At 42.5% G+C, this 144,179-nt stretch overlaps 3 protein-coding genes across 4 annotated transcripts; 2 read left to right on the plus strand and 1 right to left on the minus strand.

The window, feature by feature from the left end:
• Positions 1-2,054: 2,054 nt before the first annotated feature.
• On the plus strand, positions 2,055-114,854 carry LOC109891860 (probable phospholipid-transporting ATPase IA). The gene is made up of 17 exons (XM_031825954.1): positions 2,055-2,088; positions 2,224-2,315; positions 9,068-9,166; positions 18,784-18,868; positions 19,556-19,707; positions 24,205-24,343; positions 27,973-28,037; positions 38,573-38,745; positions 40,054-40,237; positions 57,046-57,156; positions 81,955-82,029; positions 93,067-93,189; positions 99,133-99,211; positions 103,506-103,567; positions 107,599-107,655; positions 107,954-108,061; positions 114,654-114,854. The coding sequence occupies exons 1-17, from the start codon at positions 2,055-2,057 to the stop codon at positions 114,744-114,746; spliced, it is 1,731 nt and encodes a 576-aa protein (XP_031681814.1). The 3' UTR covers positions 114,747-114,854.
• Positions 114,855-129,115: 14,261 nt separating this feature from the next.
• Positions 129,116-136,265, minus strand: LOC109893046 (protein shisa-3 homolog). Of its 2 annotated transcripts, XR_002255718.2 has the most exons (4): positions 136,167-136,265; positions 134,586-135,470; positions 131,696-132,354; positions 129,116-131,551 (listed from the first exon to the last, which is right to left on the minus strand). XR_002255718.2 is itself a non-coding variant. In XM_020486047.2 (3 exons), the coding sequence occupies exons 2-3, from the start codon at positions 134,854-134,856 to the stop codon at positions 131,759-131,761; spliced, it is 867 nt and encodes a 288-aa protein (XP_020341636.1). In that variant the 5' UTR covers positions 134,857-135,470; positions 136,167-136,265; the 3' UTR covers positions 129,116-131,758. The 2 variants fall into 2 exon arrangements, 1 of the variants encoding a protein (XP_020341636.1); XM_020486047.2 differs by having other exon boundaries at positions 129,116-132,354.
• A 4,260-nt stretch (positions 136,266-140,525) lies between these two features.
• LOC116374321 (BEN domain-containing protein 4-like) lies at positions 140,526-141,056 on the plus strand. The gene has a single exon (XM_031825955.1). The coding sequence runs from the start codon at positions 140,541-140,543 to the stop codon at positions 141,054-141,056; it is 516 nt and encodes a 171-aa protein (XP_031681815.1). The 5' UTR covers positions 140,526-140,540.
• The last annotated feature ends 3,123 nt before the right edge of the window (positions 141,057-144,179 follow it).

The following is a 144,179-nucleotide window of genomic DNA, read 5'->3' on the forward strand; positions in this document are numbered from 1 at the left end:
CTCAAGCTCATTACCATAACGCAACGTTAACAATTCATGAAAATCGCAAATGAAATGAAATAAATATATTGGCTCACAAGCTTAGCCTTTTGTTAACAACACTGTCATCTCAGATTTTCAAAAAATGCTTTTCAACCATAGCTACACAAGCATTTGTGTAAGAGTATTGATAGCTAGCATAGCATTAGGCCTAGCATTCAGCAGGCAACATTTTCACAAAAACAAGAAAAGCATTCAAATAAAATAATTTACCTTTGAAGAACTTCGGATGTTTTCAATGAGGAGACTCTCAGTTAGATAGCAAATGTTCAGTTTTTCCAAAAAGATTATTTGTGTTGGAGAAATCGCTCCGTTTTGTTCATCACGTTTGGCTAAGAAAAAAACCCGAAAATTCAGTCATTACAACGTGAACTTTTTTCCAAATTAACTCCATAATATCGACAGAAACATGGCAAACGTTGTTTAGAATCAATCCTCAAGGTGTTTTTCACATATCTATTCGATGATAAATCACTCGTTGCAGTTTGGTTTCTCCTCTTTTCAAAATGGAAAAATGCACGCACCTGGAGATTACGCAATAGTTTCGACGGAGGACACCGAGCGGACACCTGGTAAATGTAGTCTCTTATGGTCAATTTTCCAATGATATGCCTACAAATACGTCACAATGCTGCAAACACCTTGGGGAAACAACAGAAAGTGTAGGCTCATTCCTTGCGCATTCACAGCCATATAAGGAGACATTGGAACACAGCGCCTCCAAAATCTGGCTCACTTCCTGTATGAAATTTAATCTTGGTTTCGCCTGTAGCCTTAGTTCTGTGGCACTCACAAACAATATCTTTGCAGTTTTGGAAACGTCAGAGTGTTTTCTTTCCAAAGCTGTCAATTATATGCATAGTCGAGCATCTTTTCGTGACAAAATATCTTGTTTAAAACGGGAACGTTTTTCATCCAAAAATGAAATACTGCCCCCAGAGGTTCAAGAGGTTAAACGGGTTAAATCTGCAGTTACAAGGAAGAAGGAAACAGTCGCGGACAAGGTGGAGAAATTTGAGGCCTTTACTAGGAAGCTTGAGTTGTTCGATTTGGACTTGTCACCTGGACGGCTATTGAACTTCAGCACACTGAAGAAACGACAGGCAGAGGGATCAGACCTCAGTATTGTCACAGAGGTGATGGAAGATTTCATCAAGCAGCTGAGGAACAACTTATCCACCAGATTTGAAAGCTACAGTATGCCCAAGAATATCATTGCATTTGTATGTGATCCTCTCACAGTCCGCCCAGATGGAGACTTCTCCTCCCTTGCTAAGAAAATTATACCCTCACTGCATGAGGTTTTTAAAATGTATTTAACTAAATGCGTCCACCTGTCCATAACTACTGTAAATAAAAACCCAGAATATCTAAGGGGCTTTTATATAATTATAATGCAGGGTTAATAATAATAGTAATACTTTTTAAACTTCCAATTGATATAGTATTTTTTGTATAATTAGTATATTTGAGTTTAAGCACTTTGTGGTATTATTTGTTCTGTCTTTTCTGTCTATTTTGGAGATGATTTCGTTATCAAATAACCAAAAGTGAGCGAGAAAAAGGCCATTTTTGAACATGGGGAGAGACATTCTTACTAATTTGTAAATTAAGCCAGTTTGTTATTTAGAATGATTTATTTCTCGTTTTAGAGGGAGAGAAACCAAAAACCCACCGTCGCCTCATGGGTCTACCGGTCACGGCCGGCACGGGTATCAAACCAGCATCTGTAGCAACGCAGTTTCCGCTGCGCCACTCGGGAGGCCCCATCCACAAAGTTTTTAATGCTGATCAATAGCCCTTATGCACGTTCCATGATCTAACGTTCTAAACACATTTCCTATCGGTTTGGCAATTTCCGGTCAGTCTAGTTGTTATCGACGATATAACGTTACTACCACTGTCGCAGTTTTTTTACTAGGTGTTTTCAGGACTTGCCTCAAATTAATATTGTACATCGAATTGTTACTTCAGCCTCCGAGACTCCAGCTAGCAAGAATGAAAAGGGGTTGAAGATGTATATAGGCAGCTACATAGACAACTATGAAGGTGAGTACCAAGCCAGTGACAGATATAACGTTAGCTAGCTACCTGAGAGTGTGTATTTTCGTTAGCTTGGTTAAGTTATGCTTGCTAGCTATGTTTGCTAGCTAAAAATAATTGTTATTCATGTCTTCTACACAGTATCTAACAAAGATACATTGACGGGGGAGTTCACCGTGAGGGCTGCCTGCCACAGGTCCATGAGGAAGAGTGACAAGCCGCACAGCATGAGAGTAGGGAAAGGTTATAGATGGCTACTAGCTACCTTGTTAAACATCTCCTGTGAGACACTGTCATCATGGTCAAAATTGGTTGGAGACAGTGTCAACGTTTAATCTTATCAATAGATAGATTTTAATGATGGGTCCCAATCCCAATTTAGAATTGCCCACTTAACAGGTTATTTGGTAAAGATCTGTTGATGCAGTGTTTGGTAGTTTTGTTACTGAAACACAATGTATTCCTGTACCGTTAAATGAGCCCCTAGTTAAGAAGACTAGACACTACTATGTTTATTGTTATTCATTCTCACTTCAGTCTTTCATCACACTTATCTTCACAGATGGTGTTAAAGCACTCCGTACCAGTGATAGTGGTCCAAAGCCACTGCTCCTGTGTTGCAAGAAGTGCTCTGTGTATGCAGACCATGGAGATGAAGAGGGGGCCATGGAGCCAGTTGCTGTACAGGAGTAGTGCACACTGAAGAATGTTAACTTCTTTCCGTGTGGCTTCGTAGTGCACCCAGATGCTCCGTGGTTAGGATCCTCTCCAGATGGAATCATATTTGATCCCAGTGTGAGACCACACTATGGACTCTTAGGGGTCAAGTGCCCAAATGTACCAAGTTATGTTGACTGCCCTTACCTGAAGATACAGAATGGAGAGCTGATGTCCTTACCTGAAGATACAGAATGGAGAGCTGATGTCCTTACCTGAGGATACAGAATGGAGAGCTGAAGTTGAAGAGATCTCATGCTTACTACTGGCAGGTGCAAGGTCAAATCCTTCTCACAGGTTGTAGCTGGTGTGACTTTGTCATCTGTGCACAGGAGGACATCCTAGTTGAAAGGATATATAAAGATCTATAGGTTTCAACAACTATGAGAGAAGGTTGACCACTTTTATTTTTACCACTACTTGCAGAAGTGTCTCTCGCACCTGAATGGATCCCCTGCATGGGTGCTAAATTTAGTGGTTTTATGAAAAATAAGTATTGATGTTCTTGTGAAGAAATGTAGAATAGATTTGTAAAAAAAAAAAATGTATTTCAGCAAATGTTCAACAGTTCAGTTAATCAATTACACATTTCCAACATTGTATTCAATCTTGCATTCTGTTTATTCTGTGTTTACTTGATTTCTTTCCCCCACCCCTGTTACTCATTGCCTAATTAAAGCCAATACAAGCTCCACACAAACTGATATTCACTACAACACAAATGATTGATACATGTCATAGATAAACAAATTTATTATTTTGCTGCTAGTAAATAAACACATGTACATTTACACTGGCTTGGCCCATGCTCTGACCAAAGGTCAGTTTTTTGATAGTTGACCAACAGGCACACCACTGCAAATAATTTGTTAATGCTGCCTGAGATGGTCAGGAGGATGACCGCGTCAAACAGCTTGTGCTCCTTTACTCTGTGGATCATTCTTTCAACATGGACTCTCAGCCTGGCAATGGACTGGGTCTCCCTAACATCATGCGCTGGCATCTGTGTGCGTCTTGACAGAAAGGCTGGCCGGTACACCTTGCACGGAACAATGTAATCTACGAGAAAGCCCTTATCCACCATAATGGCCATGTGAGTAAGGAAATAATTCCAGACTGCTTGAAGATCTCCTTCTCACTCACAGACCCAGTGTACAATGATCCATCTGGTGACATTCCCAACATGCCCTTAAAGGTACAGTGTGACTTGAAGGAAGAAAACACCTCACTCTGCAGTAGTGATGGTGTCTGGCAGCGGAGTTCAGTGCAGTCGATCACTACCTGGGTATCTGGATAGTCTTTGAACTCAGGTGGCAGGTGGGCTTTGATGGTTTTCTTGGGGATCCATATCCGTGCTGATCCAAGCAGACAGTCGAGGAAGTTGGCCCAAGAGATGATAATCCGACTCACTGTCGATTGGTGGATACTGAACCGATGGGCCAAATCCTTCTGTTTCAGACCCAGAGACAGATTAGTCATAAATAAGAACTTGTCGATTGATGGCAGTGTCTGAACATAAAGAAACCCATTTTAGTACAATAGTCCTTATATTCGGTCCATAACAAAAAGTTAATAATGTTTAACAATTACAGTAAGATCAAATAATATACTGAAGTATTTAATGAAGTTGTCCCTTACCGGTTGTCCTCAGATGGATTACACTTGTTTCAGATGGATTGGTGCTTGTGACCCTTATAAACCTGGTCTCTGCTGCCCGCTCAATCAAGTGCCAGAAGGCCATCAGGTGGATGTAGCTTGCAAATCTAAAGATGGACCCAGAGTTTTTGAATACCAAAAAAGCTCATTACTGTTATTGCCTATCTTCTCTAAGCCCTAGCACTAGACATGACCTAGCTGTTATTGTTGCCTATTTTCTTGTTACTGCAATTCATACTGTAATTCACAGCAGCTATCATCACAGCAGTGAATGTGTTTTAAATGTTCTGATATTTAACCTGGAAAGTGGACTAACAACCTAATCTTATTTGAAGCAACGATCTGGGAGCATTTTTGAGGGTTAACTGAAAACTAATGTAAAGACAATATACTGTAACGATTCAATGTGCCTACTTAGGCTAAGATATGCTAGCCTAGTTTCAAATAACAATGAACATGTACTTAAAGGTAAGATGGACTTTGGCATAATAATACTAATAATGAATAGTAAATAATAATCAATAGTAATGTTGGATAATAATAAATCATTACCTTGTGTAAAAACGGATATCCTCGTCAGAACCAGCAGTAGACCAAAGCCGTGTTGGGTGGTCAGTTTCTCCAGCTTGGCTCGAAGCTCCTCAATTTCTCTTATGTGCTCATGGTTTGCCATTAGGGCCATGTCCACGGCTGCGGGTTCAGAGACTGCACAGTAATCATCGGTCTGGACCGGATCAGAGACGGCACAGTCCATAGGCAGCGCACCGTGTTCTTTATCCCCCTCAGTCGGAGCAGGTTTCAGTTTTCTTTCCCAAACACCAGCTCTCTTTTGAATGTGCCTGTTCCACGCGAAGACAGTAGGAACAACACCTCTTTTTTAGGTATTTTTCCCTCAACAAAGTCACTTTCGACAAAATGTGTACTACACACCTCTGTGTGTTTGGTGACAGTAAAGTTGTCACGACGTACTGCCACCAACCACCTTCTTCTGAGCTCTACATCGACCGGGAAACGATAGAAGCTCACAATACCATTACATTTGGAAGAAACTGAACACAGAGGCACTGAACAATGTTCATTAGCACCTCCTTAGCGGGGCTGTAATTTAAACATAGTCATTGGGAACTATTTCAGTCAGAAATGCATCGACGATAGCTAGTAAGCTAATGATAAAAACCAATAGCAGAACTCGCTCCGGAATTCATCAACCCGGTCAGAAGTAAATTAGAACGTTGGAGGCGGTATAATGCATAGAGCCTATTGCCTTGCACAAAGTATCTATTGTCTGAGTGCGTCCCAAACAACACCCTATTCCTTATTTAGTGCAATACCTTTAAACAAGGCCCATAGGACTCTGGTCTAAAGTATTGCACTTTAATGTCACAAATGTGATGCATGCAATTCAATGGGGCAGAAGTCTGTGTGTTGTAATTCTGGATGACCATATATCTAGCAACAATGAGAAGATGCCCTTGACTTTTTCCACATTTTGTTGTGTTACAGCCTGATTTTAAAATAGGCTAAATTGCAAATATATATTTTTTTTTTAAATTGTCACTGGCGTACACGTAATAACCCATAATGTCAAAGTGGATATTTTTTTTACATGTTCATTAAAAATGAAAAGCTGACATGTCTTGAATCAATAAGTACTCAACCCCTTTGTTATGGCAAGCCTAAATTAGTTTTTAATAATAATAATTTGCTTAACAAATCACATAAGTTGTATGGATTCACTCTGTGTGCAATAATAGTGTTTGACATGATTTTTAATAGACTACCTCATATCTGTACCCCACACACACAATTATCAGTAAAGTTTTTAATGGCTGTGAAAGTAGAAAACTAAGGATGGATCAACAACCATGTTCTTACTCCACATGACTAACCTAATTGACAGAGTAACAGGAAGGAAACCTGTACAGAATAAAAACATTCCAAAACATGGAATTTTGCAACAAGGCAACAAGGCAATAAACTAATACCGCAAAAAATGTGGCAGAGCAATTAACATTTTGCATTTTTTTAAACTTAAATATACTTGGAAATCTTTGGCAAGATCTGAAAATGGCTGTCTAGCAATGATCAACAACCAATGTGACAGAGCTTGAACATTTTTGAAAAGGATAATGGGCAAATGTTGGACAATCCAGGTGTGGAAAGCTTTTAGAGACGCAGAAAGACTCAAATCTGTAATTGATTCTGACACCCAGGGGTGTGAATACTTATGTAAATTAGATATTTCTTCATTTCATTTTAAATAAATGTGTTAACATGTCAAAAAACATGTTTTCACTTTGGGTATTGTGTGTAGATGGTGTTTAAAATAAATACATTTTGAATTCAGGCTCTAACACAACATGTGGAGTAAGTAAAAAAAAAACGGAAAATATCAGTCTACATCTACACATTTCAACTGTGGTAAATTAATTTAACAAAAGCTGCTTTGCAGACTCGAGGGTTGGGTGTGGTCACATTATGAGGGGAATCATCAGTGCAATGCACACTTCAAAACAAATGAGAGCGAGAGGGAATGAAGGAAGGATAGAGGTAGGAAAGGAGTATGGTATGGACTTGTACACATCAATATCATAGGGATGTTACTAGATGACATCTCATGCATAGATGAATATTAACAATTTACCTTACTGAAAGGTAAAGATAGTTTCTGAAGGCATTGTAGGTGGCTTGTTTCAGCTAGTTTATCTTGTGCTTGATACCATATCTGGTTTTGAGCTGTTTTGACTGAAGTCATGTCTAGCTAATATAGCAGAAATCTGCTAGCTAGCTAACCAACATTTAACAATGTATTTGAAAGACAAGTGCTCATTGTACAAATGTCTTTGTTTTCAATAAACATTGGCAATGAAGTATAGCTTACATGTTGTCAACTGTTAGGTTCTAAATGAACCTTGTAAAATTGAACCAACGATTAGTAAAGCTTAAACCATGTTTATTCACCCACTGGGTTTTACAGCTGCATCAGACAAAGAACATATTCACACAAGCACTGATATTTAACCCTTTCCCATATGCTGAGTCCCTACTTACACATCTGAACAGCCAATACACCTCTATTGCTATCCAGAAGATTAGTGATATATGTTCTTCCTCACTTCATGTAACCTGACCTCTGCCCAAATTCCTCACTCTTCCCCAACTCACGGCTGTCATGGCTGTCAACACAACCAGACTGTGTCTCTTCTCCTCCCATAGGATGTCTGACAATAACTTATCCAGGTAGAATGTAAACATCATTACATTCCCCTCTCTCTTTCGGTGCCATGAATAAGGATATTTCATATTTGCAAGTTTAAAAGTCAGTTCCCAACACAATATCTGTGTTGGGAACTAAGCCAACCCTGTCTGTTTTGCACAATAGTTGTGCACTAGTCGGTTTTGTTGCGAAACAACCAACCAATCTATAGGGAAGAAGGTGCCATTTGAGACGCAAACACTGACTGAATGAGTGACAGATGCACCCTCCAGTGTCCCCTGGCCTCTGTGATAGGGCTATTTGACCAAGGACCTGGCCTCCACAATCACCCGACCCGATCACCCGATGTTTTGTGAATAGTTGGACCGCAGAGTAAAGGAAAAGCAGCCTACAAGTGCTCTGCATATGTGGGAACTTCTTCAAGGCTGTTGGAAAAGCATTCCAGGTGAAGCTGGTTGAGAGAATGGCAAGAGTTGACACAAAGCTGACATCAAGGCAAAGGGTGGCTACTTTGAAGAATCTCAAATATAAAATATATTTTCATTTGTTTAACACTTTTTTTGGTTACTACATGATTCCATATGTGTTATTTCATAGTTTTGACGTCTTCACTATTATTCTACAATGTAGAAAATAGTACAAATAAAGAAAAACCCTTGAAATAATAGGTGTCCAAACTTTTGACTGGTACTGTATAGTTTAATAATCTGTTGTTAGACATAATATACTGTATACAATCACCAGGAAAACATTTCAAAGTGATTTTTAATTCAGGAAATCTGTTCCCAAGTATTCCCATACATAGAGGTGTATATGTGATCATATCCTAATGTAATCAAGGTTTGAAATAGTTTTTGTCAAATACTTTCTGTTTGGGATTCTTGCGGTCAATTTGCAGTGCACAAATGATTTATAACTATGTTCCGGCCCCCCGACCATCCGCTCAAGGAAAAAACGGCATATGGCTGAATGTAATTGGGGATGGTTAATGGATAATGGCCTCTTATTGGATCACTCCAACTGACCTCTGCTTGACAAACAATCCCCTGCAGAGCTCAAGGACAACATTGTGACACTAAGGTTGTCACCTGGAGCTTCATCAATGTGTGTCTGGGTGTTTGTGCGCATTCGTGCAGAGATGAGTGAGAGCCATGTGATGCTCCCGGGGGAATAAAATAATTCCCAAGAGTGCTGACTTGGCCTATACTGACTGAACAGGTGATACACTGTAGCTAGAAACTCATGGGATATCTTGAATATCTGGGCATTTATTCAAAAAGCCTATGGGTCACTATAAACACTATAAATGGAATAAGGTGCCTTTTGGGACATATCCTATGTGATTCAGTAATCATTTAATTGTTTTAATACTGGAACGTGTGCTTTTCCTTTCAGCAAATTCCGGATGTCTCACCCACTGGTCGCTGGACTACCCTGGTGCCCCTACTCTTCATCCTGGTGGTGGCAGCAGTCAAGGAGTTCATTGAGGATCTGGTGAGGAAACATTAACAACACAGAACACTAAGGAACACTGCCAACACTGAACACTAGGGGAACACCACTGAACACTACGGGACCACAACCAACACTGAACACTAGGGGAACACTACCAACACTGAACACTAGGGGAACACCACTGAACACTACGGGACCACTACCAACACTCAACTCAAACTGCCCCTAGTGTACACATACATTTAAGTAAGGAATGGATAAAGAATATACATACATTTATGTCAGAGCGGCATTGGACTAAGATACAGTGGCATAGTTTAGAGTACAGTATATAAGGCTGAAGTCAGAAGTTTACATACACCTTAGCCAAATGCATTTAAACTCACTCAATTAGTATTTGGTAGCATTGCCTTTAAATTGTTCAACTTGGTTCAAACGTTTCGGGTAGCCTTCCACAAGCTTCCCACAATAAGTTGGATGCATTTTGTCCCATTCCTCCTGACAGAGTTGGTGTAACTGAGTCAGGTTTGTAGGCCTCCTTGCTCGCATACGCTTTTTCAGTTCTGACCACAAATTCTTTATAGGATTGAGGTCAGTGCTTTGTGATGGCCACTCCAATACCTGGACTTTGTTGTCCTTAAGCCATTTTGCCACAACTTTGGAAGTATGCTTGGGGTCATTGTCCATTTGGAAGACCCATTTGCGACCAAGCTTAAACTTCCTGACTGATGTCTTGAGATGTTGCTTCAATATATCCACATAATTGTCCTACCTCATGGTGCCATCTATTTTGTAAAGTGCACCAGTCCCTCCTGCAGCAAAGCACCCCCACAACATGATGCTGCCACCCGCATGCTTCACGGTTGGGATGGTGTTCTTCAGCTTACAAGCTTCCCCTTTTTTCTTTTTCTCTCCCTTTTTCTCCCCAATTTCGTGGTATCCAAATGGTAGTAGTTAGTCTTGTCTCATCACTGCAACTCCTGTATGGACTCGGGAGAGGCGAAGGTCGAGACACATGCGTCCTCCGAAACACAACCCAACACAACCCAACCAACTACTTCTTGACACAATGCACATCCAACCCGGAAGCCAGCCGCACCAATCTGTCGGAGGAAACACCTGGCGATCTGGTCAGCGTGTATTGCGCCCGGCCCACCACAGGAGTCGCTAGTTCGCGAAGAGACAAAGATATCCCTGGCGGCCAAACCCTCCCTAACCTGGACGTCGCCCCATGGACCTCCCGGTCGCGGCCGGCTGCAACAGAGCCTGGGCTCGGAACCCAGAATCTCTGGTGCCTTAGACCACTGCGCCACCAGGAGGACTGCACCCCCCCCCCTTTCCTCCAAACATAACGATGGTCATTATGGCCAAACAGTTCTATTTTTGTTTCATCAGACCAGAGGACATTTCTCCAAAAAGTACAATCTTTTGTCCCCATGTGCAAACCATAGTCTGGCTTTTTTAATGGTGGTTTTGGAGCAGTGGCTTCTTCCTTGCTGAGCGACCTTTTAGGTTATGTCGATATAGGACTCGTTTTACTGTGGATATAGATACTTTTGTACCTGTTTCTCCAGCATCTTCAAGGTCCTTTGCTGTTGTTCCTGGATTGATTTGCTCTTTTCGCACCAAATACGTTCATCTCTAGGAGACAATGAGTCTCCTTCCTGAGCATTATGTTGGCTGTGTGATCCCATGGTGTTTATACTTGCATACTATTATTTGTACAGATGAACGTGGTACCGTCAGGCGTTTGGAAATTGCTCCCAAGGATGAACCAGACTTGTGGAGGTCTACAAATTGTTTTCTGAGGCTGATTTCTTTTGATTTTCCCATGATGTCAAGCAAAGAGGCACTGAGTTTGAAGGTACGCCTTGAAATACATTCACAGGTACACCTCTAATTGACTCAAATTATGTCAATTAGCCTATCAGAAGCTTCTAAAGCCATGACATCATTTTCTGGAATTTTCCAAGCTGTTTACAGGCACAGTCAACTTAGTGTATGTAAACTTCTGACCCACTGGAATTGTGATACAGTGAATTATAAGTGATATAATCTGTCTGTAAACAATTGTTGGAAAAGGTACTTGTCATGCACAAAGTAGATGTCCTAACCGACTTGCCAAAACTGTAGTTTGTTAACAAGAAATTGGTGGAGTGGTTGAAAAATGAGTTTCAATGACTCCAACCTACGTGCATGTAAACTTCCGTCTTCAACTGTACAGTCGTGGCCAAAAGTTTTGAGAATGACACAAATATTAATTTCCACAAAGTCTGCTGCTTCAGTGTTTTTAGATATTTTTGTCAGATGTTACTATGGAATACTGAAGTATAATTACAAGGACTTCATAAGTGTCAAAGGCTTTTATTGATAATTACATGAAGTTGATGCAAAGAGTCAATATTTGCAGTGTTGACCCTTCTTTTTCAAGACCTCTGCAATCTGCCCTGGCATGCTGTCAGTTAACTTCTGGGCCACATCCTAACTGATGGCAGCCCATTCTTGCATAATCAATGCTTGGAGGATTTTGTTTGTCCACCCACCTCTTGAGGATTGACCAGAAGTTCTCAATGGGATTAAGGTCTGGGGAGTTTCCTGGCCATGGACCCAAAATATTGATGTTATGTTCCCCAAGCCACTTAGTTATCACTTTTGCTTTATGGCAAGGTGCTCCATCATGCTGGAAAAGGAATTGTTCGTCACCAAACTGTTCCTGGATAGTTGGGAGAAGTTGCTCTTGGAGGATGTGTTGGTACCACTCTTTATTCATGGCTGTGTTCTTAGGCAAGTTTGTGAGTGAGCCCCACTCCCTTGGATGAGAAGCAACCCCATAAATGAATGGTCTCAGGATGCTTTACTGTTGGCATGACACAGGACTGATTGTAGCGCTCACCTTGTCTTCTCCGGACAAGCTTTTTTCCGGATGCCCCAAACAATCAGAAAGGGGATTCCTCAGAGAAAATGACTTTACCCCAGTCCTCAGCAGTCCAATCCCTGTACCTTTTGCAGAATATCAGTATGCCCCTGATGTTTTTCCTGGAGAGAAGTGGCTTCTTTGCTGCCCTTCTTGACACCAGGCCATCCTCCAGATGCACTCACACCTGCCTGCTACCATTCCTGAGCAAGCGCTGTACTGGTGATGCCCCGATCCTGCAGCTGAATCAACTTTAGGAGACGGTCCTGGCGCTTGCTGGACTTTCTTGGGCGCCCTGAAGCCTTCTTCACAACAATAGAACCACTCTCCTTGAAGTTCTTGATGATCCGATAAATGATTGATTTAGGTGTAATCTTACTGGCAGCAATATCCTTTCCTGTGAAGCCCTTTTTGTGCAAAGCAATGATGACGGCACGTGTTTCCTTGCAGGTAACCTTGGTTGACATTGGAAGAACAATGATTCCAAGCACCACCCTCCTTTTGAAGCTTCCAGTCTGTTCTTCAAACTCAATCAGCATGACAGAGTGATCTCCAGCCTTGTCCTCGTCAACACTCACACCTGTGTTAACGAGAGAATCACTGACATGATGTCAGCTGGTCCTTTTGTGGCAGGGCTGAAATGCAGTGGAAACGTTTTTTTTTGTTGATTCAGTTCATTTGCATGGCAAAGAGGGACTTTGCAATTAATTGTAATTCATCTGATGACTCTTCATGAAATTCTGGAGTATATGCAAATTGCCATCATACAAACTGAGGCAACAGACTTTGTGAAAATTAATATTTGTGTCATTCTCAAAACTTTTGGCCACGACTGTATACAGTGCCTTGCGAAAGTATTTGGCCCCCTTGAACTTTGCGACCTTTTGCCACATTTCAGGCTTCAAACATAAAGATATAAAACTGTATTTTTTTGTGAAGAATCAACAAGTGGAACACAATCATGAAGTGGAACGACATTTATTGGATATTTCAAACTTTTTTAACAAATCAAAAACTGAAAAATTGGGCGTGCAAAATTATTCAGCCCCTTTACTTTCAGTGCAGCAAACTCTCTCCAGAAGTTCAGTGAGGATCTCTGAATGATCCAATGTTGACCTAAATGACTAATGATGATAAATACAATCCACCTGTGTGTAATCAAGTCTCCGTATAAATGCACCTGCACTGTGATAGTCTCAGAGGTCCGTTAAAAGCGCAGAGAGCATCATGAAGAACAAGGAACACACCAGGCAGGTCCGAGATACTGTTGTGAAGAAGTTTAAAGCCGGATTTGGATACAAAAAGATTTCCCAAGCTTTAAACATCCCAAGGAGCACTGTGCAAGCGATAATATTGAAATGGAAGGAGTATCAGACCACTGCAAATCTACCAAGACCTGGCCGTCCCTCTAAACTTTCAACTCATACAAGGAGAAGACTGATCAGAGATGCAGCCAAGAGGCCCATGATCACTCTGGATGAACTGCAGAGATCTACAGCTGAGGTGGGAGACTCTGTCCATAGGACAACAATCAGTCGTATATTGCACAAATCTGGCCTTTATGGAAGAGTGGCAAGAAGAAAGCCATTTCTTAAAGATATCCATAAAACGTGTTGTTTAAAGTTTGCCACAAGCCACCTGGGAGACACACCAAACATGTGGAAGAAGGTGCTCTGGTCAGATGAAACCAAAATTGAACTTTTTGGCAACAATGCAAAATGTTATGTTTGGCGTAAAAGCAACACAGCTCATCACCCTGAACACACCATCCCCACTGTCAAACATGGTAGTGGCAGCATCATGGTTTGGGCCTGCTTTTCTTCAGCAGGAACAGGGAAGATGGTTAAAATTGATGGGAAGATGGATGGAGCCAAATACAGGACCATTCTGGAAGAAACCCTGATGGAGTCTGCAAAAGACCTGAGACTGGGACGGAGATTTGTCTTCCAACAAGACAATGATCCAAAACATAAAGAAAAATCTACAATGGAATGGTTCAACAATAAACATATCCAGGTGTTAGAATGGCCAAGTCAAAGTCCAGACCTGAATCCAATCGAGAATCTGTGGAAAGAACTGAAAACTGCTGTTCACAAATGCTCTCCATCCAACCTCACTGAGCTCGAGCTGTTTTGCAAGGAGGAATGGGAAAACATTTCAGTCTCTCGATGTGCAAAACTGATAGAGACATACCCCAAGCGACTTACAGCTGTAATCGCAGCAAAAGGTGGCGCTACAAAATATTAACTTAAGGGGGCTGAATAATTTTGCACGCCCAATTTTGCAGTTTTTGATTTGTTAAAAAGGTTTGAAATATCCAATAAATGTCGTTCCACTTCATGATTGTGTCCCACTTGTTGTTGATTCTTCACAAAAAAATACAGTTTTATATCTTTATGTTTGAAGCCTGAAATGTGGCAAAAGGTCGCAAAGTTCAAGGGGGCCGAATACTTTTGCAAGGCACTGTATATTAAAATCGTCCGATTAATCGGTATCGGCTTTTTTTGTCCTCCAAAATTCGGTATCTGCGTTGAAAAATGATAATCGGTAGACCTCTAGTTTGAAGGGACAGTTTTTCGAAATAATATGGCTACACCTCTGGCCTTAATAGTTGATTGATAAATCTGTGAAACCCAACTACAATTGAATCTCCATTGCTCTGTATGCTTTATGTCAGTTTCTTGTAGAAACATAACATCTCCAGAAAGTTTTCAAATGGGAAAAAGCTTTTCCTCTTTTCAAATTCAGTAGCCAAAGGAAATAATTATTTGGTCCTCAAATACATTAGAATTGTAGCAGTAGGGTTGGCGCAAAATGTAAAGAGCAACGGACAAATGAAAAACACAAAAACATTCCCCACCTCCCTCCCCCGTCCACTTCCCCAAACAAAGTGGAATATTTATTCCCCCATAAACACTGTGGAACTGCTGGACACTGCGGGGAGACATAGGCTTGCTAACTAATTTATAATGAAACTAAATTTAGCGTACCTTCAGGTGGTCCGACTGGGCCCCCTCACCCTTATTATGTCTACAACATATGCTCTTATAAAATAACTGAATTGAGCCAAACAATGTAGTCAATATGTCCCTACCGTAACAAGGAAATCAGTCAGGTGCAGTTTTACCCACCTGTAGGACTCTGACAGCGCTGTCATATCTGAAAACGTTGGGATAATCCGGCCTACCGATCACGGTGAACAGCTACTCGGGACGGCCCTATCGGTCCTAGGTGTTGGTGGCTATAGTAGTGATCCTGTCAATGAAAGACTCTGCATCCTTTGGTTTTTCGAACACCTTCTCTACCATACAATGGGTAAGAATTAGTCGAGCAAGGAAGAGGAGGCAGTGTCTGATTCCCGCATCTCAAAATTTAGCTCCATCATGTAAACTTCCAACTTCAACTGTATGTCCTTTACGTTTATGGGGGGTCAATTAAGGAAGACATCCTCTTCTGCAAACCTCTGGAAACCAGGACAACAGGAGAGGATATTTTACTGGACAGCTTTGTGACATCAAATGGACTTTGGCGGTCAAGGTGTGTTGGTATCTGTACTGATGGCGCAAAAGCCATTACTGGGAGACATAGTGGAGTGATAAAGCACGTGCAAGCAGTTGCTCCCGACGCCACTTGGGTACAACACAGCATCCACCGAGAGGCTATTGCTGTCAAGGGAATGGCTGACAGCTTGAAATATGTTTTGGACACTACATTGAAAAAGGTTAACTTTGTTAAAGTAAAGCCCCTGAACTCTTGTGTATTTTCTGCACTATGCAATGATATGGGCAGCAACCATGTAACGCTTTTACAACATTCAGAAGTGCGCTGATTATCAAGGGGCCAAGGACATATTCAATGTGCGGGACAAAATTGAGGCTATGGTTAAATAGTTGGAGCTCTTCTATGTCTGCTTTAACAAGGATGACAACACAGTTCTTTCCATCATTGTTAGATTTTTTGTGTTGTGTGCAAATGAACTCAAGCTTTTGGACAATGTCAAATATGATAAAGCGAAGCACCTGAGTGGGTTGAGTGTGCAATTGCACAGGTAGTTTCCTGAAACGGATGATACAAACAACTGGATTCGTTATCCCTTTCATGCCCTGCCTCCAGTCCACTTACCGATATCTGAATGAGAGCCTCTTGAAATTGCAACAAGCAGTTCTGTGAAAATGGAATCTAATCAGGAGCCACTTCCAGATTTCTGGATTGGGCTGCGCTCAGAGTATCCTGCCTTGGCAAACCGCGCTGTTAAGACACTGATGCCCTTTGCTACCACGTACCTATGTGAGAGTGGATTCTCGGCCCTCACTAGCATGACAACTAAATACAGGCTGTGTGTACACTGTACACTGTGTGTGGAAAACAATTTAAGACTGACTCTCTCCAATACAACCCAACATTGCAGAGTTATGTGCATCCTTTAAAGCACACCTTCTCATTATCCTGTGGTGAGTTATTCACAATTTTCTATGAACAAATAAGGTTTCATATGTAAGATGGTTAAACAAAGAGCAACATTATTGATTCTTTTAATATTATTTGTGCTCTGGTCCTATAAGAGCTCTTTGTCATTTGAGAGTGCACTGACCCTGGTAGCTGGAGGTTGAATGTTTAAAGGGGTACGGGACTATAAAAAGTTTGGTAAACACTGCAACAGGACAACAACCCTAAGCACACAGCCAAGACCACGCAGGAGTGGCTTCGGGACAAGCTCTGAATGTCCTTGAGTGGCCCAGGCAGAGCCCAGACTTGAACCCGACCGAACATCTCTGGAGAGACCTGAAAATAGCTGTTCAGCAACTCTTCTCATCCAACCTGCCAGAACTTGAGAGGATCTGCAGAGAAGAATGGGAGAAACCCCCGAAATATAGCTGTGCCAAGCTTGGAGCGCCATACCCAAGAAGACTCGATGCCGTAATCTCTGCCAAAGGTGCTTCAACAAAGTACTGAGTAAAGGGTGTGAATATTTGTGATATTTCATTATTATATATTTCTTTTTATAGATTTGCACACCAAAAAAAAACGGTTATTGCTTTGTTATTATGGGGCCAAATGTGTACATTGATGAGGGGGAAAAAATGTAATCAATTTTAGAGCAAGGCTGTAACGTAACAAAATGTGGAAAAAATCAAGGGGTCTGAATACTCTGAATGCAGTGTATATTCATGAACATCTATTCATAGACATACATCTACACAGAGTGTACAAAACATTACTAACACCTTTCCCTAATATTGAGTTGCACCCTCTTTTGCCCTCAGAACAGCCTCAATTCGTCTGGGAATGACTACAAGGTGTCGAAAGCATTCCACAGGGATGCTGGCCCACGTTGACATCCATTAGATGGTCACCTCTCTCAAAGTTTCAAAACGCCTCATTTTTTGGGTGGCTAAAAACATGATTTTTTCAAAAAGTAAACTAAGTGCATTATCCTCACAATTCCTGTCATGAAAGTGTCTGCTGCCAGGCCCCTGGGCCTGTTTTATTGGGGGCTGCTGCTGTGATGCGCGAACCACTCTCTTTCCCTCTCCCCCAATGTGCACCAGGAGAGAGAAAAAAGGCTTCTGATTGTATAACATTTCAAAATCCAATTGTGGGAAATTCACAGCTTTGGATGCAGCTAACTGTTGTTCTCAGCTTTCTGTGGGTATATTTTTTTACAAATTTTCATCTCTTAATATTGAGCTCAATAGCAACTATTTTACAACTGAGATATTTGTTATCACTTTAAGATACAAAGTGCGGAAAATTCACAATTGCACAACGGCCCCCCAAAAGTGTTTTTTAAGACATTCATTATATTTAGTGTTAGCGAGTTAATGTGTTTTGAGTTTTCACTTCCTCATGTGGTGAATTAGCCCACAAATAAATGTACCTATGATATTAGTACACATAAAGATGTAGGCAAATTCATCTCTGTTGAAAATTCTGGAGCCCTATTTTAACAGTAAAATATATCAAGAATACCCTATTGTCAAACCACAATTCATGACTATCACTAGTTTAGGTTGCACATCAAAATATCTTGAATCATGCATTCCTGCTTTCTTGAATAGCCTATAATCTCAGTAGTCTATAACACAGTCTGAAGCACTGCGAATGGCTTCATTCCACATGGTTTCTATTGTGTGATGCTGAGGGGGAAAATTGGTGTGACCAAATCATGTGCTGCCACCAACTGAAAATGTGAGTGGCACCGGTGCCACCAAGGGAAAATGTTTGTCTGGAACCCTGTCAGGGGTACAATGTGTTCTTCTGCCAATTTGGCTGTTTGGAAGAGAATCTTGTTGATAAGATGTTTTGCAGAGAAACATATTGGTAGGACCAGGCTATGTATGTTTGTCCAGTGATTTATGTTTACTATTGGTTAATGAGGCAGTCAAAATGTGATGGGACTAAAATGAAAGGGCATTTAGTTGACTAAAATGGCCCACTATTTTCATCATTTTGACCATAACTACACAAAATCATTATTCTAAAGACAAACATGTGAAAGTACAAACTTTTCTCTACGCCCCGTGGCAAGGTGTGCCAAAAGGCAAGGCTCTGACTGCATGCGTGGGTATGGATATGGGTACACAGATTTTTGTTGTGGCTCCCATCCCCAACAAAGTTGCCCATCCCAAACATACATCACTGGTGTTTGGTATCTAGTGATTTTACATGGTGGTTTGTTTACATGGCAGTTATTTGCTGGCTGTCCAGACAGTATATGCAATGACTGTGCTGTTTCCAACAGGACACGGTGGTCTACGACCGTCTGGCCGACAGTTCCAGGTATAAAGAGATCACTCTTAAACACCTGGAGCAGTTTGCAACCGAGGGTGAGTGAGGGAACAGCTCCCCCTGTCTACGTAACACACATAGGACCTATTAAAAAAAGTTGAGAAAGGCATTCTTCCTTCCTTTTTCCTTGAGGTAAGCACAGATCTGTAAGTGATTGGATAGGTTTAATCAATGTTCCTACCCCTTTATTTTCACTGATCCACTCGATTATTTGATTACTTGAAGGAAGGAAGGAAGGAAGGAAGGAAGGAAGGAAGGAAGGAAGGAAGGAAGGAAGGAAGGAAGGAAGGAAGGAAGGAAGGAAGGAAGGAAGGAAGGAAGGAAGGAAGGAAGGAAGGAAGGAAGGAAGGAAGGAAGGATGCGTTTCTGTATTCAAACTTAATATTTTATTAGATTGCATTGCTTTACCTCTAGAAATATACTACCTTCTTGTGAGAGGTTGGCAGAATTGCATTAAACATTTCCCCTGTGGACAAATCTGCATATTTCTAGTTTCTGCAGCTTATAAACCACATATTTTTTAAATTGTTTAATAGAAGAAAAATGCAAAGTAATGACATGTGTCGCCATAAGCGGACACCTGTTGGGTAATTATTAGGTTATGTAAGCCTTCTGGGTTTACTCGGGTGAGTTGAGAAGTGACGGTTATTGTGTAGATAGAGGAAGAGGGTGGATAGGGGTTAGTATGGGGTTAGATGGGGACTGATGTGGTGTGTTGTCTGTCCATTATGTCTCAGGGCTGCGTACTCTATGCTTTGCTGTGGCTGAGATCAGCGAGTCATCCTATCAGCAGTGGCTGGAGGTGTTCCACGGTGCCGCCAGCGCCCTGCAGAACCGAGCTCTCAAACTGGAGGAGAGCTATGAGCTTATCGAGAAGGTCAGTCTCACACACACATGCCTGTTCGCCCTCGCACAGACACACACACACACACACACACCACATCAGTCCCCATCTAACCTCATACTAACCCCTATCCACCAATCACCATCTTCCCCTATCTCCACAATAATCCTGTAGGTCTCCACCACCAGGTAAAAGATTAGCACAGATTTATTCACATTTTCAACCCTATGTGAATCAAAGTTAAGACAAGCAGTTTCTTAACTTTAATGTTAAAATATCTAGTGTTACAATATAAACATTTCAATTTGTTCGCCAATTTGTTCGCCAAATCCTTTAGAAAGGATTTTAGCAGCAATCAGGTCTCCAGAAAGGGATTGATCTAGGGACACACGAAAAAACATTTCATGAGTAGGTGTGTCCAAACTTTTGACCGGTACTGTATATAAAACACAGGAAAATAAAGTTTTTGACTACACTGGAACTTTAATGTGGCAGGTGTGATTGCCATAGGGGGAGGAGAACGGATGGAGGGGGAGCAGCAGGAGAAAGAATGTCCATAGCGGGAGTAGCAGGGTGGAGGGGGGTTCAGGTAGGTGACTAGTGGTGGCTATTCAGCAGCTTGATGGTCTGAGGGTAGAAACTATTGGCCAGTCATTCAGTTTTTGCCGTGATGCTCCTGTACTGTTCGGGTGCATGTACAGTGGCAAGAAAAAGTATGTGAACCCTTTGGAATTACCCGAACATAAATTGGTCATAAAATGTAATCTGATCTTCATCTAAGTCACAACAATAGACAAACACAGTAACAATAACAATAACACACAAACAATTATACGTTTTCATGTCTTTATTGAACACTCTGTGTAAATATTCACAGTGCAGGGTGGGAAAAGTATGTGAACCCTTGGTTTTGATAACTGGTTGACCCTCCTTTCGCAGTAGGGTCAACCAGTTATCTCAATCGGATTGAGGTCGGGACTCTAGAAGGCGTATTTTTTTCTGTTGAAGCCATTCTGTTGTTGATTTACTTCTGTGTTTTGGGTCTTTGTCCTGTTGCATCATCCAACTTCTGTTGAGCTTCAATTGGTGGACAGATAGCCTATCATTCTTCTGCAAAATGTCTTGATAAACTTAGGAATTCATTTTTCCGTCGATGATAGCAAGCTGTCCAGGGCCTGAGGCAGCAAAATAACTCCAAACCATGATGCTCCCTTCACCATACTTTGCAGTTGGGAGGAGGTTTTGATGTTGGTGTGCTGTGCCTTTTTTTTCTCCACACATAGTGTTGTGTGTTCCTTCCAAACAACTCAACTTTAGTTTCATCTGTCCACAGAATATTTTGCCAGTACCGATGTGGAACATCCAGATGCTCTTTTGCAAACTTCAGATGTGGAACAATGTTTTTTTTGGACAGCAGTGGCTTCTTCTGTGGTGTCCTCACATGAATACCATTCTTGTTTAGTGTTTCACGTATTATAGACTAATCAACAGACATGTTAGCATGTTTCAGAGATTTCTTTGTCTTTAGCTGACACTCTAAGATTCTTCCTCATTGAGCATTCTGCACTGTGCTCTTGCAGTCATCTTTGCAGGGAGAGTAGCAACAGTGCTGAACTTTCTCCATTTATAGACAATTTGTCTTACTGTGGACTGATGATCATCAAGGCTTTTAGAGATACTTTTGTAACCCTTTCCAGCTTTATGCAAGTCAACAATTCTTAATCTTAGGTCTTCTGAGAGCTCTTTTGTTCGAGGTATGGTTCACATCAGGCAATGCTTCTTGTGAATAGCAAACTCAAATTTTGTGAGTGTTTTTTATAGGGCAGGGCAGCTCTAACCAACATCTCCAATCTGTGTGTTATTAGTTTAAGCAGACTGTGTTTGTCTGTTGTTGTGACTTAGATGAAGATCAGATCTAATTTGATTACCAATTTATGCAGAAACCTGATAATTCCACTGGGTTCACATACCTTTTCTTGCCACTGTATCACCCTCTGAAGAGCCATGCAGTCCGCGGCGGTGGAGTTGCCGTACCAGGTTGTGATGCAGTCCGATAGTATGCTCACGATGGTGCTCCTGTAGAACACTGTAAGGGCCCTCATGTACAGGCCAAATTTCTTCAGCATCCTGAGGTTGAAGAGTCGCTGTCGTGCCTTCTTCGCTACTGTGTACATGTGGTTAGACCATTTCAACTTCTCTGAGATGTGTGCACCGAGGAATTTGAAGTTATCGACTGTCTCCACGGTGGCCCCGTTGATGAGGATGGGGGCGTGTCCAGCCTGGTTCCTCCTGAAGTCCACAATCAACTCCTTTGTTTTGCTAACGTCGAGGGAAATGTTGTTTACCTGCCACAGAGCTGTCAGAGTGACCAGAAAGTAGTGCTTTATATAGGGGCCCAGCCATGGAATCTGAATGGGTTTGGATGGTTTGATGCAGTGTATACTATGGAACTATGGTTTGAGTGTATGGGGGCAGGTTGGGTTGGCCTAGTACCAGAAAGCAACAAACAGTTCCTCTGTGAAAACCAGTGATCTGGAAGTGCTAGTCAAACACAGGCGGCCACGCTAGTAAATCAAGTGCTGGGCTCCACTGCTGCCAGACCTTCAGCTCTGCCCAAAACAAAATACTAAAATCACTGTGTTAACACAAAAGTTCTGAGAGGAGGGTGCAGGGATGTGATAAGTCCACTAGGTGGCAGTCTGAGAGAAGGGTCATGTCCCATAATTCCCTCCTTCTTCCTGAAGTGTGCACTTGCTCACTTCTTCCCACGCCAAAAAGCATTGGATTGGTGGAGGAATGGGCTAATGGCAGTTTCCACCATATTTCTTATACCAGTCATTTCCTTTCAAATCAGTGAAGGGAAGTGAACACGTGGATACTTCAGGTGAAGTAGAAAATTGGGATGTAGCTATGGTCGAAGCATTTAGGAACTGTGACCTCAACATGTACTTTTAGAGCAGATCAAAAGGAAAGCACACCACCACATTACATCTCTTTGCAGAACACTCTTGACAAGCTACTCTCGAACAGCTACTACTTGGTCGTCATTGAAATAAGTTATGCACAAACACACATTGTGGGGTGGCAGGAAGCATAGTGGTTAGAGCGTTGGGCCAGTAACCGAAAGGTTGCTAGATTGAATCCCCGAGCTGGGCAGTTAACCCACTGTTCCTAGGCTGTCATTGTAAATGAGAATGTGTTCTTAACGGACTTGTCTAGTTAAATAAAGGTTAACTAAAATTTAAAATAAAACCTTATGCCTGTTCATTTATTTTGTAAATGTTCGGGTGAATTTTCAGGAGTTGTCTTGATTGAAACCTATTTGCATTCTTGGGTTAAAATAGGCCTACTGTTTGAAATCTTGCTTTAGCCCGGCCGGAATGCCTGCAACATTGTGTCAACGTTAAGACAATATAGCTGTGAAGTTGTCACAACATTATTTAACGCATCCCTCCCCTCTCTGTGGGGTTTCATATGGCTAGTGGGTTACAGATATACTGCAGCTTGGCCTAGGTCACAAAAAGCACCGGGGCCTCTCAGTTCCCCCAGGCCCTTTACTAGCAGATAAATCTAGCTTACATCAGCTGATATCTCAAAGTGCTGTACAGAAACCCAGGCTAGAAGAAACCTAGAGAGGAACCAGGCTATGAGGGGTGGCCAGGCCTCTTCTGGCTGTGCCGGATGGAGATTATAACAGAACATGGCCAAGATGTTCAAATGTTCGTAGGTGACCAGCAGGGTCAAATAATAATAATCACAGTGGATGTCGAGGGTGCAGCAAGTCAGCACCTCAGGAGTAAATGTCAGTTGGATTTTTATAGTGGATCATTCAGAGTATTTCTACCGCTCCTGCTGTCTCTAGAGAGATGAAAACAGCAGGTCTGGGACAGGTAGCACGTCCGTTGAACAGGTCAGGATTCCATAGCCGCAGGCATAACAGTGGAAACTGGAGCAGCAGCACGGCCAGGTGGACTGGGGACAGCAAGGAGTCATCAGGCCAGATAGTCCTGAGGCATGGTCCTAGGGCTCAGGTCCTCCGAGAGAGAGAAAGAAAGAAAAAAAGAGAGAAAGAAAAGAAAGAGTTAGAGAGAGCATACTTAAATTGACACAGTTCACCGGATAAGACAGGAGAAATACTCCAGATATAACAGACTGGCCCTAGCCCCTGACACATAAACTACTGCAGCATAAATACTGGAGGCTGAGACAGGAGTGGTCGGGATAACACGTCCCAAAGTCCCTCGCCCGTGACGCCCCCCCCCCCCCCCCCCCTCTCACAACCACTGTGCTGTGACTACAACTGGCCCCTAAGTTTCCCCCCTATTCCTGCCCCCCTCACCCTAACCCCAAATACCCTAATCCATTCCCCAGCTTTGGGGGGGTGGAAAAACAAGCGCAGCAGACTCAAGTGAAAAACAGGGAGTAAATGAATGAGTGACACAGTCCGACCCCTCACATGACGTTGTAAAGCCCCTTCTCTTGTTAGATTTTCTCCTTATTATTACCAAATTTTTTTCTCTTCCTCTATAGAACTTGCATCTTCTCGGGGCCACGGCCATCGAGGACAAGCTTCAGGACAAGGTGACTGAGACTATTGAGACCCTGATGAAGGCCGACATCAAGATCTGGATCTTGACTGGGGACAAGCAGGAGACGGCCATCAACATTGGTAAGATCAAATCAAATCAAATGTATTTATATAGCCCTTCGTACATCAGCTGATATCTCAAAGTGCTGTACAGAAACCCAGCCTAAAACCTCAAACAGCAAGCAATGCAGGTGTTGAAGCCCGTGCCCGGGAGACTGGACAAATAGTCGAAGTGGACCATAAGAAAGAGATCTGACCAGAAAATATCAAAATAACATAAAAAATAACGTTCTTCCCTCACATTGTGAAATAAAACATCTATACCTGATTGTAATCTGGGTATGTGATGTCTCTACTGCCAGAAAGACATTTGAGATGATTTCTTTGGCACATCGTAGATAGTTAAGCAGTGTTGTAGCAACCACAAAAGTAAATCAAAATCATACCGTGGGTATTTCAAAATATATACGGTATTCTACCCAAGCCTGTTTTCTCCCTCCTCCTCCTCTTCCTCTGCCTGAAAATAAAACACCCTCTGCCTAGGTTGGTGGTACACCTTTTGTGGGGAAGGGGGCTGTCGAACTAGACTCTGTCCCGTTCTCCGTGTTCTTCTGTTCCCAGCCTGCTTGTGCCAGCCGATGCCGTGAAAAGGCAACGCAAACACTGGCCTACCCTAACAACCCACTCTCTCCTCAACTACACCCTAACCTCACCATGCCCAGATTAAATTGAGTGCCACCCCCACCTTCCCCCTAAAGTCCGCTGCCCCGGGCAGCAACTTTTTACCCCTTTTTTATCCCTAATTTTGTGATATCCAATTGATAGTTAGTCTTGTCCTATCGCTGCACCTCCCGTACGGACTCGGGAGAGGAAAAGGTTGAGAGCCATGTGTCCTCCAAAACACGACCCTGCCAAGCCCCACTGCTTTTTAACACACTGCTCGATTAACCCGGAGGAAACACCGTACAGCTTGCAGGCGCCTGGCCCACCAGAAGGAGTCGCTAGAGCGCGATGGTACAAGGAAACCCCGGCCGGCCAAACCCTCCCATAACCTGGATGACGCTGTGTCAATTGTGCGCCACCTCATGGGTCTCCCGGGCACGGCCGGCTGCCTGGGATCGAACCCGGGACTGTAGTGACGCCTCAAGCACAGTGATGCAGTGACTTAGACCGCTGCGCCACTTGGGAGGCCTCCCAGCAGCCATTTTGAGGAGCCACTATGACCGTATTGTGCAGCTTTAATTACCTCCCCCAAACCAACAAAACCTCTGGGGTTGCCATGTGTCACAGGTGTCACGCCATACGTATTCCGCAACTCCTTGGAGATCTTTGTTGTTTAGTTCCGCCAGGCCCCAAAACACTGAGAGAAATTGACTTTATCTTTTGAATAAAAAGAGTAGTTTGGTTAGAGTGAACTGAGCCTTTAAGATAAACACATTAAGCAAGGGGACTGTGGCAGGAGTCGCCAGGGGGGTGTAGAGGTGGGTGGGGCATTTTCTACATGCTGGCTTATTTTAAGTTTGCGCATTAACACGTAAGAAAACAATCCACCAGGTCCAGACCTGTTTGGGGTATTGATTTGAGCCTCTGGAGGTGAAACCTACACGCTCCTCATCCCGACCCCCATCTCTCTCTGTGTGTGTGTGTGTGTGTGTGTGTGTGTGTGTGTGTGTGTGTGTGTGTTGTGTGTGTGTGTGTGTGTGTGTAATTCTCTCAGACACAGTCCCACCCAAACACTCACGTATACATGCAGATCTAGGTGTTATGGTAAGCCCTCAAATTGAAACAGGAGTCATTTCCAAGCTTGACGAAGCCCACAGATGTTCCACTCTGATATTGCCGCTCACTAGGGAGCCATGTTTAACTAACAAATGTCGAACTGCCCCCTTAAAACAGAAAACAGACATGTAAACCCAGAGAATTTACATGTTTGTTGTCTTTTTCATCCCATTGGTACTTAAGCTAATAACATCAAAGTAAACAGAGAACTCAATTTCAGGAGGAAGTACATATAACCTATTACTTCTCCTACATTTGCTCTTTTGTATTAAAGTTTATTTTGAAAAGATAATCATAATACAGTGTTTTCGGAAAGTATTCAGACCCCTTGACCTTTTCCATATTTTGTTACATTACAGCCTTAATCTAAAATGGATTAAATATTTTTTTCCCCTCATCAATCTACACACAATGACAAAGCAGAAACAGGTTTTTAGAAATGTTTGCAAATGTATTAATAATAAACAGATTTTACATTTACTTAAGTATTCAGACCCCTTTACTCAGTACTTTGTTAAAGCACCTTTGGCAGTGATTACAGCCTAGAGTTTTCTTGGGTATGAGCTTGGCACACCTGTATTTGGGAAGTTCTCCCATTCTTCTCTGCAGATCCTCTCAAGCTCTGTCAGGTTGGATGGGGAGCATTGCTGCACAGCTATTTTCAGGTCTCTCCAGAGATGATTGGTCAGGTTTCTAGTCTGGGCTCTGGCTGGGCAACACAAGGACATTAAGAGACTTGTCCCGAAGCCACTCCTGCGTTGTCTTAGCTGTGTGCTCAGGGTCATTGTCCTGTTGGAATGTGAACCTTCACCCCAGTTTGACGTCCTGAGCGCTCTGGAGCAGGTTTTAATCAAGGATCTCTCTGTACTTTGCTCCGTTCATCTTTGCCTCAATCCTGACTAGTCTCCCAGTCCCTGCCACTGAAAAACATCCCCACAGCATGATGCTGCCACCACCATGTTTCATCTTAGGAATGGTGCCAGGTTTCCTCCAGACGTGACTCTTGGCATTCAGGCCAAAGAGTTCAATCTTGCTTTCATCAGACTGGAGAATCTTGTTTTTAGATCTTTAGGTGCCTTTAGTTGCCTTTTTGGCAAACTCCAAGCGGGCTGTCATTTGCCTTTTACTGAGCATCCTTCCGTCTGGCCACTCTACCATGAAGGCCTGATTGGTGGAGTGCTGCAGAGATGGTTGTCCTTCTGGAAAGTTCTCCCACCTCCACAGAGGAACTCTAGAGCTCTGTCAGAGTGACCATCGGGTTCTTGGTCACCTCCCTGACCAAGGCCCTTCTCTCCCGAATGCTCCATTTAAGAATGATGGAGGCCACTGTGTTCTTGGGAACCTTCAATGCTACAGACATTTTTTGGTATCCTTCTCCAGATCTGTGCCTTGACACAATCCTGTCTCGGATCTCTACAGAAAATTCCTTCGACCTCGTGGTTTGATTTTTTCTCTGACATGCACTGTGAACTGTGGGACCTTATATAGACAGGTGTGTGCCTTTCCAAATTATTTCCAATCAATTGAATTTACCAAATCAAGTTGTGGAAACATCTCAAGGATGATCAATGGAAACAGGATGCACCTTCGAGTCTCATAAAGGGTCTGAATACTTAGGTAACTAAGGTATTTCTGTTTTTTATTTGTAATAAATATGCAAACATTTTGAAAAACCTGTTTCCACTTTGTCATTATGGGGTTTTGAGTGTAGATTGCTGAGGATTTCTTTTGTTTTTATCCATTTTAGATGAAGGCTGTAACAAAACAAAATGTGGAAAAGGTCAAGGGGTCTGAATACTTTCCAAAGCCACTGCATATAATGCATGATGGCATGAACAATCCTTTTCTTCAGTACTTTAGTATGTTAGATGTTTGATGTTTGCACAAGATGACATTGCAGCTCATCTCTTGTTTCACTTGTCTCTCTCCAGGATACTCCTGCAAACTTCTGACCAAGAACATGGGCATGCTGGTGATGAACGAAGACACACTTGACGTGAGTGCAGCAGACTGAGGATCTGTTATCAATCTACATTATTATTATTATATCATTGAACATGGGATGTGCTATAGTAGCTGCGTAGGTCTACAGTGTGCACAGGGCCGTATGCATTTGTGCACACTGTAGCAAACCGCAGCAAAACTAGTGTCTTATCGGACAAGTTCAGGTAGTCCCTCTCCGTTTAGGTCAGTTTTCAGTTTTTTTTTTGGTAGTGAAATAAACCCTATAATACAGTCCCATATTACCCGTAAAAGTTATTTTGTTGAACTGTTTTCATGGAAATGTAGTTATTTTCGGATAGTTAGTGTTAATGCTGTCAATCTGCATAATCCAAATTGCAACGCTCCCTCTCAACCCCAATTATAATCATAATCCATCCCTGTGTGTGAAACAAAAACACCAATCTGGTTTGGCTTGTACCCTGGAGCCCGCTCAGAATGTAAAAAACACAGTCTTTGTGCCAAAGGTTGGGAAGTCACCACCACAATTGCCTTGACCGATAATGTAATCCCACTTAAAACAGGGCTCAGTGTGTCCCCCAATCAGCTAGTGCTTTTGATGACTATTAGCCACGTATCCTGAAAACTCAGATCAAGGGAGTGTAAATGACGGCTTCAGAATGTTGTATTAGTGCAGAGTTCGGTTCATGCTAGGCTCTTGGGGCCTATGTTCAGCGTGTTGTCAGACAAACTCTGACAAACCACAAATATGATCTTGCATGTTGCTAAACCAACTACCGTCATAGTCGGGGACGTTGAACTTGGCTTTACTGTTGCTTTCTTTGTTCCTTAGTCTTTTTCTTCCTCTTTGTCTTTGGATTCTCTTTCTCTTCTGTAACAACCCACTCTGTTGTGTAAGTTGCCTCTAGTGACCACAGTGCAGATGCCTCTATGTCAAACCCATAGTTTAAGAGATGTCTCTATCCAGAGTGAAGTGAACTCCAGCTAGTCACAGGACCAGGGGTGAGGTTGGGGGCTCTGACTGTGCCTAGTGGGATGGTTGGAGAGGGGAATGTCGGTCAGCACATAACCAGAGCCCAGCATGCCTTCTTTTGCATGATGTAGAAAACTCAACAGAAGGAGGCCCAAGTGGGCCTCTAGCCGAACCCCCTTTTAACCCCCTTTAACAGCAGGAGAGGGGGAAAAGGTAAGCATGCCCCTGCAGGGATAGTCTTGTCTGTTGTCGTGGGGGAAGGACAGGACGAAAAGAAACCACTGCTGCACTCCTCCAGGAGAGGAAGTGATGGAACAGAGCCGTGGAGAGAGGAAACACTCACTGTGTGTGTCGGCGCAGGAGGGAGGGATGAAGGGAGGGAATGTAGGAAGGGAGGAGGGGATACAGCGATGACGGACGGCCTTCACACTCCCTGGCTCCCAAGTGGGTGAGTCTATGCCCTCCCAGGCCCACCCATGGATGCTCCCCTGCACAGTCATGTGAAATCTATAGATTAGGGCCTAATTAATTTATTACAATTGACTGATTTCCTTAACGGAACTGTAGCTCAGTAAAATCATTGAAATTGTTGCATGTTGTGTTTATTTTGTTCAGTATAGTTCGGTCCTTGAACTGTTCTTGTCTATTAATGTTCAGTTTTATGTCATATTTCATGTTCTGTGTGGACCCCAGGAAGAGTAGTTGCAGCTAATGAGTATCCTAATAAAATTCCCCAAAAATACCAAATATTAATACTAAATCCTTGAATCTTATAGGGGTCTGTCACCACTGGTCATCTAGCTAGCTATTAGCCAGCATGGTTTGCATCGGTTTCCATTAGACTAGAGCTTGCTAGGCTGGCTAGTTAGGTAGTGTTAGAGTTGCGTAAATTCGAATCTGGTATCAGGATAAATATAACAATGAGTCACCGATTTTATACTATGTATTTTTTATTAGTTAAGTAATGAATGCAAATGCAACTTTCGTATATACGGGCTCACTGTAATACCACGCAGGGCAGAACAGAGAACTGACAAGACGTATGTAAAACAGTATTCTTTATACTGTGATAGACAGTTCCAACCCGTCTGTTGGCCTATCACAGTAGAGACTGGGCGTGGTTTAAACTTGCTCAGCCTATTGCAGGCGCTCAGGCGGGTCCCCGCCTCTTGGTGCTTCTGTTGATAAATGTAAATGTTGCTTGTGAAGAACATCCAGGCTCTCATGCTCCATACCGTTATCTCGCACCTGGCTCCTGTTATCTAACAAAAGACCGCTTGTTCTCGCAACACCCCGCTCTGAATGTGCCCCCCTCCCAACTAATTTGAACAGTTCCTGTCTTCATGCTTCTCTGTATTTTTCCATCATGAGAAAGTCCCATTGCCCTGATACTTTTAACAATGTTTCAAGTCAGCTATGTTGCATAACACATACATACATCCACACAAGCCAACAGCAGATAATATTCAATCATATATATGGTAATGGCTATAATGTAAAATACAGGATCCAACAGTAGCTAACGCTGGCTAGCTAACGCAAGCTGATTATCATGTAGCAGCCCATGCTGACTAGCGTCGCCAGCATGCTAATGTCAATAAACCATAGTCATGGATCCGCAAAATCAAGCAAATGGTACTGAACTCATGACAAAATCATGTTTCAACATTGTAGTGGCTATTGGTGTTTTGGTTGTTTGTTTTTTGCTTAGTGATATTGAATAACATCTTTTTGGAATTGAACTCTGATTCACTATAAATACTGGTATGTATATAATCCGGTTTTGGCATAAGAACATTTGTGAAGTGTCAAAATACCTTGAAGTATTGCGAGAATTTGCGTACTCACGGATACGGAGCCTCAGGAATATAATATCCGGTTACGATTAGGAGCAACTCCCTATTATTAATGTATATCGTTGTTGTTATTGTAGGCCTATTTATTAATCCAAACCAGTTCTTTAAATGTGACCGACCGGTCAAATCGGTCTTATGTAGCAACATTTGAAATTGTGTTTTTTTACATTGGATAAAAGTCTAGACTCAGCTACAAAATGGTATATCACACACTACAGTTGAGGAACAAAGTGAAAGTAATTTTGCTTTGAACATTGATGAACTTGTAAACTGACTTTTGAGACAATGGCCTTTGAATGTTTTGGTACTAATACTGGAGAGCCCTTCTTTGTCTACACCCATTCAGCATCGTTCACATCCTCTTAAGCTTTTGCCCCACCCATCTCTTTAAGTGTTGATCTGAGAATTCTGTACTAACAGCAGCAGTCAAGCACCCCTGTAAAGACCTTCATTATGCACAGATTCAAAATAGCTATTGATAACAAATGTGTATTTTGTGGTTGTGACCCAGAGACTCTTGACCATTTATTTTGGGACTGTTCTTATGTCAGAAGATTTTGGAGTGAGTTAGATTTTATTTCAAAAGAAACTAGTATTAATGTTAATTTGAAAGACTCTGAAATTATGTTATATGGACCCTGATTTAACTTTCATTGTTAATTTTCTATTTTTTTTATGGCAGATTCTTTATCCAGAAAATTAAGTGGGTGGAAAACAAACCGCTCTTCACATTGTTTAAGATAGAATTTAAATATAATTTTGAAATTATCAGTAAGTGTAAAAACAAAAAAACAATACGTACATGGAACTTTTTGACAGGTGTTGAGCATTCGTAAATTCATCAGTTATTCTGTGCTCTCGCACACGAGAGTCTTTTGTTAAGACATGTAGCTAGCTAGCTATCTGGGTTAACAATGAACCATAATCCCAATTTATGACATTACTACCCTGCATGAATCTTTAGGTAGCTAACCAACCAGGTTCGATGTTGGCTACCTAACATTAGGCTATAAATAGTTGAGCAAGTGGCGCAGCTGTCTTAAGGCACTGCATCTCAGTGCTAGAGGCGTCACTACAGACTCTGGTTCGATCCCGGGCTGTATCACAATCGGCCGTGATCGGGAGTCCCATAGGGCGGCGCACAATTGGCCCAGCGTCATCCGGGTTAGGGGAGTGTTTGGCCAGGGTAGGTTGTCATTGTAAAATAAGAATTTGTTCAGACACAAGACATATGACACAAGACATATGTGGCTGGGTCTACAGACAATCACGGAATACGAAAGGAAAACCAGCCATGTCGCGGACACCGTCTTGCTTCCAGACATGCTAGACACGTTCTTTGCCCGCTTTGACGGTAACACAGTGCCACCGACACGGCCAGCTACAAAGGACTGTGGGCTCTCCTTCTTCGTGGCCAACGTGAGTAAGACATTTAAACATGTTTACCCTCGCAAGGCTGTCGGCCCAGACGGCATCCCTAGCCGCGTCCCCAGAGCTTGCACAGGCCAGCTGGCTGATGTGTTTACGGACATATTCAATCTCTCCCTATCCCAGTCTGCTGTCCCCACATTCTTCAAGATGGCCACCATTGTTCCCATACCCAACAATGCAAAGGTAACTGAACTAAATTACTATCGCCCCGTAGCACTCACTTCTGTCATGAAGTGCTTTGAGAGACTAGTCAAGGATCATATCACCTCCACCTTACCTGTCACCTTAGACCCAATTCAATTTCCTTACCACCCCAATAGGTCCACAGACGATGCAATCGCCATCACACTGCACACTGCCCTATCCCATCTGGTCAAGAGGAATACCTATGTAAGAAAGCTGTTCATTGACTTTAGCTCAGCATTCAACACCATTGTACCCTCCAAGCTCATCATTAAGCTCAAGGCCTGAACCCAGCCCTGTGCAATTGGATTGAAATTCCTGACAGGCCGCCCCCAGGTGGTGAAGGTAGGAATCAACATCTCCTCTTCGCTGATCCTTAACACTGGGGCCCCACAAGGGTGCGTGCTCAGCCCCCTCCTGTACTCCCTGTTCACCCATGACTGTGTGGCCATGCATGCCTCCAACTCAATCATCAAGTTTGCAGACAACACTTGATTACCAACCACGACGAGAAAGCCTACAGGGAGGAGGTGAGGGCTCAGAGAGTGTTGTGTCAGGAACGTCTCACTCAACGTCAACAAAATAAAGGAGAGGATTGTGGACTTCAGGAAACAGCAGAGGGAAAGGTGGAAAGAGAAGGTGGAAAGTTTTAAGTTCCTTGGCATACATATCACTGGCAAACTGAAATGGTCCACCCACACAAAGGGTGTGGTGAATAAGGCGCAACAGCACCTCTTCAACCTCAGGAGGCTGAAGAAATGTGTCTTGGCACCTAAAACCCTCACAAACATTTATAGATGCACAATTGAGAGAATCCTGTTGGGTTATACTATCTATTGCATCTTAGCCTATGCCACTCTAAATTGCTCATCCATATATTTATATATTCATTCCTTTACTTAGATTTGTGTGTATTATGTTATTTGTTGTGAAATTGTTAGATATTACTTGTTGGATATTGCTGCAATGTCAGAACTAGAAGAACAAGCATTTCACTACACTCGTAATAACATCTGCCAAACACGTGTATGTAACCAATAAAATTGTATTTTATTTTATATCTCGGCATGTCCACCCCACTCATTATCTCAGCCAATCATGGCTAGCGGGAAGGTTTCTGACTTTTTCTGTGGCTAAACCATTCTAGGCTTGAAATTTAACAATTTTATTTGTATTTACAGAGGGCATGGAAGTTTGTTATTAAGGCACATGAAAAGTTTACATGTTCAATAAGCCATTTCTGTAACAAACAAAAAAAAGTTTAAGTTCAAACGGCTCTCCTGTCAATTAGTGAAACGGGTCACAAATATGCAAAATGTGTTTTGTTTCATTCTGTTAAGACATTTTCATTGGCTGAATTACGTTCGATCTGTCTTAATTGTGTGGTCCGTATTTAGTTTAAGATAAGTTAGGTAGGCCTATTGTAAAACAAATGTCATTAGCCTATTGCTGTCATTTGTTGGGTACGATAGGCATTAGCCTTTCTTGGTAATTGATGCAATATAGCCTGTTCAAAACTTTTGTGAATGTTTAAACCAGTTCACAAGTGTTTTGTTTCATTCTAATGAGCCATTTTCTTTAGCCAAATTAAGTTCCAACTGTAATGTTGTGTTTGCCGCAATATAATATCCTGATTGTATATTCCCTATAAACAATTTTCCCCTAATAAAGTTTAGAATTTTTGTGAAGGTGTGGTGTGGCCTATGTGAAGGCAGTGTGCACCGGTACTCCAATTGACTCTGACAGTTGATCTTGAGATGAGGAAGAATGTTTTAGGTCTACCAGAGTTACTCCTATAATCTAACAATATAATGCTTATCTTTTAGATTCTAAATGAAAATGAACTAATTCGCCTCCTTCTGTACACCTATATCTGTATAGCAGACGCAGTAGCCTATCTGAGAAGTATAAAGAAATGTATGCTGGTGTCGCAGCATGCCGCCGGCATATCTCTTATCGCTTCCTCTCTCTGGGGCTATAGGCCTAACTTCTCTTCCTTTTATATACAGTATATATTTATATTAATATAATACAGTGGATGCCTAGGCCAATAGGCAATGCCCGCATGCATTTAGTCCTCAAATCTCTGACAGCTACACCGTAAGTTGGACAATTATTGTTTTAGGAAAGTAAAAACGAATAAAACAATAGGCTATATGGTTTTGCATATGCTCCAGTTTGAAATACAAGGAATAATGTTTTTGTAATTAGTTATAGGCTTTTGAAGGACATGTAAATGAGCCAATATCCCTTGTTTATTGATTGTGCTGGCTGCGTGGATAGATGGCCTAATGGGTTACGCACCCAATGCATATGGATGACCGGTAAATGTCTGAAATGTCCAATAAATTAAAATATTCCTGGTCACTTGTCAAGCGCCAAATGTTCCTGACGGAAACCCTAACTGCTATACACAATCAGTCTTTCTCACACTCTTCTAAAACTAAGGGTGTTCTTCTGACTTGAGATCCACTTGAACTTTTTCGCAAATATCACATTGATTTAAATTAATGATTTATGCAAAAGTCTGAGTTGTACAACCTTATCTCCACTTTGAACTGGGCCATAAATGAGTAAACTGAATCAAAGCTTGAGTCAAGCCTATCTGAAGTGTTCTGTGTAGAGAGAGGTCAGGGGTCAAAACCAGAAGGGCAGAGGAGAATGTGTGTGAGGCTCATTGTTTTCTCAGACATCATTGACTGCTCTGCTTGATGCTCACTGACAGGTGGAGCTGCTTTGACTGAACTCTGGGCCTGGAGGCAGCAGACTGACTGGGAAGTGTATGTGTTTGCCTGTGTGCGTGCATGAATGCACGTGGGTTGTGGATGTTGGTGTGCACGGATGTGCATAATATGTCTGCTTTATTTATCGGTGTATGCCCCTCTTTGGGTGTGTCCACGGTTGTATAGAACTGTATGTGACTAATGGAGACACGCCCGCTCCTCGGAATCCCTGTCAAGTGTGTCATGTCCTGTTCGCTACATTACTCAAGACTTACATCAACAATGGATCACAAAGTCTTGATGGAATCTCTTGTGTTTTTTTGAATGGATGCCATCTAGCCACTCCTAAACCAAACACAACTGAGTCACATACGTTAACTGGTCAGTCTAGCCATAACAAAGAGGCTTTAGGAGGAGACATAGCAGTAGCACTAAAATACCTCGGTGGAAATGGGGACCCTACTTGAGCAAATGGCTGCACTGCTTGATTGCGGTTATCGTGATAAACCGCTTGTACCCAAACATTCCCAGACATGCACCTAGACGTACAAAGTCGGTCCACTGCACACACTTCCATACATTAGTGTTCCCTCTTAAATGCTTTCACACAAGTGTGGTGCCAGTTCACCCTGTGAGGAATCACTGCTTTTGGTTCCAGGGTTGGACACATATGTCAAATGTGAGTCTATTCTTACTCTTGTGTGTAACACACACACACACACGTTGCTTGCCAGCCCGCATGCTGTTTTATGGCCCCCATCAGGGATTTACCATGCTCATGTGGAGAAGTCCCCACAGCTGCATTCCTCCCTGCCTCCTCTCATTCAATTTCTCTCCCTCTTTAGCTTCAATCTCTCTCTCTCTCTCTCTCTCTCTCTCTCTCTCTCTCTCTCTCTCTCTCTCTCTCTCTCTCTGTGAAACTTGAGGCCCTTCTCTTAAAATATTGTCCTTCAAGCTTTGGTTTCAGAGCTTTGTTATGCCAGGAGAGGGTTGCATGGTCCCGTTCATGCCCTTAGGTATCTAACCCTCCTCACCTGACCCCTCCCAAGCCTCATTCATGACCACTAGGTCACCCCTGCATTTCATTATAGTCACACCCGGCCGGGCCATCTGTTCAATGTGTTGGGTGTGACCACCTTCGGGTGGAGGTGACGATACCTTTGGGTGGAAGGGCCCACGTAGGTCTTGTAACCCAGCTGATACGCTCGCTCTCACACAAGCCCAGATGCAGATACTTGTGAGTCTCTACCTTACCTCACTCTTCACACCACACCTGAGTCTGCCGGAGTCTGCGACTCCTATGGGCAAACGGGGTGACTTTCCGCCCTTCTTTATGTGTGAGTTTACCTTTACAATCGTTTGAGTCACTTCTTAGTTATGGGCTGTTAGTCATACAGGACAATTATTGAACTTCATATCACTATACTCGCTCTTTTTAATACTCTCGATGTCTTTACATAGAAACCACAGCTGGTGTAAAGTTTAAATGACATGTTGGCAAGAACCAGAGTTATCGCTGCACGTCATGTTGTTCAAATCATTGTATGGCTGAATTCCTTAGCTTGGTTAAAAAATGTAGAAGGTCCTTTTCAGAGAGTGGTAAAGTCTGTCATTCAAAATTCTATTATAGGCATCTATGTAGTAATCCAACTTGACCAAATATTGATGACCTCTGCTCACAAATATTGTTATGTTATTTATTTTGTTTAATTCAATAACTACCATCACAAGGATACATCTCAGTCACCAATTCCTCCTGTAGTAATGTATGCACAGCCACATACTCTAGAAGATGTTATGTATCCTACTGCACAAATATATATTACCAGAGCTGCGATCACATTTCATCCATGTTGTTTCAAGTAGTCTAATATCTTATTTCCATTAACCAAGCCCTTGGCCCCAGGACCATATGCTCGCAATCCTCAGAACCCTCACAACCCTCTTTTATAAGCACATCCATAGCTGTTCCGGTCTCTCTTGGAAATGGATCCTTGATTGGTTTTCTCTCCAGATGCACAGATGATGTCACCGTGACTACAGTATGTCCATTTCCATCCTGGGCTTTCCTGAGTGCAGCCGCTCCTATTAGATGGCACTTAATCCTACAGGCCATTTATGGCATTTCACATCGCTTGTCATCGTATCACTATATCACAAACACAACCCGAGAATACATCCATTCACGTCCCAAACGTTTTGCTCGGTTTGTGATTTGAGTAATCGTCTCTTGGCCAGGCGTCTGAATATTCTGTCCAATAGGCATGTAAAACATGGAGGACAGCTGCTATATGGCAGCTTAGTAAGAGAACGGAGAGTGGAGAAAGCAAGGGCGTATATTTTTAACCACCCTCATTGATTTAGGGACTTATAGAAGATGGAGCCTCCGAGGACGCTTGAAAGACTATGGACTTTCGAATGGGCTCTCCAGCACAGCGCTGAACTGAGATCTGTGGAAATCGTATCTAGCAGGGATGCTTTGTGTTACCCGTACGTCTTCTTGGTTTTCAACATGAAACGCAAAGGATGACGAATCCCAATGATACGTCTAGGGTGTCTGTCCTCACGGGAGCCGATACTTTTACTAGCCCCGCTTATCGCTCCAGCAGATGATCCGGGGAATCACGTGGCTTTTTATGGGGGAAATTATATTGAGGTTCAGTGCATTCCCAAGCCAAACATGACCCATCTGCCAGTACACCCTAACCCTTAGAATAACAGTCTCCTCTTTAAGGCCCTATCTGCCATTTGAAGAGTAATTGAGAGTTTGAAACATTAAACTAACAGCGGGTTCATGTGAAGTATCCATAGTATTCAAGTCAGCGGGGATTTAAAATAGTCCAGGTTTAGTCAGTATATGGAAATATTCCTGGCTTTCAGTTTGAACAAATTCAGATGGCTCGGGACATTCCTGAAAATTGGCTCGTAAACCCAGACAGCTAACTGTAGGGTACTTGGTTGCTGAGAACTAAATTATGGAACTTCACAACGAGAGAATAGAAACACTTTGTTATTAATGCCGATACCATGTGAAGGTATGCTTTTCCAAATGAATCATCAAACCGTTTCTAATGGACCGAGCCTTATGTATTTTTGTGTTATTTTCTTATGTTCTACCATTGCATGATGTTCTATCATCTGTAACAAACCTAAATTGTCTTGGCAAGCCTGAATAATCTTTACCATATGTAAAGATGATACTTGTCATATTTTTTTGCACTGTAAAAATAATAAAAGTATTGATAAGGTCAATGTATTCACTGGAGAATTAGGTTGCCATGTTGTCTCAAAAACATTGCATTGAAAACCTCAACTATATTTACTTTACTTCACTGCCATTTGTAGAATGTGTTCTGCTTAGATATGGTAGTCCTAATGATGAGAAAATGTGTGTCTTTTACAGGCAACCAGGGAGACCCTCACCCACCACTGTGGAATGCTGGGAGACGCCCTTCACAAGGAGAACGATTTTGCCCTCATCATCGACGGAAAGACTCTCAAATACGCCCTTACGTTTGGATCACGGCAGTACTTCCTAGACCTTGCCTTGTCATGTAAAGCAGTGATATGCTGCAGGTAAGGCCCACTCACCGAAAACAGTGTTACACTGAGTATACAAATATTAAGAACACCTGCTCTTTCCATAACAGACTGACCAAGTGAATCCAGGTGAAACCCTAAATCCACTTCAATCAGTGTAGATAAAGAGGAGACAGGTTAAGAAGGATTTTTAAGCTTTAGACAATTGAGATTTGGATTGTGTATGTATGCCATTCAGAGGGTGAATGGGCAAAACAAAGTATACGTGCCTTTGAACAGGGTATTTGTAGTAGGTGCCTGGCGCACCAATTTGTGTCAAGAACTGCAAAGCTAATGGGTTTTTCACGCTCAAAAGTTTACCATGTGTATCAAGAATTTTTGCCTAATGTTCCATAACAGCAAATCAGGACAAACCTGCGCATTCAAAGGCTTGTGCACTGGACCTGAAAGGTAATCATTTAGTGTGTAGTTCGCTATAGTCAAATAAAAAATGGCAACGCTATAATTACGAAGGTGCGGTGTGTGTGATGCACTCGCCACATAAATAAAAGGAAGTACTTAAGGGGTCAGGAGACCCTAACCACAACATCCAGTTTACAACACCTTCTCTTGAAAGTTTTTGTTCTGTAGCTGTAGATCATGGGGTGCATCACAAGTGGCACCCTATTCCCTATATAGAGCCCAGGTCAAATGTAGTGTACTATATAGGGAATAGGGTGCCATTTTGTACGCATACCATGTCTTAGACCCGGGCAGACGCAGAAATAATCTTGGAGCGCCAGGAGCCTATAAGACTCAGGCTGTCATTTCAGGGGTTAACGTTGGATAACTCGTAAAAGAGGGGCCACAGGAAGTGGCAGATCCATCACATGACGAGTGGCTTTAAGGTGCAGGCAGCCAGGGAGGTCAGCCAGTCAGAGGTCAGGGTTGGGGAGATCAGTAGACAGGGAGAAGGAAAACATCTGTCGTTGAGAATTATCATCCATAAAATAACAAATTGCTTGTCTAATATCTAAAGCAATATTGTTGTAAAAGAGGTCGTCACAAAGTACAACCTTGGCCTCGTGTTTTGTTGTTAGTTGTCTTGGCACCAACCCACCTTGCAACTCCCTTTTAATTGTTTTTAGAATGATTTCCTCACCATGTGCTTGGAACTCTACAGAATGCATTTTTTTATTAATCAGCATTGTCTATATGTCTGCACCTAGCTTAGATTGGTTGTGTTCTGAGAAATGGCTGAAAGTCTGAAGTTTGAAATGTGTATTGTGGACTTTCCATGAAAAATCAAGCATATCTTAACGTAGCTCATTCTAATGTCCTGCATCACTTTCTACTCTCCTGTAGGGTGTCCCCGCTGCAGAAATCGGAGGTGGTGGAGATGGTAAAGAAGCAGGTGAAGGTGATCACGCTGGCCATTGGTGACGGCAACAACGACGTGGGCATGATCCAGACGGCTCACGTGGGCGTGGGCATCTCGGGCAACGAGGGCCTGCAGGCCGCCAACTCCTCCGACTACTCCATCGCACAGGTGAGGGTTCCGGAGTGAAGTTTCCCCTAGGTACAGATATAAGATCAGATTCCCCTCTTACCTTAACCATTAGTGGGGAAAATGTCAAACTGACCCCATCTAGGAGCAACTCCTTACTCCCATACACTACCAGTCAAAAGTTTTAGAAAATCGACTCATTGAAGGGTTTTTCTTTATTTTTCCTATTTTCTACATTGTAGAATAACTATGAAATAATACATATGGAATCATGTAGTAAACAAAAAAGTGTTAAACAAATCCAAATATATTTTACTTTTGAGATTCAAATAGCCACCCTTTGCCTTGATGACAGCTTTGCAAACTCTTGGCATTCTCTCAACCAGCTTCACCTGGAATGCTTTTCCAACCATCTTTAAGGAGATCCCACATATGCTGAGCACTTGTTTGCTGCTTTTCCTTCACTCTGCGGTCCGATTCATCTCAAATCATCTTAACTTAGTTGAGGTCAGGTCATCTGATGCAGCACTCCAGCATGGAGGTGTGTTGAGTCATTGTCCTGTTGAAAAACAAATGATAGTTCCACCTAGCCCAAACCAGATGGGATTGCGTATCGCTGCAGAATGCTGGTTAAGTGTGCCTTGAATTCTAAATAAATCACAGACAGTGTCACCAGCAAAGCACCCCCACACCATAACACCTCCTCCTCCATGCTTTACAGTGGGAAATACACATGCGGAGATCATCAGTTTACCCATTCCAAATCTCCAATTTGGACTCCAGACCAAAGGAAAGATTTCCACCGGTCAAATGTCCATTGCTCGTGTTTCTTTGCACAAGCAAGTCTCTTCTTATTATTGGTTTATTATCCTTTAGTAGTGGTTTCTTTGCAGCAATTCGACCATGAAGGCCTGATGGACAGTCGTTTCTCTTTGCTTATTTTATCTTATAAAAACCCAAGATGGCGTAGCAGTTCAGACTTCTTTGTCTTTGTCTTGTGGTGTCCAGTGTATATATCTTTTTTTTTCTTCGTATATATTTTGTATATATTTTGTATATTTTTAACCTCAATTTCAACATACTCTCCTGCAACCTGCCTCACCCAAAGTGGTATGGATCTGCTATTTTTTATACTTTAGACCCGAACCCCCAACAGAAGCTAGCCAGATAACTAGCTGCTAGCTAGTAGTCAGTTAGCCACTGCTAGCGGTCATCAGCTAACCTTAGCCCTGTCCACGCAGCCATCATACCACTCAGGAAGGAGACGCGTTCTGTCTCCTAGAGCTAAAAGTACTTTGCTGCGAAAAGTGCAAATCAATCCCGGAACAAAAGCAAAGGACCTTGTGGAGATGCTGGAGGATATAGGTACAAAAGTATCTATATCCACAGTAAAACGAGTCCTATATCGACATAACCTGAAAGGCCGCTCAGCAAGGAAGAAGCTACTGCTCCAAAACCGCCATAAAAGGCCAGTCTACGGTTTGCAACTGCACATGGGGACAAAGATTGTACATTTTGGAGAAATGTCCTCTGTTCTGATGAAAGAAAAAACATTGTTATGTTTGGAGGAAAAAGTGGGAGGCTTGCAGGCCAAAGAACACCATCCCAACCGTGAAGCACGGAGGTGGCAGCATCATGTTGTGGGGGTGCTTTGCTGCAGGAGGGACTGGTGCACTTCATAAAATAGATGGCATCATGAGAACTGAACATTATGTGGATATATTCTTAAAGCTTGGTTGCAAATATGTCTTCCAAATGGACAATGACCCCAAGCCTACTTCCAAAGTTGTGGCAAAATGGCTTAAGGACAACAAAATCAAGGTATTGGAGTGGCCATCACAAAGCCCTAACCTTAATCCTATAGAACATTTGTGGGTAAAACTGAAAAAGCGTGTGCGAGCAAGAAGGCCTACAAACCTGACTCGGTTACATCAGTTACACAACTTACTGTGGGAAGCTTGTGGACGGCTACCCGAAACGTTTGACCCAAGTTAAACAATTTAAAGGCAATGCTACAAAATACTAATTGAATATATGTAAACTTCTGGCCCGCTGGGAATGTGATAAAAGAAATGAAACTGAAATAAATCATTCTCTCTACTATTATTCTGACATTTCACATTCTTAAAATAAAGTGGTGATCCTAACTGACCTAAGACAGGGTCTTTTTACAAGGATGAAATGTCAGAAATGGTTTAAACTGAGTTTAAATGTATTTCGCGAAGGTGTATGTAAGCTTCTGACTTGTGGAGGTCTACATTTTTTTTCTGAGGTCTTGGCTGATTTATTTGTATTTTCCCATGATGACAAGCAAAGAGGCACTGAGTTTGAAGGTAGGCCTTGAAATACATCCACAGGTACACCTCCAATTGACTGAAATTATGTCCATTAGCCTATCAGAAGCTTCTAAAGCCATGACCTAATTTTCTGGAATTTTCTAAGCTGTTTAAAGGCACAGTCAACTTAGTGTATGTAAACTTCTGGAATCAATCTATTGTTCCAGAGGGGGGGGGGGGGGGGGGGGGGAGAAATCCCTCTCGTCTGAACAGCTCATGCAGTTTGCACCATGCCAGGACAGAATGTATAATTTAAGGGATATCTGTAATGGTTTTTATAGATTTCCTGTCCCATTTCTAAATCAATTCGTCCCCTAACCCTCATCTACCTCAAACTTTTCAAACCATGAGGGAGAAGGGCCATTGTCAAACCTCAGAGCCAGAAATCTAGACTGCGCAGCCCAGTAGTACATTCTGAAATTGTGGAGGTTTAAGCCCCCTTGACCGTAATCAAGAGTCAAGTCCATCCATTTACACAGGTCACCCTCCACTTTTTGCAACAAGCTGGCCAGATTGAGTTTATAGAGGTTGTTCAGGTTACCATCCAGCATTATGCCCAAATATGTGAAGCTCATAGGCAACCATCTAAAAGGAAACCTATGCTTGATGATATGATAGTCAAAGACAGATGCCTTCGTCCCGCATCATAGAACATTCTGGGTTGTTGACATAGCGCTTACTTGAACTGTAATAGCAAAATAGTCGAAGAAACTTTGCAGCAGACTTCTCTTTTTGGCGTAAAGTGTTCCTAATGGTTTCTACACTCAGTGTATATCCCACTTCACAAATGTGCTTTTATCAAAATGTACCTTATATTCAGAGAAATAACTATAATTCTGTAATAGGTTCTGTAAGTGAGAGAGGGAATGTTCTGGGTTCTTTAGAAATAAGATAAGGTCTTCCGCAAAAAGTAATAACTTGTGGGTATGGGGGCCCACCTCAAAGCCATGTATGTCAGGGCACGTTCAATTGGCCTCAGCCAACGGTTTGATGTTGAAGGCGGAGAGGTGGGGGCTAATTGGGCAACCTTGTCTGTTCCCCATATAGACAGAGAAAGAGGATGACGTAATCCCGTTCGTAGCAATCCTAGCTTTAGGAGATTTGTAGAGTGATTTTGTCAAATTTACAAACACAGTGCCTAAACCAAACTTTTCCAAGACGCGAAAGAGATATGGCCGTTCAACCGAATCAAAGGCCTTTTCGGCGTCGAGGGAGACACTAGCTTATTTGTTTTTGTTAGCAAGGTGAATTATATCAAAGAACCTTCTGAGATTATTGGTGTACAATCTATTAATTAATGATGCTAGTCTGATCTGGGTTGACCAACAGGGGAAGACATGACTCCAGTCTCTTAGATAGCATCTTGGTGACCAGTTTACAATCTGTGTTAAGGAGAGAGATTGGTCTATAGGAGGCGCACTTTAGCGGGTTTTTCCCTTTCTTGTGAATTACTGTAACCACCGCTTGAGAAAGCGACTCTGGAAAGCAGTTGTACTCCCTTGGCTTTTTTAAGTACCTCCATAAGGTAGGGTACCAACAGCTCCTTAAATTCTTTATAGAACTCTGGAGGGAAGCCATCCTTCCCAGGAGATTTATTAGAATGTAAGGATTTAATGGCCTCCAACAATTCAGGGACTGAGAACTGTTCCCTCAGGCACTCTCTGTCTTCCTCTGACAGGCATGGGAGGTTGAGAGGAGAGAAAAGAGTCGATCTCTAATAGATCATTGCTTGATTGGGAAGTGTAGAGGTCTTTGTAATATTTCTTAAAAGTATCATTAATTTCAGTGGAGTTGAAAGATATCTCATTAGTAAGAGTTTCTATAGGATTAATTGTCCTCTTACTACTTTCCTTTGCTTTCAGTTGCCACTTGCTTTCTATGTGCTTTCTCTCCAAGCTCGTAGTAATGCTCTTTTGATTTAGTGATGGCCCTCTCAGCTTGGTATGTGTTCAGAGTATTATATTTCAGTTTTTTATTTACTAAAAGCATGTATAGGTCTTTAGTCAGGCCTCTTTGGTAGGTTTTCTCTAGCTAAGAGATTTCAGATTCAAGGACATTCAGTTCAGCACTGTGTTTTCTCTTTAGTATAGGAAATTATCTGTCCCCTCAGATAGGCTTTCAATGCATCCCAAAGAATGAAACTGTCAGGAGCAGAGGGTTTGTTTGTCAAAGTAAAAATATTGATCCTCTCATTGATGAATGCGCAAAATTCAGGTTGCTTCAGGAGTGTAGAATTTAGTCTCCGTCTATATGCTCCATTTACCTTGGTAGGAATGGAGATTGATAATATCAGAGGGGAATGGTCACATCAGTAATCTGGGGAGATAATCGGTATCTAACACTCTGAAACAGTTGGGTCGATAGTAAAAAGTTATCTATGCGTGTGTGTGTTGTGTGGGTGTGAATAAAAAGAGTAGTTCCTATCCTGTGGGTGCATCTCTCCAGATGTGTAGTAAATTGAGATCTTTCATGAATGACATGGTGAGCTTGCCGGCTTTGGTTAGAAGAGAGAGTTTATCAGAGGACCTATCAAGAACTGTATCTAAACAAAAATGTAAATCTCCTCCAACCAGTAGCCATCCTGGTGGTGCTTGAGCAACCTGAAGGAAGACATTCTGAATAAAAATATGGTCATCGAAGTTAGGAGCATAAATATTCAACACGGTCCAATACTCCGAAAACATATGCACCTGCACCAAAACAAGCTTGCCTTGACGATCAGAGATGATTGTTGACACAGAATGGGAAGTGTCTACTGATTAAAATTGCAGTTCCTCTTGCTTTGGAGTTAAAAGAGGATGCAAGAACTTGTCCTACCCATTCCCTCTTTAGTTTCTGGTGTTCACTGGCTGTAAGATGTGTTTCTTGTAAAAACACAATGTCAGCCTTTAATTTCTTAAGGTATGTATAGACTATTTTCCTCTTAATTGGCCTGTTAAGACCCGTAGTGGATTAAGCATAGGTTGGGTTTCAAATATATAATGAATGGTACTTCCTCATATGTAAATAGTCAGGTAATATTTCAACTTTAGTTTAACACTGAAGTGACCTATGTGTCACTTTAGGAAGGAAACAACAATAATCATAGAAAAAAAACAGAAACCCCACCCACACGGATCGTTGGACTAAAACCACAATCCCAACAATCAAACATGAAAACACTTGTAGAGATACATTGTTGCTCGCCTTCCATCTTGCTCTTACTAGCTAAACCTTGGCGTAAACTAATGAGCAGGTGTTTTTAACCTTTTCACCTGTAATGTAGGTGAATAATTTGGAAGGAGTGTTAGGGTTAGGGCCAGTAGATTAGACAGGTCATCTTTGCTTACACAAGTGAGCAGCAGCAGGACAGGCATCTGTCGACACCGTATTCTATAGCCACAGTTAGGTATTTAGAAAGAAACCAATTTTGAAAATGTAAACTCAGTAAACTCAGTATCACTATCTCAGTAACCAGTATCTCTGAAATTCAGAGATAACAAAAACGACAAGGCTTCTATATCATGGATACATTTGGTTTTTCTTCTCTCTCTCCATTATTTCATGGTATATACTGTCAATGCCTCACTGTACTTTGTTCATATAGCCAAGGGCTCTGTGAGCAAGGCAAGCCAATAGTTAATTAAAGCACAGTACAGTCTCTAAGCCGTAGCATTGGATTACTCTGAGAGCGACTCTGTCTTCCCTGAAGTGCCCCCACTATCTACATGACATTCAGATTGACGAAAGCAGACGGCTTCATAGAATCAGTTTAGGTTGCATCCCAGCAATGTATTGAATTACCTTCCAGGTCTCATTGGTGTGTAACAATTTGCGCGACAAAGTCAATCTTCACAATTGCATAAGATGTTTTTATTCCTTTAATTGTACTGTATAGGCTACATCCCTGTACAGACTCACTCCAGACAATGTCTTTTATAGACTGTAGCATCATAGCTGTGTTAGCAATTTATGTTATTCTTCAGTAACGCAAACTTCAAAGCAAATAGGGGAGAAAAATTGGTTTATTCAGAGAGGGCAAAAACAGAAAGTGGCCCCCAATCAAGATGTTGGGAGTCAGATGTTCAGTCTCCCCGTCCTCAGAACAAGGGACAGGAGGCCACTTTTAACCCCAGATGTTGAACTGAAACACAACTCCTATTTACAATTCACTATTGACCATTAGTACTATATTTAGTGTAGTACTCTCATCCTCTCAATCTCTGCATTGTGTATTTATCTTAAAAGTATTCTTACATTCCCCCCTAGACCATTTAAAAAATAATATAGTTCAAATGTATTTTTGGAAAACATGAAAAAAATGGACAGAATAATAAACATTAAACGCCTTGCATTTCTATAAAACACAAAGGGCATATTCTACTTGCCGTTGCAATACGAAATAGATTTCCCACAAAGTTATAGAAAAGGGGTATTATTAACAGGTGTGATAGCACATCTGAGAGAGCACGGTTCATTACAGCACCGAGGACCGTTACCACGGACACATTGACCACAGTCATGAGGCTTGGTGTGATGATGAAGACCTTTATGACCCCCACCACGTTCTGGTGGGGCACCACTGACACCCATCTCCACAAAGACACGCTTGATGAATCTTATGATATCACGTAACCGTCAGATTCTTAGCACACAAACGCTGGGCAATAACACACTTGATAACCTGGATGAGGATAATAAGAAAAATAACCACAACTCCCACTATTGGAAGTATCATGCCCACCAAAAAGCTTCCCTATGTACCGAATGTGGAAGACAACCACACGACTAAGCCTAAATCGTCTGGGTTGTAAAATCATGATATTTAGTGCCCTCAGTCCTGATCTTTTAGATTAGGTCAGTTATTTCCTCAGAATGATCAGGAATATAAGTACAGCGTTCAGCACCAATAACAGGACATGTAACCCTTGTGCGGACAGAAGATAATCAAATCAAATGTATTTATATAGCCCTTCGTACATCAGCTGATATCTCAAAGTGCTGTACAGAAACCCAGCCTAAAACCCCAAACAGCAAGCAATGCAGGTGTAGAATCACAGTGGCTAGGAAAAACTCCCTAGAAAGGCCAAAACCTAGGAAGAAACCTAGAGAGGAACCAGGCTATGTGGGGTGGCCAGTCCTCTTCTGGCTGTGCCGGGTGGAGATTATAACAGAACATGGCCAAGATGTTCAAATGTTCATAAATGACCAACATGGTCAAATAATAATAATCACAGGCAGAACAGTTGAAACTGGAGCAGCAGCACGGCCAGGTGGATTTGGGACAGCAAGGAGTCATCATTTCAGGTAGTCCTGAGGCATGGTCCTAGGGCTCAGGTCCTCCGAGCGAGAGAAAGAAAGAGAGAAAGAGAGAATTAAAGGACACCGGATAGGACAGGAGAAGTACTCCAGATATAACAAACTGACACTAGCCCCCCGACACATAAACTACTGCAGCATAGATACTGGAGGCTGAGACAGGAGGGGTCAGGAGACACTGTGGCCCCATCCGAGGACACCCCCGGACAGGGCCAAACAGGAAGGATATAACCCCACCCACTTTGCCAAAGTACAGCCCCCACACCACTAGAGGGATATCTTCAACCACCAACTTACCATCCTGAGACAAGGCCGAGTATAGCCCACAAAGATCTCCGCCACGGCACAACCCAAGGGGGGACGCCAACCTGTAGGAACCTAATCAAGGGCCAAACGATTTTGCGTCACCACAGTTCAAATGGTAACTATCTCCGCTGTAATTAACTCAAGACTCTCAACTGGACTATTAACTGCGACTTCCAAAGAGTTAGCCATATTAATAACTTCCCGTGCTATTTTAGAAATACCGTAAGAGGAAAACACAATCGCAAAGAATCTCTCCATTTCTTTAAATCCCACGTTTATGACGCTGTGAAAAAGGATACGACGTATCCCAAATAACACAACCCATGCCACAACTTTGGTAACCAGGAATAGGCATAGGATCCACAGATAAAGTTAAAAGAAGGTGTGTACATCAAACAGTTTGCATTGACTTCTCTCCCCATAGGAATACATTGCCTGCACCCCTAAATTCAACCTGAAGCCTTATGAATGCCGTATGAACCTGTCTTCGGTAACAGTCCATCAGGCTACTATGAGGTCTACCTGTGTTGATTCTAAGCTTCCTGGACCAACCGGAAGTGGTTAAAATCACCCTAAAAGTGTATACCCATACCCTGCCTGCAGTTTGATAGACATAGTGCATTCAACCCTGTGTAAATCAGTCAATTCTTAACGTAAAGACTTAAAACTCAGGATTCTGTAGAAGCATACCCCAATGAGGATATGTGTTGACTTATAGCTTCCTGTGCCAACCAGAAGTGCCATAATTGGTGTCTCAGGGGCTGTTTCGAAGGGTTAAAAAAGTCAGATGTGTGATTAGTCACTTCATATGTGTGATTAGGCAACCCCCATGAACTGTAAATCAGTCATTTTTCCCATAAAATTTCAAAGGAAAACTAAATCACACAGACACACAACTTGGAAGGAGGGACGTATTGGGGTGCGTAGAGACAGACAGTGCCTGCAATAGTTAGCTTTGTTCGAGCTAAAAAGGAACCGTCAGAACCAATTAGGGTTTTACTCGGGCACTGAAGGACCTATCGAGCCGAAACTCGGGATTCGGGGTCGCCTCACATAGGCCTACACATAATGTCCGACCTGGACCCGCAGCTAGAACGTAACTATGTGTTTTACGTTTTTATTATGTTTTAAACCAAAGGCACTGTGAATTATGGGCCTGCTCTGACATATGTGATAGTTGGCTTCTAAATGAGTTGGAAAAAGTGGGTTTGGTGTCAATTGGTATCAGTTTGGTGTCAGAATGACATCTAATTGACTGATGGACATTGACTTGCTAGTTGACTTTTGTACATTTGCAATATGTTTAAACGGAGAGGGACCATCACCAAAATGGCATTCTGAAATCAACACAAAAAATGGCATCACCATAGTCTCCAGACTGTGCCGAGTTCAATGAGACGCCCCGCTTGACCATAGCTCGCTCTGAGTGCAGCGACCTTGAAAAAAAGAAGGCCCAAAATGTAGCCTGGCCCTCAATGTCATTTGCTTTTGGTTGACAGTGAGAGAACCGTTAGGGTGAGAAGCACAATTTGACCTCAGGTACGTTCCTAAGGTCCTCCCGATCCGTGCAAGCCTAACCTTGACCGTGTGGCATTAACCCTTAACAGTTAAAAGAAGGTGTTTACTTCAAACAGTTTGCATTTACTTCTCTCCCCATAGGAATACATTGCCTGCACCTCTAAATTCAACCTGAAGCCTATGTGGGTTATGAATGCCTTATGAACCTGTCTTCTATGACAGTCAATCAGACCACTATGAGGTCTACCTGTGTTAATTCTAAGCTTCCTGAAGCAACCGGAAGTGGTTAAAATCACTACAATGACTTCTCTCCCCATAGGAATACATTGCCTGCACCCCTAATTTCAACCTCAGGCCTATGTGGGTTATGAATGCCTTATGAACCTGTCTTCGATAACAGTCCATCAGGTCACTATGAGGTCTACCTGTGTCGATTCTAAGCTTCCTGGACCAACCGGAAGTGGTTAAAATCACCCTAAAAGTGTATACCCATACCCTGCCTGCAGTTTGATAGACATAGTGCATTCAACCCTGTGTAAATAAGTCAGTTCTTAACGTAAGGACTTAAAACTCAGGATTCTGTGAAAGCATACCCCAATGAGGATATGTATTGACTTATAGCTTCCTGTGCCAACCGGAAGTGCCATAATTGGTGTCTCAGGGGCTGTTTCGAGGGGTTAAAAAAGTCAGATCTTTCCAAAACTTCATATATGTGATTAGGCAACCCCCATGAACTGTAAATCAGTCATTTTTCCCATAAAATTTCAAAGTAAAACTAAATCACACTAATACACACAACTTGGAAGGAGGGATGTATTGGGGTGCGTAAAGACAGACAGTGGCTGCAATAGTTAGCTTTGTTCGAGCTAAAAAAGAACCGTCAGACCTAGAGTTCCGAAACTTTAGAAACCTGTTCTAGACCTCCGGTCGATAGTGCGTGGTGAGTTAGGTGGCTCTAGAAGGTTCTCGGACTGAGAAACAGCCTCGTACATTTGCAACGACTTCAATTCATTTTGACCATTACAAAAATGATGACATTTAGAAAATTCTCAGAGACGCAAGACTAGGTGCATTGAAACCGGCTCGGCCCATAGAGACGGACCCCAATGTTTCTGTCCGATAGCTCATTAAAGGACCCCGTACCAAGTCATGGAAAAAAGTGGATTTTCAGCACCAATTAGGGTTTTCCTATCGAGCCGAAACTTGGGATTCGGGGTCGCCTCAGCTAGGCCAACACATAACATAAGAAATGGACCCGCAGCTAGAACGTAACTACGTTTTTTATGGTTTTTGTATGGTTTGAACCGAAGGCGTTGTGAATTTTGGGCCAGCTCTGAAGTATGTAATAGTTGGCTACTAAACGAGTTGTAAAAAGTGGGTTTGGTGTCAGTTTGTATCAGTTTGGTGTCAGAATGATATCTAATTGACTGATGGACTCTTGTCCATTTGCAATATGTTTAAACAGTGAGGTACCATCACCAAAGTGACATTCTGAAATCAACCCTAACGAGCCATTGAGATGAACAAGAATCACTGCCCAGCCATCCCTAGTTCATCGGGCCAGTCAATTTCACATTCCTGCAGGATTTGTATAGCATGACAAATTCGTGATGGTACCTGCCCATTGAACCATATTGCAAATGCACAGTGACTTTGCAAAAGTAAGAAAACATAAACAAATGGACATAATGAAATCACCATAATCTTTTTGGGGGGGTTACCAGTTGCACAACAATGCACGTGCATTTGCAATATGATTCTATAGTGAAAAAACATCACCAAATGGACATTCTGAAATCAACCCTAACGAGCGATTGAGATGAACCAGAATCACTGCCCAGCCATCCCGAGTTCATCGGGCCAGTCAATTTCACATTCCTGCAGGATTTTTATAGCATGACAAATTCGTGATGGTACCTGTACATTGAACCATATTGCAAATGCACAGTGACTTTGCAAAAGTAAGAAAACATAAACAAATGGACATAATGAAATCACCATATTTTTATTTTTGGGTTACCAGGTGCCTATTTTAAACAGTCCATAAAGCACTCAGGACAGCCCCCATGGATAGAGGGCCGTAGTAGGGTACTCCCATAGCGAGCATGGACAATAGGAGTCCCGGTAAATGCATTTACAACCATATTTTTATTTTTGGGTTACCAGTTGCACAACAATGCACGTGCATTTGCAATATGATTCTATAGTGAAAAAACATCACCAAATGGACATGATGAAATCAACACAACGAGTGATGGAAAGGAACAACTATCACTGCCCGGCCATCCTGTGTTCCCATAGCGGGCATTAATATCAGAATGACCGGTAAATGCATTTTACAACCATATTTTAATTTTTGGGTTACCAGGTGCCTATTTTAAACAGTCCATAAAGCACTCAGGATGGCCCCCATGGATAGAGAGCCGTAGTAGGGTACTCCCATAGCGGGCATGGAAAATAGGAGTCCCGGTAAATGCATTTACAACCATATTTTTATTTTTGGGTTACCAGTTGCACAACAATGCACGTGCATTTGCAATATGATTCTATAGTGAAAAAACATCACCAAATGGACATTCTGAAATCAACCCTAACGAGCGATTGAGATGAACCAGAATCACTGCCCAGCCATCCCGAGTTCATCGGGCCAGTCAATTTCACATTCATGCAGGATTTTTATAGCATGACAAATTCGTGATGGTACCTGTACATTGAACCATATTGCAAATGCACAGTGACTTTGCAAAAGTAAGAAAACATAAACAAATGGACATAATGAAATCACCATATTTTTATTTTTGGGTTACCAGGTGCCTATTTTAAACAGTCCATAAAGCACTCAGGACAGCCCCCATGGATAGAGGGCCGTAGTAGGGTACTCCCATAGCGAGCATGGACAATAGGAGTCCCGGTAAATGCATTTACAACCATATTTTTATTTCTGGGTTACCAGTTGCACAACAATGCACGTGCATTTGCAATATGATTCTATAGTGAAAAAACATCACCAAATGGACATGATGAAATCAACACAACGAGTGATGGAAAGGAACAACTATCACTGCCCGGCCATCCTGTGTTCCCATAGCGGGCATTAATATCAGAATGACCGGTAAATGCATTTTACAACCATATTTTAATTTTTGGGTTACCAGGTGCCTATTTTAAACAGTCCATAAAGCACTCAGGATGGCCCCCATGGATAGAGGGCCGTAGTAGGGTACTCCCATAGCGGGCATGGAAAATAGGAGTCCCGGTAAATGCATTTACAACCATATTTTTATTTTTGGGTTACCAGTTGCACAACAATGCACGTGCATTTGCAATATGATTCTATAGTGAAAAAACATCACCAAATGGACATGATGAAATCAACACAACGAGTGATGGAAAGGAACAACTATCACTGCCCGGCCATCCTGTGTTCCCATAGCGGGCATTAATATCAGAATGACCGGTAAATGCATTTTACAACCATATTTTAATTTTTGGGTTACCAGGTGCCTATTTTAAACAGTCCATAAAGCACTCAGGATGGCCCCCATGGATAGAGGGCCGTAGTAGGGTACTCCCATAGCGAGCATGGACAATAGGAGTCCCGGTAAATGCATTTACAACCATATTTTTATTTTTGGGTTACCAGTTGCACAACAATGCACGTGCATTTGCAATATGATTCTATAGTGAAAAAACATCACCAAATGGACATTCTGAAATCAACCCTAACGAGCGATTGAGATGAACCAGAATCACTGCCCAGCCATCCCGAGTTCATCGGGCCAGTCAATTTCACATTCCTGCAGGATTTTTATAGCATGACAAATTCGTGATGGTACCTGCCCATTGAACCATATTGCAAATGCACAGTGACTTTGCAAAAGTAAGAAAACATAAACAAATGGACATAATGAAATCACCATATATTTTTGGGGGGTTACCAGTTGCACAACAATGCACGTGCATTTGCAATATGATTCAACACAACGAGTGATGGAAAGGAACAACTATCACTGCCCGGCCATCCTGTGTTCATCAGGTCAGTCAATTTTGCAATTCTGCATGATTTTTGAGCATGCCAAATTCGTGATGGTAAATGCCCATTGAAACATATTGCAAATGCACGTGCATTTGCAATATGATTCAATAGTGGGAAAAAAATTCGCCAAATGGACATGATGAAATCCACACAACGAGTGATGGAAAGGAACAACTATCACTGCCCGGCCATCCCGAGTTCATCAGGCCAGTCAATTTTGGCATTTGGCCCCCAAAAAAGTGACTTTTGACTTCCTATGAAATCATATTGCAAATGGACAAATCATATTCCTTATGCACAAGTAAAAAAAAAAAGAATTATGATAATAACATTTTACAAAAGTATATTCATACAGTTCTTACACATGATGAATTGACATAAAATCGAAACAATTTCGAAAAACGGTCCAGAAAGCACTTTTTTAAGGGTGTGTGAAGTTTTAAAAAAAAAATTGACATTTTTGACTTTTGACTTTTGACTGCCATTAATTTTTTATTTTTTTTCACATTTTAGACTTTTGACTTCCTATGAAATCATATTGCAAATGGACAAAACATATGCCTTATGCACAAGTAAAATAAATAAATAATAATAATGATAATAAAATATGACTAAAGTATGTTGATACAGTTCTTATACGTGTGTAATTGACATAAAATTCGAAAGAATTTCGAAAAACGGTCCAGAAAGCACTTTTTTAAGGGTGTGTGAAGTTTTGTACAAAATTTTGACATTTTTGACTTTTGACTTTTGACTGCCATTCAAAATGCCATTCATTTTTGTCCATTTCAGGGGGGTATTCCCTTACTCTAAGGACTCCAACCTTTCCATAGAGTAAGGACTCCAACCTTTCCATAGAGTAAGGATTAGGATTTGAACACTTATAAATCACAGATACATATCACTCATTGCATACACTATTTTAACTTGAAGTGGTTCTTTTAAAATTATATTGGTCTAGACTCACCCAGCATTTCTGCCATCAATCAGGAGATTTAAGAGTTGACTCCCCAAAGTGGGTTGCGCACAGCCTTCTCTCTTTGGATAAACACACAGTTGTGATAAGTTCTTGTTGTTGTTGTTGTTCAGACCAATTCATCCGGAACACAGCACCAAGTGTTAGCATTTTGTTATTCTTCAATAACACAAACTCCAAAGCAAATCAGGGGGGAGAAAATGTTTATTCAGAGAGGACAAATCAAGATGTTGTGCTGGGAGTCAGATGTTCAGTCTCCCCCTGTCCTCAGCTTTCCCCCAGAACAAAGGACAGGATGCCACTTATAACCCCTCTGCTCTAGCCTGGGGTTGACCAATTAGAAGTCTTTGCAGTACAACTTGGCCAATGGCCAAATAACAAGTATCCCACTCCAGACTCATTGTACAGACCAATGGAAATGTGGCCCACGTAGCTCTGAGTTCAGGAGTGACATTCCACAGATCCTAACAGATACTGAACTGAAACCCAACTCCTATTTACAATTCACTATTGACCATTAGTACTATATTTAGTGTAGTACTCTCGTCTTCTCGTCCTCTCAAACTTTGCATTGTGTATTTATCTTAAAAGTATTCTTACAGCTGGATTGCAAGACAATTCAGCATTACACTACCTGGAAACGATATACAATATTATTGTCCATTTCCTTGGAAATCAATTTTGTCAGGTCAGCAATAAATGATAATACTGTGTGAATGAGCTCTACATACAGCACAGTGGAACTGTTTTGAGATCAGTTGAATGAAGTCTGAGGAAAAGTTCAGGGCCCAGGAGCCTCTGCTGTCCATCCGTCATCAGCTCACTGCTGTGGGAATACCCAGTTTTATCCCAGAATTCCCTCAAACATTTTTATTTACAAGTTATACCGTCTCCTCCCTGCTGTTTCTCTGAAATATGACTTGGCCCTTCAAATAATCACAATTCTACATTGGCGTTTGACTTCATAAAGGCATGTACATTACATAGAAGTAAATTACGTAGAAGTTACATAGAACTCAATAGAGGTTCTTTTGTCGCTGTACTGGAAAATGGGATGAGATTTCATTGTTTGTAAAAACTAAGCTTTTTAGTAATCAAGACTAAACAGTTGCCCAAGAGCAACCTGCTCAATCTAATCAATGTTATCAGCAAGCGATTACATGATTATGACGTCCACGACATGCCCCAAATAGTAGGATTATCAAATAATCAAATGTTATTGGTCACATACACGTGTTTAGCAGATGTTATTGCGGGTGTAGCGAAATGCTTGTGTTTCTAGCTCTGACAGTGCAGTAATATCTAACAAGTAATATCTAACAATTAAGAATATATAAATATATGGGCGAGCAATGTCAGAGTGGCATAGACTAAGTTACATTAGAATAGTATAGAATACAGTATATGCATATGAGATGAATAATGCAAGATATGTAAACATTATTAAAGCGGCCAGTGATTTCAAGTCTATGTATGTAGGCAGCAGCCTCGAACGTGCTAGTGATGGCTATTTAACAGTCTGATGGACTTGAGATAGAAGCTGTTTTTCAATCTCTCGGTCCTAGCTTTGATGCACCTGTACTGACCTCGCCTTCTGGATGGTAGCGGTGTGAATAGGCAGTGGCTCGGGTGGTTGTTATCCTTGATTATATTTTTGGCCTTCCTGTGACATCGGGTGGTGTAGGTGTCCTGGAGGGCAGGTAGTTTGCCCCTGGTGATACATTAGGCAGGCCGCACCACCCTCTTGAGAGCCCTGCGGTTGCGGGAGGTGCAGTTGCCGTACCAGGCGGTGGTACAGTCTGACAGGATGCTCTCAATTATGCATCTGTAAAGGTTTGTGAGGGTTTTAGGGGCCAAGCAAAATTTCTTCAGCCTCCTGAGGTTGAATAGACGCTGTTGCGCCTTCTTCACAAAAATGTCTGTGTGAGTGGACCATTTCAGTTTGTCAGTGATGTGTACACAGAGGAAACCCATTGAAGTATTATGTCGAGCCCTGGGAGAGCATACCCCCTCTCTGGCTCTCCCCCTTTCAACTACTTAAGGCAAAACTAACCCCTAATCAAACTATGACAAAAAAATGCCTTCAATTTGTCCGTGAAGACCTTGTTCTCGACTGCCCTCTGGCCCTTCAGTTTCCTGCTGTCAAATGATGATAAGATTGTTTCTTTATTTAAATATTTAATGTTATTTAATTATTTAATTATTTAATGTTTCTTTATTTTATTTAAAGAGTTTCTCTCAAAAGCATTTTTTCCTTAAGGGATTGCCCCGGTCCTGGGTTGTCCAGGAACACTCTGTGTACAAACTTTATAATGCCTGTGTTATAACTTTTGGGTTATTCATTTATCGTGGCCTTTCTCCTCCCTTCCCTCCCACGTAGTTCAAATACTTGAAGAATCTATTGCTGGTTCACGGTGCCTGGAATTACAACCGCGTCGCCAAGTGTATCCTGTACTGCTTCTACAAGAACATTGTCCTGTACATCATCGAGGTAAGTCATGCAGCCCTCAACACCAACAACCTTCAATGTCTCCCTTAGGGTTCCCATGGCAGTGGAAGGCAGTAAACTCGATTGGCATAAAAAACTTAGATTTTCCACATGACATTACCAAGTTGAAGTGAAGGGAATTTAAAAAAATGTTTTTATGACTAAGGCATATGCCCTATACGCTAGTTTGCCAATTTGTCCAAGTCTATATACAGATATATAAAACATGATATGATATAAAACAGAATCCATGTATATTCAGCTTTACTGGAAGCCAGTCGTCAAGAATCCAACACCAGTTTTTTAGAAAACTGTAGTATAGATGGAAGGAATTCTGCTCCACTCAGTGTGTAGCTTCTTGGCCTCCGTGGCCAGTGGTGGCATTTAACAGAAGCCAGGTCTTGTGCTAATAGCAGCTTCAGAGCTAAGACCAAGCGTGACCTGACAAGTTTTCAAGATATATAACTTTAAAAATACAGGTACAGCCAGTTTGCAAAATGCATCATACCATCTATATTTCTGTATTTTGAAAGTAATATATCGTAACTTGATTGCTGACATGCAAAACATTTTGGGACAACAATGGATGAATGAAACAAATACCAAAAGATCGTTTTTGTGTGGAATTTTCCTTTAAGGCCTCTTGGATCATCCCAAATTTCATCATCCAATACTCTTTTCAACAACAGTTTTTCAACAACAGTTACCCCCCTCTCTTCTGACTGGCATTCCTTTGGCTGTAAACGTCTGCCCTCAGGGGCCAGTATTGCAGACACAGTGAATTAGATGCTCCCCTCTTCCCCCCTCAGTGAGTCATCACTGTGTGCTCTCAGGCACACTGGAGGATTGGACAAAGAGCTTCTGGGCCCAACTATTCAAGATCAGTGAAGATCATCCTGATGTCATGAGAATGTCACCACCACCACTGACTAAATGTTCCTGGCGCATTACAGAGACCGAAGGGTTGCACGCTGTAAGCGACATTACCCGTACAGGAAATCTGAGCCCTTAAAGATTAAATTTTTTCCCCCCGCTCTTTTTCTGAGACACTTCACCTGTGAACTCCCTTTTCATCCTCGTTTTGGTAAATGTGCTGTGGGAAATCTTGGCGTAACCTCAAGGCCTCTATGTATGTCTGTGTCTATCTAAACTCTTAGGGGGAAAAAGTGCTATCTATACTGAACAAAAATATAAACACAACATGTAAAGTGTAGGTCCCATTTTTCATGAGCTGAATTAAAAGATCAGAGAAATGTTCCATATGCACAGAAAACATATTTCTCTCAAATTTTGTGCATTATCCTTTGCCAAAATAATCCTTTCACCTGACAGGTGTGACATATCAAGAAGCTGATTAAACCGCATGATCATTACACAGGTGCACATTGTGCTGGGGACAATAAAAGGCCACTCTAAAATGTGCAGTTTTATATCACTGACACAATGCCACAGATGTCTCAAGATTTGAGGGAATGTGCAATTAGCTGATGCTGATTGCAGGAATGTCCACCTGAGCTGTTGCCAGATAATTTAATCTTAATTTCTCCACCATAAACCGCCTCCAACGTCATTTTAGAGAATTTGGCTGTACATCCTAACGGCCTCACAATCGCAGACCACGTGTAACCACGCCAGCCCAGGACCTCCACATCCGGCTTCTTCACCTGCAGGAAAAATCTATAGATTAGGGTCTAAAATTTCCTAGAGTAAGGCCCAATTTATTTATTTCAATTGACTGATTTCCTTCTATGAACTGTAACTCAGTAAAACCTTTGAAATTGTTGCATCAATAAATTAATGAATAAATGAAATTTTATTTTTGTGTCAAATCTCCAATTGGCAACCCATCCCTTATGGTAACAAATATTAGTGATTCACTATGGTAATTAAATGATCGTTCTTCTTCTGATGTTCTTTGCATTGAGCATCGCATAAAGAGTGAAAAAAAATCTATTCAAATCTATACAAATCTAAAAAATCAATACATAATAATAGGTTATCCCAAACAATAATTACTTCCCTAGAGCAGTAAATATACATACATACATACATACATGCATACTTCCCTAGAGCAGTAACATACATACATACATACACTACCGTTAAAAAGTTTGAGGTCAATTAGAAATGTCCTTGTTTTTGAAAGAAAAGCACATTTTATGTCCATTAAAATAACATCAACATCATCAGAAATACAGTGCAGACATTGTTAATGTTGTAAATGACTATTGTAACTGGAAACGGCAGATTTTGAATGGAATATCTACATAGGCGTTCAGAAGCCCATTATCAGCAACCATCACTCCTGTGTTCCAATGGCACGTTGTGTTAGCTAATCCAAGTTTACCATTTTAAAAGGCTAATTGATCATTAGCAAACCCTTTTGCAATTATGTTAGCACAGCTGACAACTGTTGTTCTGATTAAAGAAGCAATACAACTTGCCTTCTTTAGACTAGTCAAGTATCTGGAGCATCAGCATTTGTGGGTTCGATTACAGGCTCAAAATGGCCAGAAACAAAGACCTTTCTTCTGAAACGCGTCAGTCTATTGTTGTTTTGAGAAATGAAGGCTATTCCATGTGAGAAATTGGCAAGAAACTGAAGATCTCGTACAACACTGTGTACTACTCCCTTCACAGAACAGCGCAAACTGGCTCCAACTAGAATAGAAAGAGGAGTGGGAGGCCCCGGTGCACAACTGAGCAAGAGGACAAGTACATTAGTGTCTAGTTTGAGAAACAGACTCCACACAAGTCCTCAACTGGCAGCTTCATTAAACAGTACCCGCAAAACACCAGTCTCAACTTCAACAGTGAAGAGGCGACTCTGGGATGCTGGCCTTTTAACCCTTTTAAAGGTAATAAACTGCCTTTGTTGACACGGCAACAGGCAATCCTTTCATTTTCATAGGGCACCATAGACACATAGATCATTGTGATTTTGGTGTCTCGTTCATCATTTCTCTTTGACTCAGTGTACACGCAAAAGTCCAGCTTGGATTTCCAACAAACCATTTAGGTGTAAGATAGTGTACCAAATGTCAATGAGAAAATAAAAATGTAATTCAAATTGCGATCAAGGGCCAACGGTGCCGAAGGCAAACACTAGAAATGATACCTTTTAATGTAAACGCTGATCCCTTTCATGTAGTTGTCTTAGCTTTCACCCTTGGGGTAATCTGGTTGCACCCACTGGGAAACACTTTTTACATGATGGCAAAAGACCAGAGGTTCTCATCACACACCAGGCCATATCACCCTCTCTCTTTCCTTCATATAATTAAGAATAGATTTGTCTGGTGGTGGTGGGATACTCTGAGCAAAGCAAGCTCATTACAAAGTTTTCCTTTCTGAATTCTTCTCCCACCTTATTTTGCCTCTCTTTGAGTCCAGCCACAAGCCCCCTTTCAAACATGTCAATTCCCTTTTGAAAGGACGTTGTCTCTCTCAGCATGTACAGTCTACAGTTCTGTCCGCAAGGCGAGTCCCTTCCCAGCACACTTTTTGTTATTCCCTAACAATCGTGATTCAAGTACATAATAGGGAATTTCTGCTGCTTTGTGAAGTATCAAACACCCCTGTTTGTAAGGGCTTGACATCCAATACACTAGCAACCCAGGAGAGGGCTCAAAGTTACATTTGTTTCAGTAATAGGTTTACTTTTGTGCACACATGTTTTTCCTCCTCCTCTCCCATGCCACGCCCTACCAGAAGAAAACAGGGAGAAAAGAAGTAAAGGGGAATTTTTACCTTTTTCTGAGAACATTGTCTGTTACAATGTGCATTAGAAACTAAATACCATGACTGGGATACTGTATAGAGGACTGCGCTCTATAGCCTGACCTGTTCTGGCCTGGCTTGTTTTGTTCTCTCCTCTGTCTAGCCTTTGCCTTTGGTTGTTTGAAAGGCACAGAGAAGGGTGAATGGGTCTTTCCAAGGTCATTGTAGGGAATGTGAGTGTAGGTGCAGCTCGCTCTTCGTTGGTGGTGGAATCAGCAGCTGTGTTATAATTGCTATTTTGCTGGGAGCCTGGATGGATGGAGGTTAATTGAGAGTCAGGAAGTGAGGCTGACACTGAACTGTCTGTTGGAGCAACAAGTTGGGCTGCCATGCAATGCCCCAGTCAGTTTTCTCATGGCCTGTTAGTCTCTCTCTCACTCAGCTAATGATCTGTCTTTTTATGACAGGGCACTCATTCAGAAGGAACATTTAAACTTCACAGAACTTAACGTTTTCATAACTTTGTGAGCTATAGTTGGAGGGAGATCATGGTGGTCAGAAAATTGCGGGGGATATGAGAGAGCAGAAGCTACTGAAAACAGTTATATATTACACACAAATGCCAAATTATATTTAACACAGCAGTCTTACTTTCTTTCCTTTGTCTATAATCTTGCAGTGCTAAACAAACAAAATAATAACAATTGGACAAAATGGAAGGATTTGCCACATTTAAACTGATGGACCTTTTCAATGATGTTACCATAATGACTTAATTCAAATATTTGGTCCAGCTGTGCACGACTTTACTTGATTGACATATTGTCAAGCGGCATTTATGAGGTTATTACAAGAGGCTCAGAAAGCCTGGAGGAACACCTGGAGACCGAGAGAGGAGGGCCTAGTGCTGAGCTGAGCACAGCCTGCCAACTGGTGCCACACTGTGAACACAACCACCACTCAAGGACCCATCCAGGATGGTAAACACTGGGTGCCCTTCTCTTTCCAGCATATTTACTAGCTCCTCTTTCGTCATCCCTCTCTCTTTCTCCTTTGCCTACTTTTTTGAAGCAGGATAAGGACATTGTTTGCATTTTTTTCAGGCGCAAAGAGGGCTGTCATTTGTTGAGGGCAAATGTCACACCTCTCTCTCCCTCCTCCTCCCCCTTCCTCCCACACTGAAGCCTACGCATCCGTGGGACGGTGTCGCAGAATTTTTTTATTCTGCTGATGAATATGCAATGGGAGCTTCTTTATTGGCAGGACGCATTCCCTTCTTCCCTCTCCCTCCATTTCCCCCTGCTCTGTTTTTCAGAATGTGCACTGGGGGAGAGAGGCCAGCCACACCCCTCTGCTGAGTGACACTCAATGAAGAGAGAGGGAAAAAAGACCCTGCCTTGTCCTTCTCCTAATGAGCAAATCAATGCATCTGTCTCTCAAGAGAGTGAGAGAGGGGCGCTAGCGGGACCCGAAGGACCAGGCCAAAACACTCACGCATAAGCCGTTGCCGCATGCACTGAATGGGCCTCTTTTTAAACTTAGCACAACAATATATCAGCCCGGAGTCCCTCATTGAGCAGGCCCTTAATTAATTCAGCACTTTGACCCCAGGCTAGTAGTGTTGTCACGATAGCAGAATTTTGACTTCGATACAATACTCGATACTGTCACGATACTTGATACCAAAACGTCACAGAATGGCACTTGATCCAGACAGCTAATTCCGCTAACGATAAATCTCTATTGATAAACTGGATAAATCAAGATGTAGCCTAGGTCTTTTCACAATACAGGTGAATGCATATTATTCAATAGGAGTGTGAGCATGCATTGAGTAATTTAGCTTGTTTTAGCTGATTTCATGAGGATCCAGTTGACAAATAATCCCTTTCTTTTAGGACTTATTTTATCGCTGACTGCAAAGAGAACATATTATTTTATTGTATTGATTAACAACATTTGTATAAAGTAATATTTTATTTGATAAAAGTGTGCACTGTCTGTTTAAGAAACATTTATGAACAGCAGGTGGCCTAGTGCTTAAGAGTGTTGGACCAGTAATCGAAAGGTTGTTGGTTTGAATCCCTGAGATGACTAGGTGAAAAATCTGTCGATGTGCCTTTAAGCAAGGCACTTAACCCTAATTTCTCATGTAAGTTATTCTGGATAAGAACGCCTGCTAAATGACTAAAATGTTCAAATGTAAATTCACAGGCAGAATGTGGCTAGTGGAAACAAGATGGGAGGCAAACTAAGACAAATAATTTAATGAGTTTTTGGTGACAATCAGCTTTGAAATCAGCATATTTTGCATTAACAAAGTACTAGGGTAGTAAATTCAGCTATATATATATATATACAATTTGTGGAATTGCTTTTTATTTCACAAAAATAGTGCACTGGCCCTTTACTAGTCCTGTACTAGCAGAGCGATATATCCGTCTGTAGCCCCCGCCACCTCCCAAACATCTTCCCGTGGCTATGCCTGAAATTGAAGCTGGAAGCTAACGGTATCGTCTTGCATTTTATAAAAGTGTTCAAGTCTGTATGGACATTGTTTTGTGAACATTAATGAACCTTTTCAAATTATTATTATTTATTTATATTTACCCTTTTCTTCCCCAAATTTTTTGATATCCAATTGGGTGTTACAGTCTTGTCCCATTGCTGCAACTCCCCTACGGACTCGGGAGAGGCAAAGGTCGAGAGCCTTGCGTCCTCCGAAACATGACCCTGCCAAGTTGCACTGCTTCTTGACACAATGCTCGCTTAACCCAGACGCCAGCCTCACCAATGTGTTGGAGGAAACACCGTCCTGCTGGTGACCGAAGTCAGCTTGCAGGCGCCAGGACCGCCACAAGGAGTGGCTAGAGCACGATGGGACAAGGAAATCCCTGCTGCCCAAACCCTCCCTTAACACTGACAACGCTGAGCCAAAATGGCCTTCAAATGGCCTTTGAAAAAATATAGACATTTTGGTATAACGTGCAACACTACAGGCTAGCCACTCATTACCATGACGTCGGCCACACCACAGGTTTAACCTGCTCCATGTTCTTCAATTGAGGTGATTACCTTGTGTGTGTGTGTGTCTGAGAAAAAACGTAGTTGACCACCAGCGGCATCCCCTTTAAAAAAACAACATCACGGTAGAATGCACCTTATGGAGGGAAGAGCAGGAGCTGGAATGGGTGGGCGGGGTAGTAGGGGGGGTGGGGTGTATGGTTTAGGAGAGTGCATACACACACTTGCTTCTCTCTCCTTGCCCAAGGGAATGGGGTGTGCTTGAGGGGTGTGCGGGTAACAGACATTTGTTTTGGGAACATTTTCGTGCATTCGCTCGCACGATTGAATGGGAAGGGCTGGTGGATTGGGAATTGGGCGTGTCCGAACCGAGAATTTGTAGCAATTGAGGCCTTCATAATGCAGTTAAATGAAGCAAGAAAATGTTTGCAGCCTGGCCATGGCACAACACAGCAACCCCGATGTCCCTTCAACAGCCATGGCCGATCCAACAGAGAGGGTCTGTTCAGCGCCACTGTCTGTCCACACAATAACACAGAGACGGCCAGGCTGTTTCACTGTTTCTCACACGAGCAGAAAATCTCACCCGGAAAATGTCCAGACAATAAGGACTCATTTTGCCTGAAATATGCTGTTTTTTTGGGGGGCTTTTATGTATGTCTGCAATGGTATTATAAAAAGTCAGGACAGGAATACATCAGTATTTAATGCACCATCTGACAAGTTGTTTTTTCTCTCTGTGTTTTCACTCTCGCACACAATCACATTCATACATAAAGCCATAATTTATAGAATAAAAGAATAAACAATCTTCAATACAAAGACTGTATAACAGAACCTGGTATTATGAAAAGTCAGAACAGGAACACATCAGTCCTCAATGCACCATCTGACAACTTGTTCTATAGAGGAGCATGAAGAAAAGTTAAACACATATCCTGTCTCACATCTCCAATACATTGCTAGATGTATTTTTTTCCTTCATTTTTTATTCAAGAGCGCATAAAGAACCATACATACACAACATATCTTTGCTGTCTTTACAAAGGAGCGTAATTACATTCACATGTTAAAACCTCTACAGGATTGGTGAGCGAACGTAGGCTAATGTGATTAGCATGAGGCTGTAAGTAAACAAGAACATTTCCCAGGACATAGACATGTCTGATATTGGCAGAAAGCTTCAATTCTTGTTCATCTAACTGCACTGTTCAATTTACAGTAGCTATTACATTGAAAGAACACCATGCTATTGTTTGAGGAGAGTGCACAGTAATGAACTTGAAAATATATTAATAAACCAATTAGGCACATTTGGGCAATTTTGATACAACATTTGGAACAGAAATGCAATGGTTCATTGGATCCGTCTAAAACGTTGTGCATACACTGCTGCCATCTAGTGGCCAAAATATAAATTGTGCCTATATTCCACATTTCCACAAACTTCAAAGTGTTTCCATTAAAGTGGTATCAAGAATATGAATATCCTTGCTTCAGGTTCTGAGCTACAGGCAGTTAGATTTGGGTATGTCATTTTAGGCGCAAATTGAAAAAAAGGGTCCTATCCTTCAGAGTACATTTTGGCTGTATAGAGTAAATATTTCAAGAGTCTGAATAGGAATACAATTTGGATAAAGCCACAGAAAAATAACAGAAACAAACAAAAAAACAAAAATTACAGAATAAGACCAGGAACTCTGACCAGACACCTTCATACCTATGCTGTCTATGTTGCAAAATGTTTGTAATTCTCTCCATGTTAGCATGTTCCCTGCATAGACCTAACCACATATCTTTTGAGGATGCATGTTCATTTTTCCAGCATTTTGTTACACATTCGCTTGCTGCTGCTAAAAGATAATCTATCAATTTAAGTGGAGAGGATTGGAGTGTATTCAGAGGAACAACACCTAGAAGGAGATGACATGGGTCTGGTTGAATAATAATACATGTGATGTACTGTATAAAATTGAGAATTTCAGACCAAAAAGACTGGATTTTCGGACATTGCCAAAATATATGTGATAAAGTACCTATACTGCCTCCAACACGTAGAGCCTATTACTTTTATCATTTTGAATTGAAACTCCCTTGTTCGGTTACTTGTAGTGGCTTTATATAGTGTTTTCCATATATTCCCCCAACTCTCCTCTGATATCTGCACCTGTAATTCAACCTGCCATGAGTTCCTAAGATTATCTAAAGATAATATTTGTATGTTAAGGATATTGTTGTAAAAAAAAAAAAAAAAAACGGTTCCAATGATTTCCCCTTGATAAAGTAATTCAATAATCTCATCAATAGGAGTTATCGGCTTTTTAAACAATGAATTACCTGACTTAAAGGTACCTATGACCATTTGTTTGAGATATATTGAATTGCTCATGGATTTCTTGAAATTATAAAAAAAATGTAGCCTTTGAAAAGTTGAGAGACTCTACAAAAGCCCTCTCTCTTCCCATTCCCTAAATCCTTGGGCCATAGTAGTAGGAAGAAAGGCTGGGTTGTGGAATATAGGTGAGTGTCTAGACATGTCATTAGTTTATATTGGCATTGAACCTTCCTCCATGTCTTCAATGTAGGAGTAATAAATGGGTTTTGTTTAATCCTGTCAATAGAAATCTGCTATGAAGACAAGTCAATGTAAAGACGTATCACAATATTGACTCTCAATTTCAAGCCATGACACATCCTTCGGTTGTTGAATCCATTATGCTATGTGATTAAGTTGCGCTGCCCAGTAATATGATTTAAGGTTATGGAGGCCAAGCCCACCCAATTCTTTGAACAGCTGTAGTTTTTTATAACTAATATGAGCCTACTTATTTTGCCATAAAAATGTGCCTATTGCTTCATTTAGGCAAGTAAAGGTTTTCGTAGGATTTTTTAAACAGGAAACATTGAAAACAGTCTTGGTAAGACATTCATTTTCACTGAAGCAAACTGACCTGCTAGAGACATAGGGAGGGTCATCCAACGGTCTAGAACGTCAGTGATTTTACTAATCACAGGGGGGTAGTTCAAAGCATATAGTTTCCCATAGGCTGATGTAATATTATCACCCAAGTAACGCATGCTTGTATCAGTCCACTTAAATGCATAGTTGTCTTTGATACTTGAGGGTGCATCACCAAATGTCATCATTGCAATAGTTTTACCAACGTAAATTGTATAGCCTAACGTAGCACCATACTCACCTAGTAATTTGAATATATTTGGAATCATTGTCTCAGCCTTATGTTCAGGATGACGTTGTCTGCATTTTGAGATATCTTATGTTCATTTGGCCCCACCTGCAGACCATGAATGTTTATGGCACTTCGAATACTCGCCAGAGGTTCTATACTAAGGCCAAATAACAGTAGCGAGAGACAATCTCCTTGACGATTTCCTTGTTGTAGTGAAACAGAAAGAGACATATTCCCATTCGTTCTAACAGATGATTTTAGACTTGAATATATCAACTCTATCCATTTCAAAAAGCGCTCCCCAACACCTAACTTCTTTAACGTTGCTTAAAGTAAGACCCAGTCAACGCGGTCAAATAGCTTTTCAGCATCGAGAGATTGTATAACTGTTTGTTTGAGTTGGGTCTTAGAGTAATTGATATTATTCAGAAGTCATCTTATATTCGATGTTGAGTGATGTCCTTTAATGACCCCAGTTTGATTAGGATCCACAATTATTTTTTGTTAATCTTAGTAAGGATTTTAGAGTCACAATTAAAAAATGCAGCGATTGGTAAGCTGCTCTGACAGCTGACGCTTAAAGTTAGTGAGGGAGATGTGTCTCCAACTTCAGTGATTTTTGCAATTCGTTCCAGTCATTGGCAGCAGAGAACTGGAAGGAAAGGCAGTGAAATCATCCCATGTGAAGAGTCAACTCATTTTATTAAAGTTCAATTCGTAACTAAATTGTTGTTTTGTTTTTTTCTATTGAAACGATTAAATTATTTGCAATAATGTCTACTTGTGTAATAAAACGTTTATGTTTCTGTCTCCGTATGATATGGTAAATATATCCAATGCAAAAAAACATCTACATTTAAACGGTATTAATATGAATTTGCATATATTTCTGTAAATTCCCATATATTCCCGTTAATTCCCACAGAAAGTTTCCACCTCTGAATATTTCCCAAAATGAGCAACCCTAGTTGCTTCACACAAAGTATCTGGGTATTTATTGCGCTCTATAACCTCATGAAGAACCCCTCTGATCAGCTGTATTAGTTCTTTACTGAAAGTTTTATAGAACTCACAGGTGGCATCACGTTTCAGGGAAGAACCAGATGCAGACAGTGTCAAAGTAACAAACGTTTATTACTAGAACAGGGGGCAGGAAAAACGACAGGTCAAGGGCAGGCAGAGGTCAGTAATTCAGATCCGATTCGAAAAGGTATAGAGCGGCAGGCAGTCTCGGGGTCAGGACAGGCAGAGGTCAATAATCCAGGGTGGTACAGAAATGGCAGGCAGGGTCAGGGCCAGCAGAATGGTCAAAACCGGGAAAACTAGAAAACAGGAACGAGAAACAGCCAGGAGCAAGGGGAAAATTGCTGGTAGGCTTGTCGAACAAATGAACTGGCAACAGATAAACAGAGAACACAGGTATAAATACACTGGGTATAATGGGGAAGATGGGTGACACCTGGAGGGGGGTGGAGACAAGCACAAAGACTGGTGAAACAGATGAGGGTGTGACAGGTGAACCCATCGGGACCCGGACTCTTCCCATTTTGCATGCTTCTGATGGCTGCTTCTATCTCGGAGTTAGTAATGGTGGGTCCTTATCTTCACACGATAGTTCTGGCAGCTTCAAATGTGTGAGAATATCCTCCTGAGAGGAAACATCTTTAGGTTTTCTTATATAGAGGTCTCGTAGTACTCAGCAAATGTCTCTTATTTATTTATTTGGGACAAGAAGTAACTTTTCCCTGCACAGTTCTGATATTTGGAATACATCGTTCCGCTGCATCCTTTTTAAGTTGCAGTGCAAGAAGTTTCCCTGGTTTGTCTCCCTGACTATAGTATTTATTCCAGGCAAATCGTATAGAACCCTCAGCTTTATAAGTAAGAGGCATATTAAGCTCCCCTTTCGCTGCAGCCAACTGAATTGGAGTGTCCCCATCCCCTTGTTTCTTGTCTTTCTTCTAATTAGGACATTTCTCTCTCAATCTTCTCTTGTTTTTGTATACATACTTTTTTGAGCATAGATGAAAAACTGTGATTTGACCCCTAAGATAAGCCATAGCGCTCTCCCATAAAAGGGTTGAGCGGATACCTTCTGTTGAGTTAAATTCCAAAAGCGTTGTAAGTAAGAAGAGAAGCGTTTAACCTCCACCTATATGTATCAGGTTGTCCATCTTTTGACCTTATAGTTTTAGGAATACCGAACTATGATCTGAGATGGTGATGTGATTAATAATACAGTTTTATACCTGATGAGCTAAGGTCTGAGGGATAAGTATGAGGTTTTGAAACGAAAGTATAGTCTTTTGTTGTTGCATTTAACTTTCTCCAAATACAGTGGGGAGAACAAGTATTTGATACACTGCCGATTTTGTAGGTTTTCCTACTTACAAAGCATGTAGAGGCCTGTAATTTTTTATCATAGGTACACATCAACTGTGAGGGAAGGAATCTAAAACAAAAATCCCGAAATCACATTGTATGATTTTTAAGTAATTAATTTGCATTTTATTGCATGACATAAGTATTTGATACATCAGAAAAGCAGAACTTAATATTTGGTACAGAAACCTTTGTTTGCAATTACAGAGATCATCCAGCTAAATCTACACTTCACTGTTTTCCAAAGTGGTGTCTAGTGGTGTCTGTTTCTTGCCTGACAGGTGAAGCTGTGTCCAGACAAGTCCGTCTAATCAAGATATCAAGTGATCAACTGCATCTACCCCAGCATATGGTTTAGATACATGGTATCTTTACCTTCCCCTCTCCTTCATCGGCAAGCAGATCCAAGGCTGTCTTTATCCAGCCAGTCTCTCCATACCCATGGCTCCTGCCTCATCACTAACCTTGGCTATCACTTGGATGTCGCTGGCTGGATCAAGGAGGGAAACGGCGAGCATTTGACATATGTTCAGATGTAGTGCTGAGCTAAATCCATGGGAAATATTACACTTGTGGAGATGATATCTCTGAGACTTTCACACTCGTCCCCACTAACTCAGTCCACCTCGGTAATTGTCTCCCGTCCTCATCCCCCGAAAGTTTGAAACGCTGCACTTTCAGAGACTAATGATGTGTTGAGCACAGTTCAGAACTTAAAAAAACAAGATTCAATTTTCCACTCGTTTTATCTCTTTTTACGTTGCCTGGAACATTTGTCTTCAATTTTTTCCTTTAGTAACGATTCAATACGTATCTAGTCCATGGGCTGTGATACGATACAGAAACAATACGTTTTAGTTTGAAATTATTTGCTTTGATTAGAGGAACAAATCGATGTGATACACTAACATTTGTTGCATAAACACATTCATTTTCTATTCTAAACTGAAATCGGCTGCTGATGTAGCTAATGAGCTGGGCCTCTGAGCTGGTTCTGTTTAAGCTAACTTCTGTGTGTGTGTCGCATGCATGCATGCAAAAATGTAAAGACCATTTGGAAGTTTTGACCAACTTGGACCATGCAGTGTGGGTAGCAAAAGTGATCGCTGTTCTTGTTATGAAATTATCATCTTTGCCCTGTATATCTAAGCATGACATCTCCTTCTTGGTCAAATAGCCTTTACACAGCCTGGAGGTGTGTTGTCCGTGTCCTGTTGAAAACAAAATATAGTCCCACTTAGCGCAAACCAGATGGGATGGCGTATCGCTGAGGAGCCATGCTGGTTAAGTGTGTCTTGAATTCTAAATAAATCACTGACAGTGTCACCAGCAAAGCACCAGCACACCTCCTCCTTCATGCTTCACAGTGGGAACCACACATGCAGAGATCATCTGTTCACCTACTCTGCGTCTCTCAAAATAACCTCACATTTTGACTCATCAAACCAAAGGACAGATTTTCACTGAACTCATGTCCGTTGCTCGTGTTTCTTGGCTCAAGCAAGTCTCTTCTTATTATTGTTGTCCTTTAGTAGTGCTTTCTTTGCAGCAATTTCACCATGAAGGCCTGATTCAAGCAGTCTCCTCTGAACAGTTGATGTTGAGATGTATCTGTTACTTGAACTCTGTGAAGCATTTATTTGGGTTGCAATTTCTGAGGATGGTAAACGCTAATGAACTTATCCTCTGCAGCAGAGGTAACTCTGGGTCTTTCTTTCCTGTGGCGGTCCTCATGAGAGCCAGTTTCATCATAGCTCTTTATAGTTTTTGTGACTGCACTTGAAGAAACTTTCAAAGTTCTTGAAATTTTCCACATTGACCTTCATGTAATGATGGACTTCCATTTCTCTTTGCTGTTTTTGCCATAATATGGACTTGGTCTTTTACCAAATAGGGCTATATTCTGTATACCACCCCTACCTTATCACAACACAACTGATGGGCTCAAAGGCATTAAGAAGGAAAGAAATTCCACAAATGAACTTTTATCATGCCACACCTGTTAATTGAAATTACTTAAAATCAAATTTTATTTGTCACATCTGTCGAATACAAGAGACCAATAGACCTTACCGTGAAATGCTTACTTACAAGTGATTAATCAACAATGTAGTTCAAGAAACAGAGCTAAGAAAATCTAAATCAAAAAGAAAAAAAATCAAAAGTAACACAAGAAATGAATAGAACAATAACAAGGCTATACATAGGGGGTACCGAGTCAATGTGCGGGGCTACAGGTTAGTCGAGGTCACTTGTAAAGTGACTATGTATAGATAATAAACAGCGAGTAGCAGCAGTGGGGGGGTCAATTTAAATCGTCCGGCCTCATTGCTGAATTGTTCAGCAGTCTTATGACTTGGGGGTAGAAGCTGTTGAAGAGCATTTTGGTCCAAGACTTGACGCTCTGGTACTGCTTGCTGCGTGTGCGGTAGATGGCGTAGCAGTGTAGTTATGTTTTGTTTGTCCTCTCGTGTACTTTTGTATTTTTTGTATATATAAAAAAAATAAAAAAAATCTATTTTTCGATTTTTTATTTTATTATACCTTCCGGTAACTTGCCTCACCCAATGTGATACAGAATCGCTATTATTTTTTAACTTTAGAACACATTCAAGAACCTCCGGCCTACTCAGCTGTTCACCCGAACCCCACTCATACACGGCTAGAGCCCAATACTCCACCGGATCCTTGCTGTAAACTCTGGACCTTGGCCGGATCACCACTACCGATTGGCTATAGTGGCTAACGCCACTGCCACGAAGCTAGCACCAGTTAACCGTGAGCCAGGCGCATCTCCTGGCTAGCAAACTAAACTCTACCATACCTCTTTCGCCATCTGGTTTGGATTCTCTGTCGACGCGGCGCCACGCCGCACAACCACGTCTGGTCAGCCGACGAATACTCCATCCGCTGTGCCTCAACCGGCCTCCGTCTGAGCAGACCCCCTACCACCCCCAGGCTACTAACTTTAAACGCTGTGTTGCCCGCTTGCTGGCATAGTGTCGGCTTCCCTGTTCCATCTACTGCTGCCCCCTGGACACTATGATCCCTTGGCTACATAGCTGATGCCTGCTGGACTGTCCATTAATCACGGTACTCCATTCTGTTTATTTATGTTTTATCTGTCGGCCCCAGCCGCGAACTCAGGATCTGTGTGTAGTTAATCCGACCCTCTCTGCCTAGTCATTGCCATTTTACCTGCTGTTGTTGTGTTAGCTGACTAGCTGTTGTTGTCTCACCTGTTGTTTTAGCTAGCTCTCCCAATCAAGACAAGCGATTACTTTATGCCTTGCAGTATGTCTCTCTCATATCAATATGCCTTGTATACTGTTGTTCAGGTTAGTTATCATTGTTTTAGTTTACAATGGAGCCCTTAGTTCCACTCCTCATACCTCCTTTGTCCCACCTCCCACACATGCGGTGACCTCACCCATTATAACCAGCATGTCCAGAGATACAACTTCTCTTATCATGACCCAGTGCCTGGGCTTACCTCCGCTGTACCCGCACCCCACCATACCCCTGTCTGCACATTATGCCCTGAATATATTCTACTACACCCATAAATCTGCTCCTTTTATTCCTTGTCCCCAACGCTCTAGGCGACCAGTTTTGATCGCCTTTAGCCGCACCCTCATCCTACTCCTTCTCTGTTCCTCGGGTGATGTGGAGGTAAATCCAGACCCTGCATGTCCCCAGGCACCCTCATTTGTTGACTTCTGTGATCGAAAAAGCCTTGGTTTCATGCATGTCAACATCAGAAGCCTCCTCCCTAAGTTTGTTTTACTCACTGCTTTAGCACACTCTGCCAACCCTGATGTCCTTGCCATGTCTGAATCCTGGCTTAGGAAGGCCACCAAAAATTCTGAGATTTCCATACCCAACTATAACACTTTCCGTCAAGATAGAACTGCCAAAGGGGGAGGAGTTGCAATCTACTGCAGAGATAGCCTGCAAAGTTCTGTCATACTTTCCAGGTCTATGCACATCTCATTTTAAAAATGAATCTCTCCAGAAATAAGTCTCTCACTGTTGCCGCCTGCTACCGACCCCCCTCAGCTCCCAGCTGTGCCCTGGACACCATCTGTGAATTGATCGCCCCCCATCTAGCTTCAGAGTTTGTTCTGTTTAGGTGACCTAAACTGGGATATGCTTAACACCCTGGCAGTCCTACAATCTAAGCTAGATGCTCTCAATCTCACACAAATCATCAAGGAACCCACCAGGTACAACCCTAAATCCGTAAACATGGGCACCCTAATAGACATTATCCTGACCAGCTTGCCCTCCAAATACACCTCCGCTGTCTTCAATCAGGATCTCAGCGATCACTGCCTCATTGCCTGTATCCGCTATGGGTCCGTGGTCAAACGACCACCCCTCATCACTGTCAAACACACCCTAAAACACTTCTGCGAGCAGGCCTTTCTAATCGACCTGGCCCGGGTATCCTGGAAGGATATTGACCTCATCCCGTCAGTTGAGGATGCCTGGTCATTCTTTAAAAGTAACTTCCTCACCATCTTAGACAAGCATGCTCCGTTCAAAAAATGCAGAACTAAGAACAGATATAACCCTTGGTTCACGGCAGACCTGACTGCCCTCGACCAGCACAAAAACATCCTGTGGCGGACTGCAATTGCATCGAATAGTCCCCGCGATATGCAACTGTCAGGAAAGCAAAGGCCAGCTTTTTCAAGCAGAAATTTGCATCCTGTAGCTCTAACTCCAAAAAGTTCTGGGACACTGTAAAGTCCATGGAGAACAAGAGCACCTCCTCCCAGCTGCCCACTGCACTGAGGCTAGGTAACACGGTCACCACCGATAAATCCGTGATAATCGAAAACTTCAACAAGCATTTCTCAACGGCTGGCCATGCCTTCCTCCTGGCGACTCCAACCTCAGCCAACAGCTCCAGCTCCCCCCCCCCCACAGCTACTCGACCAAGCCTCCCTAGCTTCTCCTTCACCCAAATCCAGGTAGCAGGTGTTCTGAAAAAGCTGCAAAACCTGGACCCATACAAATCAGCTGGGCTTGACAATCTGGACACTCTATTTCAAATCAAATCAAATCAAATTTTATTTGTCACATACACATGGTTAGCAGATGTTAATGCGAGTGTAGCGAAATGCTTGTGCTTCTAGTTCCGACAATGCAGTAATAACCAACAAGTAATCTAACTAACAATTCCAAAAAAAACTACTGTCTTATACACAGTGTAAGGGGATAAAGAATATGTACATAAGGATATATGAATGAGTGATGGTACAGAGCAGCATAGGCAAGATACAGTAGATGATATCGAGTACAGTATATACATATGAGATGAGTATGTAAACAAAGTGGCATAGTTAAAGTGGCTAGTGATACATGTATTACATAAGGATGCAGTCGATGATATAGAGTACAGTATATACGTATGCATATGAGATGAATAATGTAGGGTAAGTAACATTATATAAGGTAGCATTGTTTAAAGTGGCTAGTGATATATTTACTTCATTTCCTATCAATTCCCATTATTAAAGTGGCTGGAGTTGAGTCAGTGTCATTGTCAGTGTGTTGGCAGCAGCCACTCAATGTTAGTGGTGGCTGTTTAACAGTATGATGGCCTTGAGATAGAAGCTGTTTTTCAGTCTCTCGGTCCCAGCTTTGATGCACCTGTACTGACCTCGCCTTCTGGATGATAGCGGGGTGAACAGGCAGTGGCTCGGGTGGTTGATGTCCTTGATGATCTTTATGGCCTTCCTGTAACATCGGGTGGTGTAGGTGTCCTGGAGGGCAGGTAGTTTGCCCCCGGTGATGCGTTGTGCAGACCTCACTACCCTCTGGAGAGCCTTACGGTTGAGGGCGGAGCAGTTGCCGTACCAGGCGGTGATACAGCCCGACAGGATGCTCTCGATTGTGCATCTGTAGAAGTTTGTGAGTGCTTTTGGTGACAAGCCGAATTTCTTCAGCCTCCTGAGGTTGAAGAGGCGCTGCTGCGCCTTCTTCACGATGCTGTCTGTGTGAGTGGACCAATTCAGTTTGTCTGTGATGTGTATGCCGAGGAACTTAAAACTTGCTACCCTCTCCACTACTGTTCCATCGATGTGGATAGGGGGGTGTTCCCTCTGCTGTTTCCTGAAGTCCACAATCATCTCCTTAGTTTTGTTGACGTTGAGTGTGAGGTTATTTTCCTGACACCACACTCCGAGGGCCCTCACCTCCTCCCTGTAGGCCGTCTCGTCGTTGTTGGTAATCAAGCCTACCACTGTTGTGTCGTCCGCAAACTTGATGATTGAGTTGGAGGCGTGCGTGGCCACGCAGTCGTGGGTGAACAGGGAGTACAGGAGAGGGCTCAGAACGCACCCTTGTTGAGGACAGCGGGGAGGAGATTTCTGAAACTGTCCGCCGCCATTGTCGCAACCCCTATTACCAGCCTGTCCAACCTGTCCTTCGTATCATCTGAGATCCCTAAGGATTGGAAAGCTGCCGCGGTCATCCCCCTCTTCAAAGGGGGAGACACCCTGGACCCAAACTGTTACAGACCTATATCCATCCTCCCCTGCCTATCTAAGGTCCTCGAAAGCCAAGTCAACAAACAGATCACTGACCATCTCAAATCCCACCGTACCTTCTCCGCTGTGCAATCTGGTTTCCGAGCTGGTCACGGGTGCACCTCAGCCACGCTCAAGTTACTAAACGATATCATAACCTGGCCAAGGCTTTCGACTCTGTCAATCACCATATTCTTATCGGCAGACTCAGTAGCCTCGGTTTTTCTAATGACTGCCTTGCCTGGTTCACCAACTACTTTGCAGACAGAGTTCAGTGTGTCAAATCGGAGGGCATGTTGTCCGGTCCTCTGGCAGTCTCTATGGGGGTACCACAGGGTTCAATTCTCGGGCCGACTCTTTTCTCTGTATATATCAATGATGTTGCTCTTGCTGCAGGCGATTCCCTGATCCACCTCTACGCAGACGACAACATTCTGTATACTTCTGGCCCTTCCTTGGACACTTTGCCATCTAACCTCCAAACAAGCTTCAATGCCATACAACACTCCTAGTAAAACCAAATGCATGCTTTTCAACCGTTCGCTGCCTGCACCCACACGCCCGACTAGCACCCTGGATGGTTCCGACCTAGAATATGTGGACATCTATAAGTACCTAGGTGTCTGGCTAGACTGCAAACGCTCCTTCCAGACTCATATCAAACATCTCCTATCCAAAATCAAATCTAGAGTCGGCTTTCTATTTCTCAACAAAGCCTCCTTCACTCACACCGCAAAACTTACCCTAGTAAAACTGACTATCCTACCGATCCTCGACTTCGGCGATGTCATTTACAAAATAGCTTCCAACACTCTACTCAGCAAACTGGATGTAGTTTATCACAGTGCCATCCGTTTTGTTACTAAAGCACCTTATACCACCCACCACTGCGACCTGTATGCTCTCGTCGGCTGGCCCTCGCTACATGTTCGTCGCCAGACCCTCTGGCTCCAGGTCATCTATATGCTAGGTAAAGCTCCGCCTTATCTCAGTTCACTGGTCACAATGGCAACACCCACCTGTAGCACGCGCTCCAGCAGGTGTATCTCACTGATCATCCCTAAAGCCAAAACCTAATTTGGCCGCCTTTCCTTCCAGTTCTCTGCTGCCTGTGACTGGAACGAATTGCAAAAATCTTTTATCTCCCTCACCAACTTTAAACATCTGCTATCTGAGCAGCTAACCGCTCGCTGCAGCTGTACATAGTCCATCGGTATATAGCCCACCCAATTTACCTACCTCAGCCCCATACTGTTTTTATTTTATTTACTTTTCTGCTCTTTTGCACACCAGTGTCTCTACCTGCACATGTTCATCTGATCATTTATCACTCCAGTGTTAATCTGCTAAATTGTAATTATTCACTCCTATGGCCTATTTACTGCCTACTGTTACGAATCCCTTTTGGCCCCAGTCTAGGGGGAGATGGTAACGAGACCCATAATATAACTCATGCAAATTATAATAGTGAAAAAGTAAAAGTGAGAATGAAATAACCACAGACAACTAAATTACCGTCAAACACATGGTTTATTAGAAGACACACGGTAATGGGGGGGGGGGGGGGGGGGGGGGGTCAGGAAAAGGGGCTGAGCTGGACCCAAGGAAAGCAATAATAAGTATTCAAAAACACCCCTAAGCTAGACTAGCCTATTTCAACAACAGCTAACTAACTAACCAAAAATACAGTGGGTGGTCCGCCCAGTTCTAACTAGTGTTTTTAACCAAGTTTACCTACGGGTAGTGTATGCCCATGGGCGACTTGTCTTGGTGCCCTCTTTTCCCACCAGCAAACAAACACAAACACCACAACCAAAACCAATACTCACAGGTGAGGACAAAGTGATATGGAGGTGCTCAAACAAAAGATAGCTCAATACATATAGAGCGATAGAGAGAAATCGTTGGAGAGGGTGAAACAGAGCGATCTACAGACATATGGCATTTACAGAGAGATTGAGCTCTAGAGCAAACAACTGACAGGGTTTTTAAACCAAGGGAAAGGAACTGTGATTGGATAGGAAACAGGAGGAGATGTGTCTTCTGATTGATGATTGATTGGGGAGTGATGATTTTCACCTGTGAGGGGAGAAAGGAGAGAAAAGAACACAGGATACATACACACACACCCACAGGATACCTGTATCCATAACACCTACCTCCTCATGCCTTTTGTACACAATGTATATAGATTTTTTTTTCTACTATGTTATTGACTTGTTTATTGTTTATTCCATGTGTAACTCTGTTGTTGTCTGTTCACACTGCTATGCTTTATCTTGGCCAGGTCACAGTTTTAACTTGTTCTCAACCAACCTGCCTGGTTAAATAAAGGTTAAATAAAAAAAATAAAAAGAGAGAACAGTCTATGACTTGGGTAATTGGAGTCTTTGACAATTTTTTGGGCCTTCTGACTCCGTCTAGTATATAGGTCCTGGATGTCAGGAAGCTTGGGCCGTACACACTACCCTCTGTACCGCCTTACGGTCAGATGCCAAGCAGTTGCTATACCAGGCGGTGATGCAACCGGTCAGGATGCTCTCGATGGTGGAGCTGTAGAAGCTTTTGAGGATCTGGGGACCCATGCCATATCTTTTCAGTCTCCTAGGGGGAAAAGGCATTGTCGCGCTCTCTTCACAACTATCTTGGTGTGTTTGGACCATGATAGTTCGTTGGTGATGTGGACACCAAGGAACTTAACTCTCAACCTGCTCCATTTCAACCCCGTCAATGTTTTGGGGGCCTGTTCGGCCCTTCTTTTCCTATAGTCTACAATCAGGTCCTTTGTATTGCTCACATTGAGGGAGATGTTGTTGTCCTGGCCCCACACTGGCAGGTCTCTGACCTCCTCCCTATAGGCTGTGTCATCGTTGTCGATGATCAGGCCTACTACTGTTGTGTCGTCAACAAACTTAATGATGGTGTTTAATGATGGAGTTGTCCTTGGCCACGCAGTCATGGGTGAAGTCATGGGTGAACAGGGAGTACAGGAGAGGACTAAGCACACACACCTGAGGGGCCCCAGTGTTGAGGATCAGCGTGGCAGATGCATTGTTGCCTACCCCTACCACCTGTGGGTCAGGAAGTCCTGGATCCAGTTGCAGAGGGAGGTGTTTAGTCCCAGAGTCCTTAGCTTAGTGATGAGCGGGCGCTATGGTGTTGAATGCTGAACTGTAGTCAATGAGCAGCATTCTCACATAGGTGTTCCTTTTGTCCAGGTGCAAAAGGGCAGTGTGGAGTGCGATTGAGAGTCTGTCATTTGTTTATCTGTTGGGGCTGTATTGTGAATTGGAGTGGGTCTAGGGTTTCTGACATAATTGATGTGAGCCATGACCAGCTTTTCAAAGCACTTCATGACTACCGATATGAGTGCTACGGGCCGGTAATCATTTAGGCAGGTACCTTCGCTTTCTTGGCCACAGGGACTATTGTGGTTTGTTTGAAACATGTAGGAATTACAGACTTGGTCAGAGAAAGGTTGAAAATGTCAGTGAAGACACTTGCCAGTTGGTCCATGCATGCTTTGTGTACATGTCATGGTAATCCGTCTGGCCCCGCGGCTTTGTGAATGTTGACCAGTTTAAAGGTCTTGCTCACATCGGCTACGAAGACCGTGATCATGCAGTCGTCCAGAACAGCTGATGCTCTCATGCATGCTTCAGTGTTGCTTGCCTTGAAGTGAGCATAAAAGGCATTTAGCTCGTCTGGTAGGCTCGCTTCACTGGCAGCTTGCAGCTGGGTTTCCCTTTGTAGTCCTTAATAGTTTTCAAGCCCTACCACATCTGAAGAGCATCAGTGCCAGTGTACTAGGATTCAATCTTAGTCCTTTATTGACGCTTTGCCTGTTTGATGGTTCGTCTGAGGACATAATGCTATTTCTTATAAGTGTCCGGATTAGTGTCCTGCTTCTTGAAAGCGGCAGCTCTAGCCTTTAGCTCGGTGCAGATGTTGCCTGTCATCCATGGCTTCTGGTTGGTATATGTACGTACGGTCGCTGTGGGCACAACGTAGGTCGATGGACTTATTGATGAAGCTGGTGATTGAGGTGGTATACTCCTCAATGCCATTGGATGAATCCCGGAACATATTCCAGTCTGTGCTAGAAAAACATTCCTGTAGTGTAGCAGGTATATTGATTCCAGGTGAATCTCATGAAGCTGGTTGAGAGAATGCCAAGAGTGTGTCAAGCTGTCATCAAAGCAAAAAGTGGCTGCTTTGAAGAATCTCAAATATAACATATATTTTGATGTGTTTAACACTTGTTTGGTTACTACATGATTCCATATGTGTTATTTCATAGTTTTGATGATCAAAGAACCCTTTCTTCCAAAAATGTTTTAAAACTTGTTATGGCTGGGGGCAGTATTGAGTAGCTTGGATGAATAAGGTGCCCAGAGTAAACTGTCTGCTACTCAGGCCCAGTTGCTAATATATGCATATTATTAGTAGACTTGGATAGAAAACACTGAAGTTTCTAAAACTGTTTGAATGATGTCTGTGAGTATAACAGAACTCATATGGCAGGCAAAAACCTGAGAAAAAAATACAACCAGGAAGTGGGAAATCGGAGGTATGTAGTTTTTCAACTTATTGCCTATCGAATACACAGTGTCTATGGGGTCATATTGCACTTCCTACGGCTTCCACTAGATGTCAACAGTCTTTAGAACCTTGTTTGATGCTTCTACTGTGAGGAAGGGGGGAATGGGAGCTGAATGAGTCAGGACTCTGCCAGAGTGGCATGAGATGACCATGCACGTGCACGTGAGAGTTAGCTTGCGTTCCATTGCAATTCTACAGACAAAGGAATTCTCCAGTTGGAACATTATTGAAGATTTATGTTAAAAACATCCTTAAGATTGATTCTATACTTCGTTTGACATGTTTCTACAGACTGTAACGGAACTTTTGGACTTTTCGTCTGGCCTGTGCGTCATGAATTTGGATTACTGTGCTAAACGCACTAACAAAAAGGAGGTATTTGGACATAAATTATGGACTTTATCGAACAAATCAAACATTTATTGTGGAACTGGGATTCCTGGGAGTGCATTCTGAATAAGCTCATCAAATGTAAGTGAATATTTACAATGTTATTTCTGACTTTTGTTGACTCCACAACATGGCGGTTATCTGTATGGCTTGTTTTTGTGTCTGAGCACTGTACTCTGATTTTTACATGGTGTGCTTTTTCGGTAAAGCTTTTTTGAAATCTGACACAGCGGTTGCATTAAGGAGAATTGAATCTATAATTCCATGCATAATAGTTGTATCTTTTATCAATGTTTATTATGAGTATTTCTGTAAATTGATGTGGCTCTCTGCAAAATCACCAGATGTTTTGGAACTATTAAACATAACGCGCCAATGTAAACTCAGATTTTTCTATATAAATATGAACTTTATCGAACAAAACATACATGTATTGTGTAACATGAAGTCCTATGAGTCATCTGATGAAGATCATCAAAGGTTAGTGATAAATTTTATCTCTATTTGTGCTTTTTGTGACTCTCTTTGGCTGGAAAAATGGCTGTGTTTTTCTGTGACTGGGTGCTGACCTAACATAATAGTTTGGTGTGCTTTCGTCCTAAAGCCTTTTTGAAGTCGGACACTGTGGTGGGATTACCAACAAATGTTTCTTTAAAATGGTGTAAAATACTTCTATGTTTGAGGAATTTTAATTATGAGATTTCTGTTGTTTTGAATTTGGTGCCCTGCACTTTCACTGGCTGTTGTCATTTCGATCCCGTTAGCGGGATTCAAGCCATAAGAAGGACCCTTGTATTCAGATCAAAGCGGTTCTTGGTAGAACCCTATCCTTTTTTTCTAAGAGTGCAGTAAAGGGCATATTGCTTAATGTCAAGTGATGGAAAAACATGCATCCAAACGGGAAGGGGACGAGACCAAATGTCTTCTTTTCTCTGCTCTTTTGTCTCCTTCAGATCTGGTTTGCCTTTGTCAACGGATTCTCTGGTCAGATTCTGTTTGAACGCTGGTGCATCGGCCTGTACAATGTGGTGAGTGTTCATCTGATTTACTCTCCTCTCTCCATTACTGTGAAAGAGCCTGTTTTATAATTCTCCTCCTCTGTTGCTCTCTGGCAAGAAAACGGATTTGCTGTGGCACCCCAGACGTGTTCCCCTTACTGCAGGACCATATCATCATATCCTGAGACATTTCCCATATATTTATGACCTGCTGTTAAGTCCATATTCCCCTCGTGCCCCAAACTATGTACTGACTGTGGAAAGAACAACAGCCTCGCATGCCCCCAAAGAGTGTAGTTAGCGAAGGTGGTCATTTGTGAATGATAAAGGAACAGGTTGACTAGAACAGCACACAACCAGCTCTGGGCAACTGATGTCTCACAGGGTTCGGTTTTGGATCTAATGAACCTATGTTTCTTGTCTGTCAAATGAAATGAGTGAACGGGTGGAAAGAATGTGTATTTTAACACTGCAACGAAAAATGTGAATAGTACATTGTTTGGGTTTCAACGAGTTGACGTGTAGTTTTACACCTTTTATTAAAGATATACCCCAAATCCATAAACAAAAGCGAGTGAGGGAAGTGAGAGGAGAGAAGTGCCCGCACACCGTTGACGGGAACGCTAAAGGAAGTGATTTCATCGTCGACCAAGAAATTAGAACATTAGTCACCGCTCTGGCTGTTTTTTTAAAGCAACCACAGTGTATGGGGTGGTGGGCTATTCTTTCACTTTATCTAAAATGCAGGGAAATTCCACCGGCTCTGTGGAAGTCTGTTGGAGGCATTGGGCCGAATCCGCCCCTCAATGGCAATGCTCGGCACCCTGAATGAGAAACGATGCAGTGGAGCATGTCCTCCTGCATCCCACCAGCCCCAGCCTGCAGTCTGGAGCCTGCAGATGGGCCAATGGGGAACTCACACCACTGACCCGCAGAGTCCCCACTCTGTTCTCTCATTCTTCTCTCTCTTCTCTCTCTCTCAGCAGCTGCTTCAGAGTTAAACATTACAACACCACATAGACATTACACTAGCTCTGCGAACATACCTGCTAACTAGTCAAGGGCGTCGCAGATGTTTGTCTGAGATGGCTTTTGCATATGAATGGAGTGTGTCGAATCAAAATAAAACTCCAAACGTGCTACACGCTCAACAGCCTCCACTCAATAGAATCAGGGCAAGTCATAACTTCAGCATATGGCAATCAATGCAAAAGATTTTTTTTGTTTTCATTAGGCTGTGTTCACTGTTTACAAAACAAAAAACAGTTTACAATGTTCACAAATGTGGGATGAACTGGCCATGAACTATCTAATGGACAATGATGTACAGTGGGGCAAAAAGGTATTTAGTCAGCCACCAATTGTGCAAGTTCTCCCACTTAAAAAGATGAGAGAGGCCTGTAATTTTCATAATAGTTACACTTCAACTATGACAGACAAAATGAGGAAAAAAATCCAGATAATCACATTGTAGGATTTTTAATGAATTTATTTGCAAATTATGGTGGAAAATAAGTATTTGGTCACCTACAAACAAGCAAGATTTCTGGCTCTCACAGACTTCTTCTTTAAGAGGTTCCTCTGTCCTCCACTCGTTACCTGTATTAATGGCACCTGTTTGAACTTGTTATCAGTATAAAAGACACCTGTCCACAACCTCAAACAGTCACACTCCAAACTCCACTATGGCCAAGACCAAAGAGCTGTCAAAGGACACCAGAAACAAAATTGTAGACCTGCACCAGGCTGGGAAGACTGAATCTGCAATAGGTAAGCAGCTTGGTTTGAGCAATTATTAGGAAATGGAAGACATACAAGACCACTGATAATCTCCCTCGATCTGGGGCTCCATGCAAGATCTCAGCCCTTGGGGTCAAAATGATCACAAGAACGGTGAGCAAAAATCCCAGAACCACACGGGGGGACCTAGTGAATGACCAGCAGAGAACTGGGACCAAAGTAACAAAGCCTACCATCAGTAACACACTACGCCGCCAGGGACTCAAATCCTGCAGTGCCAGACGTGTCCCCCTGCTTAAGCCGGTACATGTCCAGGCCCGTCTGAAGTTTGCTAGAGAGCATTTGGATGATCCAGAAGAAGATTGGGAGAATGTCATATGGTCAGATGAAACCAAAATATAACTTTTTGGTAAAAACTCAACTCGTCGTGTTTGGAGGACAGAGAATGCTGAGTTGCATCTAAAGAACACCATGCCTACTGTGAAGCATGGGGGTGGAAACATCATGCTTTGGGGCTGTTTTTCTGCAAAGGGACCAGGACGACTGATCCGTGGAAAGGAAAGAATGAATGGGGCCATGTATTGTGAGATTTGAGTGAAAACCTCCTTCCATCAGCAAGGGCATTGAAGATGAAATGTGGCAGGGTCTTTCAGCATGACAATGATCCCAAACACACCGCCCGGGTAACGAAGGAGTGGCTTCGTAAGAAGCATTTCAAGGTCCTGGAGTGGCCTAGCCAGTCTCCAGATCTCAACCCCATAGAAAATCTTTGGAGGGAGTTGAAAGTCCGTGTTGCCCAGCAACAGCCCCAAAACATCACTGCTCTAGAGGAGATCTGCATGGAGGAATGGGCCAAAATACCAGCAACAGTGTGTGAAATCCTTGTGAAGACTTACAGAAAACATTTGACCTCTGTTATGGCCAACAAAGGGTATATAACAAAGTATTGAGAAACTTTTTTTTATTTTCCACCATAATTTGCAAATAAATTCATTAAAAATCCTACAATGTGATTTTCTGGGGAGAAAAAAATCTAATTTTGTCTGTTATAGTTGAAGTGTACTTTTGATGAAAATTACAGGCCTCTCTCATCTTTTTAAGTGGGAGGACTTGCACAATTGGTGGCTGACTAAATACATTTTTGCCCCACTGTATATGGAGAGGCTTTGAAGCCACTGATTGGCATATTGGCACTCCAAAGTAGGAGTAGACCTCCATAGGAATGAATGGAATTCTACAGTATTTCAATTACATCTATTTAAGTATTTTTGTTGTTGTGGTGGGACAGTAACATTAGTAATCTTTAAAAAAAATGTTTTGAAGGAAAATGTTTTTAGATTTTTATTTTATTTATATGTTTAGATCACCATAATATCACCATAATATAATAATATTATTATTTCAAAGTATGCATTACATCAATGATGTTTCTAGAGACAATATCTCTCTCTTCATCACTCAATACCTAGGTTTGCCTCCACTGTATTCACATCCTACCATACCTTTGTCTGTACATTATACCTTGATGCTATTTTATCGCCCCCAGGAAACCTCCTTTTACGCTCTGTTCCAGACGTTCTAGACGACCAATTCTTATTGCTTTTAGCCGTACCCTTATTTTACTCCTCCTCTGTTCCTCTGGCGATGTAGAGGTGAATCCAGGCCCTGCAGTGCCTAGCTATACTCCTATTCCCCAGGCGCTCTCTTTTGACGACTTCTGTAACCGTAATAGCCTTGGTTTCATGCATGTTAACATTAGAAGCCTCCTCCCTAAGTTTGTTCTATTCACTGCTTTAGCACACTCTGCCAACCCGGATGTTCTAGCTGTGTCTGAATCCTGGCTTAGGAAGACCACCAAAAATTCGGAAATTTTAATCCCGAACTACAACATTTTCAGACAAGATAGAACTGCCAAAGGGGGCGGTGTTGCAATCTTACTGCAAAGATAGCCTGCAGAGTTCTGTCCTACTATCCAGGTCTGTACCCAAACAATTTGAACTTCTACTTTTAAAAATTCACCTCTCTAAAAACAAGTCTCTCACCGTTGCCGCCTGCTATAGACCACCCTCTGCCCCCAGCTGTGCTCTGGACACCGTATGTGAACTGATTGCCCCCCATCTAACTTCAGAGCTCGTGCTGCTAGGCGACCTAAACTGGAACATGCTTAAACACCCCAGCCATCCTACAATCTAAACTTGATGCCCTCAATCTCACACAAATTATCAATGAACCTACCAGGTACCTCCCCAAAGCCTTAAACACGGGCACCCTCATAGATATCATCCTAACCAACTTGCCCTCTAAATACACCTCTGCTGTCTTCAACCAAGATCTCAGCGATCACTGCCTCATTGCCTGCATCCGTAATGGGTCAGCGGTCAAACGACCTCCACTCATCACTGTCAAACGCTCCCTGAAACACTTCAGCGAGCAGGCCTTTCTAATCGACCTGGCCGGGGTATCCTGGAAGGATATTGATCTCATCCCGTCAGTAGAGGATATATTTTTTAAATGCCTTCCTAACCATCTTAAATAAACATGCCCCATTCAAGAGATTTAGAACCAGGAACAGATATAGCCCTTGGTTCTCCCCAGACCTGACTGCCCTTAACCAACACAAAATTAGCATCGAACAGCCCCCGTGATATGCAGCTGTTCAGGGAAGCTAGAAACCATTATACACAGGCAGTTAGAAAAGCTAAGGCAAAAAGTTCTGGGACACTGTAAAGTCCATGGAGAATAAGAACACCTCCTCCCAGCTGCCCACTGCACTGAAGATAGGAAACACTGTCACCACTGATAAATCCACCATAATTGAGAATTTCAATAAGCATTTTTCTATGGCTGGCCATGCTTTCCACCTGGCTACTCCTACCCCGGTCAACAGCACTGCACCCCCCACAGCAACTGGTGGTGGGTAAAACATTTAAACGTGTTAACCCTCGCAAAGCTGCAGGCCCAGATGGCATCCCCAGCCGCGCCATCAGAGCATGCACAGACCAGCTGGCTGGTGTGTTTACGGACATATTCAATCAATCCCTATCCCAGTCTGCTGTTCCCACATGCTTCAAGAGGGCCACCATTGTTCCTGTTCCCAAGAAAGCTAAGGTAACTGAGCTAAACGACTACCGCCCCGTAGCACTCACTTCCGTCATCATGAAGTGCTTTGAGAGACTAGTCAAGGAGCATATCACCTCCACCCTACCTGACACCCTAGACCCACTCCAATTTGCTTACCGCCCAAATAAGTCCACAGACGATGCAATCTCAACCACACTGCACACTGCCCTAACCCATCTGGACAAGAGGAATAACTATGTGAGAATGCTGTTCATCGACTACAGCTCGGCATTTAACACCATAGTACCCTCCAAGCTCCAAACAACGACGAGACGGCCTACAGGGAGGAGGTGAGGGCCCTCGGAGTGTGGTGTCAGGAAAATAACCTCACACTCAACGTCAACAAAACTAAGGAGATGATTGTGGACTTCAGGAAACAGCAGAGGGAACACCCCCCTATCCACATCGATGGAACAGTAGTGGAGAGGGTAGCAAGTTTTAAGTTCCTCGGCATACACATCACAGACAAACTGAATTGGTCCACCCACACAGACAGCATCGTGAAGAAGGCGCAGCAGCGCCTCTTCAACCTCAGGAGGCTGAAGAAATTCGGCTTGTCACCAAAAGCACTCACAAACTTCTACAGATGCACAATCGAGAGCATCCTGGCGGGCTGTATCACCGCCTGGTACGGCAACTGCTCCGCCCACAACCGTAAGGCTCTCCAGAGGGTAGTGAGGTCTGCACAACGCATCACCGGGGGCAAACTACCTGCCCTCCAGGACACCTACACCACCCAATGTTACAGGAAGGCCATAAAGATCATCAAGGACAACAACCACCCGAGCCACTGCCTGTTCACCCCGCTATCATCCAGAAGGCGAGGTCAGTACAGTTGCATCAAAGCTGGGACCGAGAGACTGAAAAACAGCTTCTATCTCAAGGCCATCAGACTGTTAAACAGCCACCACTAACATTGAGTGGCTGCTGCCAACACACTGACTCACTTTAATAATGGGAATTGATGGGAAATTATGTAAAATATATCACTAGCCACTTTAAACAATGCTACCTAATTTAATGTTTACATACCCTACATTATTCATCTCATATGTATACGTATATACTGTACTCTATATCATCTACTGCATCTTTATGTAATACATGTATCACTAGCCACTTTAACTATGCCACTTTGTTTACATACTCATCTCATATGTATATACTGTACTCGATACCATCTACTGTATCTTTTCTATGCCGCTCTGTACCATCACTCATTCATATATCTTTATGTACATATTCTTTATCCCCTTACACTTGTGTGTATAAGACAGTAGTTTTGGAATTGTTAGTTAGATTACTTGTTGGTTATTACTGCATTGTCGGAACTAGAAGCAAAAGCATTTCGCTACACTCGAATTAACATCTGCTAACCATGTGTATGTGACAAATAAAATTTGATTTGATTTGAACTCGCCCAAGCCTTCCCCATTTCTCCTTCTCCCAAATCCGTTCAGCTGATGTTCTGAAAGAGCTGCAAAATCTGGACCCCTACAAATCAGCCGGGCTAGACAATCTGGACCCTTTCTTTCTAAAAATGATCTGCCGAAATTGTTGCCACCCCTATTACTAGCCTGTTCAACCTCTCTTTCGTGTCTTCTGAGATTCCCAAAGATTGGAAAGCAGCTGCGGTCATCCCCCTCTTCAAAGGGGGGGACACTCTTGACCCAAACTGCTACAGACCTATATCTATCCTACCATGCCTTTCTAAGGTCTTCGAAAGCCAAGTCAACAAACAGATTACCGACCATTTCGAATCTCACCATACCTTCTCTGCTATGCAATCTGGTTTCAGAGCTGGTCGTGGATGCACCTCAGCCACGCTCAAGGTCCTAAACGATATCTTAACCGCCATCGATAAGAAACATTACTGTGCAGCCGTATTCATTGATCTGGCCAAGGCTTTCGACTCTGTCAATCACCACATCCTCATCGGCAGACTCGACAGCCTTGGTTTCTCAAATGATTGCCTCGCCTGGTTCACCAACTACTTCTCTGATAGAGTTCAGTGTGTCAAATTGGAGGGTCTGCTCTCCGGACCTCTGGCAGTCTCTATGGGGGTGCCACAGGGTTCAATTCTACTCTTCTCTGTATACATCAATGAGGTCGCTCTTGCTGCTGGTGAGTCTCTGATCCACCTCTACGCAGACGACACCATTCTGTATACTTCTGGCCCTTCTTTGGACACTGTGTTAACAACCCTCCAGGCAAGCTTCAATGCCATACAACTCTCCTTCCGTGGCCTCCAATTGCTCTTAAATACAAGTACAACTAAATGCATGCTCTTCAACCGATCGATACCTGCACCTGCCCGCCTGTCCAACATCACTACTCTGGACGGCTCTGACTTAGAATACGTGGACAACTACAAATACTTAGGTGTAAACTCTCCTTCCAGACCCATATCAAACATCTCCAATCCAAAGTAAAATCTAGAATTGGCTTCCTATTTCGCAACAAAGCATCCTTCACTCATGCTGCCAAACATACCCTTGTAAAACTGACCATCTTACCAATCCTCGACTTTGGCGATGTCATTTACAAAATAGCCTCCAATACCCTACTCAACAAATTGGATGCAGTCTATCACAGTGCAATCCGTTTTGTCACCAAAGCCCCATATACTACCCAACATTGCGACCTGTACGCTCTCGTTGTCTGGCCCTCGCTTCATAGTCGTCGCCAAACCCACTGGCTCCATGTCATCTACAAGACCCTGCTAGGTAAAGTCCCCCCTTATCTCAGCTCGCTGGTCACCATAGCATCTCCCACCTGTAGCACACGCTCCAGCAGGTATATCTCTCTAGTCACCCCCAAAACCAATTCTTTCTTTGGCCGCCTCTCCTTCCAGTTCTCTGCTGCCAATGACTGGAACGAACTACAAAAATCTCTGGAACTGGAAACACTTATCTCCCTCACTAGCTTTAAGCACCAACTGTCAGAGCAGCTCACATATTACTGCACCTGTACATAGCCCACCTATAATTTAGCCCAAACAACTACCTCTTTCCCTACTGTATTTAACTTATTTATTTATTTTGCTCCTTTGCACCCCATTATTTTTATTTCTAATTTGCACATTCTTCCATTGCAAATCTACCATTCCAGTGTTTTACTTGCTATATTGTATTTACTTTGCCACCATGGCCTTTTTTTGCCATTACCTCCCTTATCTCACCTCATTTGCTCACATCGTATATAGACTTGTTTATACTGTATTATTGACTGCATGTTTGTTTTACTCCATGTGTAACTCTGTGTCGTTGTATGTGTCGAACTGCTTTGCTTTATCTTGGCCAGGTCGCAATTGTAAATGAGAACTTGTTCTCAACTTGCCTACCTGGTTAAATAAAGGTGAAATAAATAAATAAATACAAATTAAGGTGTCTGTAATATAATAAACATGTAGACATTAAGACATGCATTTCTATAGCTTCCAAAATATGTTTTACAATGGTGAGGGAGTGCCAAGATGGACGCGTGGTGGCTTTAACATCTAGTGTATAAATAATTTGCTAATGGACAGGATGAATTTTATCTTATTGTTGATCCTTTTCTTGGTATTGTTTGTCCCATAGTAAGCAAACTGTTTCTTTCCAGACTTTTCTCACATTTTGTTACGTCACAGCCTTATTCTAAAATAATTTAAACTGTTCTACACACAATACCCCATAATGACAAAGCAAAAACAGTAAAAAAAAAAAAAAAGTTTGCAAATTTATACAAAATAACAAACCTGTAATATCACATCGACATAAGTTTTCAGACCCTTTACTCAGTACTGTTGAAGTACCTTTGACAGTGTTGAGTTTTCTTGCGCTACAAGCTTGGCACACTTGTATTTAGGGAGTTTCTCCCATTCTTCTCTGCAAATCCTCTCAAGCTCTGTCAGGTTGGATGGGTAGCATCGCTGCACAGCAATTTTCAGGTCTCTCCAGAGACGTTGGATCAGATTCAACTCCGGGCTCCGGCAGGGCCACTCAAGGACATTCACAGACTTGTCCTGAAGCCACTCCTGCGTTGTCTTGGCTGTGTGCTTAGGGTCCTGTTGGAAGGTGAACCTTCACCCCAGTCTGAGGTGCTGAGCACTCTGGAGCAGGTTTTCATCAAGGGTCTCTCTGTACTTTGATCCATTCATCTTTCCCTTTATCCTGACTAGTCTCCCAGTCCCTGCCGCTGAAAAACATCCCCACAGCATGATGCTGCCACCACCATGCTTCACCGTAGGGAGGTTTCCTCCAGATGTGACGCTTGGCATTCAGGCCAAAGAGTTCAATCTTGGTTTCATCAGACCGGAGAATCTTGTTTCTCATGGTCTGAGAGTCCTTTAGGTTTCTTTTGGCGAACTTCAGGCAGGCTGTCATGTGCCTTTTATGAGCCTTCCGCTGTCATGTGCCTTCCGTCTGGCCACTCTACCATGAAGGCCTGATTGGTGGAGTGCTGCAGAAATAGTGGTCCTTCTGGAAGGTTCTGCCATCTCCACAGAGGAACTGTGGAGCTCTGTCAGAGTGACCATCGGGTTCTTTGTCACCTCCCAGACCAAGGCCCTTCTCCCCCGATTGCTCAGTTTGACCGGGCGGCTAGCTCTAGGAAAAGTCTTGGTGGTTCCAAACTTCTTCCATTTAATAATGATGGAGGCCACTGTGTTCTTGGGGACCTTCAATGCTGCAGACATTTTTTGGTACCCTTCCCCAGCTCTGTGCCTCAACACAATCCTGTCTCTGAGCTCTTCGGACAATTCCTCTGACCTCATGGCTTGTTTTTTTCTCTGACATGCACTGTAAACTGTGGGACCTTATATAGACAGGTGTGTGCCTTTCCAAATCATTTACAATCAAGTTGTTGAAACATCTCAAGGATTATCACTGGAAACAGGATGCACCTGAGCTCAAATTTGAGTCTGATAGCAATGGGTCTGACTACTTGTTTTTTTTCTTCTAAAAACTTGTTTATGCTTTGTCATTATGGGGAATAGTGTGTAGATTGATGAAGGATAAAAATAAGTAATCCATTTTAGAATAAGGCTGTAACGTAACAAAATATGGAAAAAGTCAAGGGATTCGAATACTTTCCGAATGCACTGTACACAGTGCTGTGAAAAAGTATTTGCCCCTTTCTTATTCTCTTTTTTTGTTGCATATTTCTGACGCAGAATGTTATCAAATCTTCAACCATAACCTAATATTAGATAAAGGGAACCTGAGGAAACAAACACAAAATGTTGATACTTATTTCATTTATTTAATTAACAAAGTTATGCAACACCCAATGCCCCTCTGTGGAAAAGTAATTCCCCCTTACACTCAATAACTGGTTGTGCCGTCTTTATCTGGTTGTGCTCTGTATCAGAGAATTCTAAAGGAGAATGTCAGGTCATCCATCCGTGAGCTGAAGCGCAGCTGTGTCATGCAGCAGGACAATGATCCTAAACACACAATAAAGTCTACATCAGAATGGCTGAAAAGCAGCACATTTAAAGTTCTGGAATGGCCTAGTCAAAGTCCAGACCTAATCCCGAATTGAGATGTTGTGGCCGGACCTGAAACGATCCGTTCATGCTCGAAAACCCACAAATGTTGCTGAGTTAAAGCAGTTCTACATGGAAGAGTGGGCCAAAATTCCTCCACAGCAATGTGAGACTGATCAACAACTACAGGAAGCGTTTGGATGCAGTCACTGCAGATAAAGGCGGCACAACCAGTTGTTGAGTGTAAGGGGACAATAACTTTTTCACACAGAGGCATTGGGTGTCGCATAACTTTGCTTATTAAATAAATGAAAAAAGTATCAATATATTGTTTTATTTGTGTTTATCTAATATTATGTTTTGGTTTAAGATCTGATCAAATTCAGTGTCCAAAATATTCAAAAATGTAGAAAATCAGAAAGGGGGCAAATACTTTGCTGAATAGGACATCATTACGGTCCGTGTTTTCACTAATGCAGTAATGGAATCAATTATGTCTTGAAGGTCCTTGTGATTATGAAAAGCCTGGCTTTCATTAGGTTACTCACTGAGGAAAGATAAGACTATTTCCCCATCCAACATTGTATCTGATAGCGTCTTTGCTAACAGGCCGTTAGTTGTGTCTACTGGGATTTTGAGTTGATTAACTTTATCCTCACTTCTGGGTTTTGTGATGGGACATGTTGAACAATGCAAAACAGTGTGGTTTCATTTGGCATGTGTGTTTGTGTGTTTAGATTTTCACCGCTCTGCCTCCTCTCACTCTGGGAATATTTGAACGCTCATGCAGGAAAGAGAACATGTTGAAGTACCCAGAACTCTACAAAACCTCCCAGAATGCCTTGGGTTTCAACACCAAGGTAGGTCTATGTCTGAACTTTAGAGATTCCTTCATTTTCTGTCATTCCACTTTTACCCCTCATGTTGTTTGTCTGGGCCACATTTCCATTCATAGTGTAGTAAACTCTTAAGTATTAAGTATTTTCTAAGCTTAAATAGGTTTACTAAAGTTTACTTAGCACAAACAAAAAGGGAGATATAAGACTGCAATCAACCAGGCGTTTTCTTTTTCTTCTAACCTCTGTTCTGTCTCCAAATTGACATCCTTTACACACAATGGAGACCTGATAAGCTCCGAAATGCTCCAAACTGATTTTAGGTCAGTCTAATGACAGAGAATGAATCTGCTCGTCTGTCCCAATTGGTCCGTCTTACACGTGGGGTCTCTCCACATAATGATCACCAGTCTTACCAGGTTCAGTGGTCAGAGGGTGTCTGCCTGACTGTCTCTCTGTCTATTGGGGGGGCTGTCTGTTAGCTTTCCCCTGCTGTCTGTTAACAAAGATGTCTCCCCTTCTCCATGCCTGCCCCCCTTCTACGGCCTTTAACCCCCCATCCACGGCACACCTAGCCCCCTTACTTTACAGGCGTGGAGACCCGGTTAGTGCCGCATGGAGACAGATTAAAGCCCGAGTGGCCATGGAGGTCAGGGGCGACAGGGGGAGTGGGGAGATAGCGGGCCATAGAGAGGGGTGGAGGTTAAAGGGAGAGATAAACCACATAAACTGTGGAAAATTATGATTGTTTTTTAAGCAAGGGGCTGTCTGAACTGGCCTTCTTGCCTGGTCGGGCTGGTTTAGCGTAAGTACTGTAAATAAGATAACCCCAGTCTACTGGTCTCTCCCCAGAGAGTTAGTCTGCATGAGGTCAGTCACCTCACAGTTAGAGTTGACCCATGGACCTCAGCCGGCATGTCCCCCTCACAGCTTTTATTTCTGTTTGGGTGAGAGAAGGGCTCCATATGGCCAAGTGTTATATGACCCTCCAGGGAATAGCAGGGTGACATTGTGCAAGGCAGGCCGCAGTCTCAGTTTTGTGGTTTCAAGTTGCCCTGCAAATCAAGACTGACTTGTTGAATTGGTTTTCCTCCATTTTCGTTTGACCCCTTGCTAAAGCCCTGTAACAATGACTTGTCCAGGTCACCGTGGTGTTTTCACTGGCCTGTCCACGCTTTCCCTCAGAAAAATGTCCATGGCCCGAGGCAAGGTGCAAAAATCCAGCAGGAATTTGCCCGAAACCCCTTTCTATCTGCACGCCTGTCTCTTTTGTACACGACAGATACTGTCTGAGCGAATTAGGAGGTAAGAGAGAGAGGGCCAGGGAAGGGTGTGAAATATTTCAGGCGTCGCCGCCTGCACCACTGTGTCCCCTTTCATTTTTAATTGCATTTTCCTGACACTTAAGTCACTCTAATAAACCTCAGTCCCCCGATGTGGCCCCCAGTAATTACACCGCCTCATCATTTCCCTCCATTTACTCCTCCCCCACTCCCTCCTCTCGTCCCTCGCTTTGCGCAACAGCATTAAAGAGGAAGGACAGGAAATATTTGGCCCGATATAAACGACATCCTTTCATGCTTTTTTAAGCAATTAGGTGCCGCACAATGGGCCCGAATCTTTTAGCCAGGGCACGGACATGGACGGGCCGGCATTCATGCCAAAGTTCTTAGCAACCTGCCGGGATACAGCGGTGGGGGGAGGGGAGTGAGGCTTCACTATGACAAATGATTATGAACATTTATTGATTTCATTAGCATTCATTAGGGTGCTGGGCATTTATAAAGGCTTATTGTTCCACACTGTGTTGTGTTGGGGCAGAGTGAGGACGGTGATGTGAGGTGGGGTTATTGTTCCACACTGTGTTGTGTTGGGGCAAAGTGACGAGGGTGATGTGAGGTGGGGTTATTGTTCCACACTGTGTTGTGTTGGGGCAGAGTGAGGAGGGTGATGTGAGGTGGGGTTATTGTTCCACACTGGGTTCTGTTGGGGCAGAGTGAGGAGGGTGATGTGAGGTGGGGTTATTGTTCCACACTGTGTTGTGTTGTGGAAGAGTGAGGACGGTGATGTGAGGTGGGGTTATTGTTCCACACTGGGTTGTGTTGGGGAAGAGTGAGGACGGTGATGTGAGGTGGGGTTATTGTTCCACACTGGGTTGTGTTGGGGCAGAGTGAGGAGGGTGATGTGAGGTGGGGTTATTGTTCCACACTGGGTTGTGTTGGGGCAGAGTGAGGAGGGTGATGTGAGGTGGGGTTGTTGTTCCACACTGGGTTGTGTTGGGGCAGAGTGAGGAGGGTGATGTGAGGTGGGGTTGTTGTTCCACACTGGGTTGTGTTGGGGAAGAGTGAGGACGGTGATGTGAGGTGGGGTTATTGTTCCACACTGGGTTGTGTTGGGGCAGAGTGAGGACGGTGATGTGAGGTGGGGTTGTTGTTCCACACTGGGTTGTGTTGGGGCAGAGTGAGGAGGGTGATGTGAGGTGGGGTTGTTGTTCCACACTGGGTTGTGTTGAGGGTGATGTGAGGTGGGGTTGTTGTTCCACACTGGGTTGTGTTGGGGCAGAGTGAGGAGGGTGATGTGAGGTGGGGTTATTGTTCCACACTGTGTTGTGTTGTGGAAGAGTGAGGAGGGTGATGTGAGGTGGGGTTATTGTTCCACACTGGGTTGTGTTGGGGAAGAGTGAGGACGGTGATGTGAGGTGGGGTTATTGTTCCACACTGGGTTGTGTTGGGGCAGAGTGAGGAGGGTGATGTGAGGTGGGGTTATTGTTCCACACTGGGTTGTGTTGGGGCAGAGTGAGGAGGGTGATGTGAGGTGGGGTTATTGTTCCACACTGGGTTGTGTTGGGGCAGAGTGAGGAGGGTGATGTGAGGTGGGGTTGTTGTTCCACACTGGGTTGTGTTGGGGAAGAGTGAGGACGGTGATGTGAGGTGGGGTTGTTGTTCCACACTGGGTTGTGTTGGGGCAGAGTGAGGACGGTGATGTGAGGTGGGGTTGTTGTTCCACACTGGGTTGTGTTGGGGCAGAGTGAGGAGGGTGATGTGAGGTGGGGTTGTTGTTCCACACTGGGTTGTGTTGAGGGTGATGTGAGGTGGGGTTGTTGTTCCACACTGGGTTGTGTTGGGGCAGAGTGAGGAGGGTGATGTGAGGTGGGGTAGGGGTGGTGGAGACAGGGACAGAGGGGAAAGTTGTAGGCTACTTGCCAGTTGAGGCTAATTGGGCTTAAACGTGTAATTGTAGCATTGGAAGATAATCTATAACACATTGAACCACAGAGATGGGGGGGGGGGGTACATCCATCGGATGTAGTTATCACAATATACTAGCCATATCAAAGATTCAAATGCTGGGCATAATATTGTGTATAATACCTACAATACATTTTGTAGTGATTCCTATGTTGTTGATGTGAAGAATATTTGTTGGTCCGTGGTGTGTAATGACGAGCAACCAGACGTTGATGAAAGAAGTTAATGGGGGCTGTTTTGTTAGACTTCAGTGCGGCTTTTGACATTATTGATCATAGTCTGTTGCTGGAAAAACGTATGTTTTATGGCTTTACACCCCCTGCTATATTATGGTTAAAGAGCTACCTGTCTAACAGAACACAGAGGGTGTTTTTTAATGGAAGCCTCCAACAAATGGAAGCCGCCAACAAAATCCAGGTAGAATCAGGAATTCCTCAGGGCAGCTGTCTAGGCCCCTTACTTTTTTCAATCTTTACTAACGACATGCCACTGGCTTTGAGTAAAACCAGTGCGTCTATGTATGCAGATGACTCAACACTATACACGTCAGCTACCACAGCGACTGAAATGACAGCAACACTTAAAGAGTTGCAGTTAGTTTCAGAATGGGTTGCAAGGAATAAGTTAGTCCTAAATATTTCAAAAACTAAAAGCATTGTATTTGGGACAAATCATTCCCTAAACCTCAACTAAATACTGTAATGAATAATGTGGAAATTGAGCAAGTTGAGAAGACTAAACTGCTTGAAATATCCCTGGAATATAAACTGTCATGTTCAAAACATATTGATACAACAGTAGCTAGAATGGGGAGAACTCGGTCTAAAGTAAAGTGTTACTCTGCATTTCTAACAGCACTATAAACAAAGCAGGTCCTACAGGCCCTAGTTTTGTCGCACCTGGACTACAGTTCAGTCGTGTGGTCAGGTGCCACAAAGAGGGACTTTGTGAGAATTGTAATTGTAATTGCCACAAATAGGGAATTGTAATTGGCTCAGAACAGGGCAGCACGGCTGGCCTTGGATGTACACAGAGAGCTAACATTGTCAATCTCTCCTGGGTCAAAGTGGAGGAGAGAATAACTTCATCACTGCGTGTATTTATGAGAGGTATTGACATGTTAATGCACCGAGCTGTCAATTTGAACTACTGGCACACAGCTCCGACACCCATGCATACCCCAAAAGACATGCCACAAGAGGTCTCTTCACAGTCCACAAGTCCAGAACAGACTATGGGAGGCGCACAGTACTACATAGTGCCATGACTACATGGAACTATATTCCACATCAAGTAACTCATGCCAGCATTAAAATTTGATTTAAAAAACAGATCAAAATACACCTTATGGAACAGCGGGGACTGTGAAGCAACACAAACATAGACATATGCATGCAAACACAGAATAACATATGCACTATACACACATGTACACATGGATTTTGTGTTATAGATATGTGGTAGTAGAGTAGAGGCTTGAGGGCACACACTTAATATGTTGTGAAATCTGTTATGAATGTATTGTAATGTTTTTAAAATGTATAATTGCTGATTTTGCTGGACCCCAGGAAGAGTAGCTGCTGCCTTGACAAAAACGCAACTTCCATAAGCCGGTCGGTTTTATAATTTGTCTTAAATAAGAAATTGTGTTTTCATCGACCAATTTTATGAGGTTGACAAGAGTGCTTTTTACGGAAGTGTGCCATTAAATTGGTCTGCCAGAAATGTATTAAAAAGTTAAAATCTTGAGAGAGTAAAGTTTTTTTTTTTTCAACTCAGAATGTGCTCCTTGCTGTTTTATAAAAATCTATTTAAAACTTTTAGGAATAACAGAGCAGTGATTGGAGCAGGGTAGGGGAACAAGGGGGCATGAATGCAGTTTTGTTTTGGCAGGGTTGATTACACGGCCATTTCATGCTGCATCATCCTTTAGTGTTGTGTTTGGTGACATCTGTGCATAATGTACATTTGAAACAGTGTTTTTGGAAAAAGGACTATTGATTTAAACGTCTCATCCAAGGTCCACACACAACAACGCACACATACTGTAGAGTCGCCTGTGTGGAAACGCACAATGCATATACACACACACACACTACTGTTTTCTTACTTTTCCAGCTTCTTATGATTTACCGTAAAAACAAGTTAATCCACTTCAAACTTCTCTGTGTTTTTAGATTGATTTCTGCTTTCTGCTCTTCATTTATTTTTGTGCCATCTTAAATTCACATATGAAAGACTTTTGAAATTGATGAGGAAGTCTACAGGAAAGGAGGGGGAAAGGAAAACTTCCCCCCACCACAAACCATCACACTGACATAGCCCACCCGACTTTCATGCTCACACACACACACACACACACACACACACACACACACACACACACACACACACACACACACACACACACACACACACACACACACACACACACCAAACCTACACACATCCCTGCACCCTCTCTCCTCCAGTACTACACCAACACACAGGAGGATATACAAAGTGTCTGTCAGCGGGGTGGCCATTCAGACAGGAGGCCCTACAAAACCTCCACTTAGCCGAGTGCTGAGCCAGGACAAAGAGCCCAGGTCAGGGGTCGCTAGGCAAGTTCAGTCAGCAACCGGGTTTCTCATGCTTTTTCTCTCCTTCTTTCACCCTGGAACCCACCAACACACCCAACCCCCTCCCTTCTCCATCCCTCTCTCCCCCCTCCTTGCAGGTCTTCTGGGCCCATTGTCTGAACGGCCTCTTCCACTCTGTCATCCTTTTCTGGGTCCCCCTCCTAGCCTTCCAGCATGGTAAGCACCTCCCAGAGACTCTAACCCTAACCTGCCAGAGACTCATCTGTCTTTTAAGGGTGTGTCTCAAACGGCACCCTATTTGCTACAGTATATGGCAGGGTTCCCCAACTGGTAGCCCGTGGACCAAATTATTTTTAAATAAAATAAGCAAATCAGCTCGAAGTGATTTTTGGGAAATCTGTTCCAAAGTATTCCCAGGCATAATAGAGAGACATACTACTGTAAGTGATCATATACAAATGTAAGCAAGGTTTGAAATTATTGTGTTTTAGTCAAATATTACATCTGTTTGGAATTATTGCGGTCAATTCAAATCAAATCAAATCAAATCAAATTTATTTGTCACATACACATGGTTAGCAGATGTTAATGCGAGTGTAGCGAAATGCTTGTGCTTCTAGTTCCGACAATGCAGTAATAACGAACAAGTAATCTAACTAACAATTCCCCCAAAAAAACTACTGTCTTATACACAGTGTAAGGGGATAAAGAATATGTACATAAGGATATATGAATGAGTGATGGTACAGAGCAGCATAGGCAAGATACAGTAGATGATATCGAGTACAGTATATACATATGAGATGAGTATGTAAACCAAGTGGCATAGTTAAAGTGGCTAGTGATACATGTATTACATAAGGATGCAGTCGATGATATAGAGTACAGTATCTACGTATGCATATGAGATGAATAATGTAGGGTAAGTAACATTATATAAGGTAGCATTGTTTAAAGTGGCTAGTGATATATTTACATCATTTCCCATCAATTCCCATGATTAAAGTGGCTGGAGTAGAGTCAGTGGCATTGACAGTGTGTTGGCAGTAGCCACTCAATGTTAGTGGTGGCTGTTTAACAGTCTGATGGCCTTGAGATAGAAGCTGTTTTTCAGTCTCTCGGTCCCAGCTTTGATGCACCTGTACTGACCTCGCCTTCTGGATGATAGCGGGGTGAACAGGCAGTGGCTCGGGTGGTTGTTGTCCTTGATGATCTTTATGGCCTTCCTGTGACATCGGGTGGTGTAGGTGTCCTGGAGGGCAGGTAGTTTGCCCCCGGTGATGCGTTGTGCAGACCTCACTACCCTCTGGAGAGCCTTACGGTTGTGGGCGGAGCAGTTGCCGTACCAGGCGGTGATACATCCCGACAGGATGCTCTCGATTGTGCATCTGTAGAAGTTTGTGAGTGCTTTTGGTGACAAGCCGAATTTCTTCAGCCTCCTGAGGTTGAAGTGGCGCTGCTGCGCCTTCTTCACGATGCGGTCTGTGTGGGTGGACCAATTCAGTTTGTCTGTGATGTGTACACCGAGGAACTTAAAACTTACCACCCTCTCCACTACTGTTCCATCGATGTGGATAGGTGGGTGTTCCCTCTGCTGTTTCCTGAAGTCCACAATCATCTCCTTAGTTTTGTTGACGTTGAGTGTGAGGTTATTTTCCTGACACCACACTCCGAGGGCCCTCACCTCCTCCCTGTAGGCCGTCTCGTCGTTGTTGGTAATCAAGCCTACCACTGTCCGCAAACTTGATGATTGAGTTGGAGGCGTGCGTGGCCACGCAGTCGTGGGTGAACAGGGAGTACAGGAGAGGGCTCAGAACGCAACCTTGTGGGGCCCCAGTGTTGAGGATCAGCGGGGTGGAAATGTTGTTGCCTACCCTCACCACCTGGGGGTGGCCCATCAAGAAGTCCAGTACCCAGTTGCACAGGGCGGGGTCGAGACCCAGGGTCTCGAGCTTGATGACGAGCTTGGAGGGTACTATGGTGTTGAATGCCGAGCTGTAGTCGATGAACAGCATTCTCACATAGGTATTCCTCTTGTCCAGATGGGTTAGGGCAGTGTGCAGTGTGGTTGAGATTGCATCGTCTGTGGACCTATTTGGGCGGTAAGCAAATTGGAGTGGGTCAAGGGTGTCAGGTAGGGTGGAGGTGATATGGTCCTTGACTAGTCTCTCAAAGCACTTCATGATGACGGATGTGAGTGCTACGGGGCGGTAGTCGTTTAGCTCAGTTACCTTAGCTTTCTTGGGAACAGGAACAATGGTGGCCCTCTTGAAGCATGTGGGAACAGCAGACTGGGATAGGGATTGGTTGAATATGTCCGTAAACACACCGGCCAGCTGGTCTGCGCATGCTCTGAGGGCGCGGCTGGGGATGCCGTCTGGGCCTGCAGCCTTGCGAGGGTTAACACGTTTAAATGTCTTACTCACTTCGGCTGCAGTGAAGGAGAGACCGCATGTTTTCGTTTGTTTTCAATTTGCAGTCTAGAAATGATTTGTAATTATGTTCTGGCCCCTAACCATCCTCTGAAGAAAATAATTGTCCCACAGCTGAATCTGTACTAAACAAAAATATAAACGCAACAATTTCAAAGATTTTACTGAGTTACAGTTCATAAAAGGAAATCAGTCAATTTAAATAAATTCATTAGACTCTAATATACACATTTCACATGATTGGGCAGGGGCACAGCTATGGGTGGCCTGGGAGGGCATAGCCACACCCACTTTGGAGCCTGGCCAAGCCAATCAGAATTCGTTTTTCGCCACAAAAGGGTTTTATTATACACAGAAAAACTCCTCAGCACCCCACCTCCCCCTCCTCAGACAATCCCGCAGGTGAAGAAGGTGGATGTGGAGGTCCTGGGCTGGCGTGGTTACACGTGGTCTGCGGTTGTGAGGCCGATTGGATGTACTGCCAAATTATTTAAACGACAGATAATTTTACGTTCATTTCTCTACCATAAGCCTTATGGTAGAGAAATGAACGTAAAATTATCTGGCCACAGCTCTGTTGGACATTTGTGCGTATGGAACATTTTTGGGATCTTTTATTTCAGCTCATGAATCATGGGACCAACACTTCACATGTTGCGTTTATATTTTTGTTCAGTATAGTTAATGATCCCTGGTATATGGTGTACTGCTTTTGACCAGGTAGTGTTCTATATTGAGAATAGGGTGCTGTTTGGGACTGAGGCAGGATTTCTAGTCTCTACAGGCTCTGGGTGGAGTGGGATCCAGTTAACACACATACCTTGTCTTGATTACTTTTCTTTTTACCCACTAGCCTCATGAATTATAAACATTGGCATGCTTGAACATAAACGTGCGTGCAGGCACACACACACACACACAGACACTTTTAAGTTACACTGTTCAGCTCACATGGAGAGAATGGGGATCTCTGAGTCTATGTAGTCTTGGCTGCTGGACCCAGAGGACCACACAGGCGTGGGCCTGCTCTCCAAACAAAGCCCAGAGAGAAGGCCCTTCAGTCTGACTGACAGGTTGTCAGCAAGGCCTCAGCACATACATAGGCATGTGGCTAGCAGGAAGCAAAGGGCAGCCAGACTCTCTCTCTCGTTCTTGTTCTCTCTCTCTCTCCCTCTCTCTCTCTCTCTCTCTCTCTCGTTCTTGTTCTCTCTCTCTCTCTCTCTCCTGCTCTAACACTCTCCCCAGGCACGCCCATGTGTTGAATTTTGAGGATATGTTTTATTTACATGTACATTTTATTCACTTGGCAGACACTCAGAAATTAGGGAGTGTTAAAGTATATACTTCCAGTACAATCAAGGAGCCACATTTTCTGAAACTGTTCAAAAGCTGACCCATTCCTTTACTGGTATTTGAGTAGCAGTTTAATTTTAAGCTTTTATTTGAATACTTGTCAAAGATTATTAGACTAATTCTATTTGTCAAAGATTATTAGACTAATTCTATTTGTCAAAGATTATTAGACTAATTCTATTTGTTAAAGATTACTGGAGTATTTCTTGTTTTTGTTTTCAATAATAACCAGGGAAATTGGGTCATGTCGACCATAGTCCAGACTGCTTCCTGATTGCTCCATCAGGTTGCTCCATCAACCATATGCAATGGACATGCTTTGACATACACACACACACACACAGGACGGCAACTCAACAGTGTCGTTTTACTCCAGTGTCCAGTGTTACATCCCACTGCGTGCTCCAATGGGGCGTTATGCTCGCCTGTACATAATGTACAGAGTACTGTACTCACAGTCTGCACTCGTTTCTGTTTATAGTACACTGCTTTTGACCAGGGCCCAAAGGACTCTGGTCAAAAGTAGTGCACTGTATAGGGAATAGGGTGCCATTGTGATGCAGACACATTCAATGCCCTGGTTTGATATTTGAGTTGTTTACTCCATAGCAGAGATTTCACATAATTTCCCCCTGGTCTAATTGAACTCTGTTTCTTAAAAACACGGCCTTGAAGAGGGACATGACCACACATCTAAAGGCTTTTCATGTTGATCCTTTTCACAGATACAGTCTTCGGAAACGGAAAGACCCCGGACTATCTCCTCTTAGGCAACATGGTTTATACAGTAAGTACGCATCTGAAATGGCATCTTTTTCCCTTTAAACAGTGCATTCAGAAAGTATTCAGGCCCTTTGACTTTTTCCACATTTTGTTACGATACAGCCTTATTTTAAAATTGATTAAAACAACTTTTCCCCCTCATCAATCTACACATAATACCCAATAATGACAAAGAAAACATTTTTTTTTTTAAATGTTCAATTTTCTTTTTAAGGAAAATAATATCACATTCAGACATTTGACTCAATACTTTGTTGAATCACCTTTGGCAGTGATTACAGCCTCGTCTTCTTGGGTATGACTCTACAAGCTTGGCACATTTGTATTTGCAGAGTTTCTCCCATTCTTCTCTGTAGATCCTATCAAGCTCTGTCAGATTGGATGGGGAGCGTCGCTGCACGGCTATTTTCAGGTCTCTCCAGAGATGGTCGATCGGGTTCAAGTCCAGGCTCTGGCTGGGCCACTCAGGGATATTCAGAGACTTGTCCCGAAGCCACTCCTGCATTGTCTTGGCTGTGTGCTTAGGGTCGTTGTCCTGTTGGAAGGTGAACCTTCACCCCAGTCTGAGGTCCTGAGCATTCTGGAGCAGGTTTTCATCAAGGATCTCTCTGTACTTTGCTCTGTTCATCTGTCCCTTGATCCTGACTAGGGTTGCACATTTTGGGGAATATTCAGAGGTGGAAACTGTCCATGGGAATTAACGGGAATATATGGGAATTAACGGAAATATATGCAAATTAATATTAATACCCTTTAAATGGAGATGTTTTTTTGCATTGGATATATTTGCCATATCATATGGAGACAGAAACATAAACCTTTTACCTTATCTTAAGTAGACATAACTGCAAATGATTAAATCCATCCAATAGAAAAAAGAAAAAAATTGGTTGTGTATTGAGCTTTAATTAAATGAGTTGACTCTTCACATGGGATGATTTCCCGAAACATCAAAAGAAAGGGAATATTGAATGATCCCCAATGATCCATTGCATAAAATGATAGTCTGGAAACTAAAGCATTGGTTGTCTTCCTCTCAGGATTCCATGTCTTCTCCCTGGACCTCCTCAATGTCCACCTTTGAACATCAGACTCTGAGGCCTCATCTTCACTGTCACTTTCCAACCTTGTTGAGGATGGCTCGTTGTCCAAAGAGCCTCAAATTTGCCCAATTGGCCACCAATCTTTCAATCCTGTATAGGTCAGCCTGTTGCGTGCTTTGGTGTGTGTGTGTTGCCAAACAAGGACCAGTTGCCCTCTGAGGCTGCTGATGTTGGTGGGATTTAGAGGATGATGGCGGCAACAGGGGAAAGAGCCTCAGATGCAAAAAGTCCCTTCCACCAGGTGGCTGATGAGAAATGTTGGCATGATTTGCCATATTGCATCTCATTCCCAAAGCCCTTGCTTGGAAGTGTACTTCGCCAGACTGCCAAGAACCTTGCCCTCATCCAGGCCAAGGTGGCGAGACACAGTAGTGATGACACCATAGGCCTTGTTGATCTCTGCACCAGACAGGATGCTCTTGCCAGCATACTTGGGGTTCAACTTGTACGCTGCGGCGGGGCTTCAGGCAGAAGTCTTGACGCTTTTTGATGTATTTCAGAACTGCAGTTTCCTCTGCTTGGAGCAACAGTGAAGTGGGCATGGCAGTACTGATTTCTTCTCTTACATCTGCAAGCAGAGTCTGAACATCAGACAGGATGGCATTGTCTCCCTCGATCCGTGCAATGGCTACTGCTATACGTTTGAGGAGTTTCAGGCTGCTTACCACTCTCTCCCAAAATACATCCTCCAGGAGGATCTTCTTGATGGGGCTGTCCATATCGGCAGACTGTGATATGGCCATTTCTTGGAGAGACTCCTTCCCCTCCACGAGACTGTCAAACATGATGACAACACCACCCCAATGGGTGTTGCTGGGCAGCTTCAATGTGGTGCTCTTATTCTTCTCACTTTGCTTGGTGAGGTAGGTTGCTGCTATAACTTGATGACCCTTCACATAGCTAACCAGTTCCTTGGCTCTCTTGTAGAGTGTATCCATTGTTTTCAGTGCCAGTCCTTGAGGAGCAGATTCAATGCATGAGCAGCACAGCCAATGGGTGTGATGTGAAGGTAGGACTCCCCCACTTTAGACCATGTAGCCTTCATGTTCATAGCATTGTCTGTCATCAGTGCAAATACCTTCTGTGGTCCAAGGTTATTGACGACTGCCTTCAGCTCATCTGCAATGTAGAGACCGGTGTCTGTTGTCCCTTGTGTCTGTTGTCCCTTGTGTCTGTGCTCTTGTAGAATGCTGGTTGAGGGGTGGAGATGGTGTAGTTAATTATTCCTTGCCCACGAACATTTGACCACCCATCAGAGATGATCGCAATACAGTCTGCTTTCTCTATGACTTGCTTGACCTTCACTTTAACTCTGTTTAACTCTGCATCCAGCAAATGAGTAGATAAATCATGTCTGGTTGGAGGGGTGCATGCTGGGTGAAGAACATGCATAAATCTCTTCCAATACACATTGCCTGTGAGCATCAGAGGTGAACCAGTTGCATACACAGTTCGAGCAAGACATTCATCAGCATTTCTCTGACTACGTTCCTCCATTGAGTCAAAAAACTTCTGATTCCAGTAGGACCATAACCTGTTGCTATCGATAAGGTGTCTGATTCATCATTTTCACCTCGAAATGAAGTAGAGGGACTTTTGTCAGAGGTTGTTAGTTGTGAACGCTGAGGAAACTTTATGCACTTGGCCAGATGATTCTGCATTTTTGTTGCATTCTTCACATATGATTTGGCAGAGTATTTGCAAATGTACACAGCTTTTCCTTCTATATTAGCTGCAGTGAAATGCCTCCACATGTTCCTGTAAAGATTCGGGGGAAAAAGAAAAAAAAAATTATTGAGATATATATATATACAATTCCATGTACAGATAAATAGTTAAGCAGTTAGATTAAACAACTCCTTTGTAAGATACATGTTTTAAAATGAAACCTGTATGGAAACAGGTGAATTAACACTCAGTTAGCAGGCTCAAGCAAGCTAAAACCCACATGGTAGCAAAAACTAACTAGCAGAAATTATTAACAAGTTAGAAATGATTTAAACACACTTTGCTGTAGGCTACTATTTACTAGTTAGCAAAGAATCATATAAAATACGTTCACCCCACCCAGTATTTTAATCAAAACTTAATGTCCCATGGAAAATTTGCGGGAAAATGCCGGATATTTACCGTAATGTTTCCGACCCTTTGCATCCCTAATCCTGATTAGTATCCCAGACCCTGCCTCTGAAAAACATTCCCACAGCATGATGCTACCAACACCATGCTTCACCGTAGGGGTGGTGCCAAGTTTCCTCCAGACGTGATGTTTGGCATTCAGGCCAAAGAGATAAATCTTGGTTTCATCAGAGTCTTGTTTCTCATGGTCTGAGAGTCCTTTGGGTGCCTTTTTGCAATCTCCAAGCGAGCTGTCATGTTCCTTTTACTGAGGATTCCGGCTTCCGTCTGGCCGCTCTACCATAATGGCCTGATGGGTTGAGTGCTGACGAGATGGTTGTCCTTCTGGAAGTCTCGCCCATCTCCACAGAGGAACACTGGAGCTCTGTCAGAGTGACCATCTGGTTCTTGGTCACCTCCCTGACCAAGGCCCTTCTTCCACGATTGCTCAGTTTGGCCGGGCGGCCAGCTCTAGGAAGAGTCTTGGTGGCTCCAAACTTCCATTTAAGAACCTTGTGTTAGCCTCAGCGTCTTGCTGTGAGACTATTTATCAGTTTGTTTTGGTTTCTTTATTTGCTGACCGAAGCGTCATTACTGTGTATAAGTTTAAAAAAAAATATATATATATATATATATATATAAATATACATATAATCTAGTTCTAAGCCTAAGAATACATCTTCAGTTACACATATAAAATGCGATCTGTCAGTGCTTTCCGTGTCGAACTTCTGGTGACTTTGATTTGAACTTATTCTCAATGGCAGGGAAGATGTTGGTTTAGCATTTGACTTTGTGCTTTTCTGTTTCCGAGTTTGTGGTCATCACCGTGTGCCTCAAAGCTGGCCTGGAGACCTCGTCTTGGACTATGGTAGGCTCTCTCCTCTTACTACAATATCTTGTCTGTCCATCATCGTTCTCATACCACAGATACCTATAACAATTGGAACAAAGGAAGATCTTAAAAGGTCCATAAGGATATGTTCCATCCATCTGTTCATTTTCCTCCTTCAACTCTTTGCCACCATTCACATTACATAGGCCTTACACCAGAACGACTCGCAGAATAACTTAGTAATTGTGTAATTACTCTGTAAGCCTCACCCTCACCTCACCTACTGTGTTTATATATGTAGACAAAAGGATGTAACATGCTCTGTCTCCTCCAGTTCAGTCACATTGCCATCTGGGGCAGCATCAGCCTGTGGGTGGTGTTCTTCGGTATCTACTCCTCTCTGTGGCCACTCATCTCTCTGGCTCCGGACATGTCTGGCGAGGTAAACACTCAACTGAAACTCCACCCTCCTTTAAACCCAGCAAAACATGTCTGATAACCTCTGCATTCACAGAACATTAGTAAGGGCTCCATTGGAAAATGAACAAACGTTGTAGAAATGTTCACTGTTTTCTGGGCATGCCCCCAGCGGTGATAATATGGTATTACTGCCATCTTTGATATAAGCAACTTAAATCAAACAAGACACGACAAGGAAAGACTACCAAACGTAAACAATGTCGCCATAAAATAATGTTTAGATAAAAGCTCTCTTTGTATTGTCTGAATTGGTGGATCTCACACACTTCTATGTGATCCCATCATTCATAACTCAACGTAATGAACAGTATCTCCTATCTCATTGCTGTTACTGACTGTGGTTGGTGGGAAGGTTTCAATGTGTCTACTCCGTAACCCAACAGTGTGTTTTTGAACGGAGGGCCCCAGTATAAGGGCACAAGGCGAGACCCATATGCAGACACAGGAGGCAGATTTATTTATTATTACACAAGGGGTAGGCAAAAGAAAGGTCGGGTACAGGCAAGAGGTCATTAACCAGCTCTATCTGCCCCTCTCCGTCACTCTTGCTCTTTGTTTCGATCTCTATTGATCTCGCTCTCGCTTGATCTCTCACTTACTCTTGCTCACTCTCTCTTTGCCCTCTCCTCTTTCTTTCCCATCTCTCTCTCTCTCTCTCTCTCTCTCTCTCTCTCTCTCTCTCTCTCTCTCTCTCTCTCTCTCTCTCTCTCTCTCTTTTTGCTTGGAATGCCTATCAGTGTCAGTGAGTTGACTGTAAAATAATATTCAACATAAAAGGTTTTTCCAGAGGTTGATTATGTGAAATGACCTCTCCGTCTCCTTGGGCTCTGGTCAAAAGTAGTTCACTATGTAGGGAGTATGGTGCCATTTGGGATGCACAACTTCACTCCCTTCCTCTTTTATATTCAAGTGCACCTGTAGAGTCTCCAGCCCAGGCCGCTCATCAGGACTCACTTGCTTTGAAGCACAAGAATGCCCCTTCAGAATGGCACTGAGATGCCAGCTCCACCTACTGTATCGCTAGATAACCCAACCTCTCTCCACTCACATGCCAGCTCAATACAGCCAAGACCACGCTAGGACCCACAGAACAGAGACGATCCGTAGTGTGTGTGTTTTGAGTGTGTGTTTTGATTGTATTGTGTTTGAGTGCGCGCCAGTGCAATGTGTGTTCATGCGTGCGAGTATATCTACGCTTACTTGTGTGAGTGTGCTGTCACCAGTGCCCCTGTGATTGAAGGAGCAGGGCAGATGTGATTGAAGGAGCAGATGACAGTTTTCCTCACTATTTCTCTGCTCTGCCATATCTTTCCAAAACCACCAGGAACCCCTAGAAACTCCAGGGGGTGGATTGAAACATCAGGCTCCCAGCTCCCCATGGTTTGATAGAAACCCACAAGGTTCCTCACTATTAAACCTGTGAAAGACTCTATGATGGAATTAGAGAGGCACTTCAGCATTGCTGTTGAGTTGACTTTGTACCCCTACACTGTTTTCCCTCTGTCTCTGTGTTTTCGGGAATACTTAAGGTGTCATAAGTTAGCCCCCTCTGTGATTAAAACCACACACACACGGATCCATTAGGAGCCCAGAACCAACGATTTATGGAAGACTGAAGCGGCGGTGTAAGGCACAAGCTAGTCCATGGTGTGAGACTTTGCATTGTGTGTGTTATTTGAATTAGTTTATGCATTATAATTCAAATGGATATGGGCGTACTTCTCGTGATCTAATACATGTCAAACTGACACTTTTGTCTGTCTGCTAATTTATCTCTCTCACCATTCTAATAATTATTGAGTTGCGTTGTAAATCACCATTGTACAGTTGCACCTGGATGACTTCTGTTGGGCTATACCTGTTTTTGTTAGCATTCTTTCCCTCTGTTTTTTTTCTCGGAATATCCTCAGGGCTATTGTGAGGCGACACACAGAGCGTAAAAAGATAGACCCAACTGAGCAAGTCCAGTTTTATGTTTTCCATAGTTAAAGCTTAGTGGGGTGGGGGTGTTAAGGGATTGTGAACTCGTCATTTGCTTTTGCGTTGCAATGACGTCGTGGGGGTCATTTGCAGAGTTGTGGGCCGCATCCGATCAAGGCTCCTCTCACACACTCGTGCTCTCTTTCTTTCTCCTTCTCTTGCTTTTACTCACTTTTTCTCTCTTTCTTGATCCCACTCTCTCTCTTTCTCCTTCCAGGGCATTAAGTGAGCCGCCTCCATCTCTTTTCTCTCCCATCAAATCCTCAGGCACTGGCTTTTTCTTTCTGCGGCTGTGTTCACAGCCTGTCCAACAACACACTAACCCTAAGGATTTTGTTTGGCGAGGTAGCATGGAGCTGGTCACCAAGGGATTGGGGGTCATTTTTGGCCACAAACAAACACATCCAGCCTCAATTTGCAGTAGGATACAACTCTGAACCCTCAAATCACCCAATAGCCCTTCCCCTAGCTCCCTAGCGCCATAGCAGAACGGTCTACCCCTATGTTCTAACGTCCATCCAGATTGTAGTGTGGTCCGGTAGAGCCAGTAGAATTTAGCCAAAGGGACATGGATGGAGGTAGACCAAATCACTCACTGGGACTGGATTTGACTTAAATAACCCTCATTTCACCGGGCCCAACAAAAAAGAGATGCACAAAGAGAGACTGCGCCCAGGCTCCTAGTGTCTGAATATTAGCATCCAGGGGCTTTGGCTTTGGCAACAACCAGGCTCATACCGAGAAAAGGGCAGAGACTCAAATTTGACACCCTTTACAGATATGACAGAACGAGACATGGTAAGAGTGAGGTGTGGGTGCGTGTGGAAAGTTGACTTTTCTTTATCTATGCTTTCTAAAGTCAAAATGTCTAGGAACAGGGTGAAAGCCAAGGCCTTGATTGTCCACCCTTCATATTTACCATCACAATGGCAGGCATTAACATTCTTGGAGTCCCACAATCACTGTGGCCTGTCAGGCATGGTCAGCCAACTGCCGCTGCTGTGAGACCCCCTGATCAATGCATCCAGGCATAGTAATCACACGCCTCTACTCTGAGCCGATTGGATCAGTCTGTTCCTTTACCATCGCATGAAGGATGGCTTTGAAAAATATATTTTCTTAGACTAAGACACAGTTTCAAGAATGTCAAATATGACAAACAACTGTATTGGCGTGCCCATATCATATTTAGAGTGAAACAACAGTCTCATTTGTATATATAAGTAAATTCCAAATTTGTACAGCAAACAAATTGCACCTCTATACAATGTACAAAACTGAGCTCTGCAACAGCAACAAAAGCTTACTCGTCTGCTCCAAACAAGATCTTAGGCCGTGTTGAATGGCAGACTGAATGCTCTTTCAACTATGGCTATGAACGTTTCTAACTTGTTAGTGATAGACTGTGTGTGTATGCATGTGTTTGAGTGTGTGTGTCTGTGTCTGCGTCTGCGTCTCCAGTGGCTGTGAGAGGTTGACGGCCTGTCAAAACACTGAGGACACCACTGTCTGCCTGCCCAGATGAGTTTATTAGTTTGTCCTAAAAATACAATCACACCCCCCTGCACTCCAGCTCTCATAGGCCTCCAGGAATGAGCCATTGCTAGCATCTACCAAACACTGCTGGCTCGGCCAGGATTTAGTGTATCTGTCATCCAAATCTTTAACAGGTAAACGTTTATTAAGATTAAGTTAAATTAAGCTTTGAATTTACAGATTATCAAAGTAGTCAGACCTTCGATGCAGTTATTTTGGAACAGTATTTTTCCGAAGTTTGTTAAAATTAGAAGCTGGTTTATTTTTCATGCTCGTTGACTTCATTTAATCTATTTAACGTGCTGAGCCTATAAGCGCAGTTTATTTTCAAAATACTTTCAAGACAGTTTAAATGCGGCTATTCAAATGTGTGATACACTGGATGAAAACGAAAATATTTACAGTGATGTTACGAAGAAAAAAAGTCTAGGTTTCTATCCGGGACTTCCTAACTTCAAACTTGACGTGAAAATGTTATTTTCCCTCAACTTATGTATTTTGGTCATTGCCGGGCAACATAGATAAAACTCCATTCATTCCAATACCATTTCAAACATTAGGAAAATGCCATTTTGATGTCCAGTTATTTGGGATTTCCTCTTTCCCAGATGTTTTGTCAGACATTGAAGTCCATTTCGCTGGTAATAGCTATTTTGGGAACACCTGAACTCTTTGATATCTTTCACACTGATCCGTGTGTGAGTGTGCGTGTGCCCTAATGCGCCGTCCCAGGGTCCAGCTTGTTTCGTATTACAGGAAGACCATTGTCTTGTAAGGCCCAAATTGCTGATGCGAGGGGACGTGTGTTTTGCTCGTTAACATGTAATGACAAATAGTTTCAATGCAGCCGGTCCAAAGCAAACACAGCCCTGCGGAGACGACTGTATGGGACGGCCCACGGCAAGAGTATCCCTCCCTGCCTCCCCCTGACTTGCCAGACCAAATGGAACCTCCCGAGTCCTGGAGTTCCGACAGGGCCAATGCGCTTTCGTCTAAACAGCAGACTGTTGTCTTGATGATCTGTGTGTTTTTGATGACCAGAGAGCAGATGCTGTCTCCTAAGATGTCAGAGTTACGATATATGGAGAGATGTAAGGCCTACAACAGAGGTGGATGAAGAAGAGTTGCCTCCAAGCTTGCGTTTTCCCAATGCATATCATATCAGTCTCAATGCACTCTTAGGTTTGCATCTAAACGGCACCCTTTTCCCTATATAGTGCAATGCACTACTTGTGATCAGAGTACTACAGTACTATAGGGCTCTGGTCAAAAGTAGTGCACTAAATAGAGAATATGGTTCCATTTGGGCCTTGGTTATCTCATCTATCTCATCTGTGGATTTATCTTGGCACTCTGTAGACAATGAGAGCATTTAGAATATACTGCACACACAAACATTGGGACAGTGTTTATTATTTGAAGGTTATATAGCACAACAAATAGCTCTTTCTCTCTGTTGGCTGTCCTTACTACTACAAGTCAACGAGCATGAAGGGAAATGGTTCCAATGATACACACACACACAGCTGTAGTTGACCTCCATCCTTTTATAGGTCAATGCATGGAAGGACTACCTTTAGAACTTACATCAGTGGTCTTTGACGTGTAGCTGCTCTGCCCTTCTCATGTTTCTCTCGAAAATGTGATGACAAGGGTGAATAAGTGTGTCCTACTGTATTTCCTCCCCTCTGGCTAGAAGTTGGCACAGATCTAGGATTAGCTACTTGCTCACCTTAATCATTGGAGGGTTGAACGCAAAACTGACCTTCTCTTTGTCTGAGGTCAGCTACAGTACATCCTACTCCATCCCCCTCTCCACTGGTCTGGTGTGTGTCTAATGCCTCTTCCTAGTCAGACATGGAGCTTTACCCAGTCAATCAATCAATAAAAAAAAAATTATAAGGCCCTTTTTACATCAGCAGATGTCACAAAGTGCTTATACAGAAACCCAGCCTAAAACCCCAAAGAGTAAGTAATGCCGATGTAGAAGCACGGTGGCTAGGAAAAAACTCTCTAGACAGGCAGGAACCTAGGAAGAAACCTAGAGAGGAACCAGGGGGGGCCAGTCCTCTTATGGCTGTGCCGGGTGGAGATTGTAAGAGTACACAGCCATTAAGGCCAGATTGTTCTTCAAGATGTTCATAGACAACCAGCAGGGTCAAATACTAATCACAGTGGTTGCAGAGGGTGCAACAGGTCAGCACCTGAGGAGTAAAAGCTTCCAATTGGCTCATTCTTCTCCCCTGTAACTGTTCCCCAGGTCATTGCGGTAAATGAGAATGTGTTCTCAGTCAACTTACCTAATAAAATAAGGGTCAAATAAAAAATGTCAGTTGGCTTTTTGAGAGGGCGGGTGCTGTACCCAAGGTTCTTCACTGATAGGGAATACTTGTAAAAAGGGGTTTGGACATACTTCCCATTTGTGTCATTTGGAATGACCCCATTAAAGAGTGTAAAGGATATGACAGTACTGACTGACTACCATAGTAAAGGACACTACAGTACTAACTAGCATAGTAAAGGACACTACAGTACTAACTAGCATAGTAAAGGACACTACAGTACTAACTAGCATAGTAAAGGACACTACAGTACTAACTAGCATACTAAAGGACACTACAGTACTAACTAGCATAGTAAAGGACACTACAGTACTAACTAGCATAGTAAAGTACACTACAGTACTAACTAGCATAGTGAAGGACACTACAGTACTAACTAGCATAGTGAAGGACACCACAGTAACTAACTGCACAAAGCTACTTCCTCAGCCCTAGGTGGGTTCTAAGGATCACAGTTGAAACTAAAACAACATGAGTGTCATTTAGTCACGGTGGATTACCAACTATGGTCAAATTAGGTTGACCCATCATTTTATTGTTTAGAAATGCCATTTTATGTAATAGAAATGCCTAAAGCAAGCTGACCCTCTTATTTTCTGCTGAGGACCTCCTTTACTGCTTCACAAACTATTTTGTTTGCAATGACCCAAGGAATGTGTTCCTGTTGTTCTGTGTGTGTGTACATGTGTGTCTCAGGCGGACATGATGTTTAGTTCGGGAGTTTTCTGGATGGGCCTGGTCTTTATCCCTGTCACCTCCCTGGTCTTTGACATGGCCTACAAAGTGTGAGATCCCCTCCATGCACCTCCATGTCCTGCTTTAGGACACTTTTCTCGGGAATCTTCTGAGATCACAAATAGATCACATGCACTCAAGACATTTACATATACAGTTGAAGTCGGAAATGTACATACACTTAGGTTGTAGTCATTAAAACTCATTTTTCAACCACTCCACAAATTTCTTGTTAACAAACTATAGTTTTAGCAAGTCAGTTAGGACATGTACAGTGGGGCAAAAAAGTATTTAGTCAGCCATCAATTGTGCAAGTTCTCCCACTTAAAAAGATGAGAGAGGCCTGTAATTTTCATCATAGGTGCACTTCAACTATAACAGACAAAATGAGGGGGGAAAATCCAGAAAATCACATTGTAGGATTTTTTATGAATTTATTTGCAAATTATGGTGGAAAATAAGTATTTGGTCAAAACAAAAGTTTATCTCAATACTTTGTTATTAAATACCCTTTGTTGGCAATGACAGAGGTCAAATGTTTTCTGTAAGTCTTCACAAGGTTTTCACACACTGTTGCTGGTTTTTGGCCCATTCCTCCATGCAGATCTCCTCTAGAGCAGTGATGTTTTGGGGCTGTTGCTGGGCAACACAGACTTTCAACTCCCTCCAAAGATTTTCAATGGGGTTGAGATCTGGAGACTGGCTAGGCCACTCCAGGACCTTGAAATGCTTCTTACGAAGCCACTCCTTCGTTGCCCAGGCGGTGTGTTTGGGATCATTGTCATGCTGAAAGACCCAGCCACGTTTCATCTTCAATGCCCTTGCTGATGGAAGGAGGTTTTCACTCAAAATCTCACAATACATGGCCCCATTCATTCTTTCCTTTACACGGATCAGTCGTCCTGGTCCCTTTGCAGAAAAACAGCCCCAAAGCATGATGTTTCCACCCCCATGCTTCACAGTAGGCATGGTGTTCTTTGGATGCAACTCAGCATTCTTTGTCCTCCAAACACGATGAGTTGAGTTTTTACCAAAAAGTTATATTTTGGTTTAATCTGACCATATGACATTCTCCCAATCTTCTTCTGGATTATTCAAATGCTCTCTAGCAAACTTCAGACGGGCCTGGACATGTACTGGCTTAAGCAGGGGGACACGTCTGGCACTGAAGGATTTGAGTCCCTGTGTCCCGTAGTGTGTTACTGATGGTAGGCTTTGTTACTTTGGTCCCAGCTCTCTGCAGGTCATTCACTAGGTACCCCCGTGTGGTTCTGGGATTTTTGCTCACCGTTCTTGTGATAATTTTGACCCCACGGGGTGAGATCTTGCGTGGAGCCCCAGATCGAGGGAGATTATCAGTGGCATTGTATGTCTTCCATTTCCTAATAATTGCTCCCACAGTTGATTTCTTCAAACCAAGCTGCTTACCTATTGCAGATTCAGTCTTCCCAGCCTGGTGCAGGTCTACAATTTTGTTTCTGGTGTCCTTTGACAGCTCTTTAGTCTTGGCCATAGTGGAGTTTGGAGTGTGACTGTTTGAGGTTGTGGACAGGTGTCCTTTATACTGATAAGTTCAAACAGGTGCCAATAATACAGGTAACGAGTGGAGGACAGAGGAGCCTCTTAAAGAAGAAGTTACAGGTCTGTGAGAGCCAGAAATCTTGCTTGTTTGTAGGTGACCAAATACTTATTTTTCACCATAATTTGCAAATAAATTCATTAAAAATCCTACAATGTGATTTTCTGGATTTTTTTTCTCATTTTGTCTGTCATAGTTGAAGTGTACCTATGATGAAAATTACAGGCCTGGTGGCTGACTAAATACTTTTTTGCCCTACTGTACTTTGTGCATGACACAAGTAATTTTTCCAACAATTGTTTACAGACAGATTATTTAACTTATATCACTGTATCAAAATTCCAGTTTACATAGGCTAAATTGACTGAGCCTTTAAACAGCTTGGAAAATTCCAGAAAATTATTTCATGGCTTTAGAAGCTTCTGATAGGCTAATTGACATAATTTGAGTCAATTGGACCACGCAGCCGTCATCCAGCCCAGGAAGGAGACGTGTTCTGTCTCTTAGAGATTAATGTACTTTGGTGCTAAAAGTGCAAATCAAATCAAATTTATTTATATGCTGATATCTCAAAGTGCTGTACAGAAACCCAGCCTAAAACCCCAAACAGCAAGCAATGCAGGTGTAGAAGCACGGTGGCTAGGAAAAACTCCCTAGAAAGGCCAATACCTAGGAAGAAACCTAGAGAGGAACCAGGCTATGTGGGGTGGCCAGTCCTCTTCTGGCTGTGCCGGGTGGAGATTATAACAGAACATGGTCAAGATGTTCAATGTTCATAAATGACCAGCATGGTCGAATAATAATAAGGCAGAACAGTTGAAACTAGAGCAGCAGCACAGTCAGGTGGAAGTTGAAACTGGAGCAGCAGCATGGCCAGGTAGACTGGGGACAGCAAGGAGTCATCATGTCAGGTAGTCCTGGGGCATGGTCCTAGGGCTCAGGTCAGTTGAAACTGGAACAGCAGCATGGCCAGGTGGACTGGGGACAGCAAGGAGTCATCATGTCAGGTAGTCCTGGGGCATGGTCCTAGGGCTCAGGTCCTCCGAGAGAGAGAAAGAAAGAGAGAAGGAGAGAATTAGAGAACGCACACTTAGATTCACACAGGACACCGAATAGGACAGGAGAAGTACTCCAGATATAACAAACTGACCCCAGCCCCCCGACACATAAACTACTGCAGCATAAATACTGGAGGCTGAGACAGGAGGGGTCAGGAGACACAAATCAATCCCAGAACAGCAGCAAAGGACCTTGTGAAGATGCTGGAAAAAAACAGGTACAAAAGTATCTACATCCACAGTATATCGTCAGTCCTATATCGACATAACCTGAAAGGCAACTCAGCAAGGAAGAAGCCACTGCTTCAAAACTGCCAAAAAAAAGCCAGACTACGGTTTGCAACTGTACATGGGGACAAAGATCATACATTTTGGAGAAATGTCCTTTGGTCTGATGAAACATAAATAGAACTGTTTGGCCATAATGACCATCATTATGTTTGGAGGAAAAAGGGGGAGGCTTGCAAGACAAAGAACAGCGTCCCAACCGTGAAGCACTGGGTGGCAGCATCATGTTGTGGAGGTGCTTTGCTGCAGGAGGGACTGGTGTACTTCAGAAAATAGATGGCTTCATGAGGAATGACAATTATGTGGATATATTGAAGCAACATCTCAAGACATCAGTCAGGAAGTTAACCTCTAGCGACGAGCAATCCCGTATCATAATAATCATAGCCTCAAGTGCATTACCATAACGCAACGTTTCCTATTCATGAAACATTTGTGTAAGAGTATTGATAGCCTAGCATAGCATTAAGCCTAGCATTCAGCAGGCAACATTTTCACAAAAACAAGAAAAGTATTCAAATGAAATAATTTACCTTTGAAGAACTTCGGATGATTTCAATGACGAGACTCTCAGTTAGATAGCAAATGTTAATTTTTTCCAAAAAGATTATTTGTGTTGGTGAAATAGCTCCGTTTTGTTCATCACATTTGGCTAAGAAAAAGACCCGAAAATGCAGTCACTACAACGGCAAACTTTTTTCCAAATGATCTCCATAATATCGACAGAAACATGGCAAACGCTGTTTAGAATCAATCCTCAAGGTGTTTTTCACATATATCACACTCCTTCCATTTCAATATTATCGCTTGCACAGTGCTCCTTGGGATGTTTAAAGCTTGGGAAATCTTTTTGTATCCAAATCCGGCTTTAAACTTCTTCACAACAGTATCTCGGACCTGCCTGGTGTGTTCCTTGTTCTTCATGATGCTCTCTGCGCTTTTAACGGACCTCTGAGACTATCACAGTGCAGGTGCATTTATACTGAGACTTGATTACACACAGGTGGATTGTATTTATCATCATTAGTCATTTAGGTCAACATTGGATCATTCAGAGATCCTCACTGAACTACTGGAGAGAGTTTGCTGCACTGAAAGTAAAGGGGCTGAATAATTTTGCACGCCCAATTTTTCAGTTTTTGATTTGTTCAAAAAGTTTGAAATATCCAATAAATGTCGTTCCACTTCATGATTGTGTCCCACTTGTTGTTGATTCTTCACAAAAAAATACAGTTTTATATCTTTATGTTTGAAGCCTGAAATGTGGCAAAAGGTCGCAAAGTTCAAGGGGGCCGAATACTTTCGCAAGGCACTGTATCTATTCGATAATATATCAGTCGTGACAGTTGGTTTCTCATCAGAAGCAAACGGAAAAATACTGCAGCTGGAGATTACACAATAATTGCAACGGAGGACACCAAGCGACCACCTGGTAGATGTAGTCTCTTATGGTCAATCTTCCAATGATATGCCTACAAATACGTCACAATGCTGTTGACACCTTGGGGAAGCGACAGAAAGCCTAAGCTCATTCGTGGTCCATTCACAGCCATATAAGGAGTCATTGGCATGAGGCGGTTTCAAAAAATGCGGCACTTCCTGATTTTTATCTGGGTTTCGCCTGTAACATAAGTTCTGTGGCACTCACAGACAATATATTTGCAGTTTTGGAAACGTCAGAGTGTTTTCTTTCCAAAGCTGTCAATTATATGCATAGTCGAGCATCTTTTCGTGACAAAATATCTTGTTTAAAACGGGAACGTTTTTCATCCCAAAATTTTAATATATCCTATACCCTATATCCAAGAAGTTAAGCTTGGTAGCAAATAGGTCTTCCAAATGGACAATGACCCCAAGGATACTTCCAAAGTTGTGGCAAAATGGTTTAAGTCAAGGTATTGGAGTGGCCATCACAAAGCCCTGACCTCAACCCTGTAGAATATTTGTGGGCAGAACTGAAAAAGCGTGTGCGAGCAAGGAGGCCTACAAACCTGACTCCGTTACACCAGCTCTGTCAGGAGGAATGGGCTAAAATTCACCCAACTAATTGTGGGAAGCTTGTGGAAGGCTACCCAAAACGTTTGGCCCAAGTTAAACAATTTAAAGGCAATGCTACCAAATACTAATTGAGTGTATGTAAACTTCTGACCCACTGGGAATATGATGAAATAAATTAAAGCTGAAGTAAACCATTATCTCTACTATTATTCTGACATTTCACATTCTTAAAATAAAGTAGCGATCCTAACTGACCTAAGACAGGGAATTTGTACTTGGATTAAATGTCAGGAATTGTGAAGAGCTGAGTTTAAATGTATTGGGCTAAAATGTATACCAAACATTAGGAACACCTTCCTAATATTGAGTTGCACCCCAATTCGTCGGGCATGTTCTCTACAAGGTGTTGAAAGCGTTCCAGGGATGCTGGCGCATGTTGACTCCAATGCTTCCCACAGTTGTTTCGAATTGGCTGGATGTCCTTTGGGTGGTGGACCATTCTTGATACAGACAGGGAACTGTTGAGGATGAAAAACCTGCAAGATCTGCAGTTCTTGACCCAAACCGGTCCGCCTGGCACCTACTACCATACCCTGTTCAAAGGCACTTAAATATTTTGTCTTGCCCATTCACCCTCTGAATGGCACACATACACAATCCATGTTTCAATTGTCTCAAGGCTTAAAAATCCTTCTTTAACCTATCTTCTCCCCTTCATCTACACTGATTGAAGTGGATTTAGCCAGTTCAATAAGGGATCATAGCTTTCACCTGGTCAGTCTATGACAGGGAAAGAGCAATGTTTTGTATACTCAGTGTAGAAAAAACATGTATAATATTAAGGTACATATACAAGCAATTTATATTTATGAGAATTTATAGGATATCTGTGGTGTAACATTTATAGTGTTTGATTCATAACAAATTCTTAAGTTTGTAATATTTATAGTTATTTGATTTACTGACCGATTCAAAGTATAGATAAGTGTGTACAACTCAGATTTAAATCATTAATTGAAATAAGTATCAGGGATCTCTTAATCAGCCTCATAGTCCTGGGAAAGACAAAATAATTCAACTCACAGCAAATACAATTTGTTACAGACAACTGGCAAATTAAGCGAATAGGATTTTTATATACAGTGCCTTTGGTAAAGTATTCAGACCCCCAGCCTTATTCTAAAATTGATTAAATAAATAAAAATTCTCAGCATTCTATACACAATACCCTATTATGACAAAGCGAAAACAGGTTTTTAGAAATGTTTGCTCATTATTTATTTTTTTATCTAACAGAAATATCTTATTTACTTAAAGGGATACCCCACTTTTATTCAATTTTCGCCTAAATGACATACCCAAATCTAGCTGCCTGTAGCTCAGGCCCTGAAGCAAGGATATGCATATTCTTGGTACCATTTGAAAGGGAACACTTTGAAGTTTGTGGAAATTGTGAATTGAATGTAGGAGAATATAACACAATAGATCTGGTAGAAGAAAATACAAAGAAAAAAACAACCAGTATTTTTATACCACCATCTTTGAAATGCAAGAGAAAGGTCATAATTCTAGCCATCAATCTGGTTGTAATTCCAATAGTGTCCACAAGATGGAAGCAGTGTTTGTGCAACGTTTCAGATGGATAACTTGACGTATGAGTGAACTACAATACTTTTAGTGTGAAGGCACATTTGGGCAAATCGTGAAGGAGACAATCGCATTCATATTCCATTTTTCTGCAAGAATATCATCAAATCTCTATACTTGGACTTTGATTTAGCTTTCCAAGTATTTGTAGCCATATTATAAGTTCAACATTTGCAAAACAACAAGTTTTCATAACTCTGAATATCCTTATTTTTGTCGTACAAGGTTAGTAGCTACATTTTACAACATATACATGGTTTCCGGATACTCCCGTAAATCCCAGCTCATTGGCTATCTAGCTAGCTTTGTTTGACCCCGATTGGTGCTTATTTGACAAAGATACAGTCGTTCAAGTGATGGCCGCCCGTGTCATCGGTGTGGCTTGAAGGTGTCGCTCTCTGACCAAATATGGTGTCCTATAGGATATTCTACACCCCTAATGAAATAGTGAAGTCTTATTACCTTCTAGGATCTATGAGGAATAGACACAAATTTGATTTGACTCGTTGAAACAATGTTTAGGGTGAGATTTTCACAGATTCCTTTCTTTGCAAATTGAACGAGTGGAAATACAAAATCGATCGTGCATGCTATATGGACCTTTTTAGGATATGAAAAATAATTTTATCTAACAAAATGACACTTCATGTCATCTCTGGGACCTTTGGATGATAAATCAGGATTTCAGCAGGATTTCAGAAAGTAAGTACACATTTGGTGAATTTATCAAACCTATCGCATTGAAAAAAAGTATTTTGTTGTTAGGAGCTCCCCTCAAACAACAGCATGACATTTATTCACAGTAATAGCTACTGTAAATTGGACAGTGCAGTTATATTAACAAGAATTTAAGCTTTCAGTCTACAATAGACACTTATATGTTTCCTGAGATTTGTTGTTTCTCTAAAATCTGCGATCTTGACATAACGCGCTGCATGATTTACTGGTGGTAAATCGGAACGCCGATCCTTAATTAAGTATTCAGACCCTCATTTTATTTGATTTTTTTAGCAAATATTTTAGCAAATATTTCCAAATTTCAGCCCTGCCACAAAAAAGACCAGCTGACATCATGTCAGGGATTCTCTCGTTAACACAGGTGTGAGTGTTTACGAGGACAAGACTGGAGATCACTCTGTCATGCTGATTGAGTTCGAATAACAGACTGGAAGCTTTAAAAGGAGGGTGGTGCTTGGAATCATTGTTCTTCCTCTGTCAACCATGGTTACCTGCAAGGAAACGTGCCGTCATCATTTCTTTGCACAAGAAGGGCTTCACAGGCAAGGATATTGATGCCAGTAAGATTGCACCTAAATCAACCATTTATCATATAATCAAGCACTTCAAAGAGAGCGGTTCAATTGTTGTGAAGAAGGCTTCAGGGCACCCAAGAAAGTCCAGCAAGCGCCAGGACCGTCTCCTAAAGTTGATTCAGCCACGGGATCAGGGCACCACCAGTACAGAGCTTGCTCAGGAATGGCAGCAGGCAGGTGTGAGTGGATCTGTACACACAGTGAGAAGAATACTTTTGTTGGATGGCCTGGTGTCAAGAAGGGCAGCAAAGAAGCCACTTCTCTCCAGGAAAAACATCAGGGACAGACTGATATTCTGCAAAAGGTACAGGGATTATTTGGGGCATCCGGAAAAAAGCTTGTCCGGAGAAGACAAGGTGAGCGCTACCATCAGTCCTGTGTCATGCCAACAGTAAAGCATCCTGAGACCATTCATGTGTGGGGTTACTTCTCAGCCAAGGGAGTGGGCTCACTCACAATTTTGCCTTCAGTATTCCATAGTAACATCTGACAAAATTATCTAAAGACACTGAAGCGGCAAACTTTGTGGAAATTAATAATTGTGTCATTCTCAAAACTTTTGGCCACGACTGTAGATTGATAAGGGGGGAAAACAATTTAATCCATTTTGGAATAGGCTGTAATTTAACAAAATTTTGAAAAAGTGAAGAGCTCTGAATACTTTACGATGGCACTGTATTTGGCATCTACTTTACTTTTCCTCTGTATATAGTCTTATGCAGAACGTTTGAGAAAAGCCTCATGGACTGATTTGGGATGTTGGGTACATAGACATAATAATACTAATAATAATAATACTGTATAATAATATTAAATAGTGTTGTATTCAGTTGTGGTTGTGAATGCCTGTTTGTGACGTCTGCTCCTTTTGACCAACAGTCTGAAGAAGGTGTTCTTTAAGACCCTGGTGGATGAGGTAAAGGAGCTGGAAGCCTTGTCCAAGGACCCCGGAGCCGTGGTGCACGGGACGAGGTACTGTACCATCTCAGACACTTTTCTCACCTTCCTTCTTTTCCTAGGGGTGTGTCCTAAATGGCACCCCTTTCCCTATATAGTGCACTACTTTTGACCAGAGCCCTATTGGTCTTGGTCAAATGTACTGCATTAAATAGGAAATATGGTGTTATTTAGGACTCATGCTATGTTTTATTCTTCACAATGCCTCATAACTCTAGGATATCTGAATTACTTTTCTTAATATCCTACATTCCAGAATACTCTTTGTATTTCTTCTTACACAGCAGGTACAACACATGATTTACAGTGTCATACAGTTTATAACTTCTAAACGTATACAGTGTATAGCTTATATTTGCTCCTTGAGGATTCACAAATATTTATCCTGGCTTCCCTATTGTTAGTATTTTGGCATAATTACTGTCTGCCTACTGTACACATACAGTACAGTTCACCCTGCACCGAAATGGCTGATTTTGGCGTACAGAGGCCCGTTTTCACTCCTGTGTTCCAATGGCACGTTGTGTTAGCCAATCCAAGTTTATCATTTTAAAAGGCTAGTTGATCATTAGAAAACCCTTTTGCAATTATGTTAGCACAGCTGACAACTGCTGTGCAGATTAAAGAAGCAATAAAACTGGCCTTCTTGGATTTCTATTTGCCATATATTATTTTGCTTGGAACATTATTCTTTCCCTCTGAAAGTGTGTGGCTAGAGGCTGTACTGTACTGTACTGTAGAACCTTCAGTATATTCAAGACATGCATCTTGAGCTGAGCTCCCGGAGATGGGGGTTGTCCCAAATGGCACCGTATTCCCTATATTGTGCACTACTTTTGACCAGGGCTCGTATCAGTAAGCCGGGGCCGGACCCCATCGAAGGCCCGTGGAGTTCATTAGCATGGATCAGATCAGTGTGAAATCTCCTGCCGGCTGAAAGTCTTCCCCCATTGGCCACAGTCCAGGGCCCAGCAGGCTTGGAACCCTGGAGCTGAAGACACATACACTCAGTTCCTTTCTCACATGCACACACAACTATATAAACACACATACATACATGCACGCAAACCACACATGCCATCTCTCTCTCTTTCTCCCTCGCTCTCTTTTTCTCACACACACACACACACATGTTTTACTATGCTTCTTGGGACCTAACATTTATTTCCATTCAAAATCATGTTTTTCCTAACCCCTAAACCTTACCTTAACCTTAACCCCTAATCTTAAAATAGCCTTTGTCCTCTGGGGGTGTGGGGAGAAGGGATCATTTTCCTTGTTTTACTATCCTTGTGGGGACTTTGGGGATTTCTGTTACCCACGAGGATGGTACTACAAGCACATACAAACAAACACAGAATCCTCCCCTTCCTCCTCTCCCTTACATGGCCTCTCCTCTCCTCAGCAGGAAGTGCAGTCTCTCTTCTCTGGTCCTGTGGAGTACTGGGCGCGATAGGGCTTGATGTATGGGTGGTTAAGTCTAACTGAAGGGCTCTGTGTGGCGATTACACCCTCTCTCTCTCTCTCTCTCTCTCTCTCTCTCTCTCTCTCTCTCTCTCTCTCTCTCTCTCTCTCTCTCGTGAGTGTGTCTCTTTGCAGTCTGACGGAGAGGGCACAGCTCCTGAAGAACGTCTTCAAGAAGAGCACCGTGAGTCTGTACCGATCAGACTCCATGCAGCAGAACCTACGTAAGTCACACACACTATTAATAGAACACACGCACATGCCTCACACACTGACCTGGAGGCAAGCCCTCATGTTGTTTTCTTAGAGAGAGAGAAACATTTTCTCTCAGCACTGGTCCAAAGACCCAAGACAGGCATTTTATATTGACTATAGTTCCTGTATCTTAAATGGCACCATATTCCCTATATAGTACGCTACTTTTGACCAGAGCCCTATGGGCCCTGTTCCAAAGTAGTGCACTACATAGGGAATAGGGTGCCATTTGGGATGCTGCCTCAGCATTGGGGATGTGCTAATACTCTGCTGATCCCAACACTCTTTAGAATTCGATATGCATGTTCCACGTTAGCCAGATGCAGGAAATCCACATACATAATCCTGTCGTTAACCCCATTAAGTAACACAAAAGTGCCCCACTGTTCCCTGTTGGTGTTCCTCCGCCTGTTAGTACAACCCCCCTAACACTAGTTGTGTCCCAAATAGCACCTTTTTCCTTTTATAGTGCACTACTTTTGAAAAGGGCCCATAGGGCTCTGGTCAAAAAAAGTGCACTGTATATGGAATAGGGTACTATTGGGGATGCACACTAATGGACAGTCTCGTCCCATCTAGTACAAATTTCGTATGCCTAGTGGTCGAGATAGAAGCTTTAAGACAATACAGATGGAATGGGTTTCATTTGGTTTGTTGGATTTGATTTATTTCTGTTATTTTTGCTGACCTTTTTTTTTTTTTTGTCTCGTAGGTGGGGATGGGATCGTGTGATCGTGTTTTGTGTGATCCCTTTTATTTTTGCCTCCTTACCTGTAGAGGAACCATACCCTCGATCCGTATTAGAAACCCCACCTATGCCCTTTTCACAGTATCGCGCTGACCCGGAACACATTGTCCTTTACAGCAGGCTTTCAGCAACTATGATGGATGTGTAACCAGGCCATCTCGGTACAGCTTGGTTTGGTTCGGCTCAGCTCGGTTCGGCTCAATACTGTGAAAAGCCCTCTATGTACCCACCTCTCCTTCCCTGTGTGCTGTGCCCTGTGTGAGGGGTGTTAGAGCGAAAACTATTCAATAAACGTGTGCGATATTATTCCCACAATGCACTCCTCTCACTGGGCCTTCTGAACTCATCTGCTGGCTTGCAGGTAGTGACAAAGTCATTTGAGACCTAAAGGTGAGCTAGGGGGTCAAAGGTTAAGGTTGCGATAGGAACTCCCATAGTTGAAGTTAGTGGCTGTAGAGCTAAGTAAAGATGGTAGGTGTCAGGTAACATGACCCTCCCTCACTTAGCACTGGTCAAACTTCTTAGGGAGCATGTTATTATTTTTCAATAATATTGTTTTAATTCAATTGAAACTTATGTTGATTCTTGGTTTATTTTGAAAGTCATTCTTTAATTTATTTTTAATTAGTTAAAATCATTTTTACGAGTTTTTGTTTTGAAATGTTTTACTTTAAATTAAGTTAGTTTCTTTCTAATCATGGTTAGAATTTGAACGTGTCACAGCCATCGTTTCTCACTGTTCATCTGTCCTGCTTGCAGACGGATACGCCTTCTCTCAAGACGAGAACGGAGTGGTCTCCCAGTCTGAGGTCATCCGGGCGTACGACACCACCAAATAGCGGACCAACGAATGGTGAAACCACGCCGCTCTCGGCCAGGACAGCCTATCACGATTCACAGTCGTTTTCCGACAGCGATTTGAATCTGAAGGGGGCAGGCTCTGGATAACCCTAGCCCGAGCCTCTCGGGAATTTGGACATGACAGAGGGATGTCTTGTACATCAAAAATGGAAAATAACTAGAAACAAAAAAGCATTCAAAAAGTATTCACTGTGCTGTAGTTGTGTGTCCAGCAGACATAAGCACTGTGCTTGCATTTTTAACAGTCTGTGGTTTGAAATTCCTTACTGTTCCTGCTCAGTTAAATGTGTTGAAGTATAACCAACTTAATGTCTCCTCCTTTCATATTAATAGAAAAAATATGAGCATTGAGCCAAAACAATCTATCATTTTGTCAAAAACTGTCAACATTTTTAGATATGTGTACTCCAATTGGTGACAGAATAATACAGATTCGTTTTTGATCAAATAAAAATTTAAATGTAGATTGTAAAAATATCCACCAAGCATATTAATAATTGACCACTTCAGAACAAACATTTTGTTGTTTTGTTGTTCTTTTGCGCTTTGTAAAATAATGATCTACTGTATAATAAGGCCTTACATTTGTTCATGCCTTCAGCCATCCATGTTTCTTTTTGTCTTCAAAATGTTTATTTTTTATTTAAGAAGTATGTAGTTATCGTGCCTAAATTGCCTTGTCTTTTTAATGATAGAGTCCTGCAACTTAGTCCAATTTGCTTTAAACAAGTAATTGCATTCCACACATTACTTAGCTGTAACAATCACAATGGTGCCTAACTAGACTTTTTCCCCGATAGAATACGTAAGATATCCTAGCTAGCGAGTTTAGAACAGTGCTCTACCCCTCGATTGGCAAGATGAGCTAATCCCCCCTCTGCACTCGTGTTTACAATGTGGTAACAAGTGTGGCACATATAAAATCAAGTTTCCGTTGTTAATTTCTACCGAGTGTTTTGGGGGGGGTGGCTGAATGATGATCCTGTTGAATTTCCGTATGTGGCAACTCTTCTTTCACAATCTTATATTCCCTTGGAATGGAGAGCTTATCCTTCCAACATAAGTGCCATTAGCTTAAGAGAGAGAGAAAATGTGCAAGAAAACTCCACACAGTATCAAAACTACTTTGTCTCTAGTTATTATGTGAATTTGTATTTTTATATTGGAGAAGTACGAATTTTGCATTGACCGGCTTTGTAATGAATTTTTGTCTCTTTTTTTTTACAAACAAAAGAATGCTAGAGTAATAGAAGGATGAGAAATATCTTTCTTAAATGTCTTGTTATTAATATTGTTCTAATAACTGCTTGGTTTATTTATTATTTGACTGTATGTTTGTTCTCTTCTCCCTATGGGAGATCAGTTTCCTGTGCGTGTGCGTGTGTGTGTGTGATCTGTCGTCTTCGTGTGTGTGTGGTCTGCGTGCGTGTGTGTGATCTGTCGTCTGCGTGTGTGTGTGTGATCTGTCGTGTGTGTGTGTGTGTGATCTGTCGTCTGCATGTGCATCTTCTACTCTGGATAACTTCATACGTATGCATATGTCTGTGTCCTTAATGTGAGACTGGGAGCCCTTGGAACATCAGGTCTTACTTTGCATTATTTGAGTGTGTGTTTGAGGATCTGTATGGGTGGGTGACTGACTGAATGACTGAGTGTGCAATACATGGTTGTCCGTGTGTGTGTATGGTGCTGCTTGCTCCTCTTGTCTGTCTGCACGACTCCAGGTATAATGATGGTGTACTGTCTACAGCTGCATGGCTCTCTGTGTGGCCAGACCTCAGCCGCGGTGGACCTGGGCCCTGACGCTAAGTCTCTCGCTTGACAGGAGATGTTGAACAATGCACAATGTTACCTTTCCAATAGTGGATATTTTGGTATTATCTGGTTATTGTAATTTCTCTGGGTGTACATGTTTGTAACTTTTTGTTTATCTGGTGCATTGTACCTCTTCTTTACAATAACAGTTTTTTGTGGTTTTTCCTGGTTTTAGTGAGGGTATCAGTAAAAATGTATTTGTTATGCTATACTTTCGTGCTTCGATTGATTAGTTATGAACTGCTGTCATAATTCCAAAATGCTGAATGTGGTTCTTCTGATGTGAAATTTGTCGTGGAAAGCTTGGACTGTTGCTTTTTCCAAAACGGTTGTCTGTGATAGTTGTGGGTTGCATAAATGTAAAAAAGAAAACGTTCTTTGGTTTATTGTACTACTTTGATTCTCCCTCAAGTGTTGGTCACTACAGGAAAAAAATGCACTTTTCAATTTGTTTGATTGTTTATTTTTACGTCTTTCATTTAATGATTGTTTAATGATGTTGGGACTGCAAACTTAAGTGTTATGTCTTGGATGTCGATTAAGGTTGGGGTTAAATGCAAAGACACATTTCAGTTGAATACATTCAGTTGGACAACTGATTAGGTCTCCCTCATTTCCCTTTCCCTGCCATGAAGGACTTTTACTAAAATAAACTTTACAAACAAGGAAACCAACCTTTGTCATCATCTCTGACCTACCGTCATAGAAATGGAATATTCCACCATCACATTATCTATGCTGCATCTCAAACAGCACCCTGTATGCAGTGTACTACTATGGTCGGAAGTAGGGCACAAGGTGCCATCCCTCATTTCGGACTTTGTAAACGTCCAAAATTAGGGGAGGCAGCTACTTGTTTTCCCCATCGAATCATATGCCTATGTGTGTGGTAGCAAACAGGACCTGCAGAGCAATGAGAACCTAAACAGGAAAAGGCAGGGAAGACGGAAAACATTGTCACGCATGGAAGGGAACTAACAAAGAAATGTCGTCATCATAGTGACGTTGTACTCCCTGGTGACTGGTGATCTGAGGTTTACTGTGGGGCCGTGTGGTAGAATATCCTTTTCGTTATAATTACAATAATTTTTCTCTGATTGACGCAATGTCACAAAACCAACCTAGATGGTTTCTCTTTAGTCGTTAGTTCATGAAATACATATTTTCCTGACTAGGTGTACCCTTGCTAGAGTATTCATACAAGAGTCCTTGGATTACTGTCAATATAACTTCAAAAACAATTCAATCTGTGAGGTATTTTCTTTGCGTTCTAAATAGATTTAGAGCAGTATTATACAGGACCATCTAGAAGACAGTATCTGAAAGACGATGACTTTTTCATGTGTTTTTAAAAACCAGAAGTGTCCAAGCATAACCAAATGTATAGAAAATCAATTGTGTTGACATCTGTGCAACTTTAGCACAAAGGGATCCAAGGAGTAGTATGCATGTGCTACCAAAGGTTTCTATTGGAACAGGATGCTTGTCTGGGTAAACATTGTAGATTTTGAGCCTTCCAAAAAAGAAAAAAGGACAGCAATACCCAAAGATTGTCGTGGCAGCCATCTCTGGGAATTGCTGTAATTTTTCCTTTGTTCGGAAGACTCCGTCTAGCGCCAAACATGATCCACTATATGATCTATTGTATCTAATCTGCCATAATAGGTCAGTGATTGCCAAGTTTATTTCACACTTAAATGACTAGGGTACAGAGAAGTCTTTGGATTCTTGCCTGACCTGCTCATCCAACCCAAAACTCTTCCCTATTTCTGGGACCAGTTGTTTTGAACACTGTGGCCATGACAGGCTCATTGAGCATTGACAATGACTGATCTCGTTGCCACATTCCTCATGTGAAGATTGATTGACAGGTAGCCTTTATGAACAGTTTCAGTTGCCTATATGTCTGAGGCTGGAGAAAAAGGGGGACTTCGCTATCTGTAAAGACAACATTCTGGCTTGTAGAGTCTCTGACACATGTATTCAATGTGTCATCCATGTTTGTGAATATCTTTGCATCCCCTCTCTTCAGTATAATAAGTAGTACATTAATAAACCAAATATGGAGGCTAAAAGGTGAAACACAAACTCAGGATTGTGACTCTAACAGCATAAAGGAAACCGTTGCCATTATCACAAGTTAGTACAAAATGTATCCGTAAGTGAGCAATTAAGCAATTCTCAACCATTCAATCTTGGATTATTAAAGAGTAGGTTTAATCTTCGAAAATACTGACCAACTATTGAGTGTTTTATATTTTTTAAATGTACTTCTAGTTGTAGCATTGCATGACGAGTACTCACAATCATAGAATTAGTTATTAGAATACTAATTAGATACTGGTGTTGACTAATATCATTAAATAAAAACCAACCAGCCAGTGAGCACTGTACACACAGTACATCCTTTGGCTTTGTTCACCCTACTGCACAACTTGGTGTCAGTCCTTCCCCTCTTTTAGGGATTTGCAATTGTCAAAATTATAATTTGATTAAATGTCCTGCAGCTCGCAACAAAATGTCTAGAACACTTCTTAATAATGTTGCTGCCACAAAAGTTGTGACAATTTAACATCACCATTTAACCAAATTGTGTATAAAAGAAAGGGAAGACGGAATAGTGTTTACAATAGAAATGTATATATAAAAAAAGTGCATAACATTGAAAACAATATTGACCAATAAACAGTCCTGTCTGTTCTGAGCAGAAGTCCATTCCTGTAATTTAGAGAGACAATACTCTCATGTACTCTGCTCGACTAGGAAGCTTTCTTGTGGTTTATCTTGAACACAGCCTCCTGTCTCCCAGTCTCCATTCAACAGGCCTACTGCAGTGCATGTCAGGGAAGTCCTCCCGGTAGCCGATGACTGTGTGTCTGTCCACAAAACACACCAGGGTCATGTTCAGTACAGTTCACTGATTTAAAACAAAGTCATACTGGGCAGGTTCAGGTAGTCCCTTCCTGTTGTTTCAGTCTGTTTTATTCTGTTTAGTGCTTAATGAACATGACCCTACTCACGTCCCACAGTGTGTCCCACAGTATGCTCCTGTAATCCACCTCCTCGTTGCCAAGGAAGCCCCGTCAGCTCTGTCCAAAGTCTGCAAAGCCCTTAGCCCTGGAGAAGGGCTCCGGCTGTAGGGGGAAGAAGTACTGCTGGGGCAGCAGGAAGCCCGTGCCCTGGGCCAGGTGAGGCTGTTGGTGTGGGTGCATGGGCTGGTGCAGCTGCAGCTGGGCATGGGAGTGAGGGTGCTGGTGCCCGCCTGGCATGCAGGCTGCAGGGGAGGTGTAGGGGGGTGGAGGGGGTGGTGGGAGTAGCGGCTGGGGTGTGGAGGGGGAGGTGAAGACACGGGTGCTTGGTGCAGACGCTGACACCAAGCACCCGTGCTGCTGCCCCTGACCTCCGAGGGAAAAGCGGCGCACCGAGCTGCTCCCGCCAGCTGAGCTGGAACTGGTGGCCGTGCTGGACTGGCGCGAGGGGGTGCGCAGGCTGGCTGGCGCAGTGGTCAGGATCATGGGGATGGTCTCGCCCTGGCAGTTGCGCAGTGAGAAGCGGAGAGCCTGCTGGGTAGGCTGTTTGGGCCGCAGGCAGGTGCAACAGTAGACGGCAACCAGGGAGCCCACCACCACGAAGGCCACAAAGATGGAGCCCACCATCAGGAAGGGCACGTAGATAGGCTCTGCAAGGAGGAACAGGTGTTTGAATACTTGTACACTTGATAACTTGAATACCTGTTTGAAAACTTGAAAAAGCATCCCTTTTACCTTCCTTGAAGTAATCACATATCTGAATACTGGTTTTATTGGTGAAAGCAATAGGGTGGTAGCATTGCTTACACCTAACAAATCATTTACATACCTGTGCTCACCTCAAGGAAACTAGGAAGGATGTATTCATAAAGTAACAGGGCCAATGAGAAGTGGAGTTTATACTCAACTCTATTTAGAGTCAGTGAAAATATGTGTGCGTTTAATAAACTGTATTGCAAACATGCACAGACATATGGGAACATCTTGATTGAATAAGATATGCATCTGTGAAATAATTGATTTTTCTACAGAATCCAGAATTATACCTTTTTTTATGGAAAGGGATTCAGGAGAAAATACATTTTTGAAGACAAAAGTCAAATGTTGCTCTTTACCTTCCTAAATCCCCTCAAAATTCAACATGTATTTACATTAACTCACAAGACATTGTTGCAAAAATATTTTCAATAGCTCATTTTAATATCAGACTGGTAGTACAAGTTTCTGGATCACAATACAATATAAGAAGACTACTGGTGTGTATTAGGCAAACAGTGCGGCAAAAAAACTATTTTGCTACTAGAAAAATAACCAACTACATTTAGGCTGTCTTAATACAATGTATTCAAAGTGTTAAAAGGAATTATATATTTTATTATTCCATATAACCCACATGCACCTACAAAACCAGGTGTTTTGTAGTTATTAATAGGCCTATCATTTAGCTACATTTTATTTATTGGTTCTTGGTTAGTCATGGTCTCTATATGTATTTGCTTAAGGCCTGAATTGGACTATGCAAAAGGCTACTGTGCGAATGTTCATTCAGAAGCGTTTTTTCTGAAGACAATGCATTTTTCCAAAATGTAGATTAAACGTTCAGATTACACCTTAAATTAGCAATTGGCACCAGGGGAGGAAATTATTTTTAATTGAATTATCAGAAAAAAATAGGAAATTGTATTAACCACCCTATAGGGTTTAGCAACTTGGGAGACCATTAAATTGAGCAATTTGGTGAAATGAGTTTTTTAAAATATATATTTTTTTATATGTTTCAGTTTTATTCCATAAATGGTACACATTTGGAACTAATGCTGATGAATAATTCCATGTGAATGAACACTCTTCTTTTTAAATTAGAAATGAAATCTGAGATAACCCCTGCAACACAGGCATATCGAATACACACCTGAAGGTGATTTGATGTCACCTTTGGATACAGTAAGGCATAGGCTATTCTGCCATTGGTGTGCAAAGTTATTATTTAGATTGCAGGATTATTACAAAGTTGCATGGTTTATATAGGGGTCAAAATCAATCCACTTCTTTTCAGAAGAGGACTTCAGAAGGACTTTCCAGTCCTGGTCTCTATAAAAATAAAAACCTATGATTGGATTATTGATTTCTTGATTCAGCCTTGATTGTGACACTCCAGGTGTATCGCATGGCCCACTTTTCCTTTCCTTGTTTTGGGGACCGATAACAGGTTAGGTATATTGCTGTCACATGAAGCCCAAGCCCCCCAAAACGGGTGCCCCACATATGCGTACAATCGGAGCTGCTTAGTGCTTACACCTCACAAAGTTCCTTTGTAAATCAAGATGGGCTGTCATTTCTGCATCTTGATAGAGCTATTACATTGTTATAACTAAATGAAAAGTTAGTTTTAGTGCTGATGTTAGGTTTCAAAATGACAACATACATTTTAAGGAGATTCTTAGGACAATGTACATATGAAAACAAAACATAGGCTGTGATAATATATAGATAATTGCATGATTCCCCCCTTGTATTATGTGGATGTCATTTTTGGCATCTAAATTATTTAAAAATAGGCACCAAAAAATTGATTTATAGGTTATATTTTATCTTAATAATATAGACTATAAGACTGATTGAAAAAAAAATAACTTTTATAATGAAACATGTAGGCTATTTGCATGCCTGACACTGACCTGAAAAGGCTGAATGGTGAAACAAAATTGACTCTTATTTGAGTGACATGCATGGTTCATTAGAAGCGTGTCGACATATTGAATGTTGAACTCTTTCACTATATTGAATCTTTATTGAATCTTTGGAAATCCCACGTTTTGAAGTTAATTGTGCATTAAATTGTCCACTCCTGCCAGGCTCTGCATTGGTAGTCTAAACTTACGCGCTGCAAACCCCGTGTTATTCAGTTCTCGGTCGTTGGTACAGCTTCCCTGGTCCAGCCGTGCGTCCACAGCCGCGCAACAGTACCGCAGGGAGCAAGACCCGCAGCACACGGTCGCGTCCATGGTGTCAAAGTCCTCCGGACACTGAAAGCCTTCGTGGTAATTTCCATTACTGTCCAGCCACCCATGGCAGTACTCCCCTTGTGCGTCTGATATCCGTAGATTCCAGGTCAGGTAGCCCAGCAAGAGGTAGTTTAGCAGTCGCATCATCCCGACAAAAACCTTATTATAAACCTAGTAGCCGACACAGTATTCCTTAACTCCTACCTTGTCTTTAAAATATTCGCATGATGAATTCGGTTTGAAACAGTTCCACGGTTGAATTACCTACAGTTTTAATTGTCTGTTTGATTTTATTTATTTTATTTATATCAATTTGGTATATACTCTCGTTATCCAAAATCGGACCAGTATCAGGTCACAGGTGTAAAATAAGCTTGAATTGAACTCTCAGGTTTGTCCAGGTGAATGATTGTTTCAGTCTCTTCTCAAAGTGTAATTATTGCGCAGGCAAAGACAATCATATATATAACCGAGTGTATCTGAACTTTACCCAGACATTTATTCTCTTCAGAGCGTTCCCTTGGAAACAATTAAAATAAGTCATTCATCCATAGTTGTTCAGTTCCGTGAAGATGTGATACGGATGGCTACGGTCGTATGGTGTCCAACCTAATTTGAAATCTGTAGTTTTTTGTTACCGATTCTGTATAGGCGCGCACGCATCCCTTTGACAATCCGGCGTGCGCATCCATGATGGCGCGGGGTTTTTGCGTCACCACGCGAACGGTAGATTGCAGTGATGATGAGAGCTGCTCGGTTTCCTTAAACATAATAAGGATAAAGAAAAAAATACCTCATAAATCTAATTGTGCTAATGGAAAAATGTCATATTCATAAATGTAAATTCAGTAATAACAAAAAACTTCCGAATTCGAGCAGGACATTCAGACCTTTCTACATTCTTCTAATAAGAAAGCTGTTAAAATCAAATCAAACTGTATTTGCCACATGCGCCGAATACAACAAGTGTCGACTTTACCGTGAAATACTTACTTACAAGCCCTTAACCAACAGTGCAGTTCAAGAAAAATAAAATATTTACCAAGTAGGCTAAAAAATAAAAAGTAATAAAAAGTAGCACAATAAGAATAACAATGACGAGGCTATATACAGGGGGCACCGGTACCAAGACAGTGTGCAGGGGTACAGGCTAGTTGAACAATCAATATGTGTGTTTCTTTTAAGTTATTTATATAATCTGTAATTTGTTATACCCCCTAGCATATGTTATCATTGTCTGCTTGTATACCTCTTGTATGCATACTGGTTTTTCTGCAACAAAAAATAATACAAAATAAAAAGCATGCTGAGAGGTCATAGGCTACAGTAGTCATGCGTGCCCTTCACTTTCCGTATCAATAGGACAAGGAATATTAATACAGAGCCAACCATTTCAATAGTCTTATTTCATATTTGCACAATTAGTCTATAATTTCCAATAGCCTATGCCTACTGACCCTTATTTTGCATCCTGTTTGAAAAACACACATTGTTTGCAGCGAATCTTCACCTCTCCCACAGGGCACGGACGTCAATTCAACGTCTACTGCACGTTGGTTCAACGTCATGTCATTGAACTGACAGAGAAACAGCCTCGATTCAACCAGTGGGCTGTAACTTTCTCTCAAATCGCCAAACTTATATTGTTGTGTCGCCCTCTGGTGGCCTTAACGTTGACTGTCACCGTATTTTTTTGCCATTGTACTTTATATGGGTTAGATTTATTACCTTGTTCGATTAATGGAGTGTTTTTCCTTTCTAGATGCCAATTGATATTCTTCTATAGGCCAACATGAGCATGTGCCAGCTAAATGTAAGTTAGCTAAAGGAAAGTGTAGTCTACTCAGATGGCGTCTGAGTGTATAGCCTACCTATATTGACTATTCCGTTTTTGTAAAGTAGAAAATCTAACAAAAAAACAACAACAAATGACACCTTTATTTTGTATAATTTACCCCCTTTATTTGTTTTCTCAAATTCAATAACTTGGAATGTATGAGAAACTGTTGATTAGTGAATTCTTAAACATTTGATGGATTGGCATAATGAGCAAATGAATGTCATCAGTAGGCTAGATGTGACAATCATGCCATGTTTGGTCTCTTGTAGCATTATTTCAAACATTCCCCAAAAGCCAAATAACATTATTATCCAATTCATTTTAGGTGTCATTTTGAGTGGCAAGCTTATTTGAGGCCATTGTCAAGGGGTGGCATATTCTCTATTTACCTGGCTTGTCAGATGTAAAGTTACCGCAATAGTTTCATCGATTTAGCTTCCATACTGAAGTTACATTTCTTGGACCAGGTTAAAAATTACGCAGCATGTAAGAGATCAAAAGAGATCAACATCCGACTAGCTTCTCCTTCACGTCTCTATGGATTAAAATGACAATTTTTTATATTCTTCAGACCTTCAGTGCCCCAGTGTTGAGGATCAGCGGGGTGGAAATGTTGTTGCCTACCCTCAAGACCTGGGGGCGGCCCATCAGGAAGTCCAGTACCCAGTTGCACAGGGCGGGGTCGAGACCCATAATTAACATAGCAGGTTATGAAACTGAGTGATCCTGAGTGGCGCAGTGGTCTAAGGTGCTACATTGCAGTGCTAAAGGTGTCACTAAATCAAATCAAATTTTATTTGTCACATACACATGGTTAGCAGATGTTAATGCGAGTGTAGCGAAATGCTTGTGCTTCTAGTTCCGACAATGCAGTAATAACCAACAAGTAATCTAGCTAACAATTCCAAAACTACTACCTTACACAAGTGTAAGGGGATAAAGAATATGTACATAAAGATATATGAATGAGTGATGGTACAGAGCGGCATAGGCAAGATACAGTAGATGGTATTGAGTGCAGTATATACATATGAGATGAGTATGTAAACAAAGTGGCATAGTTAAAGTGGCTAGTGACACATGTATTACATAAAGATGCAGTAGATGATATAGAGTACAGTATATACGTATACATATGAGATGAATAATGTAGGGTATGTAAACATTATATTAGGTAGCATTGTTTAAAGTGGCTAGTGATATATTTTACATCATTTCCCATCAATTCCCATTATTAAAGTGGCTGGAGTTGAGTCAGTGTGTTGGCAGCAGCCACTCAATGTTAGTGGTGGCTGTTTAACAGTCTGATGGCCTTGAGATAGAAGCTGTTTTTCAGTCTCTCGGTCCCAGCTTTGATGCACCTGTACTGACCTCGCCTTCTGGATGATAGCGGGGTGAACAGGCAGTGGCTCGGGTGGTTGTTGTCCTTGATGATCTTTATGGCCTTCCTGTGACATCGGGAGGTGTAGGTGTCCTGGAGGGCAGGTAGTTTGCCCCCGGTGATGCGTTGTGCATCTCACTACCCTATGGAGAGCCTTACGGTTGTGGGCGGAGCAGTTGCCGTACCAGGCGGTGATACATCCCGACAGGATGCTCTCGATTGTGCATCTGTAGAAGTTTGTGAGTGCTTTTGGTGACAAGCCGAATTTCTTCAGCCTCCTGAGGTTGAAGTGGCGCTGCTGCGCCTTCTTCACGATGCGGTCTGTGTGGGTGGACCAATTCAGTTTGTCTGTGATGTGTACACCGAGGAACTTAAAACTTACCACCCTCTCCACTACTGTTCCATCGATGTGGATAGGTGGGTGTTCCCTCTGCTGTTTCCTGAAGTCCACAATCATCTCCTTAGTTTTGTTGACGTTGAGTGTGAGGTTATTTTCCTGACACCACACTCCGAGGGCCCTCACCTCCTCCCTGTAGGCCGTCTCGTCGTTGTTGGTAATCAAGCCTACCACTGTCCGCAAACTTGATGATTGAGTTGGAGGCGTGCGTGGCCACGCAGTCGTGGGTGAACAGGGAGTACAGGAGAGGGCACAGAACGCAACCTTGTGGGGCCCCAGTGTTGAGGATCAGCGGGGTGGAAATGTTGTTGCCTACCCTCACCACCTGGGGGCGGCCCATCAAGAAGTCCAGTACCCAGTTGCACAGGGCGGGGTCGAGACCCAGGGTCTCGAGCTTGATGACGAGCTTGGAGGGCACTATGGTGTTAAATGCCGAGCTGTAGTCGATGAACAGCATTCTCACATAGGTATTCCTATTGTCCAGATGGGTTAGGGCAGTGTGCAGTGTGGTTGAGATTGCATCGTCTGTGGACCTATTTGGGCGGTAAGCAAACTGGAGTGGGTCTAGGGTGTCAGGTAGGGTGGAGGTGATATGGTCCTTGACTAGTCTCTCAAAGCACTTCATGATGACGGAAGTGAGTGCTACGGGGCGGTAGTCGTTTAGCTCAGTTACCTTAGCTTTCTTGGGAACAGGAACAATGGTGGCCCTCTTGAAGCATGTGGGAACAACAGACTGGGATAGGGATTGATTGAATATGTCCGTAAACACACCAGCCAGCTGGTCTGCGCATGCTCTGAGGGCGCGGCTGGGGATGCCGTCTGGGCCTGCAGCCTTGCGAGGGTTTAAATGTTTTCCTCACGTCGGCTGCAGTGAAGGAGAGTCCGCATGTTTTAGTTGCGGGCCGTATCAGTGGCACTGTATTGTCCTCAAAGCGGGCAAAAAAGCTATTTAGTCTGCCTGGGAGCAAGACATCCTGGTCCGTGACAGGGCTGGTTTTCTTTTTGTAATCCGTGATTGACTGTAGACCCTGCCACATACCTCTTGTGTCTGAGCCGTTGAATTGAGATTCTACTTTGTCTCTATACTGACGCTTAGCTTGCTTGATTGCCTTGCGGAGGGAATAGCTGTTTGTATTCGGTCATATTTCCGGTCACCTTGCCCTGATTAAAAGCAGTGGTTCGGGCTTTCAGTTTCACGAGAATGCTGCCATCAATCCACGGTTTCTGGTTTGGGAATGTTTTAATCGTTGCTATGGGAACAACATCTTCAACGCACGTTCTAATGAACTCGCTCACCGAATCAGCGTATTCGTCAATGTTGTCTGGCGCAATACGAAACATATCCCAGTCCACGTGATGGAAGCAGTCTTGGAGTGTGGAATCAGATTGGTCGGACCAGCGTTGAACAGACCCAGGTTCGATCCCAGGCTGTATCACAAGCAGCCTGTGATCAAGAGTCCCATAGGGGGGGGGGGGGGGGGGCGCACAATTGGCCCAGCGTTGTCCGGGTTAGGGGAGTGTTTGGCTGGGGTCATTGGAAATAAGAATTTGTTCTTAACTACTCAAATATAACAAAAGCAGGAAAGAGTTAGGGTGAGCGAAAATGATCTCCTAACCTGCTAGAGACAGTGTACTGTCAGCAGGGTGTGCAGTTCCCGTCTGCGTTTCCCTCCTGGCACAACCACTTTTTTTATACGGCGGCACCGTCTGGGGATTGGCATGTGGCCTGTCAGTGAATTAGCCCACTCTAAATATTAAGCTACTGTAGGCTAGTATTCAGAGGGTGTTCTAATTTACTGACAAGCCACAGTGCCAATCCCCAGGCAGGGGCGATGCGTAAAAAAAGTGATTGTGCCAAGAGGGGAAAACTGAGCCAGACAACGAGACAGTGAGGAAGAATAACCAGTCACTAGACTGTCACACAAGGACGCGCCAGGATCTGATCGAGGCAAACAGCGCCCCTGTGTCTAAGTATCTGTAGCCCATGTATCTGATGCTATCTGCCCAAAAATAATATGACGTCATATTCTTTTTTTACTGACAACCCACAGCGCCAATCCCCAGACAGGGGCGGGGCGTAAATAAAAGTGATTGTGCCGAGAAGTGAAAACTGAGCCAGACAGTGATGATGAAAAAGCTAACCAATCACCAGACTGTCACACAAGACCGCGCCAGGAGCGAGTACGTGTCACTGCGTGTTGAAACTTGCAGTGATGGAGGGTGAAACGCAACCTGCCGACGACGGTCTCTGCGCCCCAACTATGTGCGGTCAGCAGCGGGGTCCAGACAGCAACCTCAAAACCTTCCCTAACAGGCGGTTGGCGGGGAAGGCGCGGTTCCACAGACCCACAATGGTCGATATCCCGCTGCTGGGAGACGGAGGCGGACAGAACTACACTTATTTCAGTCACCATCATCCGCTTCAGCAGCAGCATCAGCAACAGCGGCAGCAGCTCCACCAAACCACCCACACCATCAGCAGCAGCAGCCAGCGTAACCCAACATCCCAGCTGCAGCATAACTTCCCATGCGATAAAAGGCCCAGCAGCAGAGTCACGACATCTAACTCGACAACGGTGGGGAGTGTGGCCCCAGCATCACTTTGCCTTCAGCAGACGGTCAGCGGTGGCACCACGGTGCACCGGGACCCCACCTATACGCCAGGACGAGCGGCGCTCAAACATGAATCACCTGATTGCGTTTACAGGATAAGCTCAGGTAAGTTTTAAAACTGGTTGAGAATGTGATATGAGCAAAAGTGAATGCTTTATTTTGGTTTTGGACTAGACTAGATAATGACGCCTATTGCCTCTGCACTTAAATGGAATGAAATAAATGTTAGAAATACCTTTTTCAGTTTAATATTTAAAAACTTTCCAATGTTATTACTCAATATTAGTGTGTCCATAAGACACGAGTTTTGAAATATGCCATAAGTATTTAGCCATATCCAGACCGTACCTTATTAGGACATACATTTGTTGACCTACAACCGTTTTTGATTGACTTTTTTCCATTGATTTGACACAAGTAGGCCTATTGTCGGTGTATAGGCTAAAATTATGAAGATACCATAATAAAATAGACACAAGACATCATGGTTTAATTTGTTGTTTTATCAGTCGAGCAGAGAGGAGTAGCCTAATTTATTTACCAAGGTTAAGAACGGAAAGCAATCCCTGCCTCCTTAAATCCCATTCTATCTCTCTCATATCTCCATTAATCTCTCCCATTTCTCCATCATTTGCTGTGATTGATATTATGCATTGCTGAGAATGAGCAGTCATGATTGATTATGCCTACTATATGCATGTGTGCACAAATTAGTGATAGAGTTGTGCAGTTGTTGAAGTGTGTTTGTTTCAGAGTTCCTGTTTTATGCTTTGTGTATTTTTTTTCCTTCAGAAACACCACTGCTTTTGAGCATTATGAACCTTAATCGATGCAAGGGGGACTTTAATAATATATATAATTATGACGGTTCAATACATTAAATGCTTCAGCTTAGGTTTGGTACATTCCCCTGTTCAAATAAATCATAAATCAATTCCAAAAGTCTCCCTGTAGTGTTTGCATTCAATTAGCATACAGTAATAAATGAACTCTAAACTTCCATCTCGAGTGCGAATTATATTCGGGGGGCTCTGTTTTTTTTCCACAAGACCTATTCACGAGCACAATTTTTTTTTTTATGGCCTTTATAGTGAAGACATGTCATTTAACTGTAAAAATGGATTACCTTTTAATGTGCCATGAACACAACCGATCATTATGTTTTCATCTGATTGTCAAACAAATCACTTCAAAAAGGGTTTGTCTACTCCAAAATAAGCATTTGAACAGTGCACCCACCATTTGAATGGAAAGGGACATTACAAACACCAATAAGTGTCATGAAATTCAGCCTACAAAGTGGAGTGTGTTCATAGCTGCCAAGGGAAGCCACGCTTCCCCAAAATGCTAGCGATAAGAAAATAAACAAAAGTATAAACAGCGCCCCTGTGTCTAAGTATCTGTAGCCCATGTATCTGATGCTGTCTGCCCAGAAATAATATGACATGACACATATTAAGACAGAAGGGTGCTGTTTTGCTTGCTCGGATGCTTGCTTTAGTGAGGTTGATTAGTCTTGCTATCAGTGGGTGTCTTTGTCAAAATTATCAATATATGCCGAGACGACCTATCAGACTTTAAGGGGGGATATTTGTATTTGCTGCCAAGGCAGCATCTACTCTTTCTTGGGTCCAGCAAAATTAAGGCAGTTATGAATATATTGTAATGTTTTTAAAATTGTGTAACAGATTAATTGTGTGCCCTCAGGCCACTACTCCACTACCACATATCTACAACACAAAATCCGTGTGTATAGTGCCTATGTTATCATGTCACGTCGGTATGAATGATATGGGAGACAGGTGCAGTGCGTAATCGTTTTTTTTTTATTAAGCCCCAAATTACGGTGTGCCGTGTAAAGGCGCAGGACGAAGACCAAACCAAAACTATACAAAAACACAGGGTTGAAACCCAAACAAAAGAGTGAGGATTACCTCGAATAAATAACACACTCACAATGATTAACACACAGGAGACCCGTAAATCATCTGCGCAATCCACAAGGGCAGGAAAGCCCAAAACACACAGCACAGGTACTAACACGCACCAATGGACATTGTAACAATGATCGACAGGACAATGGTAAACCAAGGGCATACATATACAATTACCAATCACTGGGAATGGGGGCCAGGTGTGCGTAATGAATGTTCTGGAGGGATCCGTGACATTGTGTGTGTGTGTATGCATGTTTCTGTGCCTGTGTTTGTGTCTCTTCACAGTCCCCGCTATTACAGAAGGTGTGTTTTATAAATAAATAAAAATCTGATTCTACTTGCATCAGTTACTTGATGTGGAATGAAGTTCCATGTAGTCATGGCTCTATGTAGTACTGTGCTCCTCCCATAGTCTGTTCTGGACCAGTGACCTCTGGTGCCATTTCTTGTGGGGTATGCATGGGTGTCCGAGTTGTGTGCCATTAGTTCAAACAGACAGCTCGGTGCATTCAACATGTCAATACCTCTCATAAATACAAGTATTGATGAAGTCAATCTCTCCTCTGCTTTGAGGCAGGAGAGATTGACATGCATTGTTAGAGCTCTGTGTACATCCGGCTGGCCCTGTTCTGAGCCAATTGCATGTCCCGCTTTGTGGCACCTGACCATACGACTGAACAGTAGTCCAGGTGCTACAAAACTAGGCCTTGTAGGACCTACCTTGTTGATAGTGATGTGAAGGCAGAGCTGCACTTTATTATGGACAGACTTCTCCCCATCTTATAGCTACTGTTGTGTCTAGTGATGCTCCGATATGACATTTTGGGCCGATAGCGATATTTTCCTTGCAAAAAAAAGCGATACCGAAAACCGAAATGTAAGATTTAAGTTGCCTTTTAAACATTCAAATACAATTAAATTAGAGGCACTGAATTTCAGTGCAAAGGATGTCACTACAGTCCCTGGATCAAATCCAGGCTGTATCTCATCCGGCCATGTTTGGGAGTCCCACAATTGGCCCAGCGTGGTCCGGGTTTGGCCAGGATAGGCCGTCATTGAAAATAAGAATTTGTTCTTAACTGACTTGCCTGGTTAAATAAAGGTTAAACACACACACCAAAAAGTTATCTTGTTTGCATTTAGGTATTAGAGGTCAACCGATTATGATTTTTCAACGCCGATACCGATTATTGGAGGATATATATAAAAAAAAGAAGAAAAAAGCCGATGCCGATTAATCGGCCATTTTTAAAAATGTATTTGTAATAATGACAATTACAACAATACTGAATGAACACTTAT

This window comes from Oncorhynchus kisutch, linkage group LG6, assembly GCF_002021735.2.
Source record: "Oncorhynchus kisutch isolate 150728-3 linkage group LG6, Okis_V2, whole genome shotgun sequence".
In the NCBI taxonomy this organism is placed as follows: domain Eukaryota; kingdom Metazoa; phylum Chordata; class Actinopteri; order Salmoniformes; family Salmonidae; genus Oncorhynchus; species Oncorhynchus kisutch.

Bases quoted from the DNA above. Each gene is read 5' to 3' on its own strand.
- LOC109891860 (XM_031825954.1), top strand. From the start codon at position 2,055: ATGTATATAGGCAGCTACATAGACAACTATGAAG. The intron at 19,708-24,204 runs GTCAGTCTCACA...CTTCCTCTATAG, and splicing joins GCTATGAGCTTATCGAGAAG to AACTTGCATCTTCTCGGGGC. The intron at 103,568-107,598 runs GTAAGTACGCAT...TCTGTTTCCGAG, and splicing joins TAGGCAACATGGTTTATACA to TTTGTGGTCATCACCGTGTG.
- LOC109893046 (XM_020486047.2), bottom strand. From the start codon at position 134,856: ATGATGCGACTGCTAAACTACCTCTTGCTGGGCTACCTGACCTGGAAT. The intron at 132,355-134,585 runs GTAAGTTTAGAC...TCCTCCTTGCAG, and splicing joins TAACACGGGGTTTGCAGCGC to AGCCTATCTACGTGCCCTTC.
- LOC116374321 (XM_031825955.1), top strand. From the start codon at position 140,541: ATGGAGGGTGAAACGCAACCTGCCGACGACGGTCTCTGCGCCCCAACT.